Source organism: Talpa occidentalis, unplaced genomic scaffold (assembly GCF_014898055.3).
Source record: "Talpa occidentalis isolate TD23 unplaced genomic scaffold, MPIMG_talOcc4v2.1 talOcc4.2, whole genome shotgun sequence".
In the NCBI taxonomy this organism is placed as follows: domain Eukaryota; kingdom Metazoa; phylum Chordata; class Mammalia; order Eulipotyphla; family Talpidae; genus Talpa; species Talpa occidentalis.
The window spans coordinates 92,126,108-92,270,286 of NW_023602073.1; the positions used below are offsets into that span (position 1 = coordinate 92,126,108).

The window sequence follows — 144,179 nt, forward strand, 5'->3', positions numbered from 1 at the left end:
GTTGAACTTGAACCCAATCACCCCTCTTCGTGCTACCCCACTCCCTCTCCCTCAGCTAAGGAGTTCGGGTACCCAAAGTTGGCCTGAAGGACCCACTCCGGAGCCCAGGAGGGCAAAGAATCCCCCGATGCCTTTTTCCTGTCTGCGCCAGGCTTCTCGGGATTGGGAGAGGGCGGCCGCTGGAGCCGCTGGCCTCGCCGCCCTCGGGCTCGGGAGGCGGCCCCAGCGCCCGCACCGCCTCCGCGGCGGGTCGGGAGCGCGCACACCGCCCCCCGCAGCACGGGCTCCGCGCGCCCAGCCCCGAGTGCCCCGCGAGCCCGCGGCGGCTGCAGGAGGCGCGGCGCTCAAGCACCTGGGGGAGCCGCTCCCGCGGCCCGGGCGCGCCAGGCGGTAACCACGGGCGCGGCGGGGACCCCGGGGGCCCGGGGAGGCGGGACGCGGGGCGCGTGCGGCTCCCCGCAGTCGGGCTCTTGGATTTAGGGGGTGGTTTTCAATTTGGGGCTTTTGGGGGAGATGGCAGTGGGAAGGGGAGAACCGGGGCTTGAGGGTGCTGGAGGGCAGCAGTGAGGACCCGGTGCGGAGCATCCAAGTTTAAAGCCTTCCCCGCCGCCAGGTGAAGCGCGTACCCCGCGGGAGGGCGTCTGAAAAGCTTGGACGCAGCGGCGCCCGGGTCTGGGGTGGGCTTTCTGTTCACCCCTGGTCCCACCCGTCTTAAAACTTTCCTCGCTCTGGCCTTCCTGCGCCCTATGCCCTGCAGCGGAGAGGGCCTGCCGGCGCCGGGTCCTGCTGTCCAGGCGAGGCGCTCCGTGCCCTGGCCGGCCGGGGTCCTTAGAATGAAGTCAGCTCGACAGTTAATTCATTTCGCTAGCACTGGGGAGCCTGCCCGCAGCTCATTAGGGGGAAATAGCAGCTTCTTTTTTTCTCCCACCTTTCTGTCCTTTCGATGCTATGGCCTCATTATAAACTTATTTTGAGCGTTATGGTTTCCGCAGCAGTTTGGACAGTATGGGGCATTGAATCTGATGACACTTGGTAGTGTTTTGAAAGCAAAGGAAGCTTGGGGAGAATTGTCCGTGCTACTGCAAGGAAGAAAAGGGAAGTCTCATATACAAATTAATTCTCAGGAAAATCCCAAAGGTAAGTGGTAATATTTCCAGTTTACCCATGAAGAAAATTAGGTTGAGATATTAGGAAATTTTCCAAAGTTAGTCCCCCAGTTAATAGTGGGGAGTAGGAAAGGACTTGGAAAATAGGATTGTGGGGCTGGTGGCCTCCAGGGACATAACAAAGAGGGATTTGGCCAAGAATGTCTGGGCCTGAAGGAATAACGTCTAGAAGGAGAGAGGCCACCGTGGGTTGGGGGGCCCACAACAGGGAGTTTTGTCCCAATTGGGAAGGTCATCCAGTGTTTATGGAGATGAGGCAAAGTTAACAGGTGATAGGAGTTGGCAGAGCAGCTCCCAGTCTGTCTTTCTTTTCAAAATGGGAAGCAGCCCTGCTCCTATGAGAGGGTTTGGAAGCTTGAGCTTGAAGCTGAGGTGCATTGTTCACTGTACTAGTACAAGCACCCCAGAGCAGGGAAAGCTTTCCAGTCACCTTTGAGAGCCCCACAGATGAGAGCAGGGCTAAGAGACTATTCCACAGGGAAATAATTGAATCCTGGCAACCTTCCAGAACAAATTCTTTAAGCAGGCAGTTCAAGAATACCTAGGAAAGGATTTACAGGAAGAGTTTATGCCAAGCTATTGATGATTTCTTTTTTCTAGGAACCTGCTGGGGTATATAGATTGAAGAATGCCATGTCTTTTTTTTTTTCCCCTTTCATTTTAGAGACTTTACAAACAAGTATTACTGAGCAATAATTGACATATCATTGTGTAAGTTCAAGGTATACAGCATGATGGTGTGATTTACATATATTGTCAAATGATCACTACCATATTCATAATTAACATCCATCACTGTTTTTCAAATGTGGGCTGTGAGTCATTAGGGCGATGGTAGCAATTACTGAATTGCAGCAGTATTTTTTAAAACATTGAAGTCAATAGGGAATAGAAAATATTACAGTGCATTTTATGTACAGAGTAAGTGTGGATGTGTAAATATGTGTGTGTTCTGCATTGTTCTGCCTATGTGTGCACACCTATTTCTGTAACCCCCATTCATCCTTCCAGGCCACCCCCATTCTGTTCACAGTGTTTTACCTTGCAAATTATCATCAACCCATGTTTTGGAAAAGGTAGCCTTCTTCCTTCCCATTTCTTTAGACTCCTATATGCTGAGGTATTTTGCCAGTCAGAATTCATCTCCAAATCCTTTATTGTTGACCTTGTCATCTTTCAAGTGTGGCAGTAACTCAGTAAGATATCCTCAGTCTCACAGTCCCCGTTAGTCCTGACAGCTAGATGTTGGTTATTATTCATGTTTTTGCAACAGGAGATTCCCAGCACTAGGGATCTGCATATGATTCAGTACTGCCTCCTCCCCATCATGGATAAGTGTGGAGAGGAAATTTCCCCCTATCACTCTGATGTTCTTCTTAGGTTAGTCTTCTTGGTATCAGATAGGCTAGCAAGGGGAAAGAACAAATTTAATCATATATTTATGAAGAATAGACGCAGCTGTAAATTCTGGAGTAAGTGGGATAAAGCAAGAGTTTATATCATGAGCTAAGGAGTGGGTTAGGGCCCTGGGCCTTCAAGGAGAGGGGAGGGGGACTTGGATGTCAAAAACCAGATGCTCTATAACTAGGTTTTCAATTAAAAGGTTATTTCTAGAGATAACCTTAAATCTAGACCATCCTTCAGTCTGTATTCTTCTGGGTAGCTGAGTGAATGGTAATAGTTTCTCTTGTTAGTCACAGGCCTTGATTGACTTTAGCTTAAAATAATCCTTATGCCAAGATGATATATATCAGCAGGCTTTTCTGGACATCTTGGGGAGGCTTATTCTGGAACATACTGGGAAAACTGATCTTTCATGGAGAATCTCAAAGTATATGTCCTGTCTTAGCAGAGTCTTTTAACGAAGACTCCTGCTATCCCTAAGGATAAGCAGGGAAGGTGTGGACAAATGGCAAAGCTTTGTCCCTGTCCCTGTGTCACCTGGTGTCACTCATCAGTAGAAAGGTATAGAAGAGGCATTTATCAAAATTGTGACAGCCACAAACCTGAAAGGCTACTCTATGAGACACATTTTAAATATGGACAAGAGATAATAATACAGGACTGTTGAGTTCACAATAAGGTTGAAGGTCTAGTTCTGCATTGAAGTTCAAAGAGTCCAAGTAACAGAGTGTCCCTCGGGAGCAGCAGCTCATGTGAAAGAAAGAATTTTGGGGGTTTCAATGGTTCATCAAGCCCTGAATGAACCGTTGCATGAAGGAGCAATTTTTAATTGCAAACCTGATTTGCACTAATAAGGACAGAACTTTTTGAAAGTAGACATCTATATGGAACTTACATGCCAGGTAGTGTTTCACAGTTTTAATTCAGACCCTGTAAGTAACCCCATGAAGTAGGGAATATACTTATCACCATTCTCATTTCTCAATAATTTAGCTAAGGTTACATAGCCAGTAAGTATGGGAGTAGGGTTAGAACCTGGGCCCTAACTACCACCTTCTTCTCTCTTCCTGTGGCACTTGTTCATAGGAACCCAGGGTCTACTCAGTGTCCCATCTCTGTAGCCCCCTCATAGAGGACACAGACCAATTTCAGAGTATCCAAGAGAAGGTGACCTGGATGACAAGGGTCTGAACTCCAGGCCATATGAGGAATGGAGGGGGTGTTTAACCTGGCAGAGGGGAGTCTTGGCCAGTTATCAAGCCTGAGGAAGAAGATGTGGGTTTATTCCCAACATCAGATCAAGTCAATGCTGGGTGATATTCTGTGAGGGCTGAGGGTTGGATTCCCCACTATATATGGAAAGAGTTGAATTTTATATCTCTGAATGCCCCTGCCACTGTTCAAATTCCTCAATTTTATTAACTATGTAAGAGTAAAATGAACTTTAAAAATGATTAGAAAGTACATTTATGTATGTATGTACATATATGTGTGTATAAATAAAATAGGGTACTAAATTAAAGTTTGGACTGAGGTGCATGTTCAGGTTATGTGAAATTCCAAAGGAAAGTGCTAGACCAGCAAGTAGAAATTTTAATGTAGATATTTGAGAACTTTTCCATAACTCATGAATCCCACTGGCCACGTCACGAACATGAGGATTGAGAGAGGGAAGTTTGTTAAAGAAATTTCTTTGGAGAGATCTACTGTCACTTCCTGCATCCTGAGCTAGTGTGCGGGACTGCTAGTTGAGCTGTACATGTTTCCTGCATTTGGAACTCATGAGGTAGCCTCGGCAGCAAAATCACCTGCCTTCCCTGAGTTTATTGGGCAAAGGATTTCCTGGGAGCAAGGTGGGGCCATGTGGGAGGGAGGGCTGGCATGGGACCACTCTATGTTCAGCCCAAGAGTGAGGGCAGCCCAGCAACTATAGTTTCTAGAAATCCAGAAGCTAATGTAGGATTGAGTAGTCTGCTGAAGGAAAATGAATATGCCTAAAGCATCTATCAACAGGGTGTGAAGATAATTAATCCAGTCTTGCCCTCCTGCTTTGCTCTGGGAAGGGTGAGAAATGGCCAAAGTTTGGGCATACAGAGGGGAAAGAGAAAAGAGGTCAACCCTCCCCCAGAGCCTGTAGGAGACCAGCATGCTTACAGCAGGCCCTGCATGAGAGGCTGAAAGATTCTGTGCTATAACCAGGTTGGCGTTTCCTTTATTTCCAGATTGAACATTTTAATTCTTCTGATACTTTAAGTGGTTGTTGAGTAGACAATGTCATGGGGTCTGCCCAAGTATTCATCTGAGGACAGGGAGCATGAATCCACTGAAACCATTTTCAGGATCAGTGGAAGACAATATTGACATTGGACCAGGTTACATGAGTTTTGTCTCAGGTTGCTCAGAGTGGGAGCTGTTTATGCTTAGATTGAAATAGAAAGAGTAGCAGGCTGCTTGATGGAACATGAACATGGAGGAACACTTGGTGGGAGGAACATTTAGAAAAGGAAAGAAAACATCTACCTGTCCAGAATGCACAGGAGTCAGGCTTAGGAAGACTGGCTCAAATAAAAATCAAATAAAAATCAAAATAATAATACCCTAAGTACTTGAAGAAAAATATCCCCCAAACTTACCATAGTTTGAATGTATGTATTAGTCTTGTTCATGGTTGAAAATAAATTTGTCACATGATTATCATATCACTTAATATCATGGTTTATCTTCAGAGATCCCTCAGCTTATGGGATATATTCAAGTTTTTATTGTTTGGAGGACCAGTTTTCAGACAGAATGGCCAGATTATTTTTGGTTTATTTCAGGGTGCAAATTGATCCTTCAGTCCCTATATCCAATCTGTGATAGTGTCTCTATTACCAAGATCTATGCAATTTTCTGCCTCACTAGAGAGCATTAGTAAATTTCATAGCCCTTCAAGCAAAAATAATTTATAAGCTTCCAATAATTATTCTCCTCAGAGGTGCATTTGTTTTCCTCATGGATGTCCTTGGTTACATCAAAGCAATAATTAAGGCAAAGGTAAGATGCACTGAGGGAGCAGCCACTTACAGGCTGGCTCTGGTTGACCAAGAAAGAGCATTTAGGAAAAGAGTGAGGATATGTGGTTGTAAACATCATTTGTCTTTGTCTTTCTCTAAACCTTTGTGAGGATTTGCTCAAAAAATTTCTGCTTTGTGCAAAAAAACAAAGTCATTTGTGGGGTAGAGGAGGGAGAGGAAAAAATATAAATTTAAGATGTAGATCTGAAGATCTGGATACTACATCATATAAACCAACAAATATTCCTACCAGTGCTTCTTTAAAATTTCTACTTAATTACCTCAATAGGAGAGGAGAATTAACCCCTACTTCTGGGAGGCAACTCGAGGCCAAGGCTACCAGAAGCTTATGTATGTTTATCTTGAGCACTCATTTGGTATTTTCAGTTTACACGCTAACATATCTGTATTTACTACAAAAAATAATCCTCCAAGTCTTCTCTTGAAGGTGTTGCTCCAGGAGGATGAACCAGATGTGTCCCGAGACTTTGGGGGATATTTGATGTCCTTGGTCCTATTAAACAGAGGGGTGAGCCTACTTTCTGCCCCTCTCTGTACAAGACCCTCTCTGGCTCTCTTCTGGCTAGGCCCCACCCAGCAAGTTAGAAAGGCCTCAGGCATCCTGGAGCCTGGCTGCACTTACACCACGAGCTCTGGTTTGCTTGTAATCTGGTACTGCACCAAGTTGCTAGTGGGTTGGGTAGGTGGAGACACTGGAAGAATCCCAGACCTAGGAGGGTAAGTGATCATTTGAAAGTGTAACTCCCTGCATCTCTACCTCCAGCTTTTACTATTATTTTTTTTAAGATTTATTTATTTATGCATACAAGAGCTGGGGTACAGGCCAGAGGTGTGGGGGGTGAGAGGATTCACCAGAAACAGAGTGGGGAACAGAACAGGCAGATCTATTGAAATACACTGCTGAGGGGAGCAGCGGGCGTGTCAGGAGAGGTCTGCTGCGCCATGTGGGTTGCTTCCTGGCTGGCCTGGGATCGAACTCATGCTGCAGAGGCTGTGGATCGCTTCATAGTACGGTGCTTAACCCCTTGCGCCACTAGGGAGCTGCCTCCAGCTTTTAAATAAACCATTGCTTTAGTTTAAATTTCCTTTTCTGTGAAGCAGAGGTTGAAATCTTCTCTTTTTTCTTGTTTGTCAAAAGAGTGATTCAGCCAAGACTGTAAAGAACGGTGTGTTCTGCTTGGAGAGCGAGACCATGAGCAGTAAATACAAAGTAGGCTGGTTTGCCAAATCATGCCGAAAGTAAATTAAGATGTGGCTGGTCTCATTCTCTTTAGTGTTTATTGTTTCAAAAACTCCACCTACTAAAACAGGAAGAGTGACTGATTCCCTAGTACTGTTAAAATGATAATTCACTGGGCCATGCTGTTTGATAATAGCAGCTATATAAATCAGTCCGAGGTTTCAGCAAGGGGCAAAGTTTGATCCTTAGGGAGGCTTCTTTATTCTCTCTCATTCTTAAAGTGAGAAATTCAAATGAGCCATTTGATGGGAATGGAGAGGAGGAAGAAGGCCCCAGTGTCACATGAATGCAGTGGACAGAGACAATGTGATGCAGAGCTGTGAAAATATTGAAGCTGGATTTCTAGCTCTCTTTCTTGCAGAGGATTACCTTTATTGTGAAATTGTATCTTCCCTTCTTGAAGAGTGCTTAAGATGACTTTTTTCTAGGAGACAATCATTGTTAAGGATGGTGTTATAAAATATATTCCTTACTTGGCAAAATAAAAATGTCAGTAACCCCTATTTCAAGTCCATGAAATCAAGCTGGCCTCCAGAAAAAATTCCATGTAGTCTGGAATGTATTTCATGAGGTTAAGTTGCTTCCTTTTTGTCATTCAAAAACAGATTTAAAAGTAATCCCTGAGAAAGCCCTGGAAACTTTATGGTTTGTGATGGAATTCTGTGGAAATGAGGTAGACTAATGGCAGCGATGACAGAGGTAGAGCTTCTCAAAAGGAGTTTAGGGAATAGTCAGTATATTTCCAGGACTTATAGAGTGAGAGGACCAGACTGGCACAACACAAATGCCCTCCCAGCTTTCAGGACTCTCCCTGGCATGGAGAAGGGGAGTGCTCAGAGTCTGAGCAGAGTATTCCTTTTATGTGATGTTGATTTGCCTTAGGGCTCTTGAAAGAGCGAAGCTGATTTCTGGAAGGTTGCCATAGAAGGATAGGCCCCCCTCCATGGGAGGATGCTTGGAGACCCAGTATCATTTTCCAAACTTCAGGTTGTCTTTTATTTTCAGTGACCCTCCCCATCCAAGTGTATTTGTTGGGAAATGCTCCTTTTTATGAATTTAAAAATGCAGAGCTATTTTTCACTATGGTACAATACTCAGAACATGAAATTTACTATTTTTGAATGTGCAATTCTATGACATTAAATTCACATTGGTGTGTAATCATCCAGGACTTTTCATAGACCCAAATTGCAAATGTACTCAATAAAAAATAACTCCTATTCCTCCCTTCCCCTAGACCTTGAGAGCCCACATTCTACTTTCTGTCTCTATGAAGCTGAGTAAACAAGCTAATTCATTTAAGTGGAATCATACAGTATTTTTCCTTTGGTGTCTGGCTGATTTCACTTGGTGAAATGGTTCTCCCTGTTAAGGTTTATCCATGTTGTAGTATGTGAAAATTTCCTTTTTGAGGCTGAATATGCAATATTCCAAGGTATTTACATGTGGTATTTATTCATTCATCTGCTAATGTACATTTGGTTTACTTCCACCTTTTGGCTGTTGTGACTATTTCTGCTATGAACTTTTATGTATAGATACCTGAGTCCCTCCTTCCAATTCTTTTGATTATATACCCAGAAGTGGAATTGTTGAATCATAAGGTAATTGTTGCGTCGAACAACACCACACTGACAAATGGGAGTCGTGGAGCAGGCTGCACAATGCAGGATGCTGCTGAAGAGCAAGATCCTGGCCCTTTTATTGACACACATACTTGATTGTAAGGAGATTAAGGAGATTAAAGAAAGAGGAAGGGTGTAGAAGATAAGGGATTGTGAGTCTGCCCTCCAGGCACTTCTAATCTACTTGATGATACACCCTAGTCCCCAGCCATGGTTCTAATCTTATCAACAAGGTGCTCCACTGATCAGCTTCTGGGGTCCCTTGTCATACATTGGTCCTCGGCCCCCCAGGCATTCCCGGTCATACCTCAGCATTCCTGGTCATACCTCATGATGTATAAGTTGGGAGTATGTGTTATGCATCGTTCCTCAGCTCCCTGGGCATTCCGGACATACCTCCTGATGCATGTGTTATGCATTGGTCCTCAGCCCCCTGGGCATTCTGGACATACCTTGTGATGCATAACTTTCCCAATGTGATCCAGCTTTGTGCTCTTGTTTGATTTGAAGGGCTTAAGGGTTGGGCTCCTGTTCCTAACTGGCCAGGCCACTTTGACCTTGTTTAGGTGACAAAATGGGGGCAGAATAGTCTGCCTAGGAGTAGCAGACCCACAGGTAATTCTATGTTTAGATTTTTAAGGAAATGCTACACTCTTTTTCATAAAGGCTGTGCCATTTTACATTTTCAGTAGCATTACATAAGATTCCAATGTCTCTACATTTTGTCAACACTTTTTGTTTTCTCTTTTTGTTTTTTCATTTTTACATACTTGTCATCTTATTGGGTGTGAAGTGGTATCTCATTTTGAAGCTCTGCTTTTTGATTATTGCTTCTTTGACTTGAGTCTAATTCTTTAAAGCATACTTTTGCTGAAAGCTCTGGAATACAACAAAAAATAAATGCTGTGATCAAAAAAATAAATGGCAGGAAATCTAACTATAATATAGTAGTTGGCTTGTCTACTGGTGTCTGCAACATACTTAGAATTGTTTGAAGTTCAGACCTAGAAAACAAGATCCAAAAAGAAGTAGGAGTTAACCCTATAACATTTCTTTCTGGGGAACTCAACCCCACCAGGGGAGGGGCCTCACTTTGTGCCTGCTGCAGGACACCCATGCTGAGCTATAAGATCAGTCACATAGCATCCTGCTTCATGCATAGCAGGGTAGATATTTTATTGTATTTATTTTTATTGTAATTATATATGTTGCAGATTATATTTTCTATTATTGCATAATTCCTTCACCCTGATTTCACATCAATCAGTTAATCTTTTGGCTTCAGTTTTGTTCATGGGCAAAACGTGCCCTGGTCTGTTTCGCCATTCCTTATTCTAATTCAAGAAATTGTTGGTCTGGTTATAAATCACTTTTCTACACTTAGTTAGACTGAATTCATGACAGCTTTGTCACCCCTTAAGAGCTGAAAATCCAGCTTCCTAAATCTACGGAGCTGGGTGCCATAGTGGGGTTGCTGGTGTCAGTCTCAGAGCCAAGCCTCATCTCTCTTGGTAAATCTTTTCCAGCTTCTTTCTGGTGTGTTTTTCCTTGTAGGGGCATGTTGTTCTCTGTAAAGCCCAACTGAGGTCTCTATAAGAATGAGAGAACTCTGCTTTCAGGTTCAGGGTTGAGATGAGTGAAGGAAGACAATCTTGTAGTTTCTCAACATCATAAGAACCAGATTCAACAAGTATTTGTTGAATAAAGAGTTGAGAAAGCATGGGAGGTCCCTGACATGGTGGTATTTATGGAAAAGAGGACAGAGACATGAGAAGGCCACTAGAGGTCAGGTGCAGACACTGCTTTCTTTTTTTTTTTTTTTAAAGATTTATTTATTTATACAAGAACAGGGGTATAGGCCAGAGGCGCAGGAGGGTGAGAGGATTCACCAGAGACAGAGCCGGGGGCAGAACAGGCAGACTGACTGAAATACACTGCTGAGGGGAGCAACAGGTGAGACAGGCGAGGTCTGCCTCGCCATGTAGGTTTCTCCCTGGCCAGCCAGGAATCAAACACGTGCTGCAGAGGCAGCAGACAGCTTCACAACACTGTGCTCAACCCACTGCACCATCAGGGAGGCCCAGATACTGCTTTCATAGCCCATATGATGGCGCATTGCAACAATCTGGTGCCATCTACAAGGACATCCCAGTAGGCATAAGGACAGTCATTCTTTCCCAACACCTAGTCATTCTCACAAGAAGCATTTGCTGTGCCGAACCAGGGAATATCATAGAGCCAGGAAATGTTAACTTTAAAATTACTTCTTATCCTTTTTAGTAATATGTGAATCGCCAGGGTATAACTGGAGGAGGTCGTTTAAGCAGCACAAACTTCTTTCCTCATTGAGGCACCTACTGGTAGACAAAGGATGCCCACTAGTTTATTAAGTGTCTCTCTGATTCAGGTATTGACTGGATATCTACATGCATAAAATATTAAGACCTGTTTCTGATTTTGGAAGTTGTTCTTCCCTTAGCATTACTTTATTGATTTTAAAATGGAGGAAGACTTCTGACTTAGAAACACTTTTTGCTCTCTGTTTTGCTTCTATGTTTTGTTTTTTGTTTTGCTCCTGGAAACAAGTGTGCACCAGAGAAGTGGAGCGAGACAGGAAGAAGATGCATCCAGATTTTTTCTGTCAGCCGTAGTTTTGAGGCCTTCTGGGTAACCAGGTAGTTCTAGGAGATAACAGGGAATGGCATACAACTTGACAACATAGAGAAATTTAGCAAGTGTGTCCATTAGAGAAAAGAGAATGAGGGATGTGTGTGTGCACTCGCACATTGTATTTCTAGGCTGATTGAATATCAGAGTGTCAGACTTCACAAGTATGATGTGCACTCAAGTGACAAGATAGCAGTCACAAGGAGAAGATGCTAATCTCTCTGAAGAATAACCTAATTGACTGGAGGAAATAAAAATCTTCACCTCAGGGAAAAAATCTTGCTGTTCCAAAAAAAGCATTCACAGAAGAAGAATATGAAAACAAGAACCAAAGTGACAAGTGCAAGTAGGAGGTAGTGGTTCATATGGAACCTATAAAAAAAAGAAATAAACTGGGAAACAAGACTGTTTTTTAAACACTGCTCTGGAAGGAGTATGTGCTCACTGACTTCAGACGGTCAGGATCCTGGCTGGACGTTACCGTAAGGAAATGCTTTAGGAATATCCAGCAGGCTCTGGTATAACCATGAGCTCGACTCATCATCCTGCAGACTTTCATTTGATCTGTGTGGTTCTACCCACCTAGACTCAGGTAAGCTGGCTCCGCAGGCATTTCTAACTAAGGTGCCTGGTTACCCCTCTGTACAATGAGGGACTAAAGCTGCTAAAACTGTAATTCTAAGTTCTGACGATGGGTTCCTCAGCCTCCACATTGTGACCTGGCTGGACTTTACCTTTACGTCTATCTCAAATGATTTTGCTGGGAGAATGAGGATGATGGGTCAAGAGTATGACTTATCTGTGTGGTTTTAGGAGGAGATATTACTAGATACAGGGAAAAGAAATATAAGGTACTAGGGAGACTTATTGGTTCAAGTTCAGAACAGATATTGGCATCCTGGGTGACATGCCCCTGTTTGGATGTTAGGGATTGAAGAAAGAGGAGATAGAATGACTGCAATTGGGAATTTTCATCTCAAATCTCTTGGGGAAAGAGAGGCAAATACCCTCTACCCCTTAGGTTTCTTCTTTAAATGGTCAACAGTGAAATTAACATTAGATAGATTAATAGGAGAAAAGAAAAATGTAATAATACATAGAGAATCTACACAGATGTAGATACTAAAGCCATAGGCTCCTTAAGGTACAATATGAGGGTATTATTTTAGAGTAAAGGTGATCTGGGGTTTCAAGGTTGGGGAAGGAGGTCTCATGATAAACTCTATATGCTCTGTAATCACGTTTGTTCCTGCCATATAGCTAGGTTTCGCTGATAGAAAGCTTATTTCTTGCAAAAATCTTAACGCTTGGCAATCCACTTTTCACTGTTCTAGGTAATTAAGGGATTGGTAAAATTTCTCATGAGCCTACAGAGCTTTGATAGACCTCTGCTTCAAATAATCCACATGCAAAAGTGAAACTTCTGGAGAAGGTCTGTTCTGAACCTTCAGACCTGAACAAGTCATTAGATCTTTCTCTGTACAAGCTGGTCAGTGTGGGTCTTTGAATCTGTGCCATTGGCAGCTTCTTGGAGTGGCTCCCAACAGTGTCTTTTTTGGCTGTGTGTGTGTGTGTGTGTATGTGTGTGTGCACGCGCACATGTCTGTGCTCATATACATTCATTTTTCATGGTTTATGGGCCTCTTCTGGATATTTCCTTAATGTGCTGATCCCCCATGCCTGAGTTGGTGGTCACTTGGGAAACTCATCTGCTGATATTTACCACTTAACATGGACATGAAAATTGTCCAATACCCTCCGGGTGCCTTGATCGTGGGTGTGGTGTGGTAACATGCATCTGAAGAGGTGTGATCCCACAGTGTTGTAAACAAATGTTACCTCAATAAAAATTATAGATTGTCCAATTCCAGGTAATCAGCCCCCTAGCATGCGTACCTATCATGACCCACTGAGGATATTGAAGAGCCTCTATTATTACTCCATAGGAGGTTCCATGTCCTTGGACATCTCTCCAAATATGGGAGCAGGAGTTTCTATCTTTTAGGAAGGAGAGTACCCAGGAGTTGTGTGGGAACCTGGGTTGGAGGAGGAAAGATTGGGCAATCAGAGGGGTGAAAGTGTGGGGCATGCGGATGGCAGAAGAGTAATGTTTAGACAGCCATGATGGGTGAGTGGCTCTTTTTCTGCTTGAGTTTGAGATCCCCCCCCCCACCCCCAATAACTATCCCATGTGCTCCTGGAAAAAGTAAAATCCCTCTGCAGATGTGGCTTTCAGGCACAGGGTAAGTTACTGTTGTTGGCAAGGGTAATTTCAGGGGCTCCACAGAGCTGTTCATTCCTATTTTGCTTCAGGAAGCTTGTTCAGGGTTTGCTTCCTTGGAAAGATGCTACTATTATGAAGAGATCTCACATTAAGAAAATCTCAGGTCTGGGGTGCTCGGGAGCAGCAGAGGCACAGGGGGCATTTCTCCTGGCGCCTCTGAGTTTTTCCTGTTAGCTGTGTTCAGGAGAGAGTAGCTGCCTGCTTTGCAGCGCCCTGGGGAGTAAGCCCCCTGGTGCCAAACTGCCTCTCCCTCCCTGTGTGGAGCATCCCAGAAACCCTCACTGTGGTGAAAACCTCAGACTCTGGTGCTGCTACCAGACAGGCGGCTCCTGTGTGGTGAAACAGTGCTGGCTGGAGTAATACTGCCCTGTGACCTTTTTCAAGGGTGTTAGGTGACTGACTGCTCTATAACACATCAGAGGTTCTGTCCTCCAAACCTACCTCTGGGGTGCGAGATAGGAGGGGAATGGTCAGTGAAAACAGAAGCCCCTCCTTTTAACTGAAGGCCACCCGGATGGTGGCTGCTTGAGGAGATGTCTCCCTTTTATTCTGCATCCTTAAGCGCCTCTGACAGGCTGACCCCACTAGTCACTCACTCTTATCTCCAGGTGTTTGGGTTTTACTTCTCTATTCAAGGAAACTCTTTCCACTTCCAAATTTGCATTTGCAACTTTCATAACCATTTGGTCTCTATCCGTCCCTTAAAAGTTCATTTAGATGAATGGAGGTAGTGTGAGGGAGGGGAAAAAAAGAAACGAAGATATAGTTTCTCCAGGTAAGTGGACCATGAAAATGGTTGGTAAGCCTTCCTCACCTTGCTGGGCCTCTGGGCCTGGATAGTCAAGTTGGGGGCACCTCTGTGCCCAGATGTGGAGAGCAGCGTGGCCAAGGTGCTGTTTAGACAGTATGGAGCACACTTTCCCTCCTTTATTGCCGGCGTGATTTTATGGGCCTTTTGCTCTTTTTCTGTTACCATTTTGACACATGGATGAAGCCTGGTGTCCCTCTCTGCTTTGCTTATTATAGTGACTACAAAAATGAAATGATCAAACCAGTTTTCATCTTATTTTCCTTAAAAAAATAGAAATTATTACTTTATTCTGACATGATGGAAAAGCATGAATCCCAAGATGTACATATTTTTCATTATAATGAATGGCTTCTGTTATTTTTTATCACGGTTTTATTTTGCCTAGAGCACATGTGGTGAATCTGCTAGCAAATGGCTGCCAGCAGAGTCGATGCTGTCTGAGGAACAAACCAAGGTTTCTGTATCTCTGACTACCATTTCGTAGCTAATGACAACAGTCTGGCTAAGTCTGGCTACTTTTTATTGACCTTGCCCTGAGTCCTAGTGACTCACATTTCATGCAATGTCACATTTAACCTTTATAGCAACTCTACGAAGTAGGTACCGTTCACCTTTTTCTTGATGAGAAACTGAAGCTAAGGTCATTTTTTTCATGACTCCAGAGGAAAAACTTGGCAAATGTTTGCTATAAAATACCAGAAGGTAACTATTTTAGGGTTGGGGGGTCACAGTTTCTCTGTTACAAGTACTCAGTTCTGTTGCTGTAATGCCAGAGAAGCCATATAAAATACAAATCAAGGGTGAAAGAGTTCTAATATTTCTTTATTGACACCGATATTTAAGTTACACATAATTTTGTCATATCAAGATATTACTATTATTTTTTCAATAATTAAAAATATTAACATTCTTTACTTTCAGTCTATACAAAAACAGGGAGTGGACTGGATTGGCCCATTCCTGAGATACATGAAGAGCATGTGCAGGGAAGGATTGGGGGGCTTGGGGTGACTATTCCTGCAGAGGGGACAGCATGCATGTAGGTAGCAGAGAACACGAAGTACCTGTGGGACTGCAGTCAGCGCAAGCTCAGCTTGACAGGGCTCAAGGTAAGTTGAGAGGAGACAGATGGGCCCAAGTCCTCACCTTGTTGGATATTTTAAGGATTTCAAACAGTCCATAGAGTAGTGGAAAGGCATTAAAAGTATTAAGCAAAAGATTGACCAGGGGCATTTGTCTTTTATAAAAACATGTCATGATTGTGAAAAATGGATTGAGTTAATAGTAAGGAGGGTAAGTAAGAAAAGAAGCAGAAAAAACAGTTAGAAATCTTAAAAAGTAGCCCAAGTGGGTAATGATGGTGTATCCAGATGATTTCCTGAACACATCATGTTTGGGTCATCAGGTTGGTCAGATTTATAGAGTAGGAAGATGTGGTTGGGAGAAGCAAAGTGTCTCGCTTGGCAACACAGCAAAGGAGAAGACCCTGGTCTCCTACTTCTACCCTGCTGCCTTTTCCTGTGTGGCATGACTTTCTTCTCCTTCAAAATAGAAATCATGTTTATCCTAATAACTCCTTTCTCTCTGAAACCTACAGCTACAGAGCTTCTCCTCTCACACATGCTTCTGCAGGAAGAGCTCATAAGTGAGGACAGTTTTTCTTAGGTTTGAGTTGTTAATTTTGTTTCCTGAGGAAATTTATTTTATTGTTGAGGGAAATAGCTTCTTGTTCAAATAATAGGAAGGCCAAAGATGATGGTAATGATTTTATTTTTTTGCTGGTGTTTGAAAGGTTGCTGAATATATAAAGGTCAGCTTTTTTTGAAATGTGTGTAACTTTCATTCCCAAATGAGAATTGGTACATGCTCTTCACCTTTGGAAGAATGACTCACCTGGCTGGGCACTCAGAGGCATCCTTCAGTCCTAATATCGGCATAGTCTCTGGAGCAGGGCACCCCAACCGTTGAGCAATATGATATTGAGGGGCTAGAGTCTGCTTTATGGGGTCTAAGACTGGGGATGGGGAGAAAAGAAGAGGGAAAGGTTAAAAACTCATTCTGTGGGGCACAGGAGAGGTGGTGATTTTGCCTCAGCTTCCCTTGGGGCTGTGTCCTACAGATGACCTTGGGTGACACTGACCTATGCTGGGGTGAGAGCAGAGGAATTTAATAAAGATCTTGGTGGGACCTAAAAGCAGTGACTGCTCAGTGAATCTTGGTTTCAGCTGGCATTTCATTCAAATTATATATTATTTGTCAATTGGACTTGTTTTCCCCATTATGGGGGAAGGTCTGGGGTCCTGGTCTGTCTCTCAGATGCCTCCTGCTACCCCCTCCATGGACAGTGTCTTACACAGAACAGATGTTCTGTTGACTTGTCACATTGGCATCTCTGCTGTACAGAGCAACCTCATCTCTCACAGAATTCAGTGTTTTCTAACCTGAAGTCATCAAAAAGATACTTTGGACACCTTGATCATAGAACGAATTTCAGGAGTAAGCAGTGCCCAAAGATCAGACCTCCATCAAGGATCTTCTCCCATTATGCAACATTTGGTGCCCACTTCTCTTTGCTCCAATCCATTTCATTAGACTTAAGTTGCATGTCTTTATTGTTGCATAGTAGGTGCTCAATAGATGTACTCTGAGCTAGAGCACTTCTGAGACTGATTTTATTTATTCTCTGCAGGTTCTTTACATGATCATGCAGGTATAGATGGTGAGGCTGAAGTTGTGAGCTCAGAGATTAATAACTTCCTTTGTTATTAAAAATAGTTATGAGTTAGACAGTGGATTAGGTTCTGAGGGGCAACAACAGCAACGGAAAAGTGATTGATTTCAAAATCTTCCATTCTAGCACAGAGTTAATAACCACATGGTATGAGACTCAGGCCTTGGTGACAGCCTTTTCCCAACCTAGTGTTCGAGTCTGGAGGACTTCTCCTGCTGGACTCTTGAATGTGCAGGAACATTTAGAATAATGTGTAATTGTGGATGAATTAACCAGCCCTGAACGTGCTTTTCTTCCATTGTGCAGAATGGAGATGTCTGCCCAGAGGCTACTTTCTAACAGAACATCTCAGCAATCTGCACCTAATTCTGATTACACCTGGGAATATGAATATTATGAAATTGGACCAGTTTCCTTTGAAGGACTGAAAGCTCATAAATGTAAGTCTCGTATAATTCCTCTTTTAAGCATGATGCGTATTTTCCGTAACCTGTGAAATCTGTGGTGATTACCTTTCCTGACTCTTCAATTCTTTTACAGAACCCTGTTTCCTAACCCCAAAACCCCAGAAAATACCCTCTCAAAACTCTGACTGCTTGGTCAGGAATGATATTACCCAAGGGCCTTGGTAATTCTGAGTAATGATGAACTTTAAAGGTTAAAATGGGAGAATATGAATCAATGCCATTTTCAGTTTGATACTTTTTTCAAGCCTTAACAATTCCAGTTCTCCTAAACTGTGAACATTTTGACTATCAAAAATGTGTCCAAAAGTAGAATATGGAACAATTATTATTATTATTTTTTTTTGTAGCACATAGTCTGTGGCCCCCTGGGTTTCCCAGAGCTGTGGAGAGCTGTCTATGATGTGTGTGTTTATAATGTCAGAGACCAGATTGCAATCAATCCTAACTCTGTTGTAGGCATGAATAGTGTTTCATGTTACTGGAGTAATTAAGATCCAGCACAGAGCAAAAAGGGTCAATCTATGAGAATTTGCTGTACAATCCAGGTCTTAGCTGAATGCTGACTGGCTGATATGAAGCGTCTTTCTTGTTTTATGTGGAGTTGACATAATGAGCAGGACCTGCCACCCACTCCCATGTCTTCTTGTGGTTGGTTACCCCATAAAAATTGCAGAGATGTTTGTTTCAGAATAAATATCTACAGCACTAGAAAAATTTAGGTTCTTATCAGTTCCAGATTAATGGGACATATCAGGAAATATAGGAGAGATGACATAAGCGGTTTAGTATAGCAAAGGCAGTACTTTTGATACTACACTATTTCTGGGTCCCTGCCACTCTGATCTGTCTTTGTGTTCTTGAGCTCTCACACCTACTTGCTGCTCCCTTGCAAGAAAGACTTTCTATTTGTTCCAGCTTTATTCATATATAATTATAAATTGTAATGTATTTATAATTATATTACAATGTGATAATGTGATATATTAATACACTCTGAAAGGATTCCCAGTGGGTTAATTTGCAGTCATTGCTTCACAATTTATCTTTACTTTGTTTGATGAGAACACTTAAATTCTACTCTTGTAAAGTTTCAATTATGTAATATAGTATTAACATTAGGTCCTTAAACATGATTCGTCTTATAACTGAAAGTTTATAGCTTTTTGTCATATTCTGTTTTTCCCTCTCCCCTACAATGCTAATTCCTGCCAACCTGTCAACCACTTTTCAACTCTTTGTCTCTATAAGTCTGACTTTTCTTTTAGATTTCACATATACATGATACCATGAAGTATTTGTCTTTCTCTGCCTGACTTATTTCACTTAGCACAAAACCCTATAAGTACATTTATGTTGTCTCAAATAGCAGGACTTCTTTCTTTTTAAAAATGGAATAGTAATAATTTTGTGTGTCTGTACATATATATATGTATAGATAGATCTACAGACACCACACTTTCTTTTTTTGTTTTACAGAGTCACCATTCATTTAGAGTCACACACATGTGCACCACTTTCAGTCCTTCCCCATTATTTCCCTTTTTGCTACAATTGAAGATTATCCTTTAGAATTTCCTTCAGTGTGACCTTTTATTTTTTTTATTTTAATTTTTTAAAAGATTTATTTATTTATGCATATAAGAACTGGGGTACAGGCCAGAGATGCGGGGGGTGAGAGGATTCACCAGAGACAGAGCAGGGAACAGAACAGGCAGACTGACTGATGAAATACACTGCTGAGAGGAGCAGCGGGCAAAACAAGAGAGGTCTGCCTCGCCATGTGGGTTTTCTCTGGCTGGCCAGGGATCAAACTCATGCTGCAGAGGCTGAGGATTGCTTCATAGTGCGGTGCTTAACCCCTTGTGCCACCAGGGAGGCCCCAGTGTGACCTTTTAAATTATGTAGAGCAACCACTTTCCGGGTAAGATAGAAGGGTGCTTTGCTGGCTCCCTCTGGAGTGGGTCCTGGGAGGTAGCTACTGTGAGGACTTTTAAGCCCATTAAGAACTTCTTTGCTCTCTATGGCCAGCGGGTTCTCATGGACATGAGCCCTGTTGACTTTCAGAATTAGATGTTTTGGGGCCATCTCTCTGGTGAGTCTTAAAAATCAGGGCTCTAGATGTGTGCTCCAAACCCCTAGCTCCTCAGGGAGAAGGTGCATTTTGGGGGTTTTCTCCTGATTGTGAGGCGCTGTGCTGAGAGAGGGGTTTGTGTCTCAGCCTTTCCTACCCATTTTGTTGTTGTTGTTTTTTGTTTAAAGATTTATTTATTTATGCATACAACATCTGGAGCATAGGCCAGAGGTGTGGGAGTGGAGGGGGGTGAGAGGATTCACCAGGGACAGAGTGGGGAACAGAACAGGCAGACTGACGAAATACACTGCTGAGGGGAGCAGTGGGCAAGACAGGAGGGGGGTCTGTTGTGCCATGTGGCTTAGCTACGACTTAACCCCTTGAGCCATCAGGAAGGCCTCCTACCTATTTTGACATGTAGATTTCCCCTTTGCTTCCTGTGTAGGAGTTACTCAGCTCATACATGAGCCTCCAGAGAGAACCGCTCCAAGTGCAAGCTGTGTATTTAATGAGTCAATGGGAGGAGGGAAGCTCTGAAATCTCTAGTCTCGTCTTGGTTAACATCCTGTTCTAGCTAACTACTCAGTTTAGCTTTTTACCTTTTTACCTGTTGCTGAAAGGACCTCAAGATACCTGATCTTATGTGTGGTTCCTGAGGGGCCAACACCACTGTTTGCTTGTGGCCGAGGTGGGGGGGTCAGGCTGGGCAGTCAGAGGGGCGGCAGTGATGCTCCGGCTGTTCTTCCCTCAGGGCTGCGAAAGCCTTTGGAGTTACTCAGTTCCTTGAGGTTTTACAGTTTTTGTTCCTTAAAAAATTCATTAAAGAATAATACCTTTACATACCTTTCATTATCCCAAAGTGGATAACAGCAATTAAATGCCTTCACTCATTCCTTTATTGATGTCCATGCCACAGTTTTTTTATGGCAATAAGAAAAGCACATGGAACCCCATGTTCTTTCTTTGATTATCTGGTAGGAGACTGTGGCTGTCAAGGGGTGAACTCACCCCTTTAATTCACTTTAATGCTTTAATATATTGTTTTTCTGGGATAATGTTTATAAAAGGACAATTACATTTAAGAATTTTAGTGAAAATCAAAATGACTGGGCACATTGCCATCTATTTCCCTGTAACAGGGGCATCTGTAGTTTGGTGATAAACATTTTTATTTTTTCGTCAGGTTATTCTTATCTCTTTTCCTTAGTTTAAGATCAAGAGAAGACAGATTTGCTGCTATAACTTTGGATGTTTCATTTCCAGAAACAATTGAAAATCTAAAATTACTATAGCTGGGAAAAATTCCCCCAAATGTAGGCAGAAGTGTGACACATTACACATACTTATTATACTATTAATAAGGAGAAGGTTTTAACATTCACATTAGGAAAAACCCCAAAGATGTTTGAGTGAGTCTTTACTGTTCTGATGTAAGAAATCTGATTAAAGTAAAGAACCTTAGTTTTAGAAACCTGACAACATACAAGACACAGAAAAGAACAAAAAACAAACCCCAAAATCCCAGCCACACAGGAAAATGAAGACTAAGTTAGATATTTTACTGTACACATTGATATAGTCTTCTATTTTAAAATTAAGTGATTTTTCACCTTCAAGTGTGTCTCCTTGTTTTGCCAAGAAAAATTCAAAGCCAGTTAGGTACAGTCCTAAGAAATAGAAGTGAGACATTTCAAGAGGAAGCTCTTATTAAGGACAGGAGTGATCCTGCCAGCTGTCTTCCTTTGTTTTACTCATAATGGCTCATGCCTGTCAGCAATAGCAAACATTTTTAGTTAGATGAAGTTTTTCTACCTGCTGAAATCATGATCCCAACCTTCAAAGGGCCTTTCATCTGAGAAGTAACCTCTTACTGTTATTGTTAATCTTGTTTCTTGTTTTGTCCTCAGTTTTGAATCTGATATCAAGCCTAATAATGTATCAGGACTTGGTATTTATCTGACATGCATTTGGTACCAGCAGAATGGAAATTCGTCCTTCTTTCCTTTCTCCCTTCACATATTTATTGAGCACCTGTCATGTGTAGCACTGTTTCATGCCCTGGAGATGTTACAGTGCACAGAAAAGACAAAGCCAGTCCTTTTATAGGGCTTGAATTCTAGTGGAAAGCCAAACAATAAATATATAAACAAAGCCAGAGAGCTAAATAAATAAACAAGCCTATGGAATTTGGAGGTAAAGGTATAGAGTTGCTGTGGAAGACTTTACTAAAGAGACATTTGAGAAGAGACTTGAAGGAAGTGAGAGATGGAGCTATAAGACATTTGGGAAAGAGCATTCTAGAAGATACTCCGTGGCAATAGTGAAATGCACCATGCAAGGAACAAGAAAGAGGCTAATGTGGCTCCAGGCAAGTGAATGAGAGCAGGAAGTTAAGTCAGGTAATGGAGCAGAAGGTGTCAGTGCCTTAGAGATCATGCTAAGACTTTGCCTTTTCCTCTGAGATGTCATTTAATGATTTGGAACAGAGGAGTGGGATCTGGCTTAGGCTTTAACAGAACCACTCTGCAGCTGGGGCAGGAAAGGGATGAGATTAGAAGCAGAGATTTTGCAATAGGCTAGGAAACTAATAATGATGACTTAGATCATGGTGAGGACAGTGGAGTGGTAAAAATTACATACTAAATAATTTTGGGAAGATAAATCTGATAGGAGTTGTTAATGGGTTGGCAGTGGAGTGTAAGAGAAAGAGAAGAGGGAAGATGACTTGAAGATTTGTGACCTGAGCAGTTGGCTCTGGAAAATTTGCCATTGACTGAGATGGGGAAAATTGTGGAAGAAGCAGGAAACACCAGGATCTCAGGGCTTGTTAAATTGAGATCTATTAGACATCCAAGAGGAAATAGGGGGAAAAGTATCCAGTGAAGGTACAAATTTGAAAATCGTATGCATATAAATGGTATTCAAACTCTAGAAGCAGGATAAATAATTGTAGAGTAAAAAAAACAGAAGCGGTCTAAGAACTGAGCCCTGTGGCATGCTGGAAGTTAGAGTTTGGAGGTGTTGAGAAGAAAGCTGGAAAGGAACTTGAATTGAACATATAGTAAGGTAGGAGAAAATGCTGGCAATTGTGGTTTCCTGGAAACCAAGTGTATAAAGGGTTTCAAATATGAAACAATCTTCTGTGTCAAATGTTGCTCTGGGATCAAGTCAGTCAAGGACTGAGACTTGACTACCGGCTTTACAATGTGGAAGTTACTTGTAGTGATTTTAAAAGCAGTCTTTGGTGGCATGGTGGGAGTGAAAGGCTAATGGAGTTTGTTCAAGAAAAAAAATGGGAGGAGAGTAAATGAATACAGTAGGCATTGACAAATCTCTCAAGAATTTTGTTATAAAGGAAAGGAGAGGAATAGGACATTTATGAAGGGCTTGGCAGGGTGACACACTTGATACTAGAGAAGCAGAAGTCTCTGAGTCAATGAATGACCCCTCTTTGCATTATAGCAGGACCGTACTGGCTGCTGTACTGGGGAGACACTGAAGGAGCATTGTTATTCTGAGCCATCAGTGGTGGCCACCTTCCATGCTTTTTGCATAGGAAGCATGCAGATAATGCATTTATGGATGAGTTTTGCATAGGAAGCATGCAGATAATGCATTTATGGATGAGTTAGCAAGAAACTGTGCCATCAAAGTCAGAGAGCTAGAGCTAGTGAAGACTTGGAACAAGACACGTCATTGGGGCACATAGGGACACGTATGCCAGGACTTCATAGCATGAAACTGACCCTAAACATCTTAAGGACCAAAGGTCCTTAAGCCTTCCCTCCTGTACCCCACATTATTGTGGCTTTTAGCCTAGAAGGGTGCGCTATGATAAAGGTACTGGTACAGGGCAGGGAGAGGGGCACCCCAGAGCCCCCAAACCTGCCAGAGGTAGTGTGAGGACAATGCTGGCTTTGGTGTCCTGAGCGCTCTCTTTTTAGGTATTAGCCATTGTTTTAGATACAGCTATGAGATGGAAAGATTATGATTTATACTTTCGAGATGCAGGGGAAAGGTTCTGAGATAGGATAGTTTCTCTAGTCCTACCCTAGTGTGAAAAAGATAATGAATGGAGAAAAAAAATCATACTAGAGAAAAAACATGCAGCATTTCCACCACAGTGCAGTCACCACAGTGCTCCCAGCTCCAAAGTACCCATAATCCTCCACTACAGTCTGTTGTGCTCCCTCCCCACCTTGTGTTCTCCCCTCCCCTTCCACCTCCGGATGCCTCAGTTCTGTGGTCAGTTTTCAAGGGTTGGTTTTAAGATTTGTCTTTGTCTGTTTTCCCTATATTCCATGTACACATGATGCAATCCAGTATTTACTTTTCTCTTTCTGGCTTACTTTGCTTAGCATAATCCCTTCCAGCTCTGCCCATGTTGCCACAAATGGCATGAGTAATAAACCTCCATTTTGACTTCTTCCCAGAAAAGGAAGCTTGGGAGAAGACAATGGATTCTGCTTTTACCATTTTATTGCAATGCCTGTACACATGGCACTGGCATTAAATAAAACTTCCAGATAGTTTGAATATTCCTGGAATGAGATGGGGATCTCTGATGTTGCCTGTAAGGGGCCGGAGAGGTTTCCCAAAAGGTGAGGGTAATTGTCCTGGGGTCAGATCATCTGGCAGAAGATGAGATAGAGGAACATTAGTAGGATTAATTTGAGGAAGTAGAATCTTATCTGAAGAGTAACATGAATAAGCAGACCTATTTAGGTCCTCCCCTGGTGGTGCAGCGGTTGGGTGCTGGGTTGTGAGGCTGCTCCGCAGTCTCTGCAGCGCCAGTTCCATCCCTGGCCACCGGTGAGGGTCCCACAAAAAAAATATATATAAATAAATAAAAGACTATTCCTCTAAAAAAAAATAATAAGCAGACCTATTTAAAGCAAATTGTAATGGGAAATGTAGTTACCTCATTATCAAGGAAATAATTGGAAATGCTGTTGGATCATAGGGGTTATCAAGTTCAAATCATGACCCTTCTCCACCCCATCCTGCTTCGTATCTGAGGACTGCAGCCCTCCCTCCCATGCCCCACATTATTGCTGCTTTTAGCCTAGAAGGGTGCACTGTGATAGAGGTACTGTTACAGGGTGGGAGACGGGCACCCCAGAGCCCCCAAACCTGCCTGCTCTAAATAGGTTCTGCCATCCGCAGCATCAACACAAAACATATAAGACTTTAATGGAAAGGGACTTTAATACAATTAGTAAACAATACAGAAAAGACAAAGAATATAGTTTCTAAATGAAGCACCCAAAGTTACAAATCCCCTCATGGGTAAAAGTCCACCCAAATATGATTGGCCCAGAGCAAGACCCCAAAGCCTGCCACAAGTCTAAAGCACCTTCCAGTGGGGACCCACAGAAAAGGATCAGAAACAACCATACAAGTCTGTAAGGAAAAGAGAAAAATCAAAATCAAAGTAAAAGCTGCCATTGTCACCTCCCCACGGGTCTCTCACCCACATCTGTGTCAACCAGTCCACAACCAAAAGGCAAGTGCAGTTTCTTCACGTGTCTCCCTGCTCCATGTGCCTCCTCCAGGTCTCCTTCTGGCTCTCCATCCTGCTTCCTCCCTTCTCAGTCTCCTCTGCAGCTTCTTTTCTTCTCCTTAGCTCCACGCTCCATTGGGTTGGGCCAGGTACCTGGAACTTACCGTTTTTCAGGGGACCACCCTGTTACAGTAACTCTTCTACACCTCTACCCACCCTGGGCTAGGCAATAAAGGCTGATGGGAATCCAAGCACCATGTGCAGTGTAAAAGCTGTCCATGTGAAAAAAAAACCTTCTTATAAACGGATTTGAAAAATATAAATCAACATTGCTAAATTAAATTCCCAATTGAGCACTTACATATAACACCGTGTCTCATTTTATAATTTGCTTTTGCTATGCAGGCAGTTTGCTGAACTCTCACTTACCTGCACAATGGTGCTTCACAGTCTGTGCCCCCACAATTGAGATGTTTTTGTTAAATTGTTAGTTCGCTTGTGTACATGTAATTTCGGCCTTTGTCCTTATAATCTTTTTAGGCCTGGCTTCCACTTTCTTATAAGGCAAATTCCACAATTTCTACTTCTTTAGTACTCTTAACCCCAGGAAAGATCCATTAATTTTTCATCCAGAGTACTGATCAAACATTAAACAGCAGTTGTTCACCTTTAGGCAATATTGCTAAAGGTGATGTAAAAAGAATAGATGACTTATACAGGGTAAATTGCTGATTGTATTTCTTAACTTTAGAAAAATTTCTATGTATACATAAATTAATTAGAATAAGGCTTTGTTCTTAAACACGCTTAATGTATAAGGTCCAATTGTTAAAAATTGTTAAGCATCCTGCAGTATTTCCACAAATGTTAACTTCTTAGACTTGATCCTCAAAGTTAAAATAATTAATAATGCAACTCTGTTGCATTTCCTAGATCTGATACCCTGTTGTGTTATGTAGCAGGTTCTGTAGAAAATCCAGTTTCATTCCAGTTCCCCAAAAACTCATGACTGTTACCCAAGCTGGGATCAATGAAGGACCCAGGGAGGAAGCACAGACAAAAGCTATCAGGGGCCTCAAAGGAGGAAGAGAGCATATCAGTTGGGGAGATTGGCCCAGGCTTTGGAAAGGTGATGGTTAAGGAATGGGCTTTGAGAGGTGGATGGACTGTCATTAGTCTAGCTTGGGTGAAGTTGTGCCAGCCAGGTAAAGGTAAGAGCATGGGAATTAGGAAACTATGGCTCAGCGTGAAGCTAAACGCAGGGACACTATGTTCCCGAGTCCAATTGGAAGTATGGGTTTTAAAGTAAGGGTAATTTCGGGGGAAATGATAATAACAGTATTAGCAATAGCCAGCAAATGTGGAATGCTTTCTTCTTAGATGCCAGACAGTATATAAAGTGCTTTACATGTGAAATCTCTTCTGAAATGGAAAAGGTCAACTCTGTTTTGTTGAAGAGTTTTTCATAAAAGAGCAGTATTTTCAGAGCTGTGATAAAGCAGGATTAAACAGAGGTGAAACACAGGGAAATATAGAAGATGGGGGACACTCTGGAAATCATTTGTATGTTTTCTGCAAAAAGTAATGAGGACCTGATTTATTCCAGCATGGATATCAGTGAAAGTACAAAATTTAGTTGGCTTGAATCAGAATCATTTTAAATTTTATACCGTAGTATTTTTAAACTTTGGTGGAATCTTGGGGACCTCGATGGTCTACATTCTGTCGTAGGCTCATTCACTGGGGTATAAAAACCATGAGGGGTGAATTCTCATAGTGTTGCCTGAGACAGAAACCCAGACGTGACACAGAACCTGCCCTTACCCATATCGCCTACATCTTATCTATTTCCAGTTGACTGAAGGGTCAGGATGTCTCATCAGATTGTTGATTTCCTTTCTAGTTTCATGTATCTAAAAGGTCAGATTCCTTGAATGTTCAAGATTTCATCTGCCAGGGAATACTAATCCCTGTATTGTCTTGCAGATTCCATTGTGATTGGATTTTGGGTTGGTCTCGCAGTCTTCGTGATTTTCATGTTTTTTGTGCTGACCTTGCTGACCAAGACAGGAGCCCCACACCAAGAGTAAGTTTGGGCCTTTCCTAAATGCCTGTCAAGCCCCATGGGGAATTGAAGGAACAGAAAATGGAGATAGCTGTCATATCCAGGACCAAGTCTTCAGCCAGGGAGTGGAGAGAAGGAGCGGGTTATGTTCCCAGGGGCCTGTGCAGTGGGCTGTGCCTTCCTCCTAGCACTCAGCCTTTGGGGCTTCTTTTCAAGTGCACCTTTTTGATCCACGGTTTCTTCTTTTCTATTGTCTTAATTTAACGCTGACTTACTTAGACCAAATTTTTATATTGAAATATTTATTAATTAGTATGTATTTTCTCCTTATTCCAAAAGAGTTTACATGATCATCTGACCTGACTAAAAACAGAAAAAGACAAAAAAGTAGGATAAAAAATTAGTTTCTAAAAAATTATTTTTATTTAAGTGACATTGCAATATTCAAGTTTCAGAGTGCATTATTTCCAGTATCTGTATATACCACATTAAGTTTACCAAAAATTCAATTTTATCTGTGACCTTACAATTGACCCCTTTTATCTGATTTACAAATCCTCCTTATCTCTTCCCTTCTAGTAACCAATAACTTGGTCATATAGTCTGAAACTTCTGTTTTATTTAGTTCATTCACATGTTCAAGTCTTAATAAGAGATGATGAACACCTTAACATGTGCTATCTGTATATTTTCTTTGGATAAGTGTCTATTCACATCCTCTGTCCGTTTTATAATTGGGTTATTTGTTTTGTATTGAGCTTTATGAGTGCTTTGTATTTTGGATATTAACCCCATGTCAAATGTGAAATGTGCAAATATCATCTTCCATTCAGCATGATGTATGGTTGTTTTGCTTAATAGTTTCTTTTGTTGTGCAGAAGCTTTCTAATTTGACGTAGTTCCACTTGATTTTTTTTCCTTTGTTTCCCTTGGCTTTGGGGTAGAACTCCCAAAGACATCTCTAAGGCCAATGTCAAGGAGCTTATTGCCTATGTTTTCTTCCATGTATTCTTGGACTTACGGAGGAAGTAATTACATGGGTGCTTGAAGAATGTTCAGTAATATCAGAAGGTATCCACTTAGTGTGGCTTATAAAAATCTCAGAAAAAAAGTTTGGGAGGATTTTTTTTTACTCTAACTCTTCAAAAAAAAAAAGGGGGGAGAGGATAAAATTAACATGTTGAATTCAAGACCCAGCAGGCAACAAATAATACACTCATTTTAGGAAGTTAAAAGAACTTTTGATTTGGGACACATCATAAGTTTGGTTGGGAGGAGGGAACCCCACAGAACAGTACAGGACCCCACGACTAGCAATCCTGAGGAGCAGTTACCACCCTAGATTTGAAGGGGTCAGTGACTGGAACCCAGGAATTCTGCGGATATGGAGGGTCACAGCCAGCCTGAAGGAGTCTTAAATACTGAGACAGAAGGGAAATAAAAAAATACCTTGACACAAATAAAGGTAGAAATATAATATGCAAAATTTATGAGATAAGCAAAAACATTTCTAAGAGGGACGTTCATAGCAATAAATGCCTATCCCAAGAAACATGAAGGCTCTCGTATAAACAACATAATTTTATACCTCCAGGAACCAGAAAAAGAAAAACAAATCCATAGTAGAAAGGAGAAAATGAAAAGGTCAGCATGAAAATAAGTGAAATAGAGATTTAAAAGACAATAGCAAAGATCATTAAATTAAAAGCTGTTTCTTTGAAAAGATAAACAAAGTGGACAAATCTTTAAATAAACTCACCCATCCCTCCCCCACCCCCAAAAAGAGAGAGGACTGAAATATATTAAATGAGAAATGAAAGAGGATATGTTACAACTCATACCACAGAAATAAAAAGGATGATAGAGACTACTATGGGCAACTTTATGCCAATGAATTGGACAGCTATGGAAAAATGGTTAAATTCCTGGAAATCTACAACCTACCAAAACTGAATTAGGAACAAATAGAAAATCTAAACAGACCAATTACTAGTGAGGAAATTGAGTCAGTAATCAAAAGTCTCCCAACAAACACATGTCCAGGAAGAGACAGCTTCAGTTAATATTCTATCAAATATGAATTAAGGATTAATACTAATCCTTCTCCTTCTCAAACTCTTCCCAAAAATAGAAGAGCAAAGAACCTTCCATTTTATGAACTTAGCATTAATTATCCTGATACCAAAACCAGCAAGGATGCCTCAAGAAAAGAAAACTATAGGCCTATTTATCTAATAAACATAGATGACATTGATGTTAAAATCTATGCTAGTACAAAGAGTACTAGCAAATGGAATTTAACAATCATTAAAAGGATCATACAGTCTGATCAAGGGGGATTTGTTCCAGGGATACAAGGATGGTTCAGCATCCACAAATCAATTAATATGATATATCACATTAACAAATGAAGGATAAAATAGGCCTCCCTGGCGGTGCAAGGGGTAAGCACAGCACTGTGAAGCTGGCCACAGCCTCTGCAGTAGGAGAGTTTAAACCCCAGCTGGCCAGGGAGCTACCCACATGGTGCAGCAGACCTCTCCTGTCTTGCCCACTGCTCTCCTCAGCAATGTATTTCAGTCAGTCTGCCTGTTCTGTTCCCCACTGTGTCTCTGATGAATCCTCTCACCCCCTGCCCTGCACCTCTGGCCTGTACCCCAGTTCTTATATGCATAAATAAATAAATCTTTAAAAAAAAAATGAAGACTAAAATAGCCACAGAAAAAAACATTTGTTAAAACTCAACACTCTTTCAATAAAAACTCTCACATAGGCCATGTGTGACAGGACCACTGCTAATATCAGACTCAGTGTGAAAAGGTGAAAACTTTCCTTCTAAGATCAGAGACAAGGCAAGGATGCCCACTATCACCACCTATATTTCACATAGTATTGGTCATCCCAGCCAGAGCAATTAGGCAACAAAAGGAAATAATAGGCATCCGAATTGGAAAGGAAGAAGCAACAGTGTTGTTATTTGCATATGTTATGATATGATATGTAAGGAAACCCTAAAGACTTCACCAGAAACATACACCACAACCCAGGTTTACTTCTTATTTAAACTATGTGTTAGCTGAGAGTTGGTGAGAGGTGGACAGAAGCTTCTCTGCTTGTAGCAGCCCTCATTCTCACACTCAGCCTCCTGAATTCCATGACAGGGACAAGAAAGGATTGAGCTCTTGCAACTTCTGCTGTTGTTCAACTGAGAAGAGAACATCACTTCCTCTCACACCAGCCTGACTGGAAAGATGCTCTTTATATTCCCAGGAGTGAAAGAGAACCAGAGAGTAGTGAGCACTAGTAGAGAATACTGAAAAGGGAGAGAGAGACTGTGATAAAGCTGACATCACCTTTCTTTTTTAAAAGCTTTTAGGCCCAAGAAGCAGCTTTAATGGGGATTGTTTTTCCCGTTGAATATTTGCTTTTGTGTAGGGGGAGAAAAAAGTCTCTTAACCTGGATTCTTTATGGACAATGAAGATGAAAGTATCATTTCTCCTGCTTTCTCAGCAGTTTAGGAACCATTTACTCTGCAGGTTGCCTTGTTAAAGCTTTGTAGACCCATTGGCATAAATCTGCCAGAAAGAACATAATGGAAAAGGCTTGTATCACATTTTTATGTTGAATATTTTTGAGTTTTTTTAAAAAATTATCCACTCTAGACATCATATACCTCATATTCCCTCCTTTTGTAGCCTTGGCTAAGTGCTCCACCTTGTCTAGGAGCAGATGCCCATCCTTTGGGGCTGAGAGCAAGATGGCTCATGATCTTGTATAAATGGAAATTACATGTTACCTCGAATTGCAATTTACCTGGCTATGGCACTCACTAAAGAAAGGGACAGTGCAACCAAAAACTGATGGCAGGAAAATGTCAGTGCTCAAGCTCTTTGTCAGGATCAAGGCCCAGGAACTACACGGAGCGGGTGCTCTCTGAGGGCGTCCTCCCATTCTAAAGTGCTCATGACTATCAACAGGTAGAAAATCTGCTGTGTAATGTACGTGATTCAATTTATATACCTTTGTTCAGAAGTTAATTTTAATTCCCCACTAAATAGGAGGTATTTACTGAGTGCATAGCTGCAGCTTGCCCTGACATTCCCAAAGGCAGCTCCAAGGTATTAGAACCTTCCTTGCCCAGAAAGGCAGACATCTTCCTGCTAAGTCAGTGCTACAACAAAAGCAACCAAAAGTCACTGCCATGAGACAGAAGGGTTTGGCTGGTTCCTCTGTTCAGGTTTGTTACATGAGGCAAAGCTCTCTGCACAGGCTGTAATACTCCATTCATGTTAGGGGTTATTACTGTTTTCTCACTAGTTGTACGTCATAGCACTTTTTCACTTACTGGGTCTTTCTTCAGCTTACACATTTTTAAAAGCTCACTGGAAATGACAGCTGGAATCACCAGGTGCCCATAGGCTCTTCATGAGTGGGGTAAACCTGAGCATGGTCGTGGGCTAAGACTCTCAGTCACAGGCTCTTAGCACAGCAGCTGGCACTTCATTTGTAAAAGTTCTACATAAATCTGCAGAACTTTTGGGGAACATCCCACAAAATTCCAGGGATTTTCTCTCTGCAGATGAATGTGAGAAGAGTCTGTCTGCCAGACCTGAATTGTGCTTTGGGGCATGGAGGAGGGAGCAGTTCACACTGCACTATACACTGCAGGTGATGGTGCCTCTCCTGGGAATCGGGAGCCTGGACCACCCGCAGACACAGCTGCGGTGTACACTCCCCCAGAGCCCGGTGACTGAGGCCCTTTGAGAGCTGCAGAGGTGACTGAATACAGCACAGATGTACTTAAGGGAGAAAAGACCATAAATAGAGAACCCTGGCCTGAGGCCTGCAGAGATGCATCTATAATAGATGTGTCTATAATAATGCATCTATATAGATGCAGAGATGCATCTATAATAGAATACAGGGGCTCAGAGGAGGGGCAGATTCCTTCCCTGGGGAGAGCTCAGACTCTCCATGGAGGCAGGGACACTTGAGTTGGGACAGTGAAGAAAATATTTTATTTTGACAGAGAGGTAGAAGGGCCTCTGAGATGGAAGGAAGAATACAGCAAAGGTACAGAAACAGACAGCATGGGGGTGGGAGGCAGTCAGACTGGATTGTGGGGTTCATGAGGTCACAGTAGGTGAAGACTCTTCCCATCCTCCCTTTCTGGTAGTCTGGAGTTTTTTAAACCTGAGTGAAGTGACAATTGGAGAAGAAAATCACTTACCAGGAAGACAGACCACTTAAATTGGCATTAATGCAGAAATTGTCAGAGACTCTCTAAAGTGATTTTTCTCTGAAATCTGAATACCTGACCTAGTGAGTGTTGTACTTGCATGTAAATCGTTGATTTTTCACATCACATTTGCTCAGTGGGCAGTGAGATAGGTTAACCAGGCTATTACTGAGAGGAAAAACTCCTTGTCTGATGTCGTGGAGGTGGTCGTGCTGGGAGAGATGGAATCCTTAGCAATCCACATCGCAAAGCATCCAGCATCACTGACCTCTGAATTCCAGCTGATTCTTGGTCATTTGGAGTTTAGGAGATGTGATCAGATTTCCCAGACCTGCAAATTGAGTCCACATTCCTCCTGCCCTGTAAGCATTTGGTCCTCAACACTTTATCCTGATGAGGAGCAGGAGGCTAAAGGACTTAGGTTACACAGGCATTGAACTCTGACTCCCAGCCTAGTTTTTGTGAGGTTCTGCTCTGAATTTGAAGCTATGTTTGGATTCTTGTCTTTAAAAAATCAGTACCTGAGTGAGTACAACTTTATATAACTCTGCAGAGGATGGTGGTTAAAGTAGATGGGATAGCAGGTTATTCAGTTTACCCATGTTCTTTCTTTCAGGCTCTTATGGGACTCACTGAGTTATTTTATTCATTCACTGACTTATTACCTTTGAGTTGCTAATTTCTTCCACCCCAAGGGGAAACATGGAATTAGGAACCTGGGTTGAATTTCACTCCTGTCACTAACTAGCATGTGACTTCAGTGGCAACCCAATGCCTCCTTTCTTTAGTGTCTACATTGTGCAATGGGTGTAATCATTCTTGCCCTAAGTGACTGAACTGATTAGTTTGGAGAACTGAGTGAAATAAATGGATATGACAGTATTTTCACTACTATTAAACTCATCTCTGGAAAATAGTATTGTAGTCTCAGGTTCTGAACTTAAACATGAGTAGTAACCCTTGAGAGTTCTGTGAAAACACAGATTCCTGGGCCCTACCACCAGAGATTCTGGCAAATGCATTTTCAGAAACATTAAGAGTAATTCTAATGCAAATGACTAAGAGTCCCCTGGAGAAATGCCTGTGTGTGCTGCAGAGTATCAGGTTACACCACAGTTTAGGTTGGCCTAGTGCCCTCATCTGGAGATTTTGCTTTGGGTCTCACATGCCCAGAAGCCTTGTCTCTCAGTTCTGATGCTTGTCTGCATGCTCTGTGCAGGGACTTGCACTCAATAGATGCTCAGGGGGATCATGCTGGCCTGCACTATATGCTGAAAACCAGAATCCCTCAAGTCAATCAGCTGGAATGCAAGCAAGCTCTTATTTTCCTTTTCTTTACAGCAATGCAGAATCTTCAGAGAAGAGATTCCGAATGAATAGCTTTGTGTCAGACTTTGGAAGACCCCTGGACCCAGAAAAGGTGTTTTCTCGCCAGGGCAATGAGGAGTCCAGGTCTCTCTTTCACTGCTACATCAATGAAGTGGAACACTTGGACAGGGCCAAGGCTTGTCACCAGACCACCGCCCTTAGCAGCGATGTCCACCTCCAGGAAGCCATCAGGAACAGTGGGCGGCCAGAGGAAGAGCTGAACAGGCTCATGAAGTTTGACATCCCCAATTTCGTGAACACGGACCAGAACTCCTCCTTTGGGGAGGATGATCTTCTGATTTCTGAACCCCCTATTATTCTAGAAAATAAGCCAGTTGCCCAGTCCTCACACATAGACATGGACTGAGAAATATGTTGATGAGAAACATGAAGATGTGGGTTTTATCTTGATACAGCAAGAAATCTCCATCCCCTAAAATTGTGTCTGAGTGGGTATGAGAGACAGAAAGAAAGAGGGACAGGTAGACAAAAAGACAAAGGGAAGATAGCCCTGGAGAAGATTGCCGACGAAGCTGAATTTTTATGACTTTAAACACACTTGGGATTTTTTTAGGGTTAAAAAATCTGTCTCCTCATCACATGGGTGAAAGATTTGGCTGGTACTCAGTGACGCCATTCTTGAGTGGGTTTGGTACACTACCTTCCAGTCTGGCCCTGCCACCACCATGCTCTGCCTTCATCAACTTGCTTTATTTACTCTGTGGGCTGCTACATTTTCAACTGCAGGGTGAGGAGTCTGGATTAGATTTTATTTTGTGTTTATGGCTTTGCATCCAAACAAGGCTGGGATGTATGTAAAGCAGTGTAAACTAAGGCACTGCCCCTGTCTCTTGTGTGAACCCCCATGACTTTACCTTCTACTCACCCAGTAACTGAGGCCAACTTTCCTCAGGGAAAGGTATTTACCAGGTGTGAGGAGACACCACAGAGTCACGATAGCCAACATTTCTGTTGGTTTTACAGAAACGGCTCTTCTGAAAACTTCTAGCCCTGCAGCCCCTGTCCCCAGGGTGAATGCTTGTCTGTGGTATAGTCACGAAATGCCTCTCCTCAAAGAATGTAGGGAAGGATGTCAGCTGGGTCAGGGAGATGCCCTCCATGTATCTCTGTGTCATGTATCTGCATCTGGTCACACAGCTGTGCCATTGGCTCCTGAACAAGAAAAGTGGTTCTCCCGTCCTGTCTGCTTGGCAGATGTGTAGGTGATGGTCATCTGGCTGGCATGTGGCTTCAGGCTGAAATGATGAATGGGTTGTAAATACTCCACCAAATGATCTTCTGGAGGGGAGGGGACAGAACAGAGTTACTTTCAGAAAGGGGTCACATGCGCACACTGGTGGTAGAAGCGCCTTGGCTGAGTACGGTTGGTTGCTGCCTGGCCAGATGCCTGTCTCTGGGTGAAAATCTCACATTTTCGTTGTGAATTTGTTCATCACCTGTCTACCACCTGTCTTGCTTATGCTGAAAGAATAAATACATTTGATTGCCCAAGAATTTTCTCTGGTTCTTTATTACATTACATCCAATTTTTTCATCCTTTAAAAACAGTTTCATGTTTCTAGAGCCTCCCAACCTCTATCATTTCTAGGATCCCAGTGGTCTGAATAATGTATCAGTTTTATTTAGGCATTATTTGCCAAAGAAATTTCTTTCCTGTAATGTCTTTTGACACTTTAAACTATCACTGAATAGTAGAATGAAGTGTAGAATATTTTTTATCATTAGAGCTGTTTTAACACAATTTTGCAAATAGATACTTGCTATTTCTATGCAAGAGAGCAAGAGTGGAAAAGAATGCTGAGTTTATTAACTTCTAATATGAATATTATTATTCTAATTATTCACTCAATATTATCCAACCATTGGCTATTTGAACTGGAAGCTATTTCAGTTGTATCCAATATAGAAGATTAGTCAGAGGCTGAAGGTGTGTATGTGTACGTATAATGAGGTAGCATTGGTTCCCACTGTATGATTTAGGGGACTAGGCTCAAATTGCTTAAGTACCCATGACAACCACCATTCTGAGGAACTGAATGTCAAGAACTGTGAATGGTCTGAGATTTTACCCTTCTTACAGACTAGTAAGTTTGCCTGGCACGGTTGCGTGGATGCTGGCAGAGGACACAAGACATGGCATCAGAGACTAAGAGCTTCATTGCAGCCCAGCAGGAACTCTCTCTCAGTGTTCAAGTAGGTTCCTGAATTCATTTCCTGTCCCTGTAACACAACACCAGGGATGGAGCAGCGTAGTCCCTTAAAGCAATGCAGATGGGTTAGACTTCTAAAGTCCAGAAGTACAAAATCAGTGACAGTGAGTAAAATCAAGTTCCATATGGAGGCTCCTTAATCATATATGCACAGTCCCACAAGTTCTGGGGGTGGCACATGGACATATCTGGGGGCCATTTATCTACCACAATCTTTCCTTAAGTCCCAAAGATTCATGTCTGTCTCACATCCAAAATATATTCACCTCATCTCCACGGCCTCTAAAGTCTCACTCATTACAGCATTAGCTTAAAGTCCAATATGTAAACTTAATCTTTTCAGCTCAAAGCCCCAAATGTTATCATCTTAATTGACTAAGTCAGATATGGGTGAGCCCCTGGGTAGGATCCATTTTGGTTAAATTCTCTATCTGAATCTGTGTATCTAGGAAAAAAAAGTTACCAGCCAACCAGTGAGACAACCATATAGACATTCCTGTACCCAGAGGAAGAAGCTGAAAGGAAAGGACTCACTAGTCCTCAGCAGTTTAAAAATGCAACTGGTAATTCCATTGGGTTGCAAGACTTGGTCATAATCCCCTGTGACTTGTGATTGCTGCTCTGCCTTTAGAATAACCCTTCCTTTCTTTGAAGGAAAAAATCTGTTTCCCAGGCTGTTTCCTGCCTATAGAATTCCAGCAGTGACAGCCTTCTTCCACCTTGTCCTCTCGTCCCTTCAAGTTGAAGTTGGCAGTGCTGCTAGTGTCACATTCTCACTATGCCATTGAATTCATTCTGCTACACAGGAGGCGCAGGTTATTTCCTCTTGAGACAGGGCATGACCTGTTGTATTCCCAAGCCAGCCAAGGTTAGGTGGCCTCTGCATTGACTAAGGGTGATGTTTCAGGGAAGGGACCATGAATGGGCAACATCCACAGCCCCTAGAAATGAGACCCTGGATAACCTCTGGGTAGGGCACTACCCGTGTATGTGAGTGTGCGTGGGTGTGTGTGCGTGTGCATGCACACGCGCACACACACGCGCAAATAATGTTTAAAAGGCTCACTTTTCATAGTAGGGTTATGGAAGTTAATACCTCAGAGGCTGCCTCAAAGGCTGCTTAGGGCCTCTCTGTTTCTGTTTATAAATTGTGAGGTTGTGTCTCTGCATAGGTTGCCCATTTCACTCATGAAAGAAGCCAGAGTCCTAAGGACAACTTTGAAGATTTCCTCCTCCTGCCCCTGTCAGCGCACCTCACCTACTGTTCTTCTGGCTCTCACAGCTCCAGGCACACTGGCCTCCTTGCTGTCCTTGGAAACACCAGACATGCACCCATTTTAGGGTCATTGCCCTGGCAAGTCCCTTCTGGAACGTTCATCCCCCAGGTAGCTGCACACCCCACTCACTCACCTCTTTCAGGTCTTCCCCAAAGGTCCCCTGATAGGGTTAAAGTGTGCCCCTCTCCAATTCATATGTTGAAGTCCTCACCCCAATACCCCCAAGTGTGACCTGATTTGAAATAGTCGCAGATGTAATGAATTAAAATGAGGTCCTTAGGATGGGCCCTAACCCGATATGACTTGTGTCCTTAGAAAAGGGATACAGAGACATGCTTTAAAGAAATAAAATGTGGAGAGATGTAGAGAGAAGACAATCACCTTCAAGCCAAAACGTGAACCTCAGAACAGATTTTCCCTCACAGCCAGCACTGTGGACACCCTGCCTTCAGACTTCTAGCCTCTAGACTGTGACATGATATATTTCTGGTGTTTAAGCCACCCGGCCGTGGTGTACTCTTACAGGATCCCTAGCAAATGAATACCGACCGCCTTCTCAGTGTTTTTAATGAGACCTCCTCTGGCCATCCAATTCCAAACTGGAAACTGTCCTCTGCTCTGCACCCTCTCTGTCCCTGATCTCACAGCGCACCTCCCCATCTATAATGCTGTGATGGTAGTTTATTTTCTGCTCCTCCTACTGGCATGTAAGTTTTGCAAGGGCAGGAATCTTTATTTTATTCACTGATTGATCTCAAGTGGCAAGGCTGGTCCCTGGTCTTCACGAGTGCCTGGCATGCAGTAGGCAGTCAATAAAAATTGGATGAAGGGAGGGAGGGACTGTTTCTTCTCTCTGTTTTACAGGTGAGAGAACAGAGGCTCTGGAAGATTCAGCATTTCACTGAGACACAGACCTAGTAGGTGGTTGAACAATCTGGGTTTTCTGTGAAGGTTTGAAAGATGCCCTTTCTGTTGGTTAGTATTTATCTGGTACATAATTTTTCTATCTTAAACTTGCAACCACTTTATAAAATTCTTTCAAACTTTCAATCTAAGATTTAATTTTGCTTTGCTTCAGGTCAACAAATTAAATCTGTAAATCTATCCTTTAACACTGTGAGTTTATTCCATCTCAATGTATTGTGAGTAATCACCATGTTTTATTCCTAGCATATTATTTTGTAATTTCTCTTTTCTTGGCTTTGGATTTCTTTTTTCCTTCTTTATAGTCTGTGCAGTCAACGTCAAGAGCATGGGATTCAAAGACAGTCCAACTGGGTCTGGTTCCATCACCTGCTAACTGTGCAATCTTTTTTTAAAAAACATTTATTTATTTATGCATACAAGAACTGGAGTACAGGCCAGAGGTGTGGGGGGGGGGTGAGAGGATTCACCCGAGACAAAGTGGGGAACAGAGCAGGCAGATTGACTGAAATACATTGCTGAGGGGAGCAGCGGGTGAGGCAGGAGAGGTCTGTTGTGCCATGTGGGTAGCTCTCTGGCTGGGGATCGAGCTCATGCTGCAGTGGCTGTGGATAGCTTTGTAGGTTTCATCTTAACCCCTTGCGCCACCAGGGAGGCCCTAACTGTGCAGTCTTAACTGGGATACCTAATCTCTTTGAGACTCAGTTTCCTTATATACAAAAAGGGATAACATTCACCTCAGAGTGTGTAGGCATTAAGTGATCAAATATCTCAAGCACTTAGAATAGTGACTCCCTGTTCTTCATGCTCCATCTCACCTCCTTGTTTTTATTCTTTTTTTAAGCATGTATTTTAATGATTATTATTGTATCTTAATAAGTATACTGGATATTGAAAGACAAAATCATTGTTTAACCCAGCTGTTGAATTTTATATATTAACTGTTATATGTAATTTTATGTCAATTTATTTAAAATCTGTTTATTTAAAATCTGTTGGGCCTTTAAAAATCAATCTGTACTTTTTTCACAGTGTCCTGAATTTTCATTTTATTTTCTATGATTTGCTTTCATTTTTAATGATTCAGCCATACTTACTTTATGCTCTCTTTTGGATTTGTTTTATAATTTTAGGTTCTTGCGTACCAACCATCCTGGGATTTCGGGGTTTGCTACTTTTTATTCTTGGTCAATTACTTCCTGCTGTTTTCAGGTGTGTTTGTGGGTAGAGTTGTCAGTTTCTTTTAAGCAAGTATTGTTTTTCTCTATGATTTTCTCATATACCTTGGTTTATTAAAATCCCCTAGAGAACAATTTTATGTTGCTTATCCATACCAAGTGATTTGATCAATTTGCAATTATTGGGTGTTTTATTGGTTTGAGTATTCCTGCATTGTAAGTGGAGTATAAATTTGGATTCTACATCCACATGAAGCATAGGCTTGGAGTTTAAGCTTTTTAAGGGAGATTATTTAATCCGAAAGGCCTTGGCAGCACCAGGTTCCTTATTCCTTTTTGTGTAGGTGTTGGGATTCTTGGAAGCCCCCTTCACTGACAGGCAGCCCCTTCCAACAATTTTATGCAGAGGGTCTCAGAATAGCAAGAGTCTCTATATCTTCCATGAACCCTCTTTTTATGAGTGGCTGGGGGGACCCCTTCACTGTGCAGGTAAGCCCCTTCCCTCTGGGTGTTGGGATATCAGTTCACAAGCTGTTGGTGCTGAGTCTGCATTCCTCTCCTCCTTGGTTAACTTTGTGTTACTTTCTTCTTGTTCTAAGACAATTTTAAATTCCCTTCCTTAGACCTGTTCTGCCAAAGTCTATCCATTTCTTAAGAGCAGTCTCCAGATTTTCCAAAAAATTCTGTTCTGTGCACCACCACACTTCATAGTACTCACATCTCATACACATCAGTTTATTTTTTGAGCATATACTTTGCTTATCTTCCCCGCCATAGAGCTCTCAAGGAATCTTATTCTCTCTTCTGAAAAACAAAACATTTGCTTCCGGCACTGCAGGTGAGTCCCGCATTGTGAGAGAGAACCACATGAGACAGCTACCTCATTTCCTGCATGCTGTCAGGAATCCTGCAGATTTAGAGCTGTTTAATCTATTGTTGTTATTTCTAAGATCACTCCATCTTTATTATTTCTATTGCTACTGCTGCAATCTCAAAGAATAATGGATAATTATTTTCCAAATATCAGAACACACTACAATTGACTTCTGGTGATAATTATACACAGCTGTTTCTTAAAAAGCCCCTCTTCACCTAAGCCCTCATCACTGAACTCTTGGGAGAACATCATTTCCTTAATTATATCAACGATATCTTTGCCTGCCAGGGTATCTGCGGATCTCAACTCAGACCACCTGTATTTCCCCTGCCTGCCCCCACTCACTCTGGCTCGCCACTGGGGGAGCTGCACTTATGCCCTGTATTCTAAAAGTGACTTATTCTCTGGAAGAGTTTTAGTGTGGAGTATAATTATATCTTTCTTATAGGAGATAAGTAAGCTGGCAGCATGGGGATATTTTTGGTAGAGGCTAAACTGTTCCATAGTTAGTAGGAACAAATACATACAATGAGGAACTTGTTCCAGCATTGAAAAAAATTAGCAGCCTAACAATATGACTAGGGAAATCAGCTTCTCACTGCACTGAGACATCATGTTTATGTGATGCTCACCTCAGGGAATGGCTTCCCCTGTGAGCAAGCTGAGGTTTAAGACATTTTTGATTTTTTTTTTGTTTTTTCTTCCTTAATCTTTCCCATTCATTACATCTTGTGAGATTATATAAATCTTGTTTATTTGCAGCACAATGCTAATCTTTATTAAAGCTTCACGTGTTTAAAAGAAAGGAATTTTAAGAAAGGAAAATCCCCAAATCTTTGTCCTAAAGCAGGGTCTTAAATATAGTGATAAAAAATTTAAAAATGATGAAGTATTAGTAGAGTCTTTTAACCACTACATAGTTATTCACCTTTTAGCTTTGCAATCATTACGGGACTTAAGAGCCCCTGAGACACCTATGCCCTATCATCATCATCATCATCATCATCCATTTCCTCTAGAAAACGGAAGGAAAGTAAATGGACAGGAGTACTGTGAATGTGTGTTATATGTGAGTGTGTGCTTTGTGTAATAAGAACAACAGCTAGAGATTAGATGTCTACATCTACCATTCAGAGAAGGTGATCATGAAAACATGATTAGTAAACAGAATAAGTGGTGGTCATGAGAGGACAGATGGGAAGAGGAGAGGACATAAGTGAAGGTGGTAGCACAGATGATGTGGTCAGAAGGTAGTAGACTGAATTAAATGAGGGGAGTGAGGCAGAATATTCTCTCCCTCTTCACCAAAGTAGCCACCTGTAAAAGTAGCCACCCGTACGCGGCAAAAAGGGCTTTGAGGTTTGCAGACCGGAAGAGGAGGCTGGGTGCCCAGGTGGGCCCAATCTAATCTTGTAAAGCCTTTCCCAGCTGTTTATAGCACAGAGAGACGCGAGCACAGAAGCAAGCTAAGAGAGAGGCAAGTTTGCCTCCTGGGAAGCTGGGGCCAGAGCCCGCACCAAGGAAGGTGGGTGGCCTCTATATGCTGAGAAGCAAGGACACATGTTCTCCTAGAGTTTCTGGAAAGAACACAAGTTTGCTGAAACCTTGACTTTAGCCCTTGAGACCTGTGTTGGATCGCCGACCTGCAGAACCGTGAGTTGATGAATCTATGCCATTTAAAGCTGTTGTTTGTGGTGATTTGTTATAGCAGCAATAGAAAACTAATGTGGGGAGGATTTGTGAAGAGAGTAGAGGTCTGGAATATTGTATGGAAAAGAAGACGGGTCAGACTGAATAGTGCCTTGGCCGCTGTGGTAAGGAGTCTGATATTTAAATCTTCTAAAACGACGGGATGGAGTGGGAAGGTGGTAGCCTCAGGAGATTCTAGGAAGAACCACCGAGGTAGTGCTGTTGTGCGGACTTCTTTGGAATCAGGAGAGCATTGGGGCAAAGGAATCAATTAAGCCTCTGCCAACAAAGTAGATGTAAAATGGCGACAGGGCTTGGTGTTGGTTTGCTGTGGGTGCAGGTAGAGACATTGTTTTGAAGAACTTGGTTACATATTTGATGGCTCCATGTTGGGGAGTTTGTTGATGTGATGGACTGAATGTGTTCCCCCCAAATTCCTGTGTTGAAACCCCATGCCTCTGTCATGGCATCTGGATGGGGCCTTTGGTAACAAGGCCTCCAAATGGGGTTGGCCTCTCTGAGAGAACCATGGGCCTGGCTTCCCTCTGTTTTCCATCATGTGAGTGTAGAAGACAGCCTGGAATCAAGCCCTCACCCAGGCTCCTTGATCTTGGACATTCCTGACTGTGAGAAATAGTTGTTTTTTATTTAAGCCGCCTCTGTGGTTATGGCTCAGGGGGTAGGTTAATTAATTGACTGTCAGCAGGAGCAGATAGTGGAGAATGCCTCAAAGTTTAGAAATGACTAGAGAATGTTGGATCCTAGAATGGTGGGCAGCTGGTTTCAGAGGGAAAAAATAAAGAGAACAGGTGAGCTGAATTTGGGACTTTTTCAGCAAGCTCCTGCTCTGCAGCTCGGGGCTCTTTTTGCGGCCTCCCACTCTGCTGTGGCCACTTCTTGCACCAGCTTCTGCTGAGAGGACCTGTCCTACCTGTCTGAGGTAGGACAAAAGGCGTCTGGTTTTGCGGCAGCCAATACATTTTCTTTTCCTCCACTCTCCCCCCATTCTCCCTTTTTCTCATTCCCTGTGTAAGGTAAGTTTTCCTTTCTGCTTTTGATTTGCGTCCTGCATTTTGAATTGTGAAGGGGAGAACTCACCAACAGGGTCATTCGTGGGTCCCCAGGTCTGCTCCTTTTCAGTTTGAAACTTTGAATTTTGCAAGAACAGTGCATAATTGTGGCAGAAATTGGGAACAGGGGCTGGCTTTCAGGAGAGGAAAGAGGGTAGAGATGTTAATCCAACGTTACCTTAAGTCCTGCTAGTAGTGGGAGTTGCATCTTGAGTGCAACTAGATGCATGAACTCTGTGGTGTGGAAGGGGGAGAGGTTGCATAGCAGGACAGCAAGGGACAAGAGATGATACTTCATTTACTAAGCCCCTACTATGTGTGATGGAACGGCTGTTTGGAATGGCTGTTAGAAAGCACCATACCCACGCCAGGGGAGTGAGCACCAGCCTGTCCTTATCTGGGCTCCTTGATAATGAGCAAAACAGGTAAGAAAGCTTGGGCAAGCAAATGTGTGATTATTTACACTAATACTACTAGAGCTTGTGGGAGGGGGAAAAAACAAACAAAGTGGTTTACTTCAATTTTCTCAATAAACAGGTTATACTTAACCCTTTTGTTTTTTTCCCTGATGACTTCACTTTTGCCTACAGACTTTCCTAAAAATCCTTTGCAGACTTTCTCCTAAGAGTTGAGCGGGCTCTGTACAGTTCTGTCTGTTGTTGGCATCAGGGCACTTGCTGTGTAATACCCTAAGGTGGGATCCCTTGGCAGATCTATCAGGATGGGAACATAGCGGGCAGGTTAGACCTGCCCCACCAGCTTAGGCTCTGCTGTGCTCCTGCCTCTTCACTTTTGTGCTTCAAGGATGTATCCTTGGTACAGTTACCCTCTGTTCTTGTCTGCTTCTCCAGCCTAGTCTATTTGTCTTGTTCCTGAATTTATTACAACTCATTTTATTCTAATGAGTCTCGATGCCTCTCTTCCTATAGATCCCCCCTCGGATAAGGCTAGCCCTCAGCAAACTTACCACAATCTTCTAAAGTATGTATGTAGAAAAGAATGTTTCTTCCTATTTGTGCTGCTGAGTGGTTGTGAGTGAAGTTTTCAGCTGAAGAGAGAAAAATGGACCTACTCTGGTTTAGACTAGAGGGAAGGAAAAATATTTAGGAGCAGGACCTAATCCCTCACCAAGTTGGCTGGTACTGTGTATGGAATAGGCCTGGATTCTGCTGCCCGTCACTATCTATAGCCAGAATAGACAGCAATTGCATGTATAAGTGCTTTTATTTTCAGATCACTGGCCACTGGCCGGAGAGAATGGAGGGCATAGGACCATTATGTTATGAAAGGGGAAGAGACTGACCTGCCATCTCATCTCAAGCTGGCCTTATTATAGAGTTAGGTACAGCCATAAGCAAATGGCCCATCAGTTGATGTTTCTGGTGTTTGTCATGTTCAACTCCCAGCACTTAACAGCCTCCCGGTTATCTTGACCCTGGTACACCAGATGGTGTCAATGTTTGGCACTCCTTTGAGCATCATCAGGGCAGGAATCTCTGATCAAAGCAAGACTTAAAGAAAACAGATCATTGGTCACACAGTGTGTACATGCAGCCTATGCTGGGTGTGGATGTGCAGATTACTATGTTTGGTATGGTGCCCTACCCTTATTCCCCACCGCCCAGCAGTACTGAGAATACTTGTAAACTCTTCCATGGAAATTAAAGGAAAGGCTAAATATAGGTTCAAGAACTAAAACAGAATTACCAGTAACTTGAAAGAATTGGAAAACTTATAAACTTCACTATTCCCACCTTTTCTCTCTAAGGTACCATTCAAAGCAGGACTAACAGCTATGTAACTATGGAATGTCTTGTATTCTTTGTAGGATTGCCTCTTACAAGCATCCTGCAGATCTCTGACCTACCTATTTAGAGCCCTTAGTAGTTATGGGTAGGAAAAAGGAACATGTTTTCACCTTCTTGACTTTAAGTAACAAACTAATGATTTTTTGCAATATAGACGGGGATCCCAATAGCAAAACTTACTTAAATGGTGATGGGTAGCTGCTAATTATAGAAAGCCATGGGCTTACTGGTAGTAGATACAGTAAAAAAAGAAATCTCTGCACAAAAGCAGTGGCATCAGCAGTAAGTCACAGATCCTGGTGAGGTAGCTGAGGAAAGACCTGTGGCTGCAGTGGCTGTGTGAGGGGGATGGAATTGGTAGAAGATTGATGAATTTCTGGAACTTACATCTTTAAGAAGCCTTCCTATTGATGAAAGCCTGTTTATGTCTAACTTATATGTTCTTCTAGATCCTAGGAGAATGTCTAAGAAATGGGGTTTCCTGAGTTTTTTAGTTGTAACTTAATTCTGATAGTACTTATAAATGTTTAATCTGTAAAAAAGAACTGAATAAACTCCTATATGCATCACTTATTCCAAAATAAGAATCCTCATCAAAATAGGATGTCCTTTTGCTGTAAATAATCTATTTGATGTTGGTACTTCCTTAAGGGGGTTTGTCATATTTGTGTTTAGAAGGAACATCCCATGGATAGTTAAAAGGACAAAGGGAAAGGAAGGACAAAGCCTGTAAAGTAACAGGCTTGCAGATAAAAAATACACAAAGGCACATTCAAATAATAAATAACAGTTTATATTAAATTTAAAAACTCTCACATAAAAAAATAGCAAAGTATAATTAATGCTTTTTCTATCTTCTTAGGAAAAGGACATTTAAAAATACTATAAATTAAAAAATCAAGTCCATTCCTTACATTTCCGCATTCCACAGTCCTTACTCATAATTACACCAAGATCTGTTTCATTTGCCTTCTATAAAGTATTTCACATCATAATTGTGTACTAGAACTTCACTTTTTGAGGTTGAGACTTGGAAAATATGGCTAATCCAGTTGAGATGTGCTGTAAATGTAAAATATACCAGATTTTGAAAACTTAGTATGGTAAAAAAAAAGATTAAAAAAAATTTTTATTGCTCGGCTAGTAGCTGGAAGCCTTAGGATGAACTGGCTGTGGCACTGGCTGCCCTCTCGGGTTAGGTGTTGTCCCTCCGCAAAGTCTGTGCTTGGCCAGTAGTGTTCAGTTTTGGGCTCCTCATTTGTTGGTGCTGGTGGCAGTCTTTCTTGTGGCCGTGGCCTCTGACACTTTGTCTTCTGTGCAGCGGGGCAGCCACATCCCACAGGGCAGTCTCTGGAGATGCAAGGCCTTGGAGCCAAAGGGCCATGGTGCACGCCTGACTGCAAAGCTCTCCAAAGGCTGCCGCTCCCCTGGTGATCTTGCTTCTGCCTCCAAGACCAAAGATAAAACTCAAATTTTTATATTGATGTTTCAGATATATAAATTCCCCAAATTTGAATTGTAAATGTGCTACTAGAAAATTTAAAATGACACCTGGCTCGCATCAAACTTCTATTGGACAAGGCTGGTTTAAAGCATTTGAAAATAAGTTGGCTATAGCTTTAATTTACCAGTGTCTTAAATACTCACCACTGCTTTTGCAAGTGGGAACTGTAAAATAACAATCCAGCTACTTCTATGCATTCTTTGTTTTTTCTAATGAACATTTATTATCGTTTATAATCTTAGACTTACAAAAAGGATTGGCATTTAAGACATGTGGCATTAAAGATGCAAACAATGAACAAATGAAATTTCCTGATTAATTGTGAACTACATCTTGCCTCTTATGCCAGGTGCAAAAAGGGGGTGCCTAGAGGTAGGACTAGACATCTGGGAGAACGCAAGAGAGTTCACTGTCTACTTGTACACAAGCTCCAATTCTCTAAATCATCATGAGTGCTCCTGCCTGGGTAACTGTCATTGTGACTGTGCATGCTACTGTGCTCACGCTCCTGTTTCCGTGGGAAAGAGGCGCTGTTTTTCTGGCACTAAGAATTAAGAGCACATACTTGGTCAATAATGATGGTACAAGCAATTTTGTTTCTTTGCATATCCAGTATAAGTCAGACCTTTCACAATAAGCTTCACTGGTATTAATGTTCTGACATAGGGACTTATCCATAAATTATTTAAAATGGCGTGGTTAATGATTTTCAGTAAAATACACCATAGTGATTTTTATTTCTTATTGCTTAAGGGCAATTTATTTTGAAATGTTGCTTTTGTATTATTTGCTTTCTGGCAACATACTGAACACTTGTTTTCAAAAGCTTCCTTTCAAAAGTGGCACAATGCTATCCACCATCCATCTTCAGGCCTTTCTGCAAGGTCATCTGATGTGAGTTTCTAGTAATACTCTGGTGCATTCACTTCTTCTGGAAGAGCAACTGGTACAACTACCCCCTGCCGGTGCAGCTCTCGGAGAACATCTAATATTGAGTCTAATTCTGTGCGGAATTTATCCAGCTCACGATTCTTCAACTGTGCGAGCCTTTTCCATTTTTCAATTTCTTTGTTTTGTTCAGTTTCTACAACTTGGTGGGTCTGCTGTATTATCTGTAAAAAAGAAAAGTTCCATATTATGGTTATAGCTTACAGTGGGGGTGAAGAACATGTAATAATCTCAGTTAGCCTACGGTAAACCAGTGAGCTGCATGTCAGGGAGAGAGAGCAGTGCATGTCTTACCCCGTGGGCTCAACTGAGACAATACACAGGGTTGTAGGTGGACAGCACATTCTGATTCTGATAGGGAGTTAGGAATTTTACAGGCTTTTATTTTTTTAAGTTGTGAATTAAACAGTGCTTTTTAAAAGCAATATGAATTTCTAATATCTTGGCACTTCAAATGCAGTCAAGACAGTTTTTAATACACAACACACAGCATCAGTGAAGCAAACATAGCAGTAGAAATGATGATAAAGCCCACACGCAGCATGTCTCAAATGGCAGCCTGTTTTAAGCCTACGACTTTACACATGTTTACCATATTTAATCCTACCAACATATGGGATAGATATTTATTCCCATTGATCAGATCAAGAAATGGGGCACAGATAAATGAAAAATAATTTGCTCAAGGTTTGCACATAACATACAGAGTCAGGATTCACACCTAGGCAGCCTGGCCTCAGAATTCCTGCTCGTAAGTAACACAACAGACTGCCTTGCAAATGTGAGTCAATTTAGCCAATTGTGAAGCCAGAATCCCCTGTTGAGTAACTTGTAAGACAGTTATTAAAATTTCAATATATCTCATGAGGAATCATGAGTTTATAACAATCATTATAAACCCCAGAAAGTGAGATATACAAAACCCACCAGCTAGGGCAAAAAAACCAATGATATGTCTAAGTATTAAACATGCTGAACCCCTCCATGATTATTTATAATTCTGCTTAGTTATAGATTAACTTAATAATTTAAGAAAATCCAGAAATATGTAAGAAGGTACTTAAGGGGAAACCAAAATGCTGTGTGAATTTTCAGTTCTAATATTTAAATACTATACTTTGAAGATTTCGGATGTCTACTACACAATGAAATTTGGTATTTAAAAATTTTCCAGTTTTAAGATACAATTGATAGAAAAACATTGTATAAATTTAAGCTATACAATATAACATGATGTGTGTATATATTCGGTATTATTACCACCAATATGTTAGCATCCATCACTTCATAGTTTCAAAATTGTTTCCTTGTGTTCAAAATGTTTAAGGTCTACTTTTAGAAGACCTTTCAAATATACAACAGAGTATTGTTAACCAACTTAACACTTTCTACATCACCTCACCAGAACTGATTAGTTTCTACTAGAAATTTTGTGCCTTTTGATTACTTTCACCCAATTTCCCCACACCCACCTGTGCCTCTAGCACAATCTGATCTGTTTCTATGAGTTGGGTTTTTTAGATTACACATACAAGTAAGATTATACAGTAATTGTCTTTGACTAATTTCACTTAGCACAATGCCCTTAGGGTATATCCACATTGTGCAAATAACAAAATCACCTTTTTATTTAATGGCTAAATACTATAGCATTGTGTGTCCAGTGATGGACACTGAGATTGTTTCTGTGTCTGGGGCATTGTAATGTTTATGGTTGTGAGGTTATCCCTTTGGGATAGTGATTATTGTTTTCTGGTACATACCCAGAAATGAAATTGCTGGATCATTTGGTAGTTGTTTTTAATCCTTTAAGGAAATTCCATACTGTTTTCTATTCCCCAAACAGTGCACAATGTTCTAAAACCCTCACCAGTACTTATTTCTTTTCTCTGTAAAGACAGTTATTCTAATAGGTAAGAAGTGGCATCTCACTATGGCTTTGATTTGCATTTACCTATTATTTGTGACGCTGAACACCTTTCCATATAGCTGATAAGTCATTTAAAATTCACCTTTGGCCTTTTCCTTTTTTTAATTGGATTATTTTTACTACTGAATTGTTTCTTAGATATTTTAGCTATTAACGCCTCATAAGATATGTGGTTGCATAACTGCTAGCTGGTCTTCCTGTGAGAGTGACTGAAAGTAGAACAATCCAGGTTGCCATCTTGATGCTAATCTATTACTTCACATGCTGTGTATGAAACTGAAACCATCACTTTCTCTGTAAACCAAGGATGTCCTAAATGTCCTACTACATATTTTCTAAGTAAATAAAGCAAATTTTATAAACTGTATTTAAATAATATATCAAGGCTTTTAAATAAATATAAACCAATATAATTTTTTTTAAAGATTTACTTTTTATTTATACAATAGCTGGGATACAGGCCAGAGGCTCGGGAGGGTGAGAGGATTCACCAAAGACAGAATGGGGAGCAGAACAGGCAGACAGACCGAAAAGTACTGCTGAGGGGAGCAGTGGGAGCGACATACCATGTGGGAGTCTCCCTGGCTGGCCAAGAATCGAGCCTGCGCTGCAGAGGCTGCAGACAGCTTCACAGCGCTGTGCTCAACCCGCTGCACCACCAGGGAGGCCCAACCAATATAACTGGTACATTACATACATAACAAAATAATTTGTCATAAGGTTGTAATACAGCATGTGCCTATAACAGGTAAAGAAGCAAATATTTAACATATTTACTAACAACTTACAACCATTTTCTAGAACAGGCATATTAAGTAATTTATATGGGAGTGTTCTGAGCTACAGCTGGTTGATTATGGCTGATGGTTTTGTGGTTTATAATGTTTTTAAAGAAGTTCAGATAAAAATTGTTTAAGAATGAGAAATCAACTATATCAATATTTTTGTCTTCCATTTCATACTTCTTAGTTCCTATAAGGATAAAGAGCTAGAACCTTGATATGATTAAATAGAGCTCAAGTTTCTCTATGGGAGTCAGGTCAGCCATAAAGTGTTACAAGTTTGTTGGTTTTTTAAGAAAGTAAACATACGTTTGTATGTATTTATATGATCTAACCTGCAATGTGGTGCATTTGAACTAAGGAACTAATTAAGGTTAAATGAGGTCATAAGGATAGAATCCTGATGAGACTAAATTGGTGTCCTCATAAGAAAAGATGGCAGGCCAGGCAGCTCTCTCCTCTGTAACGCCTCTTCCCCCACCCCACAGTGCACACACACAGAAAAGGCCACCTATAAGCTGGGAAAATAGTTCTTACCAGAAGATGAATCAGCTGGAACCTTACCTTGGACTTCTAACCTCCAAAACTGTGAGAAAATACATTTCTGTCTTTTACGTCATACAGTCTATATTTTACAGTGGCAGATTCAAGCAGACTAACAGACTGTTCAAGCAAAGTTAAGTATCTATACATCATAGCCTTCTGCCATTTTTATTTCTCTGTAAATAAGTATGGTAATTTCAGTATTGGTGCTAGGTATATAATATTTAAATGATCAGGGGCCTCCCCGGTGGCGCAGCGGTTGAGCGCTGGGTTGCGAAGCTGCCCGCGGCCTCTGTGGTGCCGGTTCGATCCCCGGCTGCTCCCCGGCCACCGGAGGAGGGGCCCACATGGCGCGCAGACCTCTCCTGCCGCCCGCTGCTCCCCTCAGCAGTGTGCTTCGGTCCTTCTGCCTGCTCTGTTCCCCGCTCTGGTGAATTCTCTCACCCTCCTGCGCTTCTGACTGTACCCAGTGCTTGTATAAATAAATAAATAAATCTTAAAAAAAAATATTTAAATGATCATTTTAGTGTACATTTACTTCTTGTAAAAATTTATTGAAGACCTGAATATGGAACCTTGATCTCTAAACCGTTTTCCCAGGGTAAAATATATAGCTTTTTAGGCACCCATGAATAATTAACAACACAATATAGTTTCGTTTCTCAATTTCTCCAGATATAAAGTAAAAGTCTTTTCTCTTTAAAGCTATATATTTATAATGAAATCAAAATACAATGGGAATAAGTTTTGCTAGGGATGACAAAGCTACAGCAAGTAAGGGGTACTTAAAAGTGAAGAATTAAATATGTAAGCATGATTTACCACTTTACCTGTTGAAGTTCCTGTTCTCTTTGCTCATGTCTCATTTCCATCTGTTTAATTTTCTTTTCTAACCCCATGAAATGTTTCATCTCTGGTGTATGGTTTTCTTTGGCTTCTTTCAATTCTTCTAAGAGTTTTGTAATCTAAAATTGAGGTATGAAGTAAAGAACTATGATCAAACAAAATATTTCATTTTTAACAGGTAGTCTTCAGAGGCAAGAATATTCAACACATCTTATATAAAATTTCTCTAGGTAAGTGGCATCTTAACAACAAAGCACCAGTTTAGTGTTTTCATTCCCTATATCTAGGAAGTTAAGGCTCATCATAGTTTAAAGCTGACCTCACATTCCAAAAGTTTCCAGATGATTGGGCCACTTTCTGTCTCCCAAGCATGCCAACCTGGTAGTGGCACTCAAAATGAGGGTGGCAATTTCTTTGTTGCATTCGGCTTTGCTACAGGTATTAATAGGGTCATTATATTTAGATTTGAACAATACATTTAAAGCACCTAACACAGTATAGCTCCCATCACATAGAAAGAGTTCAATAAATATGAACACTTCTTTTGTCAACTCCCTATAATTCTGTTTGTAATTCTCTTTTGCCTTTTATCACTGCTAGAGTAATTCATTCCACAAACAAATGTATATAAAATAGAGATATGAAGTATAGGATTCCTCTGTGCTGGCTGCTGTCATATTGGGTTGTTGGAAAAGTCATGACATATTTTTGCTTGAAAAACATAGAAAAAATACGTCATGACTTTTATGACAACCCAACAGGTTTCTTGAGGATACAGAAATGAAAGACGATGTCTCTTCACAGAGGCTTACAGTCTATTACAGAACCATTTTCATACAATGGCTCACAGAAAACACAGTAATACTTTTAAGCACTATGAAGTGGAGGGGATTTTGAGGTACCTTTAGATTAGACTTGGTAAATAATTAATTGCATTTTCTTTATACCATTTTTTTAACTGTTAAGAGCAAAGATAATAAAAGGCAAATGAAAAATATTAACATAAGTTTCATATGTAAACACAATACTAAAACCATCATACTCTTCCTAAATTAGTTAAAAAATGTGAAAATACAAGAAAATTAAATCGGAGGCAAATCTAAACATTTTAAATGTGGAACACCCTGATATCACCAGTGATCAAAGGAATGTGCAGACTTTGAGGTCATGGGCAGAAAGGCCAGAGAGACCGTGTGTGCGACAGGTACTAAGCATGAAAATCTTATGTGACCAAACAATGAGTACTAAAAGTTATATAAAAAAAGCACTTTACATTAAAAAAAGTGAGAAGCACAGTCATATACATACTGGTCAAATATCACTTCAACTTCTATGATTTTTAGTTACTCATTAAACAACATTTCCAGTCATCATTATCTTGTGACAGCCACAGGTACCCCATTCCTGTTGTACAAGTCAGGAAGTTCTGGCCAAGTGAAAGCAGCAGCTGAATGAAGGAGAATTCAAACAGAGTGTGCTACAAAGGAGCCCAGCCATAACCTGAGAAGCTGTGTTTGAACAGAGTCTTAACAGATCAGTGGTGAGTAGGTGCTATGCTAAGCATTTTACAGATACCGTCTCAGTTAATTTTATTCATCAAACCTTACATTTTGACTCCTCAAATGAAATGTAAGCTCCACAAGAACAGGGCAAGGCCTTCAGATGTTTTAGTTATTACTCTTTCCCAAAAGCCTGTACTAGTAATTGATACCTGCGCATTAAATATCTGTTGAATGAAGAATGCTAAGAAGGAGAACTTATCGTTAAGAAACCCAAGGCAAAAAATGTTTAAACATACTAGCAAGTGGCCCCAGGGGAAGAGTAGATACCATTCATCTTCCATTTGTAAGAAAAATGACCTTGTGTTAACTTCTAGCCCTGTTTCCATCTCACAAGAGAGGGGAGTCAGCCATCTATCAGGTACACTGACTGTGGTCAGAATGCCCCTGACTGATGGAATCATCTAGGCTAGGAGGCCTTTGTAGGAACTGAAATGCTTCATTACTGGTTTGGACAGTGACTCTTGTATTGGTATTTCCTTGTGGAATCACTGTGCATGAGTTATTCTAAGAGACGCTGGTTCTCATGGAGCATGGGGTGTCTGAGCCTGGGTGGTTCCTCCAGCTGCCAGATGTCTTACTCCCCTTACCTGTGCAGCTGTTAGAATTGCAGTGAGACCTGTTTGCATTTAAGGGAAATTCTTGAGGGTGCCTAGCCAACATGCTGTTTCCTGACCTGTATCGAGAGGAACAAGTATGACCTATGGTCTCACATGACTCCAGGTGTTTACTGGAACTTACTAGAAATCCTGATAATGGCAAATCAAGAATTTAACTCTAGATCTTACCATAAATTCCATGATTATTCCACTATTCATTCATAAAATAACAACATATAGCTGTAGAACAATTCAGATAAATCATCACGATTTTGATTATTTTTATGAATGGCCATAATAGTCCCTGTGCTTATAGTTAGAGATCAGTCTTAAATGCTTCTAAACTACTTAGAGTACTATACAGATTAAAAACAAAAAAATTCTTGATGAGAAAGAATCTATGACTAGTCAAAGGCAAATACTAACTGCAGAACAGAAAAAAAAAAGTGTCATTCCTCTCAGTTATCTCTAGGGAGTCTGAATAAAGATTAAAGTTTATTCTCTACATTTTCAGGGTACAAGAAAATAAATGAACAGAAGATAGTCAAACAGGATGGAAAAATAATATTAAAAATGAAATGTGATAAGTGCTGAAACATGAAATAATAACTTTGTCATTAGAGTACTTAAAAAGGCCAAAGATTTGGGGATTACTTATCTGATATAACATGAGTTGAAAAACTGGAGGCTCAAGAAAATTTTACTGTATAGAACATGTGATTTTTAAGACTTGTGGCCTGAAAACATTTCAGGTAACAGAAGCATGGAACAAAATGCAGAATATGGGAATAGCCTTTTCAGATTCCTATGGCTGATGTGCTAGATGGTTCACTTCCCAATGACATCAAGGTATTTGCGTGACTTGCACTGCAGCATTTGAAATCATTACTGTTTTCTTATGGCTATATAAAATTTCTTTCAAATAAGCCAAGCAGTGTTTTTTCACTTGTGGCCATAAAGAGGCAGGGCTTTGCCTCCCACAGCCTTCCTTAAACAACCAGAGAAACCAATCAATATATGAAAACAATCGTTTCAACACTGCCTAACAGCAATCTTTTTTTGCAGGACTGATTCCTGCTAGAAGAGAAACAAAATGAATTCTGTAATTGCTTAGTTTGTTGCCTGGAAGCAGTTTTGAAATTGGTGGAAAGAGCCTGAACAATTCCTGGAGCTCTCACGGGGCTGAAAGGGAGAGTCTTTCACAACACACAGGCCAGCAGGGAAGGACCTCGGCAGGTAACATTAGTGGGAATACATTAGTCCTGTTAAACAGCTCTCATAAACTCTGTATTAAAAGGCATGGGTGGAGCTGGAAGGGCTAACATGAAGCAGGATTAGCCAAAAGGAGAAAGACAAATACTGGATGGTGGCACTTATCAGTGGAAAACAGAAAAATAAAAGGGTCAGATCAAACCAGAAAACTAACATTTGAAACCTGATTCTGGAATGGGGGTGACCAGAAAGGAAGGGAGGAGAACAACACAGGGAGGGAGCAGCGGTAGGTGGTGGGGGCATTCTAGCAGGGGTGTCTGAGGGGGGTCTCCCACCCTTCTCTAATGGCAACAACAATGTAAACTAGTATTAACAGACTAGGAGTAAAAAATATTTTCAAAAGGCAGATTGTCATTACCTTTACGAAGAGAGAAAATACTTGTTTCCTAGTCAACAAACGTGAAAAATTGTGTTGCAGCTTTTCTATTTTCAAAATAAACTCAGAACGCTGTAACTTTGAATAAAATGGATTTTACTCTGTATCTTGCAAGCATGAACACATACTTTCTTTCACTGACTTTTCCTAAAAACTAACTTTAGGTTTGTGCGGTTCTATAAATTTATTGCTTATGTAACAGTTTATGTATATCCCCAAACACCTAAAGGAATGCACAATGCTGAACTGTAGTCAGATTCTCTCCATTTTGCAAAAAAAAACAAAAAAAAAAACAACAAAAAACCACACACAAAAAAACCCCCCTCAGACTAAAAATTAGAAATAAGAGGAATTAAACCTTAAGCACTCTTTTCCTCCCTTTCCCCTAGACCCCACCCCTTGTGATTCTCCCTATGCTCTGCTCTCTCCTTATGATTAACTGTTAACGTGCTCCAGTGGCATTTCTCAAAATTTGGAATTGTGTTATATCCTTGGTAAAAATTATCTGTGCCTCTAAGGTGGATAGTGGCACCAGAAACAAACATCTGCTGATTGCTAAGGAAACCTGCTAGGAAAGTCAAATACCTTGACTCATGTGAACTAGATTGCCCAGTACCTCCTTAGACTTGGCAATACAAAGCTCAACCCGTCCCTCACATTCCATCCTCCTATAATCACAGCACTCCCGCCATTCAGGGAGCTAACCCTGAATGGTAACTGACTCCCTTGGTGGCCATCTCTTATAATAAACTCCACACACAGACATTCTCATAGATCAGCATTGGGCTGTCTGGGCAAAAGCAAAAGACCTGGTTTGGTCATTTACATTTTTACATTAATCTTTTCATAATGCAATCAGTTGTACGTTTTGCTTCTGTGATTTTATAAATCTGAATTAAAAATGCTTCCCAGAACAGGATGCACAGTTTACCTGTTTTTTCCACATTTGGGTCCAAAGGACAGTGCAGTAATAAAAATGGTGACTTTCCAAGACCTATTTTCTTGGGATGATATTGTTACTGTTAATCCAGCAAGACTGCCATAGTTGCTTTACCTACTACCAAAGTTTTGGTACTTAATACAGAAATGGCCTTACCCATGCAATATTACCTCCTAAAAAATCAAAGAGAAGGACCTAACAACCCTCTCCATTTCCCTACTACTCAGAAAATTCCAAGAATACAGATAGTGACTATATGAGCTTCATCTGGGAAGCAGACTTTCTACAAACAAGTTTATATCAATATTTTCCTGACACGTGATAGGTTGTGTTAACCAGTACATATAAGCAAAAAAAAAAAAAAAAAAAAAAGGTTGAAAAAGCTAAGAAAAACAAACTAGCCCAATATTTAGTCCAGTATTTACCTCTTTTTGTAGGACTTCTTCTCGAACTTGAGAAACTGCAAGAGACTCTTGTTTATCCTTCAGTTCATTAACTTGTTTTTGGAAATGTTTTAGAAGGACCTAGGAAATTGTTTTAAAGTTACCAAATTAAAAGCTCTTCCTTGAACATTATTTGAAAAATACAAGAAAGTCAACAGACGACTTTTTTTGTACTAAAAAAAGGATCCTGATATTTTAACATTACCAAATTGTAACACAAATTTCCACAGAAATTGTTCATTGAATTAATAAACTCACTGAATAAAACTCATTGAATAAGTTCACTATTTTGTTTCAACATTTAATACAAAATACCACATATATTACAAATTAATTACTTCTGTAACTAATTGGCTTCTTTATTCTGAAGGTCTAAAAAATGCACTATAAACTATAAAGTCTAAGCATCTTGAAGACAGTGGCCAATATTACCTTTATATTTTGTAATTAAGTAGGATAGATTTTATTAAAGTGCTATTGACTAAATAAGATAACATGAGCCTAAAAGTATCTGAAAATGTCAGTCTCATGTTTTTAGACAAACTGAAATTTATAAAAACTTAGGAAAAATCTCTCTTATTTCTAATGCCTTTTTTAATAATCAAACTATGCTGATTTTGATTTAATTCAAAATTTACAATGTGACATTTAGAACTCTGGGAAAATAAGTATTTATGTAGGCATCCCCAGTGGCGCAGCAGGTTGAGGGCCACGCTGTGAAGCTGTCCACAGACTCTGCAGCGCAGGTTCAATTCCTGGCCGGCCAGGGAGAAACCCACAGAGGTCGCGGCAGACCTCTCCTATCTCGCCTGAGATAGGAGCACCTGAGATAGGGGAGCACCCCTCTGCAGTGTCTTTGGTCCGTCTGCCTGAGATAGGGGAGCACCCCTCTGCAGTGTCTTTGGTCCGTCTGCCTATTCTGCTCCCCTCTCTGTCTCTGGTGAATTCTCTCACCTTCCCATGCCTCTGACTGTACCCCAGAGTTCTTATATAAATAAATCTTAAAAAAAAAAAACAAACTTCTGATAGTCTTTAAAAAAAAAATTATGTATTTATGGCATAATGACATTACTCTTCTCTCTCTTAGACTGACTGTCCCTACTGTGTCATCATTTGATATAGTGCTGACACTGCCTAGTGACACCCTGTTCCTATGGTGGAAAAGTCAGAGGTTATCTGCTACTAGGTTGTATGAATAGTTACTTTGAAAAGCACTTTAAATATTTTTCATTAAAATATAAAAACAGAGGTCTTTGTTTCTGAGCTATTTGAAATTAAATTACAATATTTTTATACTTCATTCTTAAAATACCCCTTATATACTTCATTTTCTTACAAGACCAGTCATTTTATACCTAGGAAAGTTTAGAGTGATTTAGTATAAAATCCAATCCATATTCAAACTTTTCCAATTGAGGGTTTTATTTTTAATTAAGAGGCTACTAAATAATGGTGGGAGTGAATAATTATTCCTTGATGTTTTTCTTTCAGTTGGTTTCTAAAAATTAAAACCTACAGAAAAGTGATGAGTATCAAAAAATAGTCACAGACCCTTCAATTTGATTTAACTGCTAACATTTTGCCATGTATTTTCTTTTTCTTTTCTTTTTTTTTTTTGCTTTTCATGGGTATACCATTTGAAAGTTGCAGGAAAATTTCTATTTTAATGCTTTTCACCAAGGTCAAATACCATAGAACGAGGGCCTGATATCTAATTCACAGATACTCCAGGTAGAGACACATTTATCCAAGAAGACTCATCTGAGGAAATTCAGATGAGCTATCTGCTCACCCTATCATTCTCTAAGTATGCTTCTTAATGGCTAGCGTTAGGTATATTTTATCCTCAGTGCCTGGCTGTCTATAAACCCTGAGTCATTTGTTTAAGGAATGAACGGTAATAGGGCAGGAAGAATGACTAGGCTAATAAAAATAATTAGTTGGGGCTTAGCTGAAGGGAGATGGTTCAACATTCAAGTACTCACATCTTAATCCCATTAGCTATATCCCCCAACCATCCTTTTCCACTTGTTCAAGGAACAATCCATTAGCAAAATGTAGGGACAAGCCTACAAAACCACTAGAGACTAATTTTAAATAGCACAAACATATGGTAATGGCATCCTCTCCTATAAAAGAAATCAAGCCCACAGTAATTTCCCATTTCTATCACCAACCTCAAAAAATGAAGTTATTTCCAAATTAAATAATATTCTTTTAACAGTTCCACAAAAGAAATCAAATTGAAGGCAAAGGAAGTCATTTACCTCTTGAGATGCTATTTTACGATTTAGTTCTGCTACTTTGGAAGAAGAATTTTCTACTGCATTTTGGCAAAGGAGTAGCTCTATTTCTCTCTGATGAGATGCTTTAAGAGATGCGATGTGTGCTGCAGTATCTTCCTTGACCCTTTTAATGCAAATGAGAAAAAAACCCACGAATAAAAGTGGCTCTTCAACCTCTAACTCAGAGTTAGCACAAAAATAGTGTAACAGGTCTGGGAATTAAAGTAGCAAAGGGTGAGGGGGCACAAATGTTTTCTGCTTTATGTGTTTTTGCCTTGAATTTTTTCAACCACTCCAAGAGCTCACTATTATCGACTAAATTTTATAAAAGCAAACCTGAATTTTGGAAATAGTGAGGTACCTGGGGGGATCCCAAGATCAGCACAGCTGGGATTCAAGCCCAGCAGAGTGGGATCTCAAAGTCTGGGCCTTTCACAGTATTCCTACTCTGAGGAAATCCAAGGTCCTCTATGTTCTGTTTAGATTTAAAGCAAAGGGCCTGTATTTAATCTCTTAAACTCAGATTTTTTTGTCCAGATTCTTATTTATTCAAATAATTGGAATTATTTCCTTTAAAATCTCTAATGCTTTGTCTCTAGGCAATAGTTACAGGTTTTTGGCCCATCATATGACTTTAGGGCTAGCTTGTGAAAATAAAATGTTCTTTATGGTAATTCTTAGGACACAGGATAATATGCATCTTATTAATATGCACCATTCAATGTGACAGACTAGTTATCGGTCTGACAAAATATATATATTCAGAGGCGGCTTAATAAATGCAAAGTTATGACTGAAGAGTTGATACATTTCTTAGAGATAAACATTTCCTCTTATTCAAAATAAAAAATGACAGAATTTCAAAGCAGAAAACCCTGTTGATATTAATCACACAATTTAATCACTGTCGACATATTAATATTGCAAATCCCAAACTATAAACACATTTATTAGGTGCTTATTTGAATATGCTGACAAATACTCAATATTTGAATGCAGAATACTCATACAGTATCCTTATTTCTTCATGGAAACGGTGTGATTAGGGTCCAAGGAAAAACAAAAATCTAAAGCACTCATGACGTAAGTGAACTAATGTAAAGAAAAACCTAAATCTGGGGCTTGGAAACATTGTGCTTTACTTTGCAGGCCTAGAGTTGTCTGAGAAACAGACTAATAATACAAAAAAATTATAAATTATGTATAGGAAAACTTTTAGGAAAAATCTGAATTTTAAATTACTTCCAGAAAAGAATGTGGTCCTTTCCAAGTAGCTTCATTGCTACAATCACATTCACGACTAAAGGAACAAGATTTCAATTAGGTAACAACGTAGATGCCTTATGACTCAACCAGATGTGGTGGTCAATCAATCACCTAGCATTTGTTAGGGGCTTCCTATGCTCATTCTACACCTACTCCGGGTTGCAGAAGAAGCCGCATCTTACGTAAGTTCTCAGGAGCTATAGTAGGGCAATGTGTGACTAGTGCTTTCTTGGTATAATAAGTTGCACAGGAGTTGGAGGTGGAAGCAGGAAATTTCCTGGGAAGCTCCAGAATATATTTCAAGGAGGACTTGAAACATGAATAAGTAAACATGAATGAGTAAAAGTGAAGAAATTCAGCACATTAGGCCCATAGAGTAACATAAGAATGATGATGGACTTGAGATGTAGGTAATTTACTTGATACTTCAGAAAGTAGGTAGAGGGCAGAGTGACGAGATATAGGCTTATTTAAAGAATATTAATGTCTTAAAAGCAAGATGACTGAAGGAGACAGAAACTAAATCAGGTCAGTCAGGGTGGAGAAATCATCTACAGTAAGAAGAAATCAGAATAACAAATGTTTATATGGATGCACCCCATAGACTTTGAACCCAAGGAATAAAGGAAATAAAGCTGGGCCTGGCAATTGAAAAAATATATAGACTGGAATGAGGAAGTTGGGAAGGGGAGATAAAATGGAGGCAAAATTTGGCATACATTATTTATTCATGAGGAATAATCCAAGAGTCAGAGGTGTAACATCTGAGCTCAGGGAAGAGAATAAGCTTGAAAAGTAAATTTAGGAGTCATGGTTCACAAAAACTGAGAAAGAAAAGAGAATAAATAGAAAGCAAAAACTGAACCTTGAGAGAAAGTCAGAGTTTTGAGGAGGGAGAATGAAAAGGAGACAGGAACCAGTTAAGAGGCACAGAAAAGGAGTTTTTAGTTAGAGTTGCCTCGTCATTAAGGTTAAAGTAGGCAATTATTACATGAAAGCGAGCAACGCTGACATTTTCAGGGACAATAAGGATGGAGAAAACTCTACCAGATTGGGAAAGGTCCTTACTGAGAGACCGGTTTTAAAAGTGGTGGGCATAACAGCCATATTTAAGAGGAACTGAAGAAGAAATAAAACAAGAGGCTACTTGAGGGAAAACTGGTACCTGTGAAAAATTACCTTGGAAGAGGGGACCTTCCCCTCTTAATTTTCAACTAGTTTTAATAGAAGCTGTTCTCAAAACAGTATCTACCTATGGCAATCAATGATGACACTCATTTTCACAAAGGCTCAATGGGTGAGGAACATATTAAACACCACTTAGATACAGGAAAAAGACAAGATGGGTCGGTCTAAACACATGGTTCGAGTTGACGTGGAGGTTCAGATATTGGGCTTCCAGCAGGCAGAGGATCCCACTGACAGAGAGCTATGCTCAGCAATGTAACACGATTTCTTAAACTTCCATTACGCATTCAGTTCAGGGCTAACCTAGCTACACAGGGGAAATACACCTTATAATTTTTCGATTTTTATCTTTTTACAAACTGATATTTACAAGCCAATATTTTACCTTTTCATGGAATTTTCAAATTGGTTCATTGTTGCTTCATATTTCTTCTTCAGCTCATTCCTCTCCACACCTAATGTCTCTAGCTCAGTTTTCAATCTGCAGTTTTCCTGCAAAACCTCTGAAATACGGGAATCAGTAAAAGTTTGTGGTTGGTAAAGCTTGCCATTCAAGGTTCCAGGGAAGGAGTTAGCATTTCTTTTACCTGTGTGCAAAACATCTTTCTTCACCCTTTTTGCAGTCATTTCCTCTTTACCTTTGAGGTTCTGATTAGATAACATTATTCTTCTCTCCTTCTGAAGTCTCTCCACAGTTTTCGAAAGATCTTGTATTTCTCTCCCTTTTGCAGCCAGCTCTTCATTCAGCCTTACCAGTTTAGCTTTAGTATGAGCCTGTTCCACCTGGAATTCTATAGACTGGAAATCTTTATCATCTTTATCATTGTTCTTGAGTTCTAGTTCAGCATTCTGATGTTTAAGAACATCTATTTCAGCTTCAAGATTTCTTACAGTGATTTGATGGGCTTCCTTAATGTCGCTGATTTCCTTCTCTAGTGCTTTAACCCTGGAGTTGTCCTGGGGTGCTTCTTTCAATTTGCAGGCAAGTAACTGCTCCTGCTCCTCCAATCTCTGTTCATATTGAATCTGAAGAAAAGAACACATATAATGCCAAGACCCCTATTTAAACATTTCATCAGTTACAGAAACTATGCATTCTACCAAGTCCTCCCTCTTCCTTTATTCAGGAACATATCCTATGTTCTGAACCTCCAACTCTGCGTTTCCTGAGATGGTTGAAAATACATGAAGTTCTAATCTTTGAAAAGCATAACATACAGTCTTAATTTTTGTGATATAATTTCATAATCTTGTCTTATAAACATTATACATGTAATTATTGTAAGCCTCAAAATCAAGCCTAATATGATCTTTCTCTATGCAAACTGACAAACTACACCTCTGCAAGAACAAACAGGTAAAGCAATAAAGCAACAAGGGTACTGAAGTCTTTGAGAAATAGCACATTTTTGACTACCTAGTATCAGTTTAGAAATCTTACAGGGAATAAGCTTGGAATTTATATACTCAAGCTTTAGTATAAATAACTAACTAATGCTTCTGAGGGTCTATTCCTCTTCCAGGAGGATACCATGGTGATTAAAGCCAGAATAGTCTCAGCCATCATGAAGAGCAGAAGCTAGAGGGGAGAGCAATCATGGATGATCAATCCACATGGCTGTAAAGGTAGTGGATGCTATGAAGGAGAGATGCATGGAGCTAGCGGTGTCTGCAGAGGTAATCTGTCTACCAGGGATTCCAGGAAAGATTTCACTGGGAAACTGCTTGGGTTGAGAGCTGAAGGGCAGGAACTCACAGACTGTGAACGAGGGGAGCAGAGCATACAGGTCAGAGGCAACGGAGTGCAGGCACGCTGCAGAGATATTGCAGGCTCACAATATGCCACAAAAATGCCAATGTCTCAATAACAAGTCACACGAATTTGAGTTGCCTGGCACAATATTTAAACACAACCTTAATTAAAAGTACTTTATTGCTAAAAATTGCTAACCATCATGTGAGCCGTCAGCAAATGGTCATCTTTTTATTGGTATCTTGTAAAAAAAAAAAAAATGCAGTTATCTGTGAGGCACAATAAAGCAAAGCATACTAACACAACTTTATGTGGACATAGGAAACACAGCAAGAAGAAACAGGGCGGTGTTAACAGGTTAGATGAAATGGGGCATGAGAAAACACGGGAGGAGGAGAGTCCTGGCCTTATATTTATCATAAAAGGAATAGGAAGTCATTGAGGGGTAAAAACAAAGGTGTGTGTGTGATAAGACAGAGATGTAAAAATACAATTTTGACTCTAGTGTTGTGCTGGTTAGTGGATGGGGCGAGGTGGGTGTGTGTAGACCAGTCAGGAGGTTATTGAGGTAATCACCCATTTTTATTAATGATGGTAGTAGAGTGACATGCTGATACAGAGAGGAATTAAAAGATACTTAGGAGCAAAGTGGCACTAAATCTCTTTTACATTTGAGGTAACTGAGGCTGGGAGGTTAAGTAACACAAATCATGAAACTAATGGTGAAACGGGGCCTAAACTGAAGGTTGGCCTGAAGCCTGCTGTCTGTGATGGTGCAGCCTGTCAATATATAGGAGGCAGGGTCTGCTGGAAGTGGGGTGGGGGCAAGATGAACTTAATGGAAGGTTTGCCTACTTAGGGGGATGGCAGCAGGAACTGAGCCTTGGGCTTCCAAGCAGCACAGAGAATTCATGAGGTTGGATGTCTGCTCATCTATGGCAGCTCTGCCCTCACAATGGAACCATGTCCTTCACAAGCACAGAGCTGAGTACAGGAGTGAAAAGATGGGTAAACCAGAGCAGAGGGCAAGTGAGCTGGGTGATTAGAGGAGTACACCTTGGAATTTAGGATCTTGAGAGAAGAAAGTGAACCTGGTAGGAGGTAGAGAGATTTGAAGAAGGGTAGAGTAAAGGAGACCCAACCTCTGTGATACGACCTTTGACAGCAGGTCAGTCTATATCCAGATTTTCAATCTTTTACTGTTTCTGAACTCTAATATTCTGTTTGCTGCTACTCTCAGGACAGAAATATTTGGCAAAGAGCTCTGCCTTTTAGAAAAACAGTGGCTTTGAGACCTTGTTCTGTCACTCATAGCAGAACCTTGGGCATGACATACACTTTTGAAGATAAATTCCCTTATTGTAAAATAGGATGACATTGTCTATTTCTCACAGGTAATTAGAATTGCACAGGATGAGCTATCTGTGATAGCAGCAAGAATTACTGCAGGGACCATGTGCTCAACACATTTTTAAAAGTAAATTAAATATCATGTCTTGTTTTATACGTGATCATGCTGTTTCTTGTATTTCCTGAATCCGTCTTTTTTGATGAAGGATCGGAAAACTCAGAAATTAAGACATTTCTAGCAGACATTACTCTGCCTCTTACTCTGTCAATACATTCTTCTGTCTCATTTCCTCTCCTTTCTCTAGATAAATTTTATTGAAAATATTTTCAACTCATTAAAAAACAATTCTATATTGAATACATGTCAGATATTTTATACTGCCTTTTCATGACTTAATTTCTATTAGGCTTAACATTGAGAGGCAATTAATGTACAGATAATTCTATCATTATTCTGCATTTGAAATAAAGAAAATTTGCTAAATGAAGGAGGACAAAAAGATAGGATGGATCTTCTGCATCCACTGATTCTCATGATAAGGTTTTGTGGGAAAAGATGTTCAGAGCTATTCGTTATATGAGATCTCAAGTCCCCAGCCTCCAGTCCATTCTGAGCCTCATGGCGACCTGATACTTACTTTCATTTTCTGAAACTGTTGTTCCATGGTACGAAGGCTTTTTTTTGCTTCTTCATCTTTGCCTTCCAGATCAGCTTCTAGCTTTTTAATCCTTTTTTCCATAAATTCTACTGTATTTCTGTCCACTGTATCACCAGCTGCTGATGCAGCCAGTATTAAAGCAGGTAAAGAATTGGGATATCTTCTCTTTAGAATTCCTTCCATTTCCTTAACCTATTGAAATATTTTTGTATCTATGTAAGGTCACAAATATAATGAGCTTAATGTATAAACTTACACATTACTTTTGTAAAATAAAGTCATGTCCAGGTTTTAAATGTTTACATCACATCTCAAGACTGAAGGTTGCATGCATATTCACAGATGTATCATAAATTAGAATATATGGGTAAATATTTATAAATTAGTTCATCTGCAAAATTTTCAAAGCTTTGCTTATTCTGGTATGAAAAATCTAGTTATTTGCATTAAATATAAGCATATGCAGGTATATACTATATACATGCACATAAACACCAGGTATATTAAAAAGAGAAGATCTAAACTTAAAAAAATTTAACATATTCACAAGTAATACATTGGTTTAAAAATTCAAGAAATATTTTCAATTTAATTTTGGCCTATTGAAATGTATACTTTTTGGGGAAAAAATTAATTTTATTTATATTTTCTTTAAGTGTTCTTTCAATATTATCCTTTGGTCACTGAAAACATTGCTGTTATACAAAGGAAATGTTTAATTCTCTTTAACTCTAATTATGAACCATTACCTCTCACTATGAAATAGTCCACTAAATGGAAGCATGAATGAATGTATATAATCTGAACTTCTCATTATAACACGTACCTAATAAGCCTCATTTTTACTTTTGTGCAATTCAGGAAAGGAGATATTTTATTCCATATTTAATCTATTAAAAATATGGCTCCAAAATGGCTCTGGTTATACTGGCATATAATTGTATTACAAAATATTTATTAAAATTTAAAATAAGGACAGAAATGGTGATAGAAGCAGAATTTTTAAAATCTGAAATGTAAATGTAGCAAACTATAAAATACTACTAAATGAGGAAAGATGTGTTAGATATCATCTAGATATTTCAATAGACTTTTAAATAAAGTGCTAATAAAAGATGTTTACTTTTATAAAGCATTCAATTTCTGGTTAACATGTATCACCATTTCAAGTCTTAATTTTGCTATTAGGCATGCTTTATTTTTTTACTCTTACACATTCAGTTCTACATTCTTTCTCTTTAACCTAATAAAGACACAGTTCCTTCGGTCTTTTCACTCTTACAATTCTGGATGGCTTCTACATTGTCTAATCTAAATCTTAAGCACTGAAAGAAAGCCAAGCAATCCTGGACTACAGTTACTTCAGAATATTTCTAGCCTTCAAACTACCCTTGTCCTGGTCCTTTCCTGGCCACTGAACTAAACTATTAAATCATACCTTTTAACATTAGAACAGATCCTGTAAAAGTAACAGTAAATTTTTTGCTTAGTTTTCCTTCTTCTTATAAAACTAGAAAAATATTCAACTTAGTGATGACCTCACAGTTTTGGGTCTGTGATGGAATAATAACCATATATTTAAGTGTCATGATTTGACTATAGAATCATGCTCCCTGATGAGCAGGGGTATAAATTCATACTCTAAATATTTAATTGTGGATTAAATAAATTTTAAAACAGTTTTAAAAAGAGGCAAAAGTTAACTAATAATTCCACCCCAGAAAACAGCTACTCTAATGAAAAAGTTGTTGATCTTTATAATCATTACTATGATTTTGGAAAAAGGGCTCCCAATTACACTGACCATAAAATAGTTCTAAGCCTAAATAGTGATTGAGAGTTCAAGATCATGGTCAATGGAAGCTGAATGTTCTGATTTCAGGGTGTTTTGTAAAATTTCCTAAGCATTAATAACCACTTTCCAATTCAAGGCTCTCTTTTTCAGTTCACCTCTTTCACCTATCAGGTCCGAAGAAAGAATCCTAAACTCTACACCCAGAGTATCAAAATTCTGCTTCTTAGATGTCTAACAGAGCTAGGATGCAAAATAATCTTTCATCAACAGGTCTACCATTTTATACATGAGGCATGTTGGTCTAAAAATTCTTTATGGTGGGGAAGAAGCACAATGGACTATGGTGGAAGATTATGTGCCCTTTGGTGGTGGGTGTGGTGTGGTAGTATACACCTGAAGGGGGTGATCCTATACTTCTAAATCACATACAATTTGTAAACTAATGTTATCCCCCCAAGATTCTTTATGTACAAAGCTGTATAATATGTAAAATATTTACTACTTTTATTAATTTATTTTAAATACTGTATGTATATCAAGCAAATAGGGACAGTTCTATATTAAAATAAATGATTAAAAAGAATTTCTTCCTTTTGTAAGACCTCCTAAAGCAGAAATGTAAGACCTCCTAAAGCAGAAAATGAAATTGTACTGTATATAAAATTCCTTAGTGAAAATTTACCCTTAACACATACTTGTCGCTCCAGATCCTGAATTTTTTTGGCATCAGCTGCTTTATCTTTTAAACGTATCTTCTGCTGAATAGATGGATTTCCAGATTCAGCTTTCAGTTTCTCAACCTATCAATACGAAAAGAACATGTTAGGAAGCATATTTAAAACATAAAGCACCAGGAGGGTGGCAAGCCAATCCATTCGTTTATTCAGATCCTGCACTGTGCTGAAGACACTAGGGGCAAACAAGAAAGTGAGATCCCTCTTGGTGCTTTTATGCTCCAGTGTAAGGAAAGAGCTGAAAGGCGAATATAGTAGACCAATAAGTAAAATAAATAGCTTCTGAAACTGACAAGTGCCCTGCAGAAAATAAAACAAGAGTGAAGGAATGTGAAGAGTCAGTGGGGGTGTGATTGGCAGCTGAGACTTGAAAGAGGAGTGAGACATGGAAAGAACTGAGGCCAAAGTATTCCAGGCCAACACAAAATAAATGAAACAAACCTGTATGTTCAAGAATCAGAGTGAGATGCAACATGGGCAGACAGAAGGGACTCTGGGGGAGGGTGGTACCAGAGAAGGTAGAGATAAGTAGGGGTCTGACCACATGCAGACCTGGCAGTCTGTGATAAAGGAGTTTGGCCTTATTTTCATTAACAATATAGATTTGATGACACAAAAAAACTAAGTGGAACTAATAGTTGAAAATAATGGGGTTCATCTACAGAAACATTTGAATGATCACCTCAAGTTTTAGCTTCTCAATTTCTTCATTTGCTTCTTTAAGCCGAGCTGCATCTTTATCCAGAAGTTCCTGATTTTCAGCATACCACTGTAATCTTTTCTGGAGACGACTAATTTCTTGTTTATGTGTTTCTTCTAAAATCTTTATTTCATACAATTTTTCACCTATAAGATAACTCAGTAACTTGACTGCAATTTTTCAAAACATGCAAATATGATAAATTTAAGAATTTTAAATTAAAACCAATGCCTGTCTAATGAAAGCATTATGAAAAAACAAGAGGCAAAAAAAACAACTGATATATGCAAGGTAGTATCCATTTCATTTACCAGTTAAGGGGGACAAGATTGTATTCACAATTCAAATCTTCAAACTCTTAGCAAAGTCGGCTACATAGAAATTTGGTAGTATCTTCCTGCTGACTTTTATCATAAAAGGAAAGTAGTTTCCATAGGAAAATAAATGTTGGATTCAAGAGAGTAAAAATGAAGAATGCCAACGATTATATTAAAAAGTAACAATGGCAAACATTAACTAGTGTTTACAGTGTAAGCTTTCATTTAACACAATGAGTTCTGTGATGGCTACTACTGTTACATCTTAAAGTTGAGGAAAGAAAATGTGATTTTATTATGGACAGGTAGGAATGGATTTTACTGTACATATTTTATTCACACTGATCATAACATTACACAACAAAGATCCTTACTCTGCCAAACCAGGGCTCCTCTGACTAAGTCTGGCCTGTGCTCTGCTACTGGCTGCCGATCCACAGGTGCACTCTATACCTTGCTCAAGAAACACTGTCTCCCTCCATCTTGTCACTTCTATATCTCCTCACCTGTGTAGGCCCAGTTTAAAAGCAACTCTTCCCCAAACCCTTATTCAGTACACTTGTAATTTTCCTGCATTTTAATTTTACTCTCCTTTGCTTTCCCTGCCAAGAAACACCATGTTTGTGTTTTCTACAAATACAGTGCAGTATGATTTGTGTCTTTGGCAGACACTCAAGAGCCTGTATTTCAAAACCAGGGATGAAAAGATAGTCCATGCTTCAGGAAGGGCACAGTCGAGCTGGGATGACAGGCGTATAAACTAAACACACAATGTCAAATTCAAAATCACCCTTGAATTTTTTTGACCTTGTGATTACTCCTGCTAAAACCAATCAATGCATATAACCATTAATTACTAAGTTAAAAAAAATACTAAAACATACTATACTTAAGGGAATAATATTTTGATTATATTATCCAATTGCTATTACTTAAATTCAAGATTAGAACAGTTCTGAGTATGAAGGTAAACTGTTAAGAGTCCAGCATTTTACCTGTAGCATAAACAATCTGATCTTTCGCTTGGTCTCTCTCTTTCTTCATTTTTTCCAGGTCTACTTCAAGAGCTTGTTTGTCTTGCTTCAATCTTTTGATATCTTCCAATAAACTGTTTTTTTCTTTCTTGATATGTAAAGAAACACAAAAGCAAATTATTTTCAAACACAACAAATTGTGGGATTGTCTCTGCAGCGCAGGCAGGCAACAAGCAGAGCAGGCAAGGGAGAGTCTCGAGACCTCAGAGGCTTTTTCAGGCTTTTAATGATCTTTCTACAACATGTGTAGTGAGGCAACCAGGTGTAGGGCAGGCAGGGGTGCCAGGAGGGTGGTGGGGAGATGGGGGCCCTTGAAGCTCCCAGCCCTGGAGAATCCTTTACTCTTTGGGCTCTTTCGTGTGTCCTCTCATGGTCTCCTCTCACAGGGGCTCTCCGCTACACTGTCCCCTGCCACACTATCCTGTGACACCACACCTATATGCTCAGCCGTGCCCACTTATGCATTCCCATACCACACTCTGGTGCCCGCCGTCAGGCATGCATGCCTTGCGCCCACACCCCTAAGTGCCTCCTGCATTCAAGGTCTCTGGTGATAGCCCCAGAGGCCAAGGGTACAAAAGCCTGAGAAGTCTTCATTTACCCTACAGTCTCTTTTTTACCTAATATATTATAACGCCTACAGCTAAATAATTCCTAAATTTTAGTTTGGATTTAATCACTATTTCCCTTTCTAGAATAGTTGCCATAGCCTACTAAAATCAGTTCCAATCATTTTACCCTGCACAACCTTAAAGATTTGTTTTCCATCTATTAGCCTACCCTCCTGGATTACAGCAATAACCCCCTGGAGTGGCAGGAAGACCACAAGAGGAGAGTCCTGGAGCCCTCTGCGGCTTTTTCAGGCTTTTATTGAGCTTTTGCTAGGTACACACGGCAGGCAGGGGAGCCCGGGGGGCCGGCAAATCTTCATTCTTTCTGGGCTCTCCGCATTCTCTCGTTCTCGTTCTGCTTTCTGCTACTCTCATTCTGTTGCTCACTTGTTCTTCTTGTTCTCTGGTGTCCCCATGACGCTGCCCTTATAAGATCAGTCTCAGCCCAGCTGTGCCCACCTATGCACGCCCACATCCTACTCCAGGTGTCCGCCATCAGGCATTGTAGAGGCAGGAATGGGCACAGTGCAGGTTTTCTATGACTCAAGCAGACAGGGTAAGGAGAGAGTCCTGGAGCCCTCAGTGGCTTTTCAGGCTTTTATTGGGATTTACCAGGTACATGGCTGGCAAGGGGTGCCGGGGGCTGGGAGGCTAGGCCTGCCCAGCAAGTCTTCACTCTTTCTGGGCTCTCAGGCGTTCCCTGGTGGCCTTGTTCTCTGCTGCTCTCATGGTTCTCCTGGTATCTCCGTGACACCGCCCTTATAAGCCCTGTCTCTCAGCACAGGTGTATCCACTTACGCATGCCCACACCCTACTCCAGGTGCCCGCCATCAGGCATGCATTCAGGACCGCAAGGATCCATCATCAATCCTAATGGAGGGACAGCAGAAAAGCCTGATACTTATTCACTTACCCTACAGGCATACATGTAGGACTGCAGGGATCCATCATTAATGCTAATGGCGGGAGGGCCGAAAAGCCTGATAATTTTCCACTTACCCTATACCCCCAAGCCTACCACTTCAACTCTATTCTGCTCACAGGAGCCAGAGAATTTCTCTGAAAAGTCTATTAGTATCACTCAGAAATCTTGTGGTGGCTCCCATTCCTCTCAGGAAAACCCAGTCCTCACCATTACCTACAGCATCACATAACCCTGCCTTGGCCACACCACTAGCCACATCTACTGCAGATCGTCCCCTCCCCACCCCCACCCCACTTTTGCCACAGAGACCTCCCAGTGGTTCTTTGAATCCACCCAGCACAGGCCTACCCAAAGGAGTCTGCACTCACTGTTTTTTCTACCCACAGTGCTCTGCCCCCAGACAGCCAGGTGCCTCATTCCTTCACTTCATCAGGATTTCTGCTCAAAGGAAGCCTCAGCAAGACCTTCCTTGACCATATAAAACAGTAATCACACCCCAGCCTAAAGGGAGGGGTGAGTTGTTCAATTTTCTTCTCACTACAATCATCACCACCTGACATACCATAGATTTGCTTGAAAACAGGGTTGTATTTTGCTAATTCTTGTATTATAAATGCATCCATAACACTTGGCACATCAACACAAACTGCTGAATGATTATATCCTATAGACCATATTCCTCTGAGAACACAGATATGCTCTTACAACAAGTTTATTATATTTCAAGCCATCATTTCCCATTGCTTTTAGTGGCAATCTTAGTTTCCTGTTTGTCAGAAAAATGTTGAATTTCATTTTTACATTTTAAAAGGACAGGTTAGAAAAAAGAGAAAGAAAAAGAGGCATCTGCATAGTCACCGGTGGGCAGGAGAGCTGCAGCTTTGCAAAAGGAAACGGTTTGTAAAAAGAAACACCTGCATAGTCACAGGCTGGTAGGAGAGCTCAAATCACCACTTTTAAAAGATCACCAATAATAAATGGTCTTTCAATGAAGCTAACTGCTATGCCTGAAACTATTAAGTTTTCTAAGCCTTCATAAAGAATGGCAATATAACTTTTCACTCTTGCTAAATTTTTGAGGCTCACTGTTAAGAGAGTGTGGGTCCAACCATTTATTCTTTCTATTTGCTTAACTACCTAATTGTTCTGTACCTACAAAAATCTGAAGCTCCCTAGCTGATTCACATTTGAAGCTGCATTTTATGTACTACAAAAATTTTAAGCTTCAATTACTGAGTTATGGCATGGTTATATTTCTATGTAACCTCACTTTATATACTAATTTTCAAAAAGGGACATGTAATGGGAATTTTTCTAATTTACATAAACATTCCACTAGATTGGAAGGGCTTTTTAGTTTAATGACATAGTTCTAAATAGGAGGGAGTGGGGAGAATGAACTGCCTTCCCACAGGGGATGTTTAGAATATGGCACAGGTTTTGATCGTTACAATTACTGGTAGGTACTACCAGCAATGCCTGGAATTGTTCTGTTTAAAACAGAATTTATCTGCCCCAAACCTCAAAGTTTTTGCACTGAAAAGATATTACTTTACAAAATCAAAGCCATATTCTTTACAATACAATTCAATAAAAATAAGGAGTTATGAAGCAGCTACTGAATTTCACCTCTGCATTAAGTATGAAGGACAAAATGTTTGTATTATAGTCTGTCTCTTAAGAGTGGAAAACAGGTATAAAGGCAACTAATTTTTAAAGGTGAACAGTTATCTTCAAATAATTTTCCTATTTTAACTTTACATTTCCAATGAGGAACTTTCTTGCAGTGATGTTTATATCCTCTAAGTAAACTGTGTCTCCAGGATGGCTCCATGTGATAAATGCCTGATGAGAAGTAGAGTCATACAGGGGATGTCACTTGAAACTAGCACTACACTGTTTTCCCCATGTTAAGGTCACACGTATGCTAAATGCTACCCGTTTCTTAATTTTCAATGGTAGAAATATATAAACAGACCTTACTTTCCATAAATTACCAAAACAGATCTCTACACATATGGGGATTTTTATAATAATTTTTGTTATCACTAATAGGCTAATAGTTAAAATCCTGATGCAACTTACCTGTGCTACCCGCAGTTCTGCTAACAGATCTGTAAAACTCTGGTTTTTAGTGGGCTCCGAGTCTTCAGCTACTTGGGACAGCAAATGACTTTTATGCATCTGTTCTCTGATTTATTTTGAAAGAACATAAATGTATTATTACTATCACAATAAATTGCTCAGAAACAGTCTGATTTTAAGAATTTAAAAATGACTTACTTTGGGCCTCCCTGGTGGCGCAAAGAGTTAAGCACTGCATTATGAAGCAATCCACTGCCTCTGCAGCACGAGTCAATCGACCGGCCAGGGAGCAACCCACATGGCACAGCAGACCTCTCCTGCCTCGCCCACTGCTTCCCTCAGCAGTGTATTTCAGTCAGTCTGCCTGTTCTGTTCCCCATTCTGTCTCTGGTGATTCCTCTCACCCCCCGCATCTCTGGCCTGTACCCTAGTTCTTGTATGCATAAATAATCTTAAAAAATTAAAAAAAAAAGACTTACTTTAAGGATGCTAACTCGCTGAATAAACTCTGATTTTCCTTGAACATCCGTTCCTCATTTTTCTTGTTTTGTTCTTGGAGATCTTTCACTTGATTATACAATTTTTCATTTTCCTTTTATAAACAAAATTACATCTTAATTTAAAATCAAAGTAATTAAGTATATATGCTTACAGCAGATATAGTAAATATTTTTAAGGTCTTCTAATTTCTTCAATTATTAAGTAAGCAAACTCTATTTTAAACTCTGTATTATCTCTGAAAAAATCTTGGTATCTTAAAAACAATTCTGCTCAAAATGCTTACTTGGGGAAAAAAAAGTTGCAAAAATTTAAAAGCCAAAGAGCCTAAAGTAAAGTCAATGCTCTGCATTTCTCAGGATTCTGGGCTGCAGGACAACCACATCCAGCTACAGGCAGAAAGACCCAGTGGGACTGCTTGCATCCTTTTTTTTCTGTTTCTGGAGTGCCTGTCTGCAGTGAAATAAATTGGATGTAGCCACATCAGTGTCTATAGGGAAAATGGAGTGGCTAAGGCTCTTTTTCCCTTCCCACCACTAGCTTCTACAGCTGCCACCTGCGGCCTTGCTTTCCTCCCAGGTTTCACTGCCCACCCGTGACAATGTGTTATTGCAAGAAGCACTTGGGAGCGCGAGCACAGGGCAGGCATGCCTATGATCTCCGGGCCGAGAAGCCGAAGAGCACGGGGCACAAGTACCTTTAAGTATAGATGTTGGGGGAAGATCATTACCAGAGAGAAGAGAAGCCACAAAGAGAGTATGGAGATCACGGGAGCTGGGAGGCTTAGTTGCTGTCAGTCTCCCAGCCTCCCTGCCAGCTGGTCTGCCTGATTCTGGTCCCTTGCTTCAGCATTAAAGGCCTGTCAAATCTACTGAGGACTCCCAAGATAGGGATATCCATTTTCCCAAAATCAATAATGAACATACCATCCTGGCATGTGATGTTTGCCCTGACAGTGTCCATGCCTGCTTGAGGAACTTTCTATGAGCATGGGAGTTTCTGAAAGAGTCAGGACAGGTAGAGAACCCATATCATCACCAGGCTAGAGCCAGAGTGACTAACAGTGAGATCAGATGGAGAAAATTAAATATGTGCTTAGGTGCTCTGGCTTATTAAGCTCGTTGAAATTAAGAATTTGATGAAAAACTTCTCTCACCCTCCCGTGCTTCTGACTGTACCCAGTGCATGTATAAACAAAACAAACAAACAAACCAGCAAACAAATAAATAAAGCATGCCTCTATAAAAAAAAAAAAAAAAAAAAAAAGAATTTGATGAAAACCAAGGACCCCTAAGGATCTAATGAAAACTATGGACTGTCTCACTGTGTCTGGAATAGTGTATGGCAGATGATCTGTGCTTAAATATTAGAATAGTGAAATATAGAAAAATAAATACATACATAGATAAGATGAATTTTGTAGGAGGGGGTTGTTATTAACATACTTCTGGGTCTTTGACATCCTCCCTAAAAAGTGTCTTTACTATCGCAAGATCAGAATGGCAAATTTGGAAGGTTCTCACTGACTCTAGGGCAGTCTGTTCTACCTCATTATTGTAAATGATGCAGTAACTGCTGTTGTAATGCCTTCTCTGGATATGCCCGCATGACAGTGCTTGGTACTGGCAGACTCAATGCCGAGGCTATAGTAATCAAAAGAATAAAAGGTAATGAAAGAGAAGAAGAAGAGGGAAGCAAAAAAAAGGAAAGCGATAGGGAGAAAACTAATTGAAGATCATGAAATCTGTCCTGGCTGTCAGGTCAGGTCATCTCTGCTTTCTGTAGGACACACAGATTTGCTCTCATTTAACTCAAATTTCTTTACACTCTCAGTAAAGTTACAATTGATTTCAGATTCTTATTTCTGAACATAAAAGTCGAAAGAAGCATAATAGAAAACTAATGAAAAACAGAACAGTTTCTAAGGAACGTGGTTATTAAAAATATTAACAGGCAACATTCACTGACTGCTACTGTGCACTGGGCACTAAGCAGTTGGTTTACACTGTCTTGCCTTAATTTCACAACCACTTTATGAGGCAGCCACTATTATCATCAGTCCCATTTCACAGATATATAAACTGGCTAAGAGACGTGAAGAGATTTTTCCGAGGTTGTGGAGCAGGACTAAATAGATTCTTTAATCCTGAACCCATGCTCTCAAGCACTTAAATTTTTCCCATAAGAAATGTGCAGACTAAATTATTACTTCCTCATATTTTTTAGAGTCCCCATTTCCTATTAAATAGACAGAAATATTTTCACATGACTTTATAATCCAAATATCTCAAGAATAAACCCACAAGTGCTTAAGAATTTCAGTACCTGCTGATAGCCCTGAAGAAGAGTCTCTTGTTCTTGTATTTCTTTCTGGATATGCTTCAATTTTTCTTCAGTAACAGGATCACTTGTTTCAAAATGTAACCACCTTTGTTTTTTATTTGTTTCTTCAAAGCCACTTAACTTTGAAAAAATACAGAAATTGTTTAATTTGGGGACCAAATGATGAGTGAGAAATTACGAATAATGGAAAACGCAAGATTTAAAATTTCAAATTGTCATATAACCACACTGGAACGAACATAACACAAACTACAGTTAAATCACTACAGTGATGTTTTGTGCCAGGGTTCTATACTCAGAAATGCTACTTAGTGTCATTCTCTGAATCTAGACCTTCTATAGCAATTCTTTCTAAAATTTTGTATTTTCTGAAGGTCACGGTGAACTAAGGAATTTGTTTTAAGATGATATTTGAACAGGAGAACAATGAACCAAGGAACTTGTTTTAAGATGATATTTGAACAGGAGAAAACTATCAAAATGAGCCAATGTAAATTTTGATTTCCCCTCCCTGGGGTGTTTAATCTGGGCTCTGCTATAAGGTGGTATTCTCAGGAACCATGTGAATATTTTATACAGCAAGTCAAATGGCTCCAGGACAAGAATGATGATGCATTTAGCAAGGTATTCAAATTACCTATCAAAAAAAAAAAAAAAAAGAATAGCACAATAATGTCTATACCTTGGCTTGAAGAATATAATTGTCTTGACTCAGTTTAAAGAGTTCCTTTTCTTGTTGACTCTTTAGTTCTTCCATCTTATTTTCTAGCTCTCTTTCTTTTTCTGAGAATGTGACTTTAATTTGCTCAATTAGGGCTTGAGCATTCTTCCACTTTTCCTCTGCTTCCTGAACTCTTTTAAGCATAATCAGTTCTGCTTCCTTGTTCCCAGCATGGTATCCTGAAGAATTCTTTAAAGGAAAGCATCACTTTATTATAGTAAGTTTACATAGTAAGATTTGAAAGATCTTACTTAAGATTTAAAAAAAAAACACAAGGAATAAAAATAACGTGGTTAATAATATTATTATTAAACAAAATAAATATTCAATAAGAACAATTAGAATATCAGTGTGGAAGCAAAACAAAATTTTTTATTGTAATTTATTTTTATCATTTCAGCCTGTAAAAACATTGTGAATATTATTTTGAAATTCAATACTTACATTCTGAAACTGAGCACCGGAATCAGTTTCTGTAGGACCTTCAGAATTCTTAGGAGCCGCTAAGAAACTTTCAGTTTTGGGAGCTGGCTTACTAAGTGCTGCAGGCTTGATGAGTTTTGTTCCAGATAAGATTTCTAAGTAGTGTAAACAATGGATAAAAGCTCAACAAATGCAAAGTTGAATGTGTATTCAGTAATTAAAAAGCAATATGATGAGAACAATAAGATAAACGAGGACATCAAAACAGGCTGAAGTATAACATCCCAATAGCTGTCTCATTGCCCTCAGAAATGTTTTCCATTATCATCTCAAAATTTGACACAAAAGTCTAACAGACCCAAGATTAATGCCAAATGACAAATGTAGCTAAATATATATGTGAGAAGAATGTGGACTTGGGACAGTTTCAATCTTTAGTGCTTTGTAAATAAATTATTCTTCTAAATTTTCATAGCAGTAACAAGAATATCTAAATGAATCAAAAAGTAGCTGCCAACTTTATGAACATTTTAATAATACATATCAAGATACAGTATAATGGAATAATATAAACTGCATAGATTTTAACAACTAGTCTAAATTTGATTTAAAATATCAAATATTGCTATCCTGGTGACATATACTAAATTAGAAAAAATGTGATTATTCTAGTCAAATCTTCAGATTTTAAGTTCCCAAACCTGAAGGAAACCTTGAGGCCCATATTCAAATACTACAGGTTCTGAGCTGAACATTCAGTAAAGATTTATTGTCTTAGATGTCGGTGAAAAATTCAAAATTTTTATTTTTAATATAATTTCTTCTAACTCTTTAAATGTAAAGTTTACTTTTTCATTAAAAGTGAACTACATAGTAGCTCATTCAAAGATTTTTTTCCCCAGAGGTTTTCTTACAGAGTAGTGATCAAACAGGATATATAGGGGAACCAAATAAGATATCATTGTAAAAAAAAAAAAAAAAAAAAGTACAAAACACAACAAAGCAAAAACAGACAATTATAAATCAGAGACATACTGTAGGGGAGGAGGAGGGAGAGGCATCAGAGGGTAAGAGGGAGGAGCACAGGGAACTGTGGTGATGCTGCATGGGTGCCTTGGGGAAGGAAATTCTATGGGGACTCAACCTGAGGGGGTGGGGGGAAGCAAATATTGTTTAAAAATAAAATTGAAAAAAAGTAGTAATCATGTTAAATTTGCAATGTTTGATATAGGTTTTCTGGAGAAATTTCTTCAAGAATTCATAAACTGTTTAAAAGCAGGCATTAATATGTCAAAGTCACTGGGGATCTATTAATGTGGCAAAAGAAAGGGCTGCGATCTCCTAGCACCACCATTCTCCCTAGCAAGTGACAGTTGAGCAGCAGATGTCAGGCACGCTACAGTGAGCCAGTGCCTTTAGTGCAGGATTCTCCCTCCCTTAGCTCTGAATTTTTATACATGAAATACTTATTTTTAGTAATGGTACATGGGCGGTATGTTTTCCCCAGCCTAAAAAATAAAAAATTTTGACTGGATATAAAATTTATTTATTTATTTGTTTGTTTGTTTATTTATTTATACAAGCACTGGGTACAGTCAGAAGGTGGGTGAGAGAATTCACCAGAGCCAGACCGGAGAACAGAACAGGCAGACTGACGAAATACACTGCTGAGGGGAGCAGCAGACCAGGCAGGAGAGGTCTGTCTCGCCATGTGGGACCCCAGCCATGTGGGACCCCTGCTGGTGGCAGGGGATCAAACCTGCGAACCGGCGCTGCAGAAGCCATGGGCAGCTTCACAGCCCAGCGCTCAACCGCTGTGCCACCAGGGGAGGCCCTGGATATAAAATTTAAACAAAAAACATCATAGAATTTGGAACCCATAAGCTCTTCTGGAAAAATGAGCTGAGAAAATTCAGTGAAACAATAAACCAATCAAAATAACTCCAGAATAAAGAAGCCACGGCTATGGGACTACTGAAAAGCATCCTATCTTCTTAATAACTAGAACCTAAATTCAAAAGCTGACAGGACTTTCAGTTGCAGGAGATACTATAACGGACATCTATCTTGAGCAAATAAAAATAAAACTAACAAAAATGGGTAGGATGCATGTGAGTAGGAATGTATGGGTTTTATTTCCTTATATTTCGTAGAAGAGAAACATGACAATGTATAAAAGTGAAAGTTATAGTTAAAACCAACAACAGGGTTTTGACAACTTGAGGGGAATTCAGAATTTGTTTTTTTTTAAGAGATATTTTTGGGGACACATTATTGTTAAGATGAAGTCTCTTTTTTTTCCCTTCTAGATTTCAGTAAATCTGAATCTAATGTTTTAATTAAAATCTTACTTAAAAAGAACTTATAAGTGGAATCCTTATTCGTTAAGGTTCTTATAAAATGTTTTGTTCATTTATCCATAGGCCTGTCTCACTCCTCCCTCCCACACACTTACACACGCGTCCTTTTATCTGCAGAAGCACATACAGGGACACGCATGGAATGTGCTCACCCAGTGTAACACTAGTTGTTTCTGGCTAAATTATTGCTGTCTTCTTTTTACTTTTCTGTATTTTTTTGAATTTGTATAATGAGCAACTATTTATTCTTTCATGACAATAAAATTACTAGTCTAAAAATAAAAACGAGTTAATAAAGAAAACTGACTCAGAATAAAAATGAAAACAACCACATCACAAATACTGCTAGCTGCCAATCTTCTCTTCCCACTTAGTAACAGAATCCTTCTTTGCGTTGGGCAGCAATGTGCCCAATGAAACACTTATCTCCCTAGACCCCATGCAACTGTGGTGCCAGATTGAGGTTCTGGCAAAGAAGAGTAAAATAAGTTTCCTACGTGGGGATTCCAGAAAAGTGACAAATTTCCTGATTAAGAAGTTGACGATTTAATTGGCATGAACCTTTACCTTGCACCTACCCTCATCATGGACCTTGAATAGGTATCTTGCAACAATGAAAGCAAAAGTTAGACTTTTGCAGTAGGAAAGGAGGATTCACAGTTGCACATGCTCTGTGCCTATCCTGGCTGCTTTGATTCATGAAAAGAAATCTTTCATTTGGGGAAGCCCTGGGACTGGGGCTTCTTTTTCATCTTTTTTTTTTTTTTTTTTTTTAAGTGTAGGGGATCTTTTTGTTCTTTTTTTCAAGATTTATTTATTCATGCATACAAGAACCGGGGTACCAATGTTGATCCCAAGTGCATTCTCTAGAATTTCTATTACTCTCAATCTTTGTCTGCTTCTCAGAGAACCTACCTGTAACAAATAACAACATCCCAAAGGAAATACAGTTCTGAAAAACTAACATTGCTCTGAGAAATTTTTCAATAAGAAGACAAATAAAAAGTCATACTTAATAGATAGTCTAATGAGAAAAAGTAGCTCAGTATAAAAAAAGTCATGGTCTATCAATATATTTTAATATAAATTTTAGCGATGCTTTATTTTTATTTTGGTGGTCACAAATCTCATGCAATATTGAAATAGGGCAAAAATACTCATACAAATAATGTTTTCATCTGTCAATCTCTATATCATCCCACACCTCTTCCACCCACTGTGACATTATTCTGTCTTCATTCTTAGTAATCCCACCATACTCATAGGTGATCTTTTCAATCCACTGGTGCTTGGTTCCTCATATTTCTCTCCACCTCAACTTACTCCCACTGGTATATTGTCTTTTTCTAATACCAGTCACATAAACACATCTGAATCTTGAGTTTTAGGCCTTTACTCTATCAATCCTACCTCCCACCTCATGCCCTCTGCTTCCTGAATTCCAAAAATCGTAAATACATGGGGACTCACAGTGTGTTGGTCCGGCCTGTTCTAATACTGTACCACAGCCCTTGATATCATCTCTGCCTTCATAATTCAACTTAAATTTCATATACATTGTCAGTTCCTTTCTTTCTTCTCTCTCAGTTCAATGTACTGACACTTGGTAAAAGACACTTCTCTTGATAAATCCAACTACACAATTACCCAATATCGCAGCAACGTGTGGCTGTGTACACATGAATACACATCTCTATTGCCACCATCCTACTTCAAGCCCCATCACTTCTAACTTGGATTCCTAAAATCAACTTCTTTTTGCCCTATTTCAACTTCTAACTGGTCCCTGTGCTTCTTCCTATGCCTCCGAAGGTCTGGGTATATGTTTGTACATATGGTCTATATATAACACAGCAGCCAGAAAAACTCATGCATAAGCTAAGTCAAATGAGGTCACTCCCATGCTCAGCAATTTTCAGCAACCACCTTTTCATGAACACTTAACTTTTCTTTTTCTTTTTTTTTTAAAGGAATTTATCATTATTTTTGTGTGTATGTAGAAAAACGGGGGTATAGGCCAGAGGTGTGGGAAGTGAGAGGATTCGAGAGACAGAGTGGGGAACAGAACAGGAGGATTTTACTGCGAAGGGGAGTAGTGGGCGAGACAGGAGAGGTCTGCTTTGTCTATGTGAGTTAGCTCCCTGGCCAGGGAATCAAAATCAGGCCATAGTGATGATAGCGCTGAGACTTACGTCTAGGCCACCAGGGAGGCCCATACACCTAACTCTTTAAAATACCTAAGAAAAAGATATATATACACACACATACATACATATACCCATCCTTTGGCTCTCTGCTCTCATCTCTCATAAGCCTCTGCTCAAACGATTCTAACCTTGAACATGCCAGTTGTTTTTTCCTTACTTGTAGGACTTCTACACTGGCTGTTCCAGAAGCATATTCCAGAAGTATATTCCAGAAGCATATTCCAGTGAATAATCTTACCCCCTACAACAAATCTTTGGTCATATGGCTCTCAATGAGGCCTTACTTTGTCTATTCCATTTAAAATTGCAAACTGCCACACTTCATCACTGACACTCTTGCTCTAATTTTTGTCCCCCTTAACATATAACATTATTTACTTATTTATTATGCTTTCTGTGAAAACATGTCTTTCCTCACCAGATGGATAGATCAAAAGATGAGGGTGGGGAGGTTTTCTCTGCCTATTTTGTTTACTGATGTATCTCAAAGGCCTCTAACAGTGCCTGGACCAGGTAGATGCTCAAAAATATATTTGTTAAGTAAATGAATTTGGGTTAAATACACTTTAAAAATGGGAGTTAATTTATCTAAAATAAACATAGCAGAGTAAATGATATTAAAACAAAATTTTATTTTCTTGTTTCCAATAGTATCTAAAATGAATACTCCTGCTTGTATTAATCCTAGAGAACCATATTCCTATATCACCAGGACATCCAGCTTCTACTGCTTTCATTTTTCCCTCTGAGGTATCAGCCTTAGCCTTTCCATCTTATCAGTACAGGTTGCTGTAGCAAATATACACCCACAAAGGCAGAAGGAAATAATTAACGCCTAAAGAATTTTAAATATAGTCAAAGTGGCCAGGGAATTGATAGTTACAGGGAGAGGTGAGCAAAGTCATTTTAAACTAACAATTTCCAATGAGGGCAGTCCTCATGATAGCTATCACCAGATAACTGAAGAAACTGGTCACCTACTCAACTTAATCACAAAGTAAAGGAAAAATACTTCTGGTTCCATTGCCAGCCCCTAATCTAAAAACATCAGGAATGTTAGCATTTCTACTTATTTTAATAGCTGCATGGGTTCCTGAAGTTGAAAACTACCCCTTCATATTATCAATAAATGACTAGATCAGAAAATAACTACCAGAAGCACTGTGATGTACAAAAACATGCATTATATGATATATAAAAATATCCCCCTTCTCCAAAGCTATACTGAATAAATATCCAGATAATCTCTATATCAGCCTTTATTCATACGTTGCCATTTGCATTCTGAATTTATAGCTCTTCTCTGGTAGATATTTTGGATATTACAAAGTGAACCAGATGAGGGGGATTTGACTCCCCTATTTTCTATTCATTTCCCATACTTCAATAGTTTCATTCAAGAAATATTACTGGAATGATGAGAAACCTCCTGCAAATTGAATCTCTCAGAAATGGAATGTAATACCTTAATAATCATTTTCTATGACTAAGAAAAGCTCATATAAGGAAACAAGGAACTAGGAAAATAAAATTACCTACTATATTACATGCATAGAATTCTATTATGAAGAATATATGGTTACCTTTTTTCCTAGCTTGATTTGAGGTAGTGGTAGATCTCAAGTTTTTGCTTTTCATGCTGTCCTTTGAAATTTTCTTTTCAAGAGTAGAAAATGTCTTGAAAGGTGAACTGGGTTTTCCATAGCCAGAACTCCTAACTGATGCATACAATCCACTCTGGGGTTTTCTTTTATGTAAAGGAGGTGCACTTCTGGATTTTTTATATGGTACCTGTTTACCAATTACATCCCTTTCTTCTCCAGAACTGAGTTGAGACTTAAAAGCCTGCATACAACAAGTATAAACTCATTAGTACTTAAATGAACTTCAAGTATAGTTGTAAACGAAGATGTAACAAATAACAAAACCTTAGTGATTACTAAATAATGTTTGTGGAAAGCAAGCCACACATTAAAATTCTTTAATTCTAATTCTTTGGAATTTTAATATTTTGAAGCACACCTTCAAAGTCAAGAATAAAAAAAAAAAGCATGGAGAAGAGCAAGGAAGGACATATGACATAAAATCTTAGATTTTTTTGAAATGACATAAAATCTTAGATTTCTCAAATTTGAAATTTATCAGTACTGTTATTCCACAAAATATAGTAATGGTTTATGATAAAAACCGAATTCAAAATTATAAAATAAAAGTAGAATATTGGGGGCCTCCCCTGGTGGTGCAGCGGTTGAGTGCTGGGCTGCGAAGCTGCCCCCAGCCTCTGCAGCACCGGTTCATTCCCCAGCCACCGGTGAGGGTCCCACAAAAAAAAAAAAAAAAAAAAAAAGTAGAATATTGACATCATGGAAACTATAAATTAGAATAGGTCAGGGACAGTGAAATATAAGTTCCTCAACAGTTGCTGATAGCATTTACATGAAATGTCAACTTACTTTGGCAGAACGACTACCAAAAAGACTGAATGGAAAGCACTAGAATGATGATAAACTTTATTTTCTTATATTACTCAAGTTCTAAACTATGTTTACTGAAAAAAAAAAAGCCAAGAAAAATATAAAGTATTATTTCTAAAAGAAAACAAATGCTACAGTGGTATTATTTAATAGGAACTTCAGGATAATTAATACATGTTGCTCACAAATATCTAGGATCTATGTAGAGGTTAACATATAATCAATCCCTTAAGTTTAAGAAGTACACACTTATAAAGAATACTTATATAACTTAAATTATCAATGTGTCAAATCAATTTAGATTATAAATACTCACTTTATTTATTTTGTCTTCCTGAGGTATAAATGAAGGAGCAACAGATATTTTTTTCCTCAAAATATCAAGGTACATCTTATCTATATGTTCTTCCATGACATTTACTCTTGGACAGCTAGTTTCTATACCTTCATGTGTTGTCTTTTGTAAACCCACATTCTCTTCATTTTTGTCAAAAAATTGGTTCATGTTTTGTGGCTCTGGAGATGTAACACTGGTGGTCATCTTGAGGGGTAAATGGCTAATGAATTCAGTTTCTTTACTATCGGCCAATTTCTTATAGCTGTAAGTCAAAACAGGACACAGAGCCTTTATTCTATATGACTCCTAAAATATCAGTTTTAATAGGGTATATAAACATATATATACACCTACATACACATACATAATATGTATTAACTATTCAACTTAGGTCATTAATGTCAAACACATTATTTACAATGCTGGTTTCCAAAGTATACTCACAGTATCATATAATAGTTTTACATTTCATATAATTTTAATGTAGTATATAAGGGATTACATTGATTACTCTGAAACCTACTTCAAAGGAAAGCCAAATCAAAAAAGACTGAGACTGCTTTTTATATCAGGAGAAAAAAAGAATTTCTAAGTAAACTTTTTGTAACATACCTTTTATCTATATTTTGTAAAGCTAATATGCATTTCAGGTAGGAAAATATTTTATATATTTCGATGTACTAAAGAAGTATCACAATTTATGCCAATAAGCTACACAGTATTACAAATGTTAAAAGCATTTTTCATCACTGAAAAGGAAAAATTTTAAAGTGAAACAGAAAAACCACTAGGATCTTGAAATAAAATCATTTTGTGGTTTAAAAACTTAAATGTAATGCAACATTTCAAACCATTAGATTTTAAAAATATGGAAATGATCCTTTAAGGAAATGTTAAGTGTGGCTAAATATTAGCATATAATGGGAGCTCCAAAAACATGGAAATTGTTGCTTTCAAGTTACTTCCTCATGAATAATTAGTTATTTAACTTTGTAATTTACAAGATTAAAAGAAAGTTCAAGAGTTTACCACCTTCATGTAAGGTAGACTGGCTTCTTAGTAATTGGTAGAAGCTTTAACATAGTTGGAATCATCAGGAAATAAAATTATTCTTTCCTTCTCCATGGGAGAAGAATCTGGCTAGATGGTCATCAAAAGCGTTCCCCATTCTCTCTGCATACAACTCAACTACATTTTCTTACTATCTTGCATGTAGATGGGGGCATTTACTAGTTCCTGCCTTTCGAATGTACATGTTAAAATAAAAAATAAAAAACTAAAATATGTGTCATTGGTTTAGAGGTTGGGTTTTAGGTGGCAAGGAAACTGATATTAGAAGATGGCCATATAATAACCCATGTTTCACAGTTGCAAAACTTTCCAAACTGTCACCTGGGGTACTAGGAGTGTTATAGGACTGGACCACCCTGTTACAGGAGAACTAGCAGAAGAGAACAGGGTGTTTTTTTTTGTGTGTGCTTTATTAAAGTGCTAGCTACTTTTGAAAAGATATCATAGGAAAAAAAAATGAACTCAAGCTAGAATGGGCCAGCTTGTTAAGAAGAAATCAAAATGAAAAGAGTAGAAATTTATGGTCTCTTGGGTTCACTCTCTGTGTCTAGACTAAAAGAGTAAGATTTGGTATTGAAAAATGCTATAAGAAGGAAGATTTTATGAGACCTTTTTTTTCAAACCAAGAGGAAATATATTTTCCAAGAGAAGAATGTGTATCTGTAATGTACAAAAAATTTCTAAAATGACTTTTAAAACATGTCATTGAAAAATGGGCAATAGACATCAACTGGCTTTTCAGAGAGTACAAAATAAGGCTTCTTGGCTGAATGACTTGATTCCTTGGCAAAGGTCATCTTAAAAGTATTATTATTCGTACTTAAAAGTTATTGTTAACAAAAAATATCCAGACAGCTGCAATCAAATTGAGAGGAAAAAAAAAAGGGACAAGCAAGGAGGGACATAAAAGTAGTGTCTAGCAAAAAACTTTAATTGTAGTTAGAGGCATATGAGACTGAGTGGAGTGAAACAGATCAGAAACTTACTAAACTTTCTGAAGGAATATAATGCCAATGAAACCAAAAACTTATTTTTTAAAAGTCAGTAACTGTTTGGAAGCCTTAATACTACCTGCAGACAGGAAGAAGTGCAACCTCCAACAGGGAATATTGTGACCCCAAAACCTACTTCAGCTATGAGCAAGAATGATAAAATATAAGTCAAATCCCTCAAGGGTTATTTGAACCAGAAACTATATGGATAATATACTTAAAAGGTATTTCTTCATTAAAAGCAGAATAATGGTCTAATTAAGGAAAAACTGCATCTGAAAGGAAGAAGTCTTTATAAAGTCTTTCCACTGGATTTCAAAGTTACATTACTGATTGATATATTTTCTCTATACTTTTTCCTTTTGAATAGGAGTATTTGTTATAGTTCCACCACTATATTCTGGATGGGGGCAAGACAGTATACAACTGGTCTTTTTAATTCATAGATAAGTAAACAATGAGGAGCTATATTCAAACATGATGGAGAAGACTATGTTTTATATGGAAAGTCTGCCCTTTCAGAATACAGTCCTGAATGCGATTTCGAGCTGCCTGCTTTGGGGAAGGAAGGTGCATTTGAAGAAGAGTGAAATGGATACCTGGCTATCAGAAGGGCAGACTTTGGTAGACACTGACTAGATGCCTACCAACTCATTTACTTTTCTTTCTGGGCACATAGGCATACCACATTTTCCAGTCCTCTTGTACCTTGTTAGTTAGATGTGCTAGTTTTACTTATAGAATGTGAGCTGTAGTGATGTGAATACTTCTATGCTGAAGCTGTTAAGAGGAAGTATATTAAACCATCTTTTTTTTTTTTTTTAAGATTTATTTATTTATACAAGCACTGGGTACAGTCAGAAGTGCGGGAGGGTGAGAGAATTCACCAGAGCCAGAGAGGGGAGCAGAACAGGCAGACTGACGAAATGCACTGCTGAGGGGAGCAGCGGGCGTGGCAGAAGAGTTCTGTCGCGCCATGTGGGACCCTTGCCAGTGGCTGGGGATTGAACCAGCACTGCAGAGGCTGTGGGCAGCTTCACAGCCCAGCGCTCAACCACTGCGCCACCGGGGAGGCCCTAAACCATCTTTTTTCTTTCCTTATTGACTGACCGGAGAAGGTCATGACAACCTTCAAACCATTTGTTAATGACAGAAGTAGGGCCTCCCCTGGTGGCGCAGTGGTTGAGTGCTAGGTTGTGAAGCTGCCCACAGCCTCTGCAGCACCAGTTCGATCCCCGGCCACCGGGTGAGGGTCCCACATGGCGCACAGACCTCTTCTGCCCCCCGCTGCTCCCCTCAGCAGTGTACTTCATCCGTCTGCCTGTTCTGCTCCCTGCTCTGGCTCTGGTGAATTCTCTCACCCTCCCACGCTTCTGACTGTGCCCAGTCAGAATAATAAATAAATAAATAAATAAATCTTTAAAAATATAAAAATAAAGTGAAGAAAATTTAAAAAAAAAAATGACAGAAGTAGTCTGGGTCCCTATGTCTAAGTGCAGCGGAGTCTGACCCCAATCCCATTGACACACATGGGATTATCATGTGAACAAGAAACATAATTTTCATGATGTTAAGTTACAAAAATTTCAAGAATTGTATATTACAACAGCCAGGATTATTTGCTCTATAGTTCACTAAAGTGTTTTTGGATATGTGTACTAAAGTTTATAACCACTGATATTTCTATAGTTATGCCTTTAATGCAGGTTATACCTATTATCAGCTTTTAAACACAATATAAAAATCTATATTTAGAATTCACATAACTAAAACGGTTGTACCTATGATAACAAAAACAAGATATACAAGAAGATCTCTTCAGTAACACTAACATATCTCCAAACAGCAATGGCAAGTGAGCACAACCAGTCCTTCGAAAATACTAACTAGCACTGCAGATCAGTGGAAGCATACTAGACTTAGTATTCAGGTAGAAGGGTTTTAATGTAAGCTTCACTGCATTATTTTCTACTAACTAGCATAAATGTAAAACCAAGGCCAAGAAATCACTGCAAGTGGCTTAACATGATAAGAAGGTAGTATACTTATTCAAACTGTGTTAAAAACATAAATGAACAAATGGATATACGAATGTAGAAGCTTTTCTGAAAAGTATTTCCTGGCGATCACAGATCAGACAATGTAAGTGTTTAAGCACAAGGGCCTCTGATTTCCCTGGTTATACTAATATGACCTTGGACTGTTTACTTAACCTCTTTAAGCCTCAGTTTTCTTATATAGGAAATAGAGATAATGGAATATGCTCTATCTGCAAAGAACTCTGTACAATACCTGGCCCATACTGGGCACATGATAGATAAAAAGTACATCATCATCATCTGGTTCTTGTGAGAATGCCAACATTAAATATTGGGTTAACTCTCATTTTCACCACTTGAAAGATGGGATAAATTTGCCTGTCCTATTTGTTATGAGGACCACTGAGATAATGAATGTGACATTGTAAGCACAATACAAATACAAAGATGTCTTAAGACAAGATTAATTGTGATGTGTGTTGGAGAATGATAGTGAGGTCCCTCAAGTTTTCACTATAATGTACCGGACTGGAGCATTTCACAAAATATGTGACCAAATAACTCACCCTGTGGGATAAGAATTAGTCTGTGACTTGGTACAAAACTAACTGATTTGTAAAGAAGCAAATCTGTGACTAGCGTACATGAGAATAAAATTCATTTTCCCTCTCACCTTTTGAATAAATTGTCCCTGAGCTACTTAAAGATGTAGGGAATATATTTTTCAGTGAAAAGCTTTAAAACTATTCAAAAGCAGCAACTGTTTTTAGTAGTGTATTAATAATTTTAGCCACTGGAAGAATTCTGAATTACTAATGAAGTAAAAGGAAGAGAGCAGTGACTGACTGGTAATCTCATACAAGCTACCCATAAATCACTAGGAATGCTTATTAGAACAAATCATTCTGAAAGTCTCCAATGACAAAGCAAAAACTCAACCATAACAAACAACCTGCACAATCCATTCCAAAATACTCATACCTGACAGGCTGTAAATCAAAACCACTGACCCCAAAGGAATCTATTCTGATAGGTTTCATCAGCTCCTCTACTGTGGGTAGATCTAAGAGTGGAAAAAAGTGAAAATAGCACCAATAATGTTTTTTAAATGGCTTAATTTAATGTCTAATACCACCGAAAGTACATTTTCTTTAACACAGTGAACAATGTGGCACATACTACAAATCTATTTTCATTGCAAACACCAAAACCTCTTTTGATATTTATATTTGAAAAAATATATACATTTGATATATAGATTAAATATTTCAAATATGTGTGTATACACATTTGTTAAATAACTATTTAGTTGATTCCAAAATATTGTCCTGTATTTAAAAAAATAACTAATATATGTACATGGAAAATATAAACAGTGTATAATCACTTAATCATTTCTTAATTTGGTCAATGTACACTAGAAGAGGAATTGAAGTTTTTTAAAAATATATATTTTTTAAAGATTTATTTATTTATGCATATAAGAACTGGGGTGTCAGCCAGAGGTAGTGAGAAGATTCACTAGAGATTAAGGGGGGAGCAGAACAGGTGGACTGAGTGAAATACACTGCTGAGGGGAGCAGAGGGCAAGACAGGTGAGATCTGCTGTGCCATGTGGGTAGCTCCCTGGTCGGAGATCAATCTCCTGCTGCAGTGGTTGCCGATAGCTTCATAGTGCTGAGACTTAGCCCCTTGTGCCATGAGGGAGGCCCTGGAATAGAAGTTTTACCCTATGTTTGGCTCTAGCTTTAGAGTAAAACTAATGATTCCCAGCTTCCATTAGAACAAACTCTTTAAATAAATTGAGAGATTAAGGAACAATCACCACAGCAAATGATATTTAAATTATACAACACTGGAAACTGCTCAGAGAGGCTTTCAAATAAATATGCTTTTACCAGATTCTGTAGTAGAGACATTTTTAGAGGAGACTTCATTTTCCTGAGTATGATCTTTCACATAGCTCTTGATATTTTCCACTGCAGTGTTCTCAATTCCTTGTTCATCTGCATCCCCCAAAGAATGAGCTAAATGACAGTAAGCCTGATGCAGAGCTTCAATGTCACTATTGCTTTGTCCAAAAGAAACACCTGTTGAAATAAATGCAATCGCTAGTTGAGTCACACAACACATCAGAAATATAAAACACTAATAATATCCCTTAATCAGAAATGGTGAACAAAGCTGTCAGACAATAATGACATTATAGAATGAACTATAAACCTTTGTAGTGCACAAATGTAGCACTCTTCCTACTATACTTACTCAAGTCCTCTGCATTGGAGAAAATTATTCCTAAATGCCCCAAACTGACGCAATCCATTTCCGGATTCTGGCTCTCCCTTCCACTGTCACTCACTCATTCTTCCTCTGCTTCCCTATGCCATTAAGCAACCTTTGCATTTCTTCAACTGAGCTTCACTCCTCTAATCTTTCATTCCAGTATGTGCTCCAACCCCTGCCACAGCTGCTATAATCAAAAGCAATGTCCTCGTGGCCAAATCCAGCCATCTGTCATTCTCCTCCACACTGTGCCACATCTCACACTATCTTTTTCCTAGGACTGCTCTTCCCTATACCTTCTTGTTCTTACCTCCATTCTGATGGCTTCTGCTCCATCTTTTTTTTTTTTTTTTTTGTGTGGGACCCTCACCAGCCCAGCGCTCAACCGCTGCGCCACTGGGGGAGGCCCTGCTCCATCTTTTATGACCATCTTCTGGGCTCCACCTTTACCCTCCTTTTAAGCCTCCCCTTTACTTTTTTTTTTTGGCCTGGCTAATATTATCAAGACCCTCAGCTTTAACTATTACCCATATGTTCATGACTCCCAAATCTATGTCTCTGTCCTTACATCTTTTCTGTATATTAATTTCTAACAGACATTTAGATTGTTTTATAAGTAAGTAACATCTAACCTATCCAAAAGTGAATCCTTTACATACCCCCATTGAAATGTGTTTTATTACTAGTGGTTCTTATTATAGTTAATGGCATCACTATTCACCCAGTCATTCAAAATAGAAAACTTGATGTTATTGTTCATTCTTCCTTTCCTATTAACCTTCGTCTTCCACCAACTGATAAATTCTGAAAAGTAACTCAAAGAATCTAATGACAATAGTGATCTATTTTTAACTTTGTAACTTTCATTATCAATAATACGATTTTCAAAATTAGAAAAAAATAAGTCATTGAAAAGAAAAGAGAAGTAGGTCTCCTTTTCTCTGGATACACATGGCTAATTAATGCTTAAAGATAAAATAGCATATACAGTCTCATCTTCCTCTATATAAAATGTAAGTTCCATAGTATACAATTGTGGGGTTATTTTCAACTCTAAATATGTAGCACATAAACGATGGCATAGAATGCCTTACAGTGAGATAACTCTATAGCTGATACTTCGGATCACCACTGCTATTTGAAGCATGCCCAAATAAATCATAGATTTGCTTAAGTAAGTTAAAACTAAAGTGAGGGATGCAGTTAAAAGCAAAATTGCCAACAATCAGATGGCAGGGATTTTCCAACAGAACTTGAGAAGAAAGATCTAGCCTGTTAAGATAAGCTTAATGTTTACCCTAAATCACCTATCAGACGCAGAGTACCATGACTGAAAAAGAGAATAATTTTTATAATGAAAGGAAAAAGATGTCTTTTTCTCCTCTGTAGAATTGTTAGGATGCTTAAGTATCTGTTATGAATAAAAGAAATGATCCCAAAGATGACCACAGTGAATACTTATAACTAATTTAACAGGTGGGAAATGTCAGAAAGAAAAGGCTCAGGCTTTGAAGCAATGGTCAGACAAACAGGAAGAAAAACAAATAGCCTAAAAGTAAGAAATTATAAACAGAATAGAGAGGTTCTAGGGGTCCTCGGAAAACAGAACGGAGAAAAAAGTATTTTCTCCTAACTTGAGTCATTAACCTAAGTGATACTGGAAATAATGCCTGGGCCAAAAAGGCCAACATTTTTCATATATTTTATGAAGGGAGAAAGGGTTGACTTCTTTGCCGTTTATATTAAAAAACAGGACTTTGCAGTTATTTTATGTTACTAAAAGTAAAAACACCCCTATGTCTTTCTGCTTTAGAAAGCTGAGAAGAATCCAGTCCTGTTTCGCGGGTGAGAGGACCTCGCTGTGCAGCAGCACTGTCATCTGTGAGTGCTCTGGTCATGCAGCCACAGCACAGAATGGTGCTTGCCTGTGAGACACAGGAATGTGAGTGAAAGGCTAGATCTGCCCTGGTCTTAGGAAAACTTAATTTTTATAATTAGCAACCTTTTAAATACAGCAAGGCAAGAAAAAAATTCATAAATAATATTTTTAAAGATGATCTTTGACAATGTATTACATAATCGAGCCTGCTAAATACTGGAAAAAAACATGGTTAAAAAACCAACCAAAACAAAAACCTATGATCTTTGTAGTTGTTAAATCAAGTTCAGATGCTGATTTGAAGATTTTCAAATGTATTTTTGAAGTACTAGGAAAATTCAATACCTCAGAGAGATTAAGTATTTACATATATGCCCTTAGGTTGTTTATTAAAACTTAATAGCATTAACAGAAGGTTGAAAAATAACAGTAACGATAACAACCATAAAGTTGGTGCTAATTGTTGAATCTTACTAATGAACAAGGCACTATTCCTTATCTCAGTTTTCTACCACAAGGTTTCATTTTAAAGAAGAGGAAACAGTCTTACAGGAATTGTCCAAAGTCACCCAGCTGAAACTGGCAAAGCTGGGAATATGAAGCCAAGGATACATGTAAGAGTAAGTTCATACTCTACTATCTTCCAGTAATTGACTCATCAAACTATTTCAGAGTCCAGACTTTTCAGAAGTAAGACCAAAAAAACTATAGCTTAATAGAACTATTTGGATCGCTATAGAGAATATTTACTTTCAGCAAGACATTTTTTTACTTTTACCTTCTCTTATAATCTACAGTAGTGGTTTTATACTGTTCACAAAATCATACTGTTTCAGAAAAAATCGTAAGTCCCACAGATGGTTGACTGAAATTTCATTTTAAGTCACATTTAAAAACTATAATAGAAATTAATATGAAACCCCAATGTGCCATTTATATAACTGCAGTATTTTGAAGAAGTTCTGAGTGATTACTTTTGTCTTCTGCTTTGTTCTCATGCATATCTTAGAATATTCTCCGGCCATCTAGTACATATATAAACTTCCTGTAATGTGTATCACTGATTAGAAGAGCTAGGCTCTTACCCTGGTTTTTTAAAGAATTCAAGTCTGCTTACTGAAAACAACTGTGCAAGCAGATCTGCTTGTGAGTAGGCTATGACAGTACATATGTGACATGTACCTACACAGCAGTAAGAATGAGAAACGTGTTTAGTACACACCTTCATCACAGCAGAATTCTCTGTTGGTTAGTAACAAGTAAATGAGTAACGTGGCGTGATGGGAAAATTGTAATATTTGACTTTTATATTTATATTTTAAAATGGAAATGAATAAAAAAAGACAAGAGAATGGTAACTCCTGGAATGGCAGTGACTCAAAATAAGAGATGCTGGGTTATATTTTGGTGTTTGATCAGGTTGTTGGTTACATGGATAAGTTCTGTATTTGAAAATACATCAGATTGCACTATTGTGAGACATGAACTTTTCTATAGGTGTTTTTAATTAAGAAAACAAAAAACAAAATAATGTAAGCACATATTTAGAGTGAGTTAGTAATTTATCATTTATATTGCTCTTTTTCTCCATGTATCTAGATTGGTTTAGTGTGTTCAACTGGTCACACTCAGTTGAACACACTGATCAACTGAGACTTATAAAGCAAGCTGATTAATAAGTTATCCTTTGCCACAATTCATACGCTAAATGAAGAAATTTTTTATACTACACAACAAAAACAAAATACAAAAAGTTAATGAAGGTCTGATGGTGATATTAGATGATAACAACTATTTCTAATTTCTGATTTCAAAAGACCATTATTATTGTCACTAACTTATAAGCATAGGTTCGAAATGCAAACATTTAGATTTATAAAATACCATTTTTACTTACAGAGTCATAAGTAAGATTTCATTTGGAGATGAAGATTTCACTGCTTTAAAAAGGTTTGAAAAGGTACTATCTGAAAGGCCTTTACAACCTTTTGTAAAGTCTAGGTGTCCCTAGGCATTTCAGAATTTTGAGATGTGATTTCCCTCTTTCTGCTATTGAAGAGACTATGGAAAAGCACAAAACAAACATCTCATTGCTCCTACACCCGGCAAATTTAATTATCTGAATACTCTGAATTCTGAATACCCTGGAGGGACACAAAAAATTAGTATTCACCTACTGCTATGTATCAACAGCATTCATTCATTTTTTTAATAAGTGTTCATTTAGAAACAGACTTTAATTGGCATATTAGCATTGAGTGTAACCATTAGCAAGTCAGATTGTTTCAAAATGTGATGTAAAATTTTACCTATATGTATAATAGAAAATGCAAAATTTTATTGTCAATACAGCTATTATGTATTGATAGAGATTGATTATTAAATATTATACAGATAGTCCTAAAAATGAAGTCAAATAGTCATAAAATATTACATATTCAGAGAATACATTTGCAAACATTTTTACCTGTTCCTGTCATTTCATTATCCGTCACTTCTGGCAGGGCTTTGGGCTGAGTTTTTGCTTTATCTTCGCCATCAAAGTTGACCTCTGCAACAGAGTCTAACGAATCAAGCAGCACTACTGGAACAATATAAAAGAAAAAAAAAGACTAAGAATGTAGAGAAATTTGTATGGTTCCTTTAATTAATAAAATATTTTAATAATATAATATTAAAACAAGCCATATTGTTTTTTAAGCAAATAACTTATTACTGTATAACGCAAAGAAAAATGTTTACATTTAAATAATATATAATATTGTAACAAGCATGGTTTTCTTCTCATGTGCAAGAAAGTAGGCTAACATCAACATATGTATCTATGGTTATATAAGTCCCATAACATTTAAGTGTGGAAAGCCTGAGAAAAATAACTAGAAATATTCTAAACCCTTCCCAAACTTTATTGAGACACAGTTGACAATATAAAAAATATATATATTTGAGCTGTATAACTTGATGACTTGATATATGTATAAACTGTGAAATATTCATCACAATCAAGCTACTTAACATATCTACCACCCTAAATAGCTACTTGCATGTGTTAAGAATGTTTGATTTCCCGTCTCAGCAAATTTCTCTTATACAATATTAACTATATTTATGTTGATGTACATGTGATCTCTAGGACCGTCTTGCATTACTGAATCTTTGTGCCCCTTCAACAACATTTTCCCACATCCCATCCCCCTAGTCCCTATTAACCTTCATCCTACTCTGTTCTTATTTTAGATTCCAAATATAAGTGAGATCATGCAGTATTGTCTTTCTGCATCTGGTTTATTTCACTTAGCATTATGTCATCCACATTGCCCCATGCTGTTGAAAATGAAAGAATTCCCTTTTCTTTTAAGGCTCAATATTATTACACTGGATATACACACACAGCAATAGGTAGTTTTCTTTAACCATTCATCCATCAATGGACATTTAAGTTGTATCCATATCTTGGCTATTGTGATAATGCTCCAATGAACATGGGAGTAGAGATCTCTCTTCAAAATATATCTCCAGAAATGGGACTGCTGGATTTTAATTTTATTTTTATTTACAGTTTTTTTGTGTTTTTTTTCAGGAACTCATGTTGTTTTCCATAGGAGCTATACCACTTTACATTCCCACCATGTGTACAGGAGTCCATTTTTCCACACTCTTCCCAAAAAGAAGTGGGGATAACTCAAGCTATTTTTATTTGCATTTATCTGATTAGTGAAGTTGAGACTCTTTTCATATACCTTTTGGTCATTTGTACATCCTCTTTACAAAAATGTCTATTCGAGTCCTTTGCCCATTTTTAATTTGGGTAAGTAGATTGTTTTTTTCCTATTGAGTTTCAGGAGTTCCTTGTATATTTTAGACATAAACACCTTCCGGGATTACAAGTATTTTTTCCCATTCCATATTGTTCTTTTAAATTTTGTTGATGGTTTCCTTTGCTGTACAAACATTATTAGCTTGATGTAGTCCTACTTATTTATTTTTGCTTTTGCCTATCTTTGGTTTCAGTGTCAAATTGGAAAAAAAAAAAATCACGGTCAAGATCGTCAGGGAGCTTATTTCCTATGTTTTCTTTTAAAAGTTTTATGGCCACTGGTCTTATGTTCAAGGCTTTAATCATTTTGAGTTGATTTCTGTGTATGGAGTATGACAGGCTTCCAGGTTCACCTTTTGCATATCACTAGCTAGTTTTTCAAATATCACTTATTAAAGAGACCATCCTTTCATCACTGTGTATTCTTGGCACCTTTGTAAAAAATTGATCATATATGCAAAACTGACATATATGCAAAAATTAATTATCACATTTCTAGCTTCTTTATTCCATGATCTATGTGTCTATTTTTTAATGCCAATATCATACTGTTTTGATAATTTTGTAATAGCTTGAGGTGCAGAAGTGTGATGCTTCCAGTTTTGTTTTTCTCAATATTGCTTTGGCTAGCTGGGGTCTTTCATGGTTCCAAGTGAATATTAGGATTGCTTTCTCTATTCCTTTGGAATATTGATAGAGATTACACTGAATCTATAGATGAGCAGTATGGACATTTAAATAATATTAATTTTTAAAAATCATGAACATGGATTATCACTTTTTTAATATCATCTTCTATTTCTTTGTCAAAGTTTTATAGTTTTCAATGTACAGAACTTTCATCTTGCTTAAATTTAAACATAAGTATTTTATTTTTTGATGCTATTGTAAATGGAATCATTTTCATATATTGTTTTAGTTATCAAGGTAATGCTGGCTTCATGGAATGAATTTGTATAAGTTTCTCTCTTTCATTTTTTGAAAGAGTTTAAACATTAGCATTAAGTCTTCTTTGAACATTTGACAGATTTCACCCATAAAGTCACCTGTTTATGGGCTTTTAAAATAGCAATATTCTTAAATATAAAAGGCAAGATTCAAGACAAGTATAAGGGATACACTATTGAGAAAATCTGTGATCTTTAACTCATTAGTGATTTTTTTAAAGACATTGACTTATTCAGAATTAATTAGGTATAATTCTGAACAGAACAATTTTTTGTCAATATACATAATATTTACCGTTAGCCAGCATGCCAGTTTTCTCTTCTTCCTAAATTAAGAGATAAAATAATCATATGATCTGAAAACAGTTATATAAAATGACCACAGTGTAAATAATAATAAAATTTGAAAGCCAGTGCTTTATTCCACTATGAAAAGATCAGGAAACGTACTTTTTAGTTCTTTTTCACCAATAATTTTACAAGACTAAAGGTTATAGTTGTGAGAGACATCTAGAATGTACCAGTAATGAACTTACATCTTAATAAGAGTTGTTTAAAGTAATTACATGTCATCTGTTTGTCTACCCTACATAGAAATTCTTCAGTTTTTTAAACTATAATATAACATGGCTATTTCACATAGACTCCATTATTATAAAATCACCAATCTTTTTCCCCTTATTGTTTAAAATTAATGATCAGGGCCACCCTGGTGGTGCAAGGGGTTAAGCACTGCACTATGAAGCAATCCACAGCCTCTGCAGCACAAGTTCGATCCCCGGCTGGCCAGGGAGCAACCTACATGGCGAGGCAGACCTCTCCTGTTTTGCCCGCTGCTCCCCTCAGCAGTTATTTCAGTCAGTCTGCCTGTTCTGTTCCCTACTCTGTCTCTGGTGAATCCTCTCACCCCCCCGCTTCTCTGACCTGTACCCTAGCTCTTATATTCATAAATAAATCTTCAAAAAAAATAAAATTAACAGGCCTCCCCTGGTGGTGCAGTGGTTGAGTGCTGGGCTGCAAGGCTACCCGCAGCCTCTGCAGCGCTGGTTCGATCCACAGCTGCCAGGCGAGGGTCCCAGATGGCACGCAGACCTCTCCTGCTGTGCCTACTGCTCCCCTCAGCAGTGTACTTCTTCAGTCTGCCTGCTCTGCTCTCCCCTCTGGCTCTGGTGAATTCTCTCACCCTCCTGCACTTCTGACTGTACCCAGTGCTTGTATAAATAAATAAATCTTAAAAAAAATTAAATTATGGGCCTCCCCGGTGGCGCAGCGGTTGAGCGCTGGGTTGCGAAGCTGCCCGCGCCCTCTGCGGCGCCGGTTCGATCCCTGCTCCCCGGCCACCGGAGGAGGATCCCACGTGGCGCGCAGACCTCTCCAGCCGCCCGCTGCTCCCCTCAGCAGTGTGCTTCGGTCCTTCTGCCTGCTCTGCTCCCCGCTCTGGCTCTGGTGAATTCTCTCACCCTCCCGCGCTTCTGACTGTACCCAGTGCATGTATAAACAAACAAATAAAATAAATAAATAAATAAAAAACATGCCTCTATAAAAAAAAAAAAAATTAAATTAAATTAACGATCAATTATAACTTGTATTGTTATATCTGCAATTCAAGAGATAAAAATTTTAAAACCTCAGGTCACCAATGGCAAGATAGTTGAAATTTGTCAACATAATAAGTTAGCTTAGGCGAATTTTCTATTGAGCGTCACTTATATCCTCTATGCTTTAGTCAGTATATAGGATCATTACATAATAATAATTTTTAAGCCTTTCCTATTTTGATCTTTACACAGAAGGTTCTTTACGAGACTTCCAAGTTTAGTTATACTTATTATAAGCTTAACTTATGATAAGTTATATTTATTATTATAAGTCTGGTTATATACTTATAACCAAAGTATATACTTACACTTGTTATAATTTTGGTTATATACTTAAATACTTATAACCAAAATTATAGTAAGTATAACCAAGTTTAGTTAAACATATTATCCATACCTTCCACTGACCTATTTATTTTTCAGTAATAAAACTACCTTGCCACTGGTGATATGAGTTTTGAAAATTTTATCTCTTGAATTGTAGATGAAACAATACAAGTTATATTTGATCATTAATTTTAAATAATAAGGGAAAAAGACTGATGATCTTATAATAACAAGAGCCTATGTGAAATTTTATTAAAAATTATGAAAAATTTTACTTATTTGCAATCTTCCAGTATAAATCCCACTGTTTCTAAGGATAATCATCAGATCACATTCACATTAATCTGCCTCAAATTATAAGGTCACCTTGCTCTCACCCGCCAAAACTGAGTGATGTAAGGACATTCAAGGACTAAGTACTAGGCAAATTTTAAAATAAAAGTGTTTATAAAAACCGAAAATGCTTCATAGTCTATGGCTTTACACATGTTCAAAACATCTAGTCCTAACACACAGTGCCAAAAGAGATTATTACCCAGATCAAGACCAATATAACAAATAGTAACTACCCTCCTAGTTACTATTAGGTAGCTTCAAGAATAAGTTCTGTCTGGCAGACAATATGTACTGTATCCTTAACCAGTCTTGGTAAGAACTGACAAGCAAAAAAATTAGGGTATAGCAACATTTAATGTGAACTGAATAATTTAATTCATTGTTAGTCAAGTAATTTTCACACAGTAATACTGCTTCTAACATAAATACAGAGAAGAAAAATCGATTATACTCCACAATGACAAGACCTATGAAAGAAAGTATAATTTAATATACTTGTTTAAAAATTAGATTTGATATTTTGTTTTCAATTTAATTTTTTTTAAAGATTTATTTATTTATTTAAGAACTGGGGTACAGGCCAGATGCACGGGAGGGTGAGAGAATTTACCAGAGACAGAGCTGGGAACAGAACAGGCAGACTGAGGAAATACACTGCTGAGGGGAGCAGCGGGCATGACAGGAGAGGTCCGCCATGCCATGTGGGACCCTCGCCAGCTGGCCGTGATCGAACCGGCGCTGCAGAGACTGCAGACAGCTTCAAAGCGTGGCGCTCAACCACCTGTGCCATCAGGGGAGGCCCTGTTTTCAATTTCTTTCTTTCTTTTTTTTTTATGGGATATTACAGCATGTATTTTTCAGCATTTCACCTTTTTTTTTTTTTAAGATTTATTTATTTATTTATACAAGCACTGGGTACAGTCAGAAGCGCAGGAGGGTGAAAGAATTCACCAGAGTCAGAGAAGGGAGCAGAGCAGGCAGAAGGACCGAAGTACACTGCTGAGGGGAGCAGCGGGCGGCAGGAGAGGTCTGCCCGCCATGTGGGACCGTCCTCCAGTGGCCGGGGAGCAGCTGGGGATCGAACCGGCACTGCAGAAGCTCTGGCAGTTTCTCAACCCAGTGCTCAACCGCTGAGCCACCGGGGAGGCCCTCTGTTTTCAATTTCTAAAGCTTAACTCAAGGCAATTACATGCCAAAAGCAGTCTTTTAGAAAATGATCGATTCTAATGCTATTTCATTAAGATTTAGACCTAAATTGACAAACTGAACTAAGAAAATGGCTGTGTTTTAAGAGACCTATAACTTTATAACAATGAATAAGACTTATCATATAGTAACAGTTTGCTAAGGTAATAAATGAACTGTAAAATATATAACTGACATATACCTGTTTGGGTGTATTTATTTTTTCTGTTTTGGAAATTTCTTTGGAACTAGTCTCTTCATCATTAGTAGTCAAAGGTGCATCAATATCTTCATTTTCAAAATCATCACTGTAATTTTCTGAAGAAAATAATGTAAAAATATACAAGGTTCATACTCAAAGTCAAATTTAGGAAAAGATTGGTGATCTCCAAAGGAAGAATTCTGCATAAGAATAATTTATTGAAATATTAACATAAAGATACTTTTAGAGAACATTTTTTGCAAAGATTTAATAAAAATTAATAAAAAATACTGTAGGTTTATCTTTTTTTGTACTTTCAAAAAATTATGAGTTTTATAGTTTTGATTTTTGACTTTATTAATCAAATAAAAATTTCAAGAGTTGTCCAAAGACAAAAATTTCATATTTGTTTTTTAAAAACAAAACTCTTAAGTTGCTTCCTTACAAAAGGTCATACATTTGTGAAATCTTGCCACTCTTAAAAAGATTGAATTTTGATTTCTCTTTTATAAGTTGTATTTTTTGGTTTCTATAGGTATTTCTACTGTAAGTCTTATCACTACTTATATCAGGTTGATTTCTAACCTTTTGACCTCCTTAGCTTTCCCTATTCCTTCGGTAAATATTGGCCCTTTATGACCATCATTGTTTCCCATTAATTCTCAGTGAAGTCCCCAATTCTATCTTGATGGCTTTGCAGAACAGAGAGGGTATCAATGTTAACATATATAAGTGATCTTCCCCCATCACTTATGGGGAAGATGGGGCAGGAATTATCTGACAACATCTCTTTGTCAATTTTTAACTTGTTGCTTTATACCTTTTAAATCAGAGGACTGATTGAAATCTGCAGATTCTAATGGAAAGAGAATGGCCTTTTTCAGAGAAAAACCAATCATCCGAGAAAAAAGCATCATCTTACTGTATTTTAAAAATTAAATATCACATTCAGCAATGGGGTGGTCTGATGGGGAAAGACTGTATGATTTACCAGAGAGTCTACGTCTGGAATGGCTGTCCTTTAGTATTTTCTCAGAATGAAGCATAGAACTTAAGTGTAATTAACAATGGAAGTTTGAAAATTAATTCCAGAGGGCTTACAAGTTAAATCAAGATGTCTCCTATGATATCTGGCTACAGAAATATCTTCACTTTAGTTCACAAGGAAAACAGCCTGGGTTTTGTAACCTAGATAAGTTAGGTTAGTTGGTGAACTACATTAACACCTATACTCAAAGGCTGAGAGGCTCACCTTTGCTTCTTGTCCAAATGAGAAAGAACATTGTTTGGGATTTTTTAAATATCAGTAGATATAAGTCACAAAAAAGCTATTGAAAAAAACTTAACATTACGCATATTTCTATATCCTAGGACCAATAAACAATATTTAAGAATCTGAGAGTAAAGATAGAAACCAGTGAATTTTAAGTAACCTTAGAAATTATACTTGCTTTAAATGATGAACAAAGAGAGAAGAGCTCTGGGAAGGTATGACAATGAATTTAGACTAATGACATGAAATCAGAAGGGGATATAGTATTTGACAGCAAAAAGACAAGAACAAGAAATAGCTCAGGCAGTACAGCATAGCACTTAAGTATAGCATAGCTCAGGCAGTACAGCATAGCATTTCTGGTTCTAATTTTGCTATAGAAGGTTTTAATTTTAGCTATAGAAGGTTAGCATGTCATACATTTTCTCTTCCTCACTATTCCCATCTATAAAATATAAAAAAAAATTATAATAAACAATAAACCCTTTGAGTATTTATGTCAGAGTTGCTGACAAGAGTTAAAGTATTTACAACAGTGGCTGATTTATAACATCAACTATATATAAGTGTTATCTATTATGTTTAGTAGTAGTAATTATCTTTGCTAGTATTATTATAGCCAGTATTGCATTTAATCCTGACTGAAAGTTAATAAAGTCAAATATGTTTTATTGGGAAAAGTGCTAATCTAATGTGTGATTTTCAAAACTACATTTTTATAAATGTACTTAGTAAGTGAACAGTCATAGGCAAATACTACTGTCCAAATATATAATTGATATATACCACCCCCAGGAATTTGTCAGGAATAAAGTAGGCTTGAAGTTGGACAGAAATATCATTGGTAGACAAAGAGAAAAGAAATGGAAATAAAGGAAAGGAAAACAACATATCAGAGATTTAAAAAAAAAAAAACAAAAACAAGGCAAATTAAGCTTATATGAAAACAAAAGAACAAAACCAAATTGAAGGCATGGAGAAATATAAAATATAGGAAAAATATAAAATATAATATCTAGGTTCTTCCATATTCTTTGAAAAACAATGAGAATATAATTTATAGTGTCCTGACCTTTTAGGAAGAAAGATGTCATACATTCAAGGTTAAGAATGTTTCCATTATTTTATTCCCCACCCTTCTAACCTTGAAAATAGTATTTGCATAAGTAGAAAATGTTTTTAAAATTCAAATAAAATAAATAATACTCAATATAAAAGACTAAAAGATCCTTTTTGGAGATATTTCTTATTATTTGTTTGAAAATTTATGTGCAGGTTTTTTAGTATGATGAAAGCTAGAGGACTTTCTCCCTAGCCATAATGGATTTAAGACTTTGAAAACAACTGATAGATTGAACAAAATAGATAAAACAACTATTTTTAGACATCGGCCAAATGGCAGTGTAGAATGTGATTCCTAAGAAATGATAAACAAATGAGCTGGGACCTTTACTTGCCTGATGGTAACTCCAGAGGCAACTCTGGAGTGCTGACCAGGACAGGGAGATCAGGACTGCCTCACCATGTTGAGAAGATACAGACAACTGTTAAGGAAGGCTCAAGAGGGCACTGACAGAGGAGGTAGCTATGTAAAAACAGAGCTCTAGAAATGGGCTTAAAGGTTCCCCTGAGTCTTTGCTGACTACTAAGCTCTTTCTGTATAGTTTGAGCAAACAACAATTGGGAAGCTACAGGATGCACAGTTCCAAAAATTCACACAGGAGAAAGAGTTAATGGAGCACTAAGCAGCTTGGGTGGAAAAAGTCCTCACTTAGGGCCTCCCTGGTGACGCAGGCAGTTCAGCACCACACTATGAAGCTGTCCTCAGTTTCTGCAGCGCGGGTTCCATCCCGGCCAGCCGGCGAGAATCCCACATGGCGAAGCAGACCTCTCCTGTTTCGCCCGCTGCTCCCCTCAGCAGTGTATTTCTTTAGTCTGCCTGTTCTGTTCCCCACTCTGTCTCTGGTGAATTCTCTCACCCTCCTGTGTATCTGGCCTGTACCCTGGTTCTTGTGTAAAAATAAATCTTTAAAAAAGAAAAACAAAATAGAAAAAGTCCTCATTGATCAATAGGGTAATCAATGGAAACCTGAGAAGCACTGTGCCTTAAGCAGTGTTGAACTTTACCAAGAGTAAAGACTACTCTAGAATTCCCCTAACAAAGCATAAGAAAAATCTCCAAAGGATCAAACTGGCAGGATCAATAAAATGCCAGAACAAAACTCACCACTCTTTAAAAGAAAACAAAATCCACATACTCAGCAACATAAAACTCTGCAATATCAAACACCCACAAAAAAATCATTAGATTTCCAAGGAGAGAAAATGACCAATAAGAAGAAAATGCAATCAATAGAAAACCAGAAATGAATAAACACTGAGATAGCAAAATATGCAAAATATTGAGGTCTTGGGGCAGGCGGAGGGGGCGGTTGTTATTGAGGAAAGATATTAAAAATGCTAAAAAAAAAAAAAAAAAGGACCTAAAGGAAATGCCTGCAGTGAAAGAAAAATAATCATTCAATGACTTAACAGATTAAAGAAAAAGTTAGTGAACCTGAAAACAGAGCAATAGCAATTGAAGAGAGAAAAAAAAGCTTGATAAAATAAAAGTCTTAGCGACCAATGATAGAAAATTTTGCTTTCTAACATACTTACATAATTTTAAATAAGAATCAGAGGGCAAGGGCAAGTGTGGGAGGGCACTCCTATGAAATGGTATTCTAAAAGGAAAATCTAAAAGAGACTCATATTGTGAATCATAGGGCGACGAAGAAAAAAGTCCTACAGCAAAGAGTTATTTATAAATAACAGGCCTAAAGAAGGGATAAAATGGAATGCAATAAATACTCAATCCAACTGAATATGGGACAAAAGCAGTCACAACAACAAAAAAGATGGGAGGGTAAAATCAAATGGCAAAACAGTAAATAACCATAACCATTAGGATAAAGATATTTTTGTAAAAGGTAGAAACCTTTCAATTAGAAGTTAGAGACTGTTAGACTGGGTCAAAAAGCAAAAGCTAGCTTTATGTTATCTACAGGGAAATCATTTTAAATATAATCATACATAAATCAAAAGATAGAGAAAGGAAGATAAATTACTTCTCCAAATATGCTTTAGAGGTATCTATCCTGGCCTCTACGGATTTCCCCAATCCTAGCACAAAATATCTTTTTTTTTCTGTCTTCCCAACTGGTCCATTGTCCATTCATAGCAAATAAGGCAGCAAATGAGACGCTTTTAACAATTTCTTAGTAGCTCAGATTGTGACATAAGCAATTAACTCTGTATGTCCAAAGCTCTTTTCCAGACAGTATCATTTTTCTTTTAACTATTTTTCTCTTATGACTTTATTAAAAGCTTTATTATCTTTTCAAATATTGCACATTTTAAAACCCATGGCATTACCTGCCAGTTCTTCATACTTGAATTCATTTTCATGTTTATCTTCAGTTAGTTCTATATTAGCTTGATTACTGGAGAAAAATCATTTAATTTAGTATTACACAATAACACATTTCTATGCAATCTTTTGTATATAGTTTTTAAAATCTCTAACATACAGTTTTCTCAATTATGCTTGTTCTATCCAAAGCTAAAAACCTAAGAACCATAAGAAAAAGAGGCTTAAAGTCGAAGACTAATGGTAATTGCCAAAGCACTACCAAAAAAATAAATAAATAAATAAATAAAAATGCTGTTTAACTTTCTACACAAATATACAAAATTTTATACATAAATGCGTGCAATAATTTGTATATGAAATCACAGGGCTCATATATCCCTTTTAAACTAAAGATTAGGAATTCACAAATTATGAGAACCAGTGAAGTCCACATGGAGGGCAGAAAAAATGCCATGGTCAGCATTTATAAGCTAATAAGCAATTTAATCCTGAAATGGAAGATAAATTCCTATTTATCTGAAATCAAAAACTCTGCAAGGAGACAAAAGGAGTTTGAACAAGTTTAAATTATATTGGCTATATTAGTTCATGCATAGCTTTCTTTCAAACCAAGAAATCAATTCTACCCTTTTCAGTCCACAATCATTAAAGTGAGATTATTATCAGATCTAAGAAACTATGACTATTAGAACAGCAGACACTTGATAGAGCATATTCAACACTATGCTGCAAACTGCCTAGACTGTTCTGCAGTAGCAAAATGAGTGGATAAGAACGTTGTTAAGAAATAAGAACAAGTTAAGAAATATTGCAAAGGGGCAAAAAAATGTGTGGCAAACATATCTGTGCATGCTTAAATTGTATTGTCACTGTTGGGGCAGTCACCATGAGCTCTGAGTGTCCTTACACATTCTTGCTGGGTATGCCAATAAGGCCCCTCTTCTCTAAATCATTTCTCAGAGTGGTGTTTGCAGTGAGCAACCTTGTGAGATTGAGGCAATGTTTCCACCCAAAGAGCAGGTTTATTTCCACTTACAGAGAAAGCAACAGATTCCTCAAGCACAGCAACCCTTTCCTGTAAAGCAACTGACTGCATGGGTCGACTCTCATCATGGGCCCTTGTGTTACGTAACCTCTGTATGATTGGTGGGACATGGGGAAACGGAGGCAAATAAACATAACACTCAGGGTCTATTTTTATGAGAAATGAAGTCCTTTGTTTCTGACTCAGGAATCTTGGGTCTGTTGTCAGCATCTATATATAAAACTGGCAGGATAACTTGTTAGCTTAAAATTAAGGTGACAATCTCAGACCCTGCAGTTTGTAAAGTCACTGTTCTGCTTCCTCCACTATCTATAAGAAGTGTCTTGAGGAAAACATGCACTCTAACAAGAGGTTATGATTGTCCTCATGCCTATAATTATATTTTGGTGTCCGTAAAATCTTAGTTACAATCAGACTTTCATTTATAATTCAAAAAATTAAACTGAAACTGAGGAAATTAAAGACATCGGGGTTCACAAAGGACTTGAAAATATCAGAAGTTTACTGCATTCAGAGAGAACCAGCTGAATCTCTAGTAGGTTTCTTGGTGGTCATCAGTGTCAACCATGTACAAAAGCTGGACACAGACCAAAATGTCAATGTTTTGTACTTCCCCTTCCCTTTCAGTTTCTTTATCCCTCAGTTTATAATAGCTACTGGGAGCTCTTACCTAGTTATCAGTGGAAAACCACTGAATAAGTTACTTCCCACTCAAGTCTGTGGCATATACCAAAAATAAAGAGAAACAAAAAAATTATTTAATGATTATAGTATATTTACAATACCTATGTAAATCTTTAAATTGTGTGGAGTCATTAGAATCCAATTCCTTATTTAGTCTTGAATAATCAATGGAAGATGTTAAGCCTTTCTCTAGTCTGGCAAAAAACTGCTCTTTTTCCTCTTGTTCTTCCAATGTGTCCAATCCCAGTCCAAGAACACTATGATTGAGCTCAGAAACTACTATCTCTAAATAGAAAGAACAAATAAACTTTATTAATATACACAATTTTGATGAAATTAATGTAAAGATTATTGACATTAAAAATTAAATTTTTAAAAAATATAAAAACAATCTTGCACTTACAAAATATTTATGTTTATAGTCAATATGCAGTGTTACAAGGTTTCTCTAGAGGTGCAATTCTCAACCTTCAAGGAAGATATTAAATCTGTTTACATGGTTCAGCAAAGGTGGCGCCAAAGTAGTTATGAGATGATTTTTATAAAATATTTTGATTATAAGCATAGTAATTAATAAACTGTCACCTCATATTCCTTATATTTCTTACCGTTTGTTTCTAAGCTGTCGATACTTAAGATAGAGGTTCCACTGCTCTTAAGAAATTGAATCCTTTCAGTAGATTCTTCTTCTATATCCAAAATGGGCTGTGAAGTCTTTTTGGTTTTTAAGTAGCTTACATTTGTCCCAACCAGTCCTAAGGATGGTATTGAATATAGTTAGATATTTATGCTCAAAAAATTGCATTGACTATTATGCCAACACAGTATAATACTTATTTTGTGGACTAAAGCTACGAAACAGATCTGGTTTACAAAATGAAATGCATCAGACCTAAAGTTCCCAAAAGAAAAATTACAGCTCTACTTGTTTTCATAGCATTTTAACAGACTTTTTAAAATTGCATAATGAGACAAGATTTTTATTTTTTTTTTAAATTTTTTTTTGAGATAAGATTTTTAAAAACTGTTTTGTGGCACAATTACTTAACAGAGTATACCATGAGACTGTGACTATATGAAGGAAGAGCAGGACATACTGCGTGAGCTGTTCCAAGCAGAGAAAGAGAAGGCACACACATATAGTCAACAATGGGAGGGGCAGGTCACATTTGTAAACAAAAGGGTCAGTGAGGTTGGATCTAGAGTTTGAAGGTGAGCCTGGCAGGAAATAAGCCCAGAGTAGGCACTGTTGGTCAGACTAAGTTTGGCCTCACATGGTAGGGGTAGGGTTTTGCTCTTTATTTGAAAAGCACTAAAAATTAACACAAAAAAATCTGTAACCTCAAAATTTCTTTACCTTAATGGTATATATTTGATGTAAAAAAACTGATATGTGGTTAAAGTAAATAATTACATTGGGATAGAAACATGAAAACTAGAAAAATACCACTTTTACTGAGAAGGAAGTTTTACTAAGTATTCAGAAATTCAGACTTACATCTCCTAACTAGTATCCTCTTAGAAAGGATTTAAAATTCATTTATTTTATGACTGTGTGAGTAATGGTTTTACTGAATCAAATAATTTCTACACAGCTGCATACATACTGCAACAGACACTCCAAATGAAAATGTGCACGTTGAGGTTGGGGTGCTCAGAGTCCCACTGTGGCTCTGAATCGACTCAGACATGTGACCACACAAGATGTGAATCAAGCTCACAAGAGACTAATATAACAGACGTCAAAATCCAGTAGTTATTTATAATGAAGAATATAACTGGTTAGAGTAAGATCAGATCAGTTCAACCTCTTAGAAGAGCATGCCATCATCTTATGGCAATTGAAAAAGAAAGTAAAAGGGTAGAAGTTTGCTCCATGTTGATATTTAAAGGTGTCTATACAACAGTGGTAACGCAATCTTCATCCAGGGTATTTAATTCTCATTTAACACTAGGCACTCTTGATGACAAGATTTTCTTGTCTTTGTGCATAAGTGCCTAGTATAGGAACATAACTTTAAGTCAATAAATGTTTGTGATTGAACCAGGGACCAGGTTATACCCTTGAGCAAAGATTTCCTCTCCCCTGAGTTCAGATAAGACATTTTCAAAGTTTGCTTAAGTATTACTAACCAAATCCACCTCTAATTGATATATTCTTTAAAAAAAATACCTTTAGTCAGGCAACATTCAAATGTTTTATCTAGGACCTATTTTTGCCTTTAGAGTGAGTTTACAGATGCCTTCTCCTACGTATTACTTTCTAGAAAAGAGACTTTCATGCTAATTAAGCTCCAAATCTTTGTCAACAACTCCAACAGTACTTCATCATCCTTTTCAAGTACCAACAGGGGAAAGGTTTCTAAAAAACAATTCTTCATATGCAAACTTCATAGTTGGATAATTTAGGGATTTATTAAAAATGCACAGAATTTCTCAATAAGGCACTTCCTTATGATACAGTATTAAGAACACAAAGAAGTGACTGTCAAATTTAATCTAGCATTTATTTATCAAATACTTTTATTATTTACTGTTGAGGATCAGGGAGCAAAAGAAAATAGAAGTATTTTCTGGTTCCAGAAAGCTCCTAACCTCAGGAACAGCCCTATAGGTTACCACTATTAATATAAAGTTTGATGGTCTTTCAACATAAGAACAAAGGAGAAAATAATTGTGAAGACAGGGAGTTAGAAGAGTTAGGGCAGGTTTGCAAAAAAGAAGTAATACCTAACTTTACTGGACAAAAGAGGTGAGAAAAAGGCATTCCAGTGGCAAGTAAGCATGAGCTAAGGAACGGAGGCATGAAGCCAAGGGTGTTTTCAGGAAATAAAGAATAATTGAGTGTGGCTGCAGTCATGAGGCTAGAAAGGAGGGTTCCAGTTAGAGCCTTAACTGTTCACATAAAGGAATTCTGGGGCAATTTTATGTGCAAAACAATAGCCACAGGTTAATTTTTGTGAGAAAATTTCTGTATCCCTACAGAAGAGATAAAAAAATACTATAGGTATACAAAATAATGTTTACAAAATAGTGTTTAACACTAATCCACACAAAGCGTAAACACTTAATATAAGTATTCTGGGGTTCCTTATGGATATGTAAGTATACTGAAGAAAACACTAAAGAGTAATTTTCCATTTATAATGCCATGACTAGAAACAGTTTTGGTTAAGATATTTACATGTGCCAGACAAAATCAATAATGAGTTTTTCACATTAAAGCAGTAAATTATTAGCAACAAGCAGTTGCTAATAGAATGATACCAGAATCTATAGATTTATTAAAATCTTCCTGATACAATAAAATTAACGCATTGCCAGAATATTTTATTAAATCACCAGGTCAATTTTATATTAAACATAATATATACCTATATTATTCATCACCTTAATTTGAACAGAAAGCTCTTAATGTAAAATAATACGATATGCAGAAACATATTCTCAAATATATAAATATATAATATTGTGAAATAATACGAAAATCAATTCAAATCTCAAAAATTCACATTATCATTATTATTTTCTTTATATACGTATAGCACCATAGCAAAACCCAGAATTGAAAGTATTGACTGACCCCTTGTGGTCAAATAATTTAAAAATGAAAATCAGCAATATTTACCACCATCTTCAAAATCATCCTCAGTTATCCACCATGGCACTGTGTCAATCTTTTTCATTTCCTTTTTAGGTTGTCTAAGTGTATTGTTTGAATTTTCAAAAGAGTCATCTGAAAGCTGAATCAGACGCAAAATTATGTTCTGAATTCAAGAATCACATTCATCATTAAAAATGTTTCTATTCATTCTCTTAGAATTTAGCTATTACATAAACAACAGTCTCAGCAACAATGTATGAATTAACATCTTTAAAAGTACGTAGACAAAATAACTTAAAAAAAACCAAACATAGATTTCTAAATATCAACTTCACACAGAGATTTAAAGAAGCAGACTAACTTAAGAAAAAAAAAATATCAACAAGAACAAAGAAATAAAAAAAAATTGATGAAGAAATTTAATCAGGAAAGGAAAATGAACCAATTGTCTGCTAGACATTCTTTAGGGTCTAAGAATAATTATTAAGCAAAATTACCTAGTATCACTCTGGAAGAATACACAATCCCAAAACCGGGAAGAACTAAATTTCAGGTGTTTGTCAGAGAAATTAGAATTTTGTTACATGATATATAAATTTTAATAAACTTTTATGAACATCTCTGGTTTTTAGCCCCAAATTTTACTACAGTACTAAATCCCCTACTCTAACCCCAAACTACCCCCCCTCACTCTCGGCTACTAACTTGCGGAGTCAAACAGATCTGATTCAGATTTCAACTTCAAAACATTTTAGCTATATTATTTATGAAAATTTAGCTTTTTAAATTTATTCATATGCAAAACAAGCATAGTAGCACTTAACTTGCAGGGTTGTGGAGAAGATCTAATGCAGCACTACTATCTAACGAAATTCTCTATTCTCCACAATCTTCCATATTGCTTTCTAGATTACTATCATCAAAAACAAAACAAAAAGCTAATCCCTAGATAGTAACAGCACTAGTGTGGATATGGAGAAACTGGAATATAACATGCTAATACACCACTGATGTGAAGTTAAAATGGCATACAAAACAGCCTGGCAGTTTCTCAAAAGGTTATACAGAGTAACTATGTGACCTAGCATTTCCACTCAAGCTCCTAGGTATATACACAAGAGACATGAAAACATACATTCACACAAAAAGCTAAATAAACCGTTTATAGTAGCATTATTCACCACTGAGAAAATGTGGAAAGGACTCAAATATCCATTAAGTCAAAATGTGAAAGAATTAAAACATCCATTAATTGGTAAGCAGGTAAACAATACATGGAACATCCATATATTATTCAGTTATAAAAAGGAATGGAGCACTGAGAGATGCCATCACATGGAAGACTTGAAAACATCAGGCTAAGTGAAAGAAGCCAGTCACAAACGCTACACATTGTATGATTCCATTTCTAAGAAGTGTTTATAATAGGTATATTCTCAGAGACAGAAAGTACATTAGTAATTACCTGAGGCTGGGTAAGGCTACAACTAAGGTACAGGGTTTCATCTGGGGGTGATAAAAATGTTCTAAAATAACTGTGATTGTGTAACTAAGAATATATTAAAAACCACCAAATCAGATATTAAATGGGTGAAGTGTATGCTACGTAATATCTGAATAAAGCTGTAAAAAAAAGTCAATCCAACCAATTTCCTTAAAAACAAAGTTACATAAACTGTATCTGTGAACAACCTGAGCAATAACTTATCAGAATAACATAAGAAACCAGCATGACTCTGAAAACATGGTTGTTTGTTGTTAAAAATAAAACACTGCCTTATCCAACTCTCTAACATAAGAGTTTTTGTGAGTTGAAGATATTCAAGATATTCAAGTTGAAAATAAATACAAGATATACTTAGAAATGTGATAGTTACCTTTAACTGTATAAATAGAAAAAAAAACTTCTCTGGTATAAACTGATTTTTTTTTAAATATTTTTTATTGAAATAACACTGCATTATGAAATCATGTAAGTTTCAGGTGTGCAAAATGAAAAATCAATATGGGCATATGCTAAAAGTCTAATTCTAAGGTACTAATATTTAAAATGAGATCTTTACCAGCCAGGTAAAGAATAAGGAAACAGCCTTACTGGAAGAGGGAACAGGTAGCTTAAAGCTCTTTAATGAAACAAGTTTGGCGAGACTGGGGAAGAAAAAACGTCAGCATAGTCTAAGTGGATAAGGAAGAGTGATACAGTCAATGAGGTAGGCATGAGTAAAATCATGAAAACCCCAGAAAGGAGGTAGGATTTTACTGTAGAAGAGGGGATGCCAATAGAGTGTTTTATGTTAGGAAGAAACAGAAGCTGACTGAGGTAATGACATGCTGACTGCATGGTGGTGAGGGAATTCTGGGACAGTATCTGGGAACTGCTGCAGTAACCCAGGTGAGATGACAGTGTTCCCCACTAGGATGGCAGCAGTGAAAAGGGGGAGAACTGAAGGGTAACTGGTATATTCTGGAGGCAGGGCTGACAGAACTTGGTTATAGACTAACTGTATCCAGAGGCAAAAGAGAATCAAAGGATGAGTCTCTTGTGAGACAAATTTAAATACAGCTTTTAAACATTAAAACTTACCTCTTTCATGAATTGTTCAAACTCTTCATCCAACTTTTCTTTGGAATAGTGAGTCATAATCAATACTTTTCTTCTTCCAAAGTAAACATTCCAAGATATTTCTAACACTGGAAACACTAAACAAAAGGTATAAACATCTTTTGAAGAAATGATGTTACAGCATTGAAAACAACCAGAATTAAACTTGAGCTGTTTCTCTTAGGATTTAGAATATATGTGCACAATTACTGACCAGTTAGCTAGATAAAAGATTCCAAATTCAGTAAAAAGCTTATATGGACAAGCTGTTTCACATCTCCTTTACTTGTGGGAGTCAGAATCACATTTTCATTGTTAATATCCAATTGTTAAAGGGTGCTTTCCACAATATTTCCTAAATCGGGGAGGGAAGGGGTAGAGGGAAGGGGGTGAAGGAAGGAAGAGAGAGAGAGAAAGAGAGAGAGAAAGAGAGAGAGACAGAGAGAGAGACAGAGAGACTGGTTGATTAACATATCCGTTCCTCTCAAGAAATCTTTGAAAAGTTATCAAATACAAAAGACAGTTTCTGTTTTGCAAAACAGTTTGTGCTCTTATTATCCAGCTAGACACTTATTAATCCTTATTGTTTTACAAAATATATTTTCCAAGTAAGGAGACGTTTCCTGATACAGACAAACGGAGATAAAGACCCAGAAACTACCTAACAAAGTTAAAGCAGTATACAAATAACAACGAATTCTATTTCTTTTGGAGAGAGGGAAGGCCACCAAAAATAACAATGACTTGCATCGCCAAATTCTACCTTGTTCTCCTAAAGAGCCCAACTTCAGATCTGCCCCAATTTCTGGCCTGTACCTTTGAAGAGCTTGCAGCCCAGCTCTCGCGTAGAGGCGGGAGGTGTGGATAACCAGGCAACAAATAGCCCAACTTGCAGAATCACACCTCCTGTCCCTCATTAGCATTTCCGATCAGTCAGAGACGATGCAGCTAAGATCTCGGGACGGGAAGCACCCTACTGTAAGAGTCCGGGACCCCGGAAGCTAGGGTTGGGGGGACGGCGGGCAGACAAAGACCCCCGAGCAATGCAGTCGGGAGGAGGTGGGGATTACAGCCCAGCAGGCCGGGGCTGAGGACGCCGCTACCGAGAACCGAGAGGGAAGCCAGAGTCCAGCCTCACTTACCTTAGCCTCTGAATTCCGCGCTTTCTGGGAAGGTCGGAGCAGGCCCGGCAGTTGCCAAGGTAACAGACGGAAGCGGCCGGGCTCCCAGTCACGTGATCCGAGTGATCACGTGGCTGGTGAGTCCCTTGAGACTGCGGCTTGTGTCTTTTTGTGCCTCTGCAAGCGAGATTTGGAACCGCCGAGGCTCAGTAGGATAGTTTGGCAGGTGAGGCCATCCCGCAGCACTAATTGCTAGGCCCGGCTTTTCTCTGCGCTTCCTGGAAGGGCGGAAGGCGCGGGCATGGCGGAGGCTGGAGGCCCCGGCGTGGCTTGCTGGGAAATGTAGTGCAGCGCCCCAAAACTCGTATTTCCGCACTTTCCCACTCCTCCCACTCGCTGCCGGAAGTTTTGAAAAATTTAATGATCGGATTTTCTGTGTACAAAGCCCTCTGTGGGCGTTGTGAGACAAACTTGAGCCAGTGAGAAAGCACTGTGTTGTCTGGGTAAGGATTCTTCCACCATCTAGTGGACAAGAAATTGAAAATACACATGCACGCAGATCTTGTAAAGACCCTGTTACTAGTCTCTGAGCACAGCTGCTTTCCCGCTGCTCCCTCTATTGCCTCATTCTTTAAAGATTTATTTATTTATTTATACAAGCACTGGGTACAGTCAGAAGCACGGGAGGGTGAGAGAATTCACCAGAGCCAGAGCAGGGAACAGAACAGACAGACTGACGAAATACACTGCTGAGGGGAGCAGCAGGCACAGCAGGAGAGGTCTGTCACACCATGTGGGCCCCTCACCCCGTGGTGGGGGATCGAACCGGCGCTATGGAGGCTGCGGGCAGCTTCATAGCCCAGCACTCAACCACTGCGCCACGGGAGAGGCCCTATTGCCTCATCCTTTGACGGCATCTTACAATTACTTTCTTGGATTTTTAATTTAATTTTTGCTATTTCTTAAAAAAAAATAGTTGGAATTTGAGAGGATAGCGTTTAGTATAGTGGAAGTAAAATTGATGACAATAGTTAATAGGATTGCTTGCAGCAGACATAATTCAGGACCATCTCTGGCGTGAACTTTTCATTCAGAAAATGAAATGGTTATTGCACTCCAAATGTATACATGCTAGGAGCGGTACCATACGATAACCTTTTGAATAATAACAGAGATTGTAAAAACTATTATTTATTGAGCACCTAAGTTGGTAAGAGCTTAACATTTCAGTCTTTCACTCAATCTTCACAATCTACATGTCATTCAATGCAGTCTGTATTTTGTTTCTAATATGTGATTATAAGGGCAGAAGGACAGGGAGCAGGTTCTCTATGACCCGCGCAGACAGGGTAAAGGAGGGAGTGGGTCCTGGAGCCCTCAGTGGCTTTTCAGGCTTTTATTGGGATTTACCAGGTACACGGTAGGCAGGGATTCTGGGGGGCCAGGAGGCTGGCAGGCCTCCCAGCACCCAGTAAGTCTTCATGCTACCTGGACTCTCTGGCATTCTCTGGTGGCCTTGTTCTCTGCTGCTCTCCTGGTTCTGCTCTCTGCTGGCATCCCCATGATGCTGCCCTTATAAGCCCAGTCTCTCAGCACAGGTGTATCCACTTACCCATGCCCACACCCTACTCCAGGTGCCCGCCATCAGGCATGCATTCAGGACCACAAGGATCCATCATCAATCCTAATGGCGGAGGGCAGAAAGCCTGATACTTTTTATTTACCCTACAGTGATAATGAATAAGACAGTCAGAATTCTGGTCCTTTGGACATGCAGAGTAATCAGAAACTTGCACTTCAAAAAGAAAACAGCTCTCATAGCAGAAGTAGGGTGTGTTAGGAAGATACTAGAGATTGTCTTACTCCCTGAGAGGCTAGAGTAGCTTCTTATATAAAATGATATCTGCATTGAAACCTAAACCATCTAAGGATCAATAGAAGATAGCAAAGGTTAATGAGTGGCAGTTTTTAGTCAAAAGGAATCCATTTAAAAGTTGCTCAAAATCTCAATGAAGTTGTGATCCCATTTTAAAAATGAGAAGCTGAAATAGATTAAGTAGCTTGCTGAAAATCCTAGTGACTGAACCAGAATACAAAACGTGTTTTCACTTCCTTATCCACTTTCAGTTCTATCATCCTGCCATTGATTAAATACTTTCCACTGCTTTACCCCACTCGCCCTTTCGAGCAGTCTAATCTAGAGCTTTTGACTATAATTTAAGAGAATCACCTGACAACTATAACCTTGTCTTTTACTCCTGCTACAACTTCTGGGACCACTTCCACTCAGGCTTTGACTAGTTTCACACACATGTAACTTGACTGTAAGCTTGGTCCTGCAGTGTGGATCATTGCCTGCATTTTTTTTTTTTGTGCGAGGTGACAATCATTAAAGGGCAATTACAAAAACTGTGAATTGATAAACTAAAAGCAAATCTAGGGACAGAAAGTCTGGGTCTTCTTTCTGGGCCTTGTCTGGTTCCTGTAAAGGAACCTTAGATTAACTGAGATGCTGGTTAAAGTTGAGTGAAATTTTGAATGGAAAGCGGAGGAGAAAGATAATGACTACCAGTACAGCTTTTGGATCACCTTCACCATCAGGGTCAGTAGTTGGTTCCATAAAACCTCCATTTGAGATTGTGTCTGGCCAGCACCTAGAAGACTTGGTGACAGGTTGGAGTTAATGGAGAGAAATGGATTTGAATAGGGAAAATTTCCGATATATTGGTTACCACTTAAAATTTTCCCAGCCCTACATCTTATTGAAATCACTCTTTATACAACCAGTTTAACAGACTTTGACCAGCTTCCTGCAGGTACAACATTCCACTTTTGTAGACATTCTATCTTTGTCTTTGTACAAAGGTAGAATGTCTCACCTTTAATACAGGTGTGAGCTTCTTACTCCCTTTTCTGGGTTTTTTTCTGACATAGAAAAGTGGAAGTCCATTGAATGGCATGCCACACTGTGGAACCTACAAGTGGTTGTGTGTTCAAGTGGTGACCTTCACCTATGGAGGATATAAACCCATACAAAATCATTTTTCCTTTTATTTCATGGATTTCATTGTAGTTTCTTCGAAGGTCTAGGAAATCCTGCACAAGTTGGCCATAATAGTTTAATAACACATCCTTATTTTCACTTTTCCTTCTTCCTGGCTTGTATTTTACTTTAGGGTTTCATTATTCTTGATGTCTGGGGTCATGTTCGCAGATAAATTACCAGTAAGTTAATCTTTTAGGGAGGATTTCAGACCCAGACAATTATCTTACTAAGTTGCAATAATAAATATTTTCAATACACAATTAGGCTTAATTATCTACAAGTATAGAGGTTTAGAGTAGTGATGGTTTTGTAAATTAAAATAATCATTTCTGCATATTCAAACGTTATTCAATTTATACTTGAGAGCTAGTAATCACACTTGTAGGTTGTTCTGTTGTTAAAATGTTCGCTCTGCTATGTAAAGTACACACACACATTTAGAGTTCTACAGATTGTGAATAAGAGGGCTTTTTTAATGCTTGAGAATTGAATGAAATTGTTCAACATTCTTTCCGTTTTGTTAACTAATTGATACTATTACATTCTCAAGGAAAAGATATATGATAAAAAGGGAAAGCTTTTCTAGTAACAAGGTAAATGAAATTTGTGGCATTATTTCTGTTGGGATTTGTAATGTCAGTTTACGCTTTCGCCATCAGAGGTCATGAAAGGACAATGTAGAACAGAATATTTGAGTTTCGTTGAAAATAAACTTAAGTTTGAAATTTGAACTGCAACTTATTCTTAGAAGTCTTTTTTAAAAAGGAAAATAACAATCTAAATGTCATTTGCAAAGGAAGATAGACTTAAGAACAAAATTATTTGATGGGTTACAAGAAACATTAGGGTGTTCTTTGACATTTGTATTCTCAATTTTTAGTTTAAGAATAAAATTTAAAATACAAAGTATTGATGAATTCTTTTCTAGGAGACACATGACATTAAATCTCAGCTGTGTTTGTGGAGTCTATAATTGCAAAAAAGTATAGTATTTATTAAAAATGAAAGGAAATAAATGAAATTAAAATTTTGAAGTGTCTGGAAATACATTTCTTAGTGAACATAGGATTACTTCTAAAACATAGTAACATATGTCTCTTCTACCCAAGAAACTGACAGTGTAAAATGTATCACTTTTCTTACTGATGATAAAAATGATATTTTAAATATTTACTATTGATGTGTTTTAACTGTCATAAGTAGCATGTGTTGATTTAAAACTTTTCTTGCTAGATAAATTATTAGAAGTGAAAAAATCAGCAAGTTAAATAGCTTGCATTTGAATTATAAAAACATGTCATTGCTTTGTCATTGCTTTCTTTTTGGAATAATAATAAAAAGTCTTATAAAATGGTTCTACTTTTATATTAGTATAGTTGGTTATGTTTTAAAAAATTCTGAGGCATACAAAACAAGTGAGTTACAAAAAGAAAAATACTGTGTGAATCCACATGTATGAGGTATCTAGAGTAGTCAAATTTATAGAGAAAGGAAGTAAATAGTGGCTGCCAGCGTCTTTGGGTTATTTAACAGGCATAGAGTTTCAGTTTTTGCAAGATCTGAAAAGAGTTCTGGAGATTGGTTGCATAACAACGTGAATGTACCTAATATTACTGAACTGTACACTTAAAATGGATAAGTATGGTAAATTTTGTCATGTGTATTTTAATAAGTAGGGTTTTACAAATGGAAATAAAATAATGCTGTGGCACACGAGTTTACACTGGACACTCAAAATCCTTTCCGATGAGGCTAGAGTCCTGTGACACTGCACCCACAGTCACCTGTGCTAACTCGAGATCGCTCTGGGTGTGGCCCCTGGAACAAACAGTGAACAAGGGAACTCCTACAGGGCAGGCACCTGGTTGAGAGAAATTATACTGATATTTGACGTATCCAAAAAGTTTAGGTTAAAATGTAACATGATTCCTCCCAATTTCTTGATTGATTTAATAGATATAACAATAGTATCTACACCATAGTGTTATGAGGAATAAGTGAGTTAAAACATGTAAACATTTTGAACAGTGATATTATTATTAATTTACTTGTGAACAGTGATGTGAGAAAACATCACTTTTTTGCGGATTTTGTGAAGCACTTTATATAGTATATGTCGTAAACATCTTTTCATAAAAGACATTTTTTGTTTGTTTCTTGGAGCCTGTGGTGGTATCACAGATATGAACAGGGCTTAAAAACAGTAAGAACAGACTCTGTATCCAATAGATGAATTCACTTGTTGACTATTTAACAGCCCAACAATTAGTGTTCACTAGTAGCCATACAACTGTACCTCACCTCATTTCTGTCTTTTTTTTTTTTTTTGAGTCAATTTTATCTTTCTGGATTTACTCTTTTTTTTAAAAAAAGATTTATTTTTATTTATTTATACAAGCACTGGGTACAGTCAGAAGCGCGGGAGGGTGAGAGAATTCACCAGAGCCAGAGCGGGGAGCAGAGCAGGCAGAAGGACCGAAGTACACTGCTGAGGGGAGCAGTGTGCGGCAGGAGAGGTCTGCGCGCCATGCGGGACCCTCCTCCGGTGGCCGAGGAGCAGCCGGGGTTTGAACTGGTGCTGCAGAGGCCGCGGGCAGCTTCGCAACCCAACGCTCAACCGCTGCGCCACCGGGGAGGCCCTCTGGATTTACTCTTTAATCTTCCAGTGGCTCTAAAATTCTGGAACATCTCTTACCCCCCACCCTGCCCCCCCATATTACTCCGAGGTACAGGCTGCTTTTCTCAATAATCACTTTCTTTACCTGCAATGATGCTGGGCACAGGGAGGTGTGGGGAAGCTAATGAGCACCAGTCCAAATTTGAAGCTTCAGAAATCTTCATCACAGATTTCACTTTAAGTCATGCACTCTTCTTAATAAAACAAACTATTCGAAAGTCATTTGAGTTTTTCAAAAATTCATTTTAGACTTTTTGTTGCACATGTTTGTTTCATTAGTAAATTTAAAGCCTATTTTAACATGAAAATAGATTCTGCAACTTGTGTCAATACTAGTTTGTCCTGTTAATTGAGAAATATATTACTCAATTTTTGTTTGTTTTTGGTTATGCAATCAATTTAAAAAGGGAAAGTGTAAATTAATATATTATATAAACCGAAACTTTTATTTTTCTTGAAGTCCTTCTTTGAAGAAGTTCTTTATCCAGAAAGTCAAAGTCCACATACCATTTTCTAGTCACCATATAAATCTCATTGCAGGAAAACAAGGTTTCTTTGAAAGAAAAAGAAAATATAAAGAGACTTTCTACAATTCCACCAAACCTTTCACCAATGCTTCTAACAAGTTCCAAAATGAATTTCATCTCCATCCCCTCCCTTGTTTGCCCCTGCACAAGGTTTTAATGAGCAATGAACTGGTTTTCATGGTGAAAGCCCAAAGAATAAAAATCCTGAGTAACCCACCATCTGCATTATTCCACATTCAATATTCAGGTATATTGAGAGTAGCATTACTTCTGTAACACCCCTGCCATATTAAAGAAATCTATCTAACTTTGGGAAAACCAGAAGAATATCCAATTCAGATTTTTTATGCTAACACCTAACCTTTCAATGACCTTGTGATCCTTAAAGATGGAAGGCAAGTTCTTTGCTTACATTGCTAGCAGAAAAGTTATTTATTTTTTAAATTGTATTCATTTATTGAATGCTAGTTCTTTCTCTTTCTCCTAGCAGACCACATATTCTTCAAGGGTGATGTCATGTTTTTTTTATTTTTTTGTGCCATACCAATGTATTGTAAAAGTAGGTGTTCAACAGATGGTTGGTGAGATGATTGGCTTTATTGTGTCTAGATTCCATTTTATCATCTAATGGTTTAAGTTAAAACTTAAAATTTTTCTAAATGTTAATAGTTCCTGAATGCTTATCATATGCATGGGGGTTACATTCTAGCCTCCTTTTAGCCCACCCCTGTATTTAGGTAAACAGATTGTCCTTTGGTCTGAATGTGTGTAAGCACATTATTTCTAGGCAGGGGTAACTTTAATTACATCGCTTAGCATTATACCCTGCAGTTCCATCCATGTTGTATCAAATGGCAAGATTCATCTTTTTCTATTGCTAGATAGCATCACATTGTGTATATAGACCACATCTTGTTAATCCACTTACATGTCATTGGGCTCTTAGGTTGTTTGCATAAGTTGCCTATTGTAAATAGTGCTGCAGTGAGCACAGGAATGCAAGTATTCATTCAAATTGTTTATTGCATTCTTCAGGGATATATCTAGAGTGGGATTGCTGGTGAAATGAGATTTGTATTTAAAAATATGGACGCTGGAAGAATAAAAGAAGAAATAAAGTTACATGTTAATATTATTAATGTTAACTATGGAAATCTGGATCTAGATATAGATCTAGATATATTTTAGTAAATCTAAATCAGCATAGGGTGATTTAGGATAAGGCACCTCATGGGAGTCCCAGCTGTGGCTTAATTTTGTGTGTGTACCCCTAAGAGAGTTTGGAATTGTCATCATTATAAAAATAATTTGCTTGAACCCAAATATCTAGTGAGTTTGTTCTGACATCAGGAACATGGCAAAAAAATGACAAGAGATGTCTACTGTCATGGAGGATTAATTTGGGTGGCCTGAGAACTCCCAGTCTGGGCAGTAGAACCACAGCTGGGTGACTCATGTGGGTGGGGAGGCAGGGTTGGCAGGGCTAGCTGGAATTGGAGGGAAAACCAATAAGGAATGGGTACTGAGAAGGTAGTATCTGAATATTAGAAGAGAATTGTGTATTCTTGGCTCAGATCAACAACCTTTTTAGGTCTGGATAATATAACCAGAATATACTGCTAATCTGAATTTATTTTACATTTTTAGTTCTGGAAATTCTTCAGGAGCAAGAAGCTATTTTCTTTTCTATTTTTTTAAACCTTTGAAAAGTTCCTTAGTCTTTAAAGATCAAATTCTTAGGATATGATAGAATTTCAAATGTCAGGCTTAGAAATGTAATTTGAATTTTGTTGAACACTATCACATAGAAAAAATGCTTAGGCCATATATCAAAATTATTTGAGATGGAAGGCATATTTGATTTATTTTCTTTACACTGTTACATTTTTCTAATGTCTGCATTGGCAGTATATATATATATATTTTTTTTTAAATAATAAATTTTATTTTTATATTCCCCATACAATTGCAACCCCCCCATTTTGACAGCAATCTCTCCCCGGCAGTATATATATTTTAAAGTTTGAGAAAAAGAGAAAGTACAAAGTAATATGTAAAATGTGCAAGTATATACTACCTTGTTTACATTTTGAAATTTTTTGAAGTTTTTTGGGAAATAAATAAATGATTTGATATAAAATTAGACTGTTTTATATCTACTTAAAATATGCATTTTATAATCTAAAAAAGGCAGTTTTTAATTTTCTGAGACATTTTTGTTAACTTGGTTGCATTTGCTTATGCCTATTCCAAGGATAGTCCTAATGTGAGAGTTTCATATTAAATAAATCCCAGAATATTGAATAATTAGCAAACTTTTGAATATATTCAGGCTAAATGAAAATAAAATAAGTTATTATATGTTTGTAATATAGATTTCATGTTGTAGAAGAGACCCAAAGTAATAATGCTCTAAAAAGAAAATCAATACTGAAATAGAAATGAAAGGTATACAGCTTAAGACTTGTTTCTTTATCTATGTCATAATAATTCAAAACATTTCCTCATAAGGCAGGAAACATGCATATTATTTGATTCTTGGTGTATAGGATCAAATACATGGGACTCAGAGTGAAGATCAGAATTAAATTAAGAGATACAAGTAGGGAAAGGACAAATGATACACTTTATTAGTTTCATAAAAATCATGTGTAGTAGTTTCATAAAAATACTACTCACACCTATACTAGCAGAACATGTAACAGAAGCCAAGCAAGTTTATATGGAATTGAAATGTTCTCAAAAACTCAGGTTAAAACTGAATCAAAATAAATTTCTGAGGGCTGCTAGAGTGCCAAAGTCCTTAGGCACACTGATGAAAGTTGTATCTTGGACAATAAAAAAGTAACTTTGCTTATATGTAAAAAACAATATATAACTGACTCATTACAGTAATTACATTTCACCCTATTTATGCAAATTTATTCCTGACACAATTTCCCCATTTCAACTATTCCTTTTCCCAAATTTAGCAGTTTCAGTTTGGTTTCCTTTCAGCAAACTTGGTGCATGTTGGCATGATTATGACCATATATTCTCACAACTATCTTTCAAATACTTGAAAAACAGTATTTGACAGCTGACAGCTGTGAACTGACAAAGGTATTTGCTGAAGAGTCATGTTCCCCCCCACACCCCGGCTTCTAAGTGAAAAAAACTCACCCCTCAAACAAATAAACATTCACAAATGCTTTCTATTACCTCTCAGTTAATATTAACAGTATAAAGAGTAAATCTTCCATTATGTTATTGATAAAATTTTTTATACTTAACGTGTAGTTTGTCCTTAAATTTTTTTTAAATTTAATAACTATTACTACTATCAAAATTTACAATTAAACTGACATTTATGCAACATCAAAGAATTTAAAGAATATATTTCATTTGCAATCTGAAATATAGCTAAAGACAATGGACTCTTCACTGTCTTCATAGCATAGGGAGGACAATAATATAAATTTTAGTGTCTCTGACTATCCCCCACAGGACTTAAGTACTTTCAAATTTTGCCTTTAAGATTCATGGATGACATAATGGAAAAACTTTCACCAAATTGCCTTAGTACCCAGCTCATAACTAGTTTAAGTAATACAACAACTGCATGTAAACTTGGGGACAGCTGTAATCTTAGCAGTATGCCAAAGACCACACAATAATGAAGAGTAGGACTGAAAAGGGAGATGACAGGTATTGACAGTGAGAGTGACAGCCACTGTTCATGCCAGGAGTGGCTTCCTGTGTGCAGTTGTCTTGTAAAATTCTGAGAACTGTCAGTTCCTGTCACTGGACAAGAGGAAGAGGATGCCTTTGCTACTGGCAGCAGCGATCAGCATCTTCTAGAAGTCACCTATAGACTCTGACACATTCTCCCTAAGCAAGCCCCTCAAATTATTCAACAAAATTTACTGAGAACATTTTTGTCCCAGGCACTATGCCTCACTCTGAAAGTACCAACAAAAAAAGACATAGTACCTGCAAGAGGAACTCACTGTTGGGATGGAGAATAGAATTGGGAAAAAATATAATAATTACAATCCCTGGTGAGAAGTGCTAAATAAAGCATGGTAACCACAAACAAAAGTAGCACCAGTCAGTTACACAAAGGAAGTGACTTTACAGCAGGGGGATATAGGTGCTCTCATAATACAGAATGATCTTTACAAATGTTGAGGACTTATTTTTTTAGAGGCAATTTAAAGAGGATCATGTTGCTTTTGCAGGACGTTGCACAGCTTCAGTAGCTGAAGCAGAGATTGCACCTCTCTTGACTTTTTTGTTGTCCAGCATCTGATTTTACTTTTCACAACCGGCCTTTCCTTACAATGTTGAAAAGTCTGCCTCTTGGTTTTGCAGCACGTACCACCTCTCCTTTTCTTGGAAAGGAGTAGATATTTATCTTAGACTCTGGCAACCAAGTGGGGCAAGGGAAGCAGAAAAACACTTTGAAGTAGAGAAACTTTCTGGTGTCACAGCATCCTTGGGGTTGCAGTTTCCAGAGGCAGCAGTGGCTGTGGGGCCAGGCCCAATACAGCTTTTAAAGACAGTGTCCAGGGAGTGATAGGGAGATGTCAGCACAGAACCATTGCCCTGTGGTGGCAGCAATGGTGGCCTCAACCATCTTGGATCTGTAGTTTGCTTTTGGCTGTTGTTTCTCTGCTTAGCTTTCCTTTCTGCCTGTCTTTTTTGCATCTGATTCTTCCCAAGATGTTCATGAGCTACTCATTATATCTTGTCAAAAATTCCTTTTTATTTATCACCCCAAATTCTAGCAACTAGTTACCCTGTTTAGGTCATTAAAGTCCAAGCTTGAGATGGGAAGTTTTAGGTAGAATGTGAGACAAGAGTCTCATTTGACATGCTAAAAATTTTTTTCACATTGACTTTAAAATAGCAAAATACTATGATAATATTTGTGTGTTGAAAAGATAATTCTGTTGTCTGTGATGAGATGGTAAGGAGGGGAGGAAGACAAAGCAGTTAGGTAGGAGAATTTTGTAAGGGTAAAGCAAGAGATAGTAAAAGTTTTAAACGAAAGGGGCAGTGAAGATGGGAAAGAGGATTTGAGTTTTTTCAGAAGTTAAATGTATTGGTCTGGGTGATCTATAAGGTAGGGTAGAGGGAACAGTGATGCTCTTGAGGCTTCAAGCCTAAATGAGTGGATGGCTAGGTGGGTGATCAAGTAAAGTGATGAAATTTTAGGTATGCTGAATTATCAAATTTAACTTTAGAGCACCTATATCCCCCTGCTCTAAAGTCACCTCCTTTATGTAACATTGACTGGTGCTACTTTTGTTTGTGGTTACCATGCTTTATTTAGCACGTCTCACCAGGGATTGTAATTATTATATTTTTTCCCAATTCTATTCTCCATCCCAACAGTGAGTTCCTCTTGCAGGTACTATGTCTTTTTTTGTTGGTACTTTCAGAGTGAGGCATAGTGCCTGGGACAAAAATGTTCTCAGTAAATTTTGTTGAATAATTTGAGGGGCTTGCTTAGGGAGAATGTGTTAGAGTCTATAGGTGGAGAAGTCTAATAGGCAGGTATGCATATGCAGAACTGAATTTGTACTGTGAAGTGAGGGATGATAAGCTATGGCTGCCCTTTTGCATGGTCAGAGTGGATGAAAATTATGGGTAGTAGCTACCTTTCAGGACTAAAGGTAAATCAATCGTATAAGGATATCAATCAAAACCACTCTGATATCACACTTAAATGTCTTTCATCCATCCATTACCAATAACTTCTGTTGCAAAACTTGTGAAAGGGCATTCAAACTAAAATTTAATTGGATAAAAGAGTAGTTCATATATTTTCAAAAGAGCAGGATACTTTTTCAAATGCTGTATTGCTTGGAACCCCAAATTATAAAACTTTTGATAATAGTCTCTCATTGACACAGGCACAGAGACTAGCAGTTCCACTTGATGAACTTTGAGGTATCTCTGTAGAATCTAAAACTTCAGGAACAATACACATCTGTGTTTCTAAATATGTGGGTCTATAACAGTAGATCTGCAGCCTCCCTCCAATGTGTCCCCAATTCCTTACCCATGTTTACCAATGGATTTGCCTTGCTTCTCTGCTGCTTTGGTTCCTGTTAGTATTTGACAGCTTACAAAGACATGTGGTGGAGCTAACTCTGCTATGATGGAAACACCAACATCCATAGCAAGGATACCATCTCAGGTACTTCCTCCCAAATCTCTGATCCAGATGCCAGAATAATGCTGGGTATCCTGCCCAGGTGGGTTCTGAAATACCTTTCTCCATAGCCAAAGCACATTTGAACATTTCCATCTGCTTGTGGCCATGCCCTTTTAAATAAACCCAGTCTACTCATACAGATGGGAACAGTTATTATACCATCCCTTCCATCTATACCTTCTTTCATGGTCCCTCACCCTGATAAGAAACAAAAGCAAAAAATTAGAGTTGAATAGAATAGATAGATATATTTGTAAAGGCTTGTCTGTGTGTGTGCATATGTATGAGTGCCTGTGGGTGGGGGGAGCAAAGGAGATATCTAAAAAACCATAACCTGCCAAAAGTACCCTGCTACACATGGAACACAGCCTAAAAACTACTGGATTGTTATGGGAAGAAAAATGTCTTTGTTGTTAGAACGTGGTCAAAGTCTTGTGCTATTTAGAGCTGTGTGGTTTGGGTTTTGATTCTTTATCTCCTTAAATATTAATTTCTTTATCAGTGAGATGGGAATAACAACAGTATTTATCTTTCAGGACTGTCAAGCTACAAGATAGTGTTGGTAATGTACTTGGAAAAGAATTAAGAAAATGAGTCTGATCTCTTTTTTCTAGATATTTAAAATTGGTGTACTTAGCATATGCCCTTTGAAGTGGGTTTCTACTTTGTTCTCTTTGTCTTTTCATTCAAAATTGTCTTTTTCCTGTAAGTGTGCACATATGTATTACAGAGATATGTACTTATATACAGATGAAAGAGATGTTGAATATGTGAAATCAATTAATATGTGTGGAGAAATATATCTTCTCACTATATAGAGATAAAGTATTTTCAATACTTTGTTCGCAAGATACCATTTTAAAATGATCTGAACTACATGAATATTTCCAAAATATTTCCAACTAACAATCTGTAAGCATGGGTGGACCTATGGAAATATTTTGTAAAGGCATTTGTACCTTTTGCCCCTGAACAGCTAGCCTGATTTAGAACAAACTGTATTCTTTAAAGCACTTTTCAACAAAACAAGCTTTTGGAATGCCAATAAGCACAAGGGTTCTTGGACAAGGCAAGAAAGTGGAGATGTGGACCAGTTTGGTTTTTATAAGATAGTATCTTGTCAGTTGTTTCTGACGCTTTTGTACCATGTGCCTTTTCCCTGTCCCACTTTATATCAGACACAGAAAGTTACCCCGAGACTTCCTGCTCCTTGCTAATCCATTTCTCCTTTCTTTCTCTTAAACAAAACTTTGCATGGAATGACTATTTGCTAACAGAGCGCTTCAATTTTGCCACTGGCAGTAATTTTTCTATTGCATTGTTTGCAAAGTTTTATGTTGGAAATATTTTAGAGTGACATGCAAAGTAAAATATTATTAACATCAACAATCTTTTTGTGTTTATCCTATTCTCATTTGAAATATATCACTGGAAATGAGGCCATCTTTACTTAACCTGTTTATATGCTCATTCCTTCATTCATTCAACAAGTATTTTGTGAGTATCAGTGACTGGTAAGCTCTGAAGAAGAGCTATAAATAAGGTAGAGATAGTCCTTGTCCTAAACTGAACTTAAAAATGGCTAGAATTAGAAAAATTCAAAAACTGTAGAGAGATTGCAGAATCTCTGTCAATCATTTTTGTGATTCAACATGGAAAGCTCAAAAGACATTGAGAATAAGACCTTTTCAACTCCCTATGCTGAGGTGCTTTCTCTTTGCTCCCATATACCCCCCTTAAGTCAATTTTATTGTTCTGACTTATCGATTAAGTCAATTTTATTGTTCTGACTTATCGATTATGACAGCTTGGATATATGAAATAATTTGCCTGGCAAACCTAGCGATTGATATAGCTATATCTATTTCTTACATATATATGATATATAAAACTGTATGTTATATTTAAGATGAATCACTTATTAAGATTTCCACGTTGCATGCAAATGTTTCCAATAACAATGGAACTCTTAGTGTTATCTGGAAAGCGGTTATCTTTTTTTTTTATTGCTTAGTTTTATAAGGCAGAATTATCACTGTGAACACGACAGAACAGTTTGAACAAAGTTCTTAATTCACCACTGTTTGTTTGCTTTTAATTCAGTATGAAACTGTTAACCTCTACAAAAAGACAACTCAGAATATAACTAAATATTTATTTTCATAATCTCTAGTTTCACATATTTGTAGGTTCAGAACTGAAATCCTATCTCTCCTCTGACGCCCTAGCACAGTTAATGGTACAAGCTCCTTTTTTGAACTTTTTCCCTTGACTTAGTCTCTTAATTTTTTATGGCTCTGAAAAATAAAACATGAAAAGGCAAAGCCAGATACATTTTATCTTTCATGTATGACAGATGTTCCCTCACCCGTATTTCATGGATATAATCCATCTTTAGAAAACATAGAGATGGCTATTTGTCCCAGAAAAGCCTCACGAAAAGAGGATTGCTTGACTTGAATAGCATATCTTTCATAAGGAGTCTTAGTGCCCCACACTATTCAGGTTTCTGCATGAGATGGTAAAAGAACTGAATGGTAAACAAATTAGCATGAGACTAAAATGTGGAAGGCAGCTCTGCAGTCTACACATGGAGATAGGGTGAAGGACCATTCAGACAATGACCTGTCTATTGGTGCCATTTACTTTGTTAATTTTTTTGATTAGATGCACAAAGGTGAAGGTCAAGCAAGGCTTATGGGCAGTTTCTTTTTTCAGATGGTCATGGAAGCATAAGTGGAAAAAAGCAATGATTAACCAAGGACATAAGCCAAACCAGCACTAGCTACCAAACTGGTATCAGATATAAATTTGCTCGACTCATCTTGAAAGAACAGTGATGTTCCTCTTTTGATTAAGTGTGATCCTATCTTCTTATAGTCCTGGCAGATAGAGCAACTTTGCCTTTCAGATTTTTACCCAGTTATTTTTAGTTCTTCTGAAGCCTGGGAAATAAGAAATATAACCTCCTTGCAAAATTCAAGTGAGCCAACCATAGCAGGGCCTCTGAATCTGATTAGATAAAACAACAAAGAGGTTCTGTCAGGGCAGAGGCAGGAAGAACCAAGGTGGGTGGCAATCTCTGCTTAACTCAGGGGAAATGTAGCCTCAAAGAATTCAAAAGTGGGTGAAAAAAATAACATAAGCAATAGACAACTTTCCCACATCTCAGGTCACTCTCTAAATACAGCTAGAAAAATTTTCCCCACACTAAACTTAAAAAAAATTTTTTTGAAGTATAATAAACAGTATGTGAATGTATGTTTATCCTAAGCACCACACTGAGAGAGATATTCGCTCTCTAGTAATGTTTGTGTTCTATATTAACCAGTTTCATCCTTCTTGTTAGCTTAGGAGGTAAATCAGGACAAAATTTAACTTATAAAAAGGGATATTTGTTTTAAATTTTCCCATATGATACTGGAGTAATTTAATGCAGTCTCTCCCCTCAGTTATTAAAATGGGAGAGAAGCGTGGTGGTGGTGGTGGGGGGATGGAAATTCCCCTGCCCCTCCTCCCTAGGTAGAAGAAAGAAAGAAAAGTCTGCTCCAGTTCTGACACTTGATTCCTGAGCTTGCCAGACTTTAGCCTGGTGAATAGGAGGCCGAGTGTAAGTAAGCAGGAAGGTGGGGCCGGCTGGCATGCTGACAGTTGTCATTAGCTGCTTTGACAGAGCTACTAAGTGACATTATGTATCCCTGTCCCCAGCATCACCACTTTGTAAAAGAAAACAAATAAAAGGGGGCCGGGTAGTGAAATACAAGATAGCAGACATCTGGCATCTTCTGGTCTTGGGACTTCACTAAAGTGCCCCGGATTTCAGTCTTACTGTTTAAGATGGGGGATTACAGGTCACATAGATTGGAGAGCTTGAACATCACTCCAAATTCTTACCCATTTCTTCCTAGACTGCTGATGTCGGTGATTAAAATTATGAGAAGCTAAAAAGAGGCAAATTATAATAAGGCATTTAATTTGGACACAGTTAATCTGGCTATACCTCCTTTTTCTTGCAACTTCGGTCTTCACACATCAATACCGTTTCTTCTCTGGTACGTTAAAAACAGCTGAAAGGCACCATGGCAGGTGTGGGAGGGGGTTGCAGTGGAGGCCCCGGGGCACCCTTGGCCCAGGGAATCCCACAATCTGTGCAGAGGACGAGGAGGCATTCAGGGCATGTGAGAGGATGAGGAAACGGGACAGTGGGCTCAGCCGAGATGGCAGCAGAGACTGGACTCCTGTCAGTAACCAGACTCCAGGCCTGTTCCCTGTGGGCTATTGGAGCTGTTCCCTGTGGACACACAGGTCTGTTATGCACAGTTCCTGGCAGTTGTGGATGGTATGGGTTTCCAGCAGCGAACAGCTATTTTAGCCCCGCTCCTTCAAGCTTAAGAGCACCACTACTAGGTCCAAAGAGTAGAGGCAGAGACAGCTTCCTGGTTTCTCTGCCACAGGGCATAGAGTAAGTGATGCGAGATCAGCCACTGGGTATGGTTGGTCTGAGCCGGTTTGGCCTTCTCTTTCCTGTGCCTCCCTGCTCTGCACTGTCAAGAATAAGACCTGGTGCTTGCTTCTCAGTCCCACTGTGGCTGTCTCAATTTGGGGATCCTAGCTTTTAAAGTAGGGATCCCCCGCTAAGAATCCCCACTGATGACCCCACCCTAGGCAGCCACCAACACATTTCTGTTTTTTATAAGAAAAGCACTGGGAAATTTCTGGCATAAAAATCATTTAAATTATTTTGTATTTTTTTTTTTTTTTAGCCAAAGAAAACACTGGCAAAGTGTGTTTAACTGTTCTGTGATATATATAATGCCAGCCCTAACTTGCATTCCTATTAGGATAGATTCTATGATCACCTACTCCCGAGTGTTCTGACTGCAACTGACATCATTGCTTGAAGTTTCAAACACTGTTTTTAAGATAAATTATTTGCACAAAAATGTCTTCAACATTTAAACATGTTTAGAAGTCATGAAACTCAAGACCTCATTATAAATATTATATGAACTTGCCCTTAAAACTGTACAAAAATATTAAAACTGATTATACAGTTATTTAACAGCCTAAGGTATAGCAGATAAGTCTAACTTTCTAGTCATTGAGTTCTCTGTCTTCAAAATAAAATACATTGCATTTAGGGAAAATTTTTCGGTTTGCAAAGTGTTTTCACACGTTATCCCTTCATCCTCTGGGAGGTTTGGGAATGATGAGTTAAAACTTCTGCCCAGCTTTAAACTTCTATTATTTTGTGATTATATGCCTCCTAAAGGATACATACTAGAAGAGTCTCTCTGACAACAGAAACAATACAATGAATCCTCCCCATGCAGTGGAATGATGTAGGAATGCTCTTCATTAAGTCCTTGCATCTTAGATAGCACTTTAAAAAAAAAATCACCATCTGGTGCTCAGACTTTTTGTTTAAAGGGTCAGAAACTCATCATCTGGGGGTTTCGAAGTGGAGGAGACAGTCTGTCAGTGCCCTGGGAGTCAGAGCAGCTGAGCATGTGAAGTTGGGAAGCCACCCACATAGTGCCAAATTTGCCACCATGCAGTGGGCTATGCAAGCTCTGGATGAGGGCACCAAGAATACGACACCTGTCCTCTCATTATTCCCTTTCTTTCAGCATACTTTTCACTAATCACCTCTGAACTGCATCAGTACAAGAAATAAACACTGGCAGAGACAAGCCTCTGACAGAACACTCAAAGACTCTCTCCACGTGTGTCTTGAAAATAATACCCAGATTAAACCTCAAAACCAGGCTGTTCTCTTTGTTGCTGCAAGCCTTTTGGAAGGGGTAGCTTCCTTACTGTGCTAAGAAATTGAAACAATTTCAAAGAAAGAAGAATTCGGTAGTACACTGTCAGCATCAACACAGTCTTGACCAGTCCTTGAAATATTTCCATTGCAAGAATGTCTCTCAAGCATCTTGTTCTGACTTGGAAAATCATTTAACTGTTGTGGAATGTTTCTGTTTTGGAGATGTGTATGGGGGCTTATATATGAAGGCAATATTTTTCAAACTTAAAACATTCTCTCTAGTAGAATGCACACAGAATTGAAAAAAAACAAATTTCTTCCTTGAAAATTCATACAGTTCTTCCCTGAACTTTCTTTTAAAGTTCAGGATTTCCCCTTCACTATGATGTGCATTATTAATTCTATATTCTGTATGAGGATCTCTCTTAAGTACCAGAGCAAAGGTACAATGGCTGACTCATCTTCGGGTTTGGATTACATGTGTGCGGTTGTGTTTTGGACGGAGCTTTCTAGAATAGCAACACTCCATCAAAAACACAGTGGCACACCTGTACTCCAAATGGTAGAATAAGGCAAAACATATGACATCAAAACGCTGAGAATCACATTAAAAAGAAAAAAAATACAAACGGTAACAAAGATAAAGATAGCGCCAAGGCACTGATACACACGAAGAGTAGAGTTTTACCTATGTTGCTCATGAAATGATTTATTTTTCATTTAACCTCTGCTCATAAGCCATGTTTGCTCTGCCTGATGTTGACATGCGCGCCAAATACAGAGCATGTGAAAATTGCTCAGATGGATGTGGCATCCTAAAAGATAAATTATCATCAAAGTTTGCACAATGAGAGATGACTGCTGCTTATTTTTCCAAAGGCTCCTAACCACCACAAAGAAGGTCACAAAATGACTTTCCTGAAATATTTAGGGGTAACTGATGGTATAGAATAGGTTTCACTGTTTTAAGGGATGTTAAAAATTAATATTTAATTGTACAAGGGGAAACTTAAGTCATTGTTTTTCATATAAAACTTTCACAAAGTACTTTTCCAGTTTTATGACTTCTTACTCAGACTTCTTAGGAAAATAGTAGTGTCAATCTGGTAGAACTCTTACATAGTTTATTTTTATCAGGATAATTTACAAGTGTAAAAGAATTTTTTTTCCTGTTTGCATAGTCATCTCTATTTACTTAATGGGCTGCAAGAAGTTGTTTTTGCATGTAAAGAAGCATGAGTAGGCAGGTGTGAAACAGAACTTCTGATAAACACATTTCTATCTGTCAAAGGTAGATTTTTAATAGCTAAATATAACAAGTTCACTGAAACTTGTTATATTTTAGACCTTCTGTGGTTATCTACATCGATGTCTGTTGTTTTTCATTGTTACATAGATTTAAAAAAGCATATTACCCATTGGGTAATATTCCTTTATTATACTCTTTTCAAATAATGCTTTTAGATAGAGGGTGCCATGACCTCAGTGCTCTATGAATTACACCCTTGAGATAGTTGCTTCTCAGTTCCAGTGCTGAACCTTGCTGTGGTCTGAAACATAGGCAGTGAAATTAACATCAGAGTTTGAAAATCTGATTTTTAAGTAACCATGGACACATCACTCAATTATATGAAGAATACCAAAGTTTGGCATTAAACATGGATATTTTTCCCCTCTAGAACTATCACAAGAGAAATGATTATTAAAAACACTAACTGCTTTTTATATTGGGCTCTCAGGAAACACTCACAGCATCTAACTTAGAAGTTTGGTGCCACCATGATCTTTATTGAGAAACATGTGGCTGACAATTGAGAAGCTGGGAAATAGCGTGTGGATTAAAGGAAATAAATTAAGAGCTGAGTTATATAAATCTTGAGGGCTCCTTGTACCTGGAATCATTTTCATGCAGTGCACACAATTGGGCTTTTTCCTCTTTAAAGTATCAGGCTGCAGAATGAAAGTTGCTATTTTGAGTAAAATACTATACAAATCTTTCCTTTGACCACTAGAAAAGATTGTTTTTGAAAATTTTTATTCTTATTGAGATTTTCAAGAAGTACCAGGATATTCTGGTAGATTACCAAATTCTGCTGTCTCACATCTTTGATCCTGGACCAAAATTCTCTTCTTGCACATATTCCTTTAGCTTTCAGTATATCAGTTTAACTCAGCCTATGCCACATTTCCTCAGAAAACTGGGGATTTGACACATACCAACTGGCTAGAGACAATCTGAATATAGCATAAGAAATCCTAGAAATAAAAGAAATTTTTGGGCATTTAGAAAAACTGTTTTGCAGTTACTATACCTGTTTAATTTGCAGGACAGCAGAAACAAACATCATAGGTTTTCTCTTACTATATTTAGCGAGAAAATAAAAAAAAGTGATATTAGCTTTTATTAATAATAGCCTTATAATATCTACTAGATATCATATGTTGATTCTTCCTAGTGAATTTTGCTCAGATATTTTTCTCCATTATCTGGAAGAAGCCATGGTAATGTTTAATAAAACTAAAATGACAGATTCACATATAGTTCCTACAGAGTAGATGGGAAGAGAGGGAGAAATTTCTAGGTGTTAGTGCACAAAAGCTAAATCAGAAAAGAATATAATAGTAACAACAACAATTTTTCATGTCCCACAGCATTTTTGAACTCCTGCTTTATCAGAACATTTTGTTCAGTATTTTATGTGCAGTAGCTAAAAATATAAAAATTGATCAACTTTAAATATGGTCAAGTTCTGGCTGAAGCCTTTTATATATAGTAAATCACTGAATTCTCTACAGGGACCCTCTTAGGTAAATATTTTGTTATCTACACTTTGCAGGTGAGGAAACTGAAGCTGACAGAATGTAGAACTATTTAACCATTTCACTAGCTTGTTTCTACTGTTCTATTCTCTTACACAGTATTTGCAGTGTTCTGAGCATAAGTATTCCTCTTATCTATGAGGATATTGAAAGCTCAGAATTGAGTAACTTGCCCAAAGCCATGCAACTGGAAAGTGATGGAGACATAATTCAATCCAGCACTGAATCACGTCAAAGCTTATGTTTTCCCCATTACAAGAGGTGTGCATTTTCTAGAAAGCTAAGCTGGTGCCCTAAGAGAGCTTGCTCTACCAGTGTGGTGCTGGAAGGGCTCTGGGACCTTGGCCATAGGCTGTATGGCTAGGGCACTGCAGTCTGCCCAGAGCTGTAGCCCATACACATGGTTCCAATTGGCCTCCTTACCCATGCTGCAGGGTCAGTGCTCAGAGTGAATTGGGAATTTCAGAGTGGTTTGCTTCCCAGAGTGGACATGCACCTTCAGACAGGCTCTTTGTGGAAATCCCAGCGGGATTTCCACATAGCACACATATTTGTAATGCCTTCCCCTGCCTCAGGCTACAAGGGTGCTTTGTAGTTAGAACCTAGTTCATTTTAGTGTCCCATCTGGTCTTTGGTGGATACATTGGTTAAAGTGAACCATAGATTAACCCCCCAAGCCAGAAAATATTTTTATGGTTCCTATTTCCATAGGGTCACAAGGGTATATGAGAATAGAATGCTTGGTGGGAAGTAAAAATCCATACTCTCAGAAATATTCTCTCTAGTTCTAACTATACTTCTTCAAGCTTAACTACTTATAAGATGAGAGGCTATGGGTGGGGACAGTGCAGAAAGCTTACACTGTTCCATTGGCAGTGGGTTAAGGACAAAGGAATCATATTTCAGGTTCTTAATCAAGTCATATACAAATAACATTTCAACAACTTCCCATGTAGTTGTAATATTTTTATATTATGGGCCTTCCTATCAACTTGGGGAATGCCAATGAATAAATAAATGAGATAGGCATTAAGGTACCCTTCACACACAATTGTACATATTGTTGACACAGCTCTTACAAGTTTACATTGTTTCCCAAGTTCATGGGCACCATAAGCTTTGTGCTCCCAATTCTCTTCATTAGAAGGACATTGAGTACATGGAGTGCCTAACCTTCCCTCTTTCATAAGGAAGAGATTAATGCAACTTCATCTGAAAATTGTATCCAACAAATGCCAGTAATTTAAGTCATGAGAGTCTGGCTCCAATGGAATTGAGAGCATGAGTCTATCATGACTGGATTCTAAAATCTTTTATAGCAGAACTTCTTATCCTGGGGTCTGTAGGACATAGGATAGAGTTCAGCTGGTCCACAACTCCTGAAACTGAATGTAAATTTTTGTGTCTGTTAATTGTGGGAGGAGGGGATTATAACACTCATCAAAGTCTGTAAAGGGCTTATGACCCACAGGAGGGAAGGCTGTGACATACCTGGACTTTCCATTAGCATTGCCTTCTGTCTCCTAGCCAGAAACAAAAATGATGAAAACAGCAACATAACAAAAGCTGCACATGGACTCAACTTCCTTCTTTTAATATTTCTTTATGGATAATGCTACTATTCTTTTTGCATAGAGAGAGTGTTCTATATCAATGTGGAGATGTCTGCTGTGAATTGATATAAAATGGATACACAGGGCCTCCCCAGTGGCACACAGAGGGTTAAGCGCTGCAGCAGGTTGAACTCAGCACTGTGAAGCTGTCTGCAGCCAGAGCCAGTTTGATTCTTGGCCTGCCAGGGAGATTCCCACATGGCGCAGCAGATCTCTCCTATCTCACCCGCTGCTCCCCTCAGCAGTGTACTTTGGTCCTTCCGCCTGTTCTGCTCCCTGCTCTGTCTCTGGTGAATTTTCTCACCCTCCTGCGCCTCTGGCCTATACCCCAATGCTTGTATAAATAAATAAATCTTTTAAAAAATAAAAAAAAGGGATACATAAAATTCTGTGAATAATATGTGAAAATAGTGTGTTGTATATAGAGACTCCTTCAAATATTTTCTTAACTGGAAATGAAATATATTTGATGACATTTATAGAAAAAATTCAAATTATTTATACATCATTCATGAGTATCTGCTGAAGGTCACAAAATTCAATCAAATTCTGTGTGATTCCCCATATTGGGATAAGAAAATGCTATTTTACTCTGTAATGGAGATTCAAAAATATACCAAGACAGGGTTAAAGATTAATTTAGAAGATGTTCTAAATTAGAATTGATTTTAAAGATTTATTTTTATTTATGTATGCATACAAGAACTGCGGTATAGGCCAGAGGTACAGGGGGGTGGGGGTTGCCGTGAGAGGATTCACCAGAGACAGAGTGGGGAGCAGAACAGGCAGGTCTACTGAAATACACTGCTGAGGGGAGCAGCGGGCAAGACAGGAGAGATCTGCTGCGCCATGTGGGTTAGGTCCCTGGCCAGGGATGAAACTCATGCCTCATGAAACTTTAACACTTGTGACACCAGGGAGGCCCAGAATTAATTTTAGAAGCCACTACAAAAAAAAAAAACAAAAACAAAAACAAAAAAAACCCAACTCCCTTAAGACCCTAATTTAGACAATCTGCAATTTAGATGATTTTTGTAGATAAACATCCACACAGGAGTGGTTACCCTGGAGGCTATTAGCCTCTAGGTTAGAATCCTATAGCCTAGAATCCTCTTTTCTCCCTGGAACAATTGATTACCATTTCCTTCTTCTTGGGCTCTTCCTTCCCTGCTTCTTAAACCACATGAACCCCTTACTGACATTCTAGTTTTACCTCCCAGGATGATTGTCTAGTGGTCTCTGGGTCAGGGGTGACAGTGATGTGAAGAAAGAGTAAGAGATTAAAGTAAAACTTTGATAATTGGTCCTGTGTGGTCGGTTCTTCAACTACAGCAGCTTCCCAGTTTCAGTACACTATGCCATCAGTCACATCCTCAGCCCCTGGCTCCCTTTACCACCACCAGTGATTTTTGTGCTCTGTTCTAGAAAGCTAGGATGACACATTGGGGCTTTTCTCTTGAATGCAGATGAATCTTGCTTTAGCCTTTTCCTAGAAAGACCCTCAGTTAACAGGCCTGCTGAAAACCACGCCACTCCTGCCCTGCCCCAGTCTTTGCACTTGTTTTTCTATTTGCCTTTTTATCTATCTGCTTTATCTGTTTTTCTCTCTCTCCCTTACGGATTTCTTTTTTTTTTTTTATAATTAAAAAAAAATTACATCACTGTTCATTTTTTTTTAAAGATTTATTTATTTATACAAGAACTGAGGTACAGGTCGATGCGTGGGAGGGTGAGAGAATTCACCAGAGACAGAGCAGGGAGCAGAACAGGCAGACAGACCAAGGGCACTGCTGAGGGGAGCAGCGGGCGAGGCAGGAGAGGTTTGCCGTGCCACGTGGGTTTCTCCCTGGCTGGCTGGGAATTGAACCTGCGTGCTGCAGAGGCTGTGGACAGCTTCACAGGGCGGCGCTCAACCCACTACGCCACCAGGGAGGCCCTCCCTTATGGATTTCTGATCAAGTGATCTCATTAGTGGGCCTTCCCAAACTATATCCCCCTTAACTTGATTGGTTGTCACACTGTAATCATCTATTTATTTGCTTATTTATATATTCCCATCAGAGCAAGGGTTAGGGTTGTATTCACTTTATCACTCCGTACCTAGAACAGTGTCTGGCACATAGTAAGCACCCAATAAACATTTATTAAATGTACTAACTAACTAAATAGCACCTAATGCTGCTTTGCAGTTTACACAATACTTTAATATTTACAAATTTATTTAATCCACCCAAGTATGATTTGCTATTTTTATCTTATTAGCGAGAATCTTAAGTATGTATATATTTTTTAAAAAGAAAAATAATACTTTTTTCTTTAAGTTCTAGACTTGTGGTTTGCAGAAGTAGTCATTAGAAAGAGAAGGGTCATTGTTGGGGAGCCACATGGTGGTGCAAGAGGCCCCTGGCAGGACGTCTGTATCCAAGGGCTGGTTCTCAACATAAAGTTAAAGCACTTGATGTTAAAATAAATACAGAGGATTTTATTCCACCTTCAAACTTTTAGTGTAGATTATTTCTGTGCCTTTGTGCAACAAAGATTGAGAATTACTGGGTCTTTGAATGCACAAGCTCATTTCCCCAAAGCATTAATTTTACTAAAATATTAGGAGAGAAATGGTATTTTTGCTAAGATAAGTTCAGTTGTATCATGGATTTTCATTTGAAATTGCCACAACTTTTAAAGAGTAATTCTTAGGACTTCAGAGAAATTTCTTGCATGTGGTAAATTCCGTTATGGCACTGTCTCTTATTGATCAAATAGAAAATTCCATAGAAAGTGACTGTAGAGGATGATTTGGGAAGCAGAACAAAAATGAGTATTTTTGTGTGTATACAATATACTAATGAGGCAAAGACAAGACAAGAGTTTTAGGTTATAATAGGAAAAAAGAAAAATGAGAAATGAAATAAGTATTCATTTGATAAGTAATTCACTCCACAGACGTGTACTAAGACTGCTCTGGGCACTGGAGCTATAAAGATTATTGTGGGAGCCTGTGGGCTAGTAGGAGGAATAATCACATAGATGTGGTTACAATAAATGTGATCGGTGCCAAGAGAGAAGGACATACGAAGCACTAATGGGGTACAGAGCACCTGCTCAGATCATTTGAAAAATTGATCAGGGATTAAATGGCAGAGCTCATGGTACCCTGTATTTTGTATAGTGCTTTATAGTTTCAAAGTGCTTTTGGATGAATTATTTGTTTGCTCGCTTCCTCAAGCTCTTTGCCATAGAAGAGATGATCCCTAATAAGTGAGGGAAAGTCAGATCACCCAGCATCCTGTTACTAAGGCCATGTACTGGTCTGGTTTCCATGATACCAATTTATGCAATTTAAATAGTATATTACTGGTGCTAATTAGAAAATAGGTGAATCTCAGTGTTTCTTAATTGCTTTATTTTTCTTTTTTAAAAAGATTAAATGCTAAATTCCTTCAGATGTGAACAAAATCACTCCCTTTCTAACACATTCCATACAGCTTGCAGGATATTCATGTCAGTAACAAAACTGCTGTGTGACTAATAAAGGGAATATTTTTGTTAGTATTGAATACTGAAGACCCAAGCTCTTCTAACTGATGCCTAAGCTGTCTGAGGAATAGAATATATCTTTCCTTTGAAGTATTTAAGGGCTCTTTTTCAAGATTAAAGGTTAAGGCTCATCTCATTGGTTTCCCTGAAAAATACATTTCCCAATGTGGGCTATGCATGTTATTATAACAAATAAAAACATTAGTAAAAGCTCTGGGTATGCTTTTTCCTTTAGATAAGTGCTGTGCTACTAGAACATATGACATCATGCTTGGCTCCAATGCTTGGAAATGAAACAGTATAAAAGATGACAAGTTCTAGTAGCCATGTCATAGCAGGGAATGAAATTTAAAACAAGACTGACAAAATAAAGTTTGAGGAAACTGACTATTTTTTAAATTATACATTTATCATGACAGCTTGGGGGTTAATCTCTGGAACCAACACAAGGATGAATGAGGTAATAGTTGCACATGTTGTGGATAAGATAACCAGAGGGGGAAAAGCCCATTTCCAGCCTAATGTGTAACTAAGATTATGTGCCTGATGGTTGGAACTGCTGTGTGGATAGGATAATGTCGCAATGAAAAAATGATACTGGTGGAGTGGAGTGTGTTCACATTTGATCTGAAACTCTCTGAATTGGGGCATGAAAAAAGGGGGCTGGAGCCTGCCAAGAGAAAGAGTGGGGGAGCTAGAAAATGGGAGCTGTGCTACAGAACTCCCTCACAGAAATGACATTCTAAGGGTTGGTAATTAAAACTTCACTGAAAAGTGAAATCTGATGATAAAACTAGCTTAATGCTATTCATGTGTACATTAGGATATGAGTGAGATTGTAACACTGATTCCCAATCCCAACTACCCAGATGTTATAACCATCACAAAAATGTTCAGAGGTCTTGTTTGGACCCCTTTGTTTTACTCTGTGGCTTTGAGGCAAGGGAAAGAAAGCACTGTGAGGGACGTGTTGACTGAAATGCACCATTAATTTCATGTCTCTTTTGTAAAAAGTACTTTTAAAGTGTGCCAAGATATTTTAAGTGTTTCAACAACATGCTTTTGTGACAATAGAGAAACAAGGGTACATTTTCATGGTATCAATAAAAATATCATAGTAATTTACAGGGTTGAACTGAACTCTAAATTGGGTCGCAATGAAGCTTTTGCAGAATGAATGGAGATAGTGGTAACCTTTAGTTTGTTCCTGAGCCACTGAGATCAGAATAAACATGATCTCTGGTGGCCTCTATGATTCGAAGTCTTGGTTGCCAGGGGGCTTGAGTTTTATGGAGGGTTCCCAGTTTTGGAAGTCTCTTTTCCCTACCCAACAGGTCCCAGATTTACAAGCTTTGAGGTCTTGGAAAGAAAAAAAAGGCATATGTGTTTCTTTCTTAACTGGTATAGGTTTCCAGATGGTACTAGAAACTGTTATTGGTTGAGAAGAAACACTTGTTTGTGTTTCAGTCTTATACTTGGGCCCACAAATTTGGCAAATGGCTCACTTTGACTATCTAAGCAAACAGACAAAGCATTTTTAATATTGCTAATACTTCTTATCTTTCTCAGACTTTTCCAGATACAAACATGGGGCATGGGAGGGAGGGCATGATTTCCCTAGCTTTTGTTCTGTTCAGAACCTCTTTAGAGATTTACACTGGTGAGACTCTCACATCTGATTCTTTGTGTTAATGTGTCTGTGGAATATGATTTCACAGCTGTTTATTGATGAGTTAAATTGTATATGGTACCAAGATAGGGACTTGTTGATTCAATTTCTTTAGTGTCCCCCTGAGGAGACACTACCTCTTCAGTGGTACATTATTTAATTTTCTACTATTCTAGGCCCTGCAGTAAGCATTCTGGTATGTGAAGAAATTTTAGACCAAGTTCCTGACCTGAAAGCATCCACAATATTAGATACATTGATGTGCACACATACCTCTTTTTTTGTCTGTCACTCTAAAGAAATAGCAAGGCAGGCAATGAAACTTGGTGGAAAGAGACAAACATGAGCTTTATGTCTCAGGTACAAGGGTTCAAAACCTGACTCTGCCATTTGCTCTTCACCTTACTTGGTGAAGAGCTGGCCACTTTACCTTTCAGAGCTTTGGTTTCCTTATCTGAGAAGTGGGGATACTGGTGGTTACTTCAGAGGGCTGTTTTAGATGCTAAATAGGATATACATGAAAACTGCCCAGTCCTGGGCCTGATATGATATATAAAAAATGCTCAGGAAACACTGGTTCATCTTCCAAAGCAATAAATGGCCCATTGTTAGAGAATCAGCAAGTAAGTGGCCTTTGAGTGATGCATTAAATGACTTTATGCTAGTGGTTTTAGCATAAAAATGGAGGAAGACAAACTAGCATAAGAAAGGAAGCACATTTGGGGAGTAATAGGAGCTTCAATTTGACTAATAAGGGAGCTCTGTGGCCCAGATAGGGGCCAAGAAGGACCTCTGAAGGAATTATAAGATGGATGTGTCAGTGTGAGAAGTAGGGAGCATTCTGTTATTAGAATTGGCCCAAAAGAGCACTCACGTGGCAGCAATATATTCACTACACTACCACAGGCGAGGCAGAGACCAGGAGTCTAGTCAGGATGACTGCAGTGCAGTGCCCAAGAGATTTAGGGAAATTTGAACCAGTGTGGAAGGGGGCAAGGCAGGAAGAGGGAATGCAGGTGTGACATGAGCAAAATTGGACCTAGAATGGCTCCTTTGATTTCGATTTAGACATCACCCTCTTCTCTCCCTACTTTTCTTTTTGCATTTATCACAAGAGATGGAGTTTTATTTGTTTGCACATTGCCTCTCCTGCTGATCTGGGAGTTGGATGAGAAGTAGGTGTTACTCATCTTGGTATTTCTAAACTCTAGAATATACTCAGCCTGATAAAAGGGTTGACTTAGTGCAAGAATAAATGTTGAATAAATGTGGACGACAGAGAGAAAATAGAAAGGCAAGTGGAAAATAAAAAGAAAAGAGA

General features: G+C 38.4%; 2 protein-coding genes across 7 annotated transcripts; one reads left to right on the top strand and one right to left on the bottom strand.

The window, feature by feature from the left end:
* The first annotated feature begins 356 nt into the window (after positions 1–356).
* MRAP2 (melanocortin 2 receptor accessory protein 2) lies at positions 357–35,223 on the top strand. Of its 3 annotated transcripts, XM_037520934.1 has the most exons (5): positions 357–390; positions 993–1,137; positions 17,312–17,445; positions 27,033–27,132; positions 33,693–35,223. In XM_037520934.1, exons 3-5 carry the CDS (start codon positions 17,313–17,315, stop codon positions 34,084–34,086), a joined length of 627 nt encoding a protein of 208 aa, XP_037376831.1. In that variant the 5' UTR covers positions 357–390; positions 993–1,137; position 17,312; the 3' UTR covers positions 34,087–35,223. The 3 variants fall into 3 exon arrangements, with proteins under 3 accessions (XP_037376831.1, XP_037376830.1, XP_054554187.1); XM_037520933.1 differs by lacking the exon at positions 357–390 and having other exon boundaries at positions 952–1,137; XM_054698212.1 differs by lacking the exons at positions 357–390; positions 993–1,137; positions 17,312–17,445 and adding an exon at positions 21,934–21,942.
* Positions 35,224–45,552: 10,329 nt separating this feature from the next.
* CEP162 (centrosomal protein 162) lies at positions 45,553–115,277 on the bottom strand. Of its 4 annotated transcripts, XM_054699012.1 has the most exons (29): positions 115,019–115,277; positions 114,091–114,231; positions 113,859–113,974; positions 111,299–111,413; positions 108,279–108,425; positions 107,772–107,955; positions 105,944–106,011; positions 101,257–101,372; positions 97,904–97,934; positions 95,312–95,428; positions 90,581–90,772; positions 89,664–89,745; positions 84,560–84,842; positions 83,353–83,614; positions 77,224–77,357; positions 76,741–76,968; positions 76,041–76,178; positions 73,697–73,809; positions 73,218–73,323; positions 69,558–69,684; positions 68,228–68,391; positions 67,507–67,611; positions 64,996–65,208; positions 61,842–62,280; positions 61,640–61,757; positions 58,783–58,924; positions 56,498–56,596; positions 51,311–51,445; positions 45,553–47,389 (listed from the first exon to the last, which is right to left on the bottom strand). In XM_054699012.1, the coding sequence occupies exons 3-29, from the start codon at positions 113,913–113,915 to the stop codon at positions 47,180–47,182; spliced, it is 4,125 nt and encodes a 1,374-aa protein (XP_054554987.1). In that variant the 5' UTR covers positions 113,916–113,974; positions 114,091–114,231; positions 115,019–115,277; the 3' UTR covers positions 45,553–47,179. The 4 variants fall into 4 exon arrangements, with proteins under 4 accessions (XP_054554987.1, XP_037375942.1, XP_054554985.1 ...); XM_037520045.2 differs by having other exon boundaries at positions 61,640–62,280; positions 115,019–115,276; XM_054699010.1 differs by lacking the exon at positions 115,019–115,277 and adding an exon at positions 114,693–114,914 and having other exon boundaries at positions 61,640–62,280.
* Between the last annotated feature and the right edge of the window lie 28,902 nt (positions 115,278–144,179).

What these genes read in the sequence shown, in the direction of transcription:
- MRAP2 (XM_037520934.1), top strand. Translation starts at nt 17,313, where the DNA reads ATGGAGATGTCTGCCCAGAGGCTACTTTCTAACAGAACATCTCAGCAA. An exon ending in AGGACTGAAAGCTCATAAAT is followed by an intron (nt 17,446 to 27,032) that starts GTAAGTCTCGTA and finishes ATTGTCTTGCAG; the next exon opens with ATTCCATTGTGATTGGATTT. An exon ending in ACAGGAGCCCCACACCAAGA is followed by an intron (nt 27,133 to 33,692) that starts GTAAGTTTGGGC and finishes TTTTCTTTACAG; the next exon opens with CAATGCAGAATCTTCAGAGA.
- CEP162 (XM_054699011.1), bottom strand. Translation starts at nt 113,915, where the DNA reads ATGACTCACTATTCCAAAGAAAAGTTGGATGAAGAGTTTGAACAATTC. An exon ending in AGGAAGACAAAATAAATAAA is followed by an intron (nt 83,615 to 84,559) that starts GTGAGTATTTAT and finishes TGTTGTATGCAG; the next exon opens with GCTTTTAAGTCTCAACTCAG. An exon ending in AGCGAGTTAGCATCCTTAAA is followed by an intron (nt 73,324 to 73,696) that starts GTAAGTCTTTTT and finishes AAAATAAATCAG; the next exon opens with AGAACAGATGCATAAAAGTC.